Genomic DNA, 135,554 nt, shown 5'->3' on the forward strand with positions numbered 1-135,554 from the left:
CTCAATAAGTAGTTGTCGATTGAAAGAGTGAAGAGATTGCTCTTGCAGAGGCTTACTGTTCCCTGAAACCAGAGTGAACCTGCACATATCTCCATTTTGGTTTTGATATATCTGACTTTTTTTTTTTTTTTTGGTTTGGCTTTCAAGTCCTCTGAAGTTTTGCTCTTACCCTTCACCACATATTCAACCCTGTGTCATAGTCCTCTCCCTTTGCTGGTATCAGGTTACTCTCGCTAGCTTCCACATTCAGCACACTTATTTTTACCTTTGCTGTCTTACTCCTACCTCCCACTGTACCAACCATACACAGTTATTACCCCAGTTTCACAGATAGGAATACTGAGGCTTCCTATAAAGAGGAGTTTTAGACTGGATTTTCCAGGGTAATAGGAGATATCATCTCCATTTTATAGATTAGAAAAGAGGGTTACAGGGGTTAAGTGGTTTTCCAATGTGGAGTCAGAATTTTTTTTTTTTTTTGCTTTTTTAGGGCCACACCTGGGCCATGTGGAGGTTTCCAGGATAGGGGTCAAATCATAGTTGCAGCTGCCAGCATACACCACAGCCACAGCAATGCCTGATCCTTAATCCACTGAGTGAGGCCAGGGATCAAACCCAAATCCTCACAGATACTAGCTGGGTTCATTACCAATGAACCACAATAGGAACTCCCTGGTGTCAGAATTTAAATCTTGAGTTTTCTACCTCTAAATCTGGTTCTCTCATGGTGTTGATATGAGAATTAAATGAGACAAAGTATGTATAAACCCACCCTCCCAAACACAGTGACCGGAATGCAAAGGCACTGAAAACAGTTTCATGATAAAGAAGTCAAATTCATTCCCCATTCACAAAGCAAACAAATAAAAAGCAGACATGAATTGTTCTCCTTTAAAATTCAATGCAGTCCATTGAGAAATAAAGGAATTTATATGGGGGCCTTAACTCCAAACACCTGCCTGTCTCATGTTCTGAACCATGAAATGGAGCTTTCCAAATGCCTTCATGTCCGCAGGTTGCTGTCCGTGGTGCTGAACCGTCACTGTCTGCTCTCAGAATAATGTTCTAAATATCAGAATAGGAAATGGTAACAAAGAAGAGAAGGAGCAGGAATGCAGAACCAAAGCAAAGAGAGGTTATTGGAGAGGCTTATTTGCTTCCAGAGGTTTCTAGGGAGGAAAAAAGTGAGGTCTTTGCCCTTCTTTTCAAATATAGACATTATTCTTCATTCAAACTCAGGAGTAAAATAGCTTCAAATATGTTTGCAGATAAACCATCTGCTCTCCAGTCTCTTGCTACTGGTGCTATCACAAATCAGGAAGCAAACAGATTTGTATAACACAGTACCTCTCACTGTTCAAACTTGTTCTTTGTTCTCAGAAATTTAAATAGTTTATCTAATGCAGGACAGTTGTAACTGCAATTCAATTACTCTAGTAATGTTTATGGAGGCTTTTGTATTCCAGGGACTGTTCTTGGCAACCAGACAAGTAGTGAAAAAGAGGGATGAGGTCCCTGTTGTCATGGAGATAATATTTTTGTGCAAGAAGACTGAAGATAAACAAATAAATTAAATAATATGAGATTCTAATAAGTACTGTGAAGAAAATAATCAGCAGTTATAAGGAAAGAAAATTATCTTTTTTCATGGCAGTTGTATGTGTTGAGGGTAGTGTATATAACTGATAATGTTAATACATACTGGCATTTATTTATTGTTAGGTGATAGGTACTAGTCTGAATATCTTACCTGCACTAACTCATTTAATAATTACAACAACTCTATGATGTGGCTACTATTATTTCATTCTCATTTTATAGGTGAGATGGCTGAGGCACAGGAAGTTTAAGTACTTGCCCAAAGTCATGTAGTAAGTCAGGAGTAGAGCTGAGATTTGAGTCCAGATAGTCTGCTGTCAGAGTCTACCCTAGAATCTGAGATGCCTAGAAACCAGTGATGAGAATGAAAGGAAGATGACATGAGAAAAAATGGTAAGAGAAGCAACCTCCTTGAGCAGGTGCACACGCACACATGCACACACACACACAGACAGACAGACAGACTGAAACACACACAGAGACATGGAGTTTAGAGACTCAGGAGAGGGAGCTCTGTCTGAGAAGCTCATACAGAACATTGCATCTTGTTTTCGGAGAGCTCAACTTTCTGATATTCATGAATCAATCTTCATTTTCCCCTCTTGTTACACCAGCGATTCTATTGCTCAGATCTGATTCCTAATGAGATTCTGCTCTGCTCGATTTTGGATGGAGCTCCACTCCATCACTCATGAGAAGTCAGTTTTAATTGGGGATTTTTATATCCCTAACTCAGTCTCTGAGAGGAGCTTCAGAGACAGGGCAAAATGACTGAGTGTCAGTTTGGTTTATGAAAAGCTTTTGCATTGAAAGCTTTGAACACTTCTTTAGATCATCCATTCCTCCTTTGTGTGAAGGAAGCTTGGTGATATCTGAATCTAATTCTCCATAATCTGTCCTTAGGCACACTAGCTTTTTAGTAGTCCTTTTTAGTTTTTCAAGTTGACCATGTAAGCTTATTTCACTGGGTGTTTTTGTCATGGAATTTTAGTATTTCATTCATAATATCACATCAAAAAATGACATCTAATAGGAATATTGGTATATCCCACTTTAAATATTTTTTTTCTGTTGAGTCAAGCACACATTTACTAAATATTTGGAATGTACAATGCACTATGCCCCATGTGAAGGGAAGCCTTCTACAAAGGGAAGGCTGAAGCTCTGTATTTGTTGAGTACTTTGCTCAGTCACATGGGTTGTTAAGAGCAGAGCTGGAAATGGTACCATGTCCTGGCCACCTAATTCAAAACTCCTTTTTTAAAATCTATTTTGTTAATTTGAAAATTTAATGGTTAATTGTTTTTTTTTTTTTATTTTCCCACTGTACAGCAAGGGGATCAAGTTATCCTTACATGTATACATTACAATTACATTTTTCCCCCACCCTTTCTTCTGTGGCAACATGAGTATCTAGACAAAGTTCTCAATGCTACTCAGCAGGATCTCCTTGTAAATCTATGCTAAGTTGTGTCTGATAAGCCCAAGCTCCAGATCCCTCCCACTCCCTCCCTTTCCCATCAGGCAGCCACAAGTCTTTTCTCCAAGTCTATGATTTTCTTTTCTGAGGAGATATTCAATTGTGCTGGATATTAGATTCCAGTTATGAGTGATATCATATGGTATTTGTCTTTGTCTTTCTGGCTCACTTCACTCAGGATGAGATTCTCTAGTTCCATCCATGTTTCTGCCAATGGCATTATGTCATCCTTTTTTTATGGCTGAGTAGTATTCCATTGTGTATATATACCACTCTTCTGAATCCAATCCTCTGTTGATGGACATTTGGGTTGTTTCCATGTCCTGGCTATTGTGAAGAGTGCTGCAATGAACACGTGGGTGCATGTGTCTCTTTTAAGGAGAGTTTTCTCTGGATATATGCCCAAGGGTGGGATTGTGGGGTCATATGGAAGTTCTATGTATATATTTCCAAGGTATGTCCAAACTGTTCTCCATAGTGGCTGTACCAGTTTACATTCCCACCAACAGTGCAGGAGGGTTCCCTTTTCTCCACAGCCCCTCCAGCACTTATTCTTTGTGGATTTATTAATGATGGCCATTCTGACTGGTGTTAGTTTTGATTTGCATTTCTCTTATAATCAACGAAGTTGAGCATGTTTTCATGTGTTTGCTGGCCATCTATATATCTTCTTTGGAGAAATGTCTATTCAGGTCTTTTGCCCATTTTTCCATTGGGTGATTGGCTTTTTTGCTGTTGGGTTGTATAAGTTGCTTATATTTTCTAGAGATTAAGCCCTTGTTGGTTGCATCATTTGAAACTATTTTCTCCCATTCTGCAAGTTGTCTTTTTGTTTTCTTTTGGGTTTCCTTTGCTGTGCAAAAGCTTTTCAGTTTGATTAGTTCCCATGGGTTTATTTTTACTCTTATTTCTATTGCTTTGGGAGACTGACTTGATGTTGATGTCAGAGAGTGTTTTGCCTATGTTTTCTTCTAGGAGTTTGATGGTGTCCTGTCATATATTTAAGTCTTTCAGCCGTTTGGAGTTTATTTTTGTGCATGGTGTGAGGGTGTGTTCTAATCTCATTGCTTTGCATGCAGCTGTCCAGGTTTCCCAGCAATGCTTGCTGAATAGACTTTCTTCTTCCCATGTTATGTTCTTGCCTCCCTTGTCAAAGATTAATTGACCACAGGTGTCAGGGTTTATTTCCGGGTTCTCTATTGTGTTCCATTGGTCTGTCTGTATGTTTTGATACCAGTACCACACTGTTTTGATGACTGTGGCTTTGTAGTATTTCTTGAAGTCTGGGAGGGTTATGCCTCCTGCTTGGATTTTGTTTCTCAGGATTGCTTTGGCGATTCTGGGTCTTTTGTGGTTCCATATAAAATTTTGGATTGTTTGTTCTAGTTCTCTGAAAAATGTCATGGGTAATTTGATCGGGATTGCAATGAATCTGTAGATTGCTATGGGTAGTATGGCCATTTTTACAATATTGATTTTTCCAATCCAGGAAATTGGAACATCTTTCCATTTCTTTATATCTTCTTTGATTTCTTTGATGAAAGTTTTATAGTTCTTGGCATATAGGTCCTTTACCTCCTTGGTCAGGTGTATTCCGAGGTATTTGATTTTGTTTGGTGCAATTTTAAAAGGTATCGTACTTTTGTATTCCTTTTCTAATATTTCATTGCTGGTATACCGAAATGCAACTGACTTCTGAATGTTAATATTATATCCTGCCACTTTGCTGAATTTATTAATCAGTTCAAGGAGTTTTGGGGTTGAGTCCTTAGGGTTTTCTAGGTATAGAATCATGTCATCTGCATACAGTGACAGTTTTATCTCTTCTCCTCCTATATGGATGACTTTTATTTCTTTTGTTTGTCTCATTGCTGTGGCTAAGACTTCCAAAACGATGTTGAAGAGCAGTGGTGAGAGTGGGCATCCCTGTCTTGTTCCAGATTTGAGGGAGAAGGCTTTCAGTTTTTCCCCCTTGAGTATTATATTTGCTGTGGGTTTATCATAAATGGCTTTGATTATATTCAGGAATGTTCCCTCTATACAGATACTTCTTAATGATATTCATCCAGCCCCCAAAGTTCTTTAATTAACTGTACTAACAGATGTCTCTGCCTTTACTGAACTAAAAGACTTTTCAATTAAATGCAAAGATTTTAAAATTGTCATTTAGCATAAGTGAATAATGGAAAGCATACAATTTAATTTGAATGAGTAGCTTTCCTTTTCCAGATTCATCCAAAGTATATAAGGAAGTATCTCATTATGATTTGATTCATATTAGGCAAAAATCTAAAAATATGTCACAGCCATAAGATGTATGTAAGCAGTATGACTCAGCTCCTTTGTGGGAGCCCTTTTTCTGTCTAACTGGGTTTGTGATCCTCACAGGTATATGAGTCTTATTGGAGCTTGGCAGCAAAGCATACTCTAATTGTATTAAGGAGGTATGGGCTTAATGAGCACCTGCTCTTTATCAGGCACTAGAAGGGACACCAAGATAAATTAGCTGTCCTTGGCCTTAAGAAGCCTCTCTTGTGTTGTTGTATGATAGTCATGGGCCATGAGATGAAACCTTATAAAGCAAGTAACAAAGCTTCCTTGGAAAAGACTACAACAGGAGATTCAAAAATTACATCTAAATAGATTTGAGTGCTCTTAAATGTATCAACAGCTCTTTGGATAATTGGATGAATTGTTTTATTATCCCCATGTCCCTTTTTGCCTTGGCTGACAGGAAGCCCAGAGCCAAACTTGTTGTGTAGATTTAGTAAAACTCTAGGCTATCTATCATGCATAGACAACTGCATGCTAACCATCCCCTGTGTTTGTCTTTGATATATGGTCCCAGCACCTGGTTTTGTAATTTATAGCTTTTGATTTTATTGTATTAAATATAATTTGTGGGGCACCTTGGATATTGTGTATAATAAGATCATGTAAACATTTAATTTGTCTAGAGAGTCATTGAAAAAGTGACTTGTTTTTTACTTGTATAGCATTGATATTAGGGGCTAGGTTAGATCGACTTAATTAGGACTTTTTGATTGTAAGTGATTGAATCCAAGCTCACAAGGCTTATGCAAAAAGAGGAAGTGATTGGATCATGTAACTGAGAGGTTTATGGCTTATTTACTTCAGAAACAGTTGGATCCAGGTGCTTACATGATTTCTTTCTTTTTTTTTTGGTCTTTTACTTTAGGGCTGCACCTGCAGCATATGAAGGTTCCCATGCTAGGGATTGAATCAGAGCTGTGGCTGCCTGGCCTACATCACAGCCATAGCAACACCAGGTCTGAGCTGAACCTGTGACCCACACCACAGCTCGTGGCAACATTAGATCCTTAACCCACTGAGCGAGGCCAGGGATCGAACCTGTGTCCCCATGGATGCTAATCAGATTTGTTTCCACTGAGCCACAATGGGAACACCCTTGATTTCTTGATGATGTTCTCTCTTCATCTCTTAGCTTTCCTTGCTCTGTGCTGGCATCATCCTCAGGCCTCTGGCACATCCAGGTTTACCTCATTCCTATCACACACAGTCTTATGGAACCAGAGTGGCCTTTTGGGTGTCATTCCAGTCAATGTCCTGGGATTCATTTTCATCGAACCCTCTTGGATCTTTTTTTATTTTTTTATTTTTTTTGTCTTTTTGTCTTTTGTCTTTTGCTGTTGTTGTTGTTGTTGTTGCTATATCTTGGGCCGCTCCCACGGCACATGGAGGTTCCCAGGCCAGGGGTTGAAGCGGAGCTGTAGACACCGGCCTACGCCAGAGCCACAGCAACTCAGGATCCGAGCCGTGTCTGCAACCTACACCACAGCTCACGGCAACGCCGCCCTCTTGGATCTTATACCTATTTCTGGACCAGAAACTGTGGTAAGGATATGACATGTCCCTGTCAATGAAGTCTGGCTCAGATGCCCACTTCTGGAACCTGGATGGAGCAACCCCACCAAAGCTCATGAACTTGTAGGAGGGAAGAGGTGTTTTCCCTCTTATCAGGAAAATTGTGAGGCTGACATAGAAGAAGGGAGAACAGATACTAGGAATGAAAACAACAGCTTTACATTCCATCAGCATTATGGTTCCACTTAGCTAAATGAATCAGTAAGAGATGAGGTCAGAACCCACAGTAGTCTAAGAGTAAATGGGATAATGGGACAGTGTCCCCTGCAGGGGCTGCTTCTACCAGGGGACAGGGCATGACTTTCAGGGAGCAGTGACATGATCTTGGTTTCAGGCCTGTGAACTTTTCTTTTTTACACAGTTATTGTTAAGCAACCCTCAAGAATGGTCACATTTTTCTTAGATACAAAAAACACAAATAAATGGAAAGACATTCCGTGCTCATGAATTAAAAGATTTATTATTATTGTGATGCCAGTACTACCAAGAATGATCCACAGATTCATTGCAATCTCATGATTCCTGGTCAGATTCTTTTCTGCTGTGCCATTATGGGAACTCTAAGATTCAATGCAATCTTTATCAAAACTGCAGTGACTTTATTTTTTGCAGAAACAGAAGAATCCACCTTAAAATTCACATGAAATCTCACAGAACCCCAAATAGCCAAAACAATTTTGTATGAGGAGAATAAAGTCACACTATCTGATTTCAAACTTAGTACAAAGCTATAGTAATCAAAACTATGTGGTAGTAGCATGAAGACAGACATATAGACTGATGGAAAGAATAGAGAGCTTAGAAATAAATCCTTATGTTTATGGTCAAATTACTTTAGATGAAATCATTTAGTAGGGGGAGGGACAGTCTTTTCAACCAATGGTATGAGGAAATGGATATCAACAGGCAAAATAACACCATATGCAAAAACTAACTCAAAATGGATCAAAGACCTAAACGTAGGAGCTAAAATTATAGAATGCTTAGGAGAAAACAGAGGAGAAAAGCTTCATGATACTGGATTCAGCCATGATTTGTTGGATATGATACCAAAAGTATAAGCAACAAAAAAAAAATATATAAGTTGGACTTCATCAAAATTGAAAACTTTTGTGAATCAATGGACATAATCAAAAGGCAACCCACAGATTGGGAGGAAATATTTGCAAGTCATGTATCTCTAAGGGTTAATATTTAGAATACATAAAGAACTCCTACAACTCAGCAACAAAAAACCCCCAAACAACTCAATTAAGAAATGGGCAAAGGACTTGAATAGACATTTCTTCTTTATGTAACCAATAAGCACATAAATGTTGCTCAGCAGGACTAATCACTACAAATAGAAACCATGAAATACCACATCACACCTATTAGGATGGCTATTTTTTTTTTAATATAGATAATAACAAGTGTTGGTAAGAGGAAATTGGAACTCTTGTGCATTGCTGGTGGGCATGTCAAATGGTGCAGCTACCATGGAAAATAGTATGGCAGTCCCTCAAAAACTGTAGAATTACCATATGATCCAGCAATTCTGTTTTTGGGTATATACCTAATAGAATTAAAAGCAAGGACTTGAACATATATTTGAACACTAATGGTCACAGCAGCATTGTTCACAGCAGCCAAAAGTGGAAGCAACTCAGGTGTCCATCCATGGATGAATGGATAAATCAATGTGGAATACACATATGATAGAATATTATTCATCCTTAAAAAGGAGGGAGAGTGTTCTCTTCATGGCTCCATGGTAACAAACCCCATGAGTACCCATGAAGACTCAGGTTGAATCCCTGGCCTCCCTCAGTGGATTAAGGTTCCAGCGTTGCTGTGAGCTGTGGTGTAGGCTGGAAGCTGCAGCTCTGATTTGACCCCTAGCCTGGGAATGTTCATATGCCACAGGTGCGGCCCTTAAAAAAATGGAGGGAGGGAGGAGTTCCCTTTGTGGCTCAGTGGTAACAAAACCAGTTAGTATCCATGAGGACTCTGATTTGATCCCTGGCTTTGCTCAGAGGGTCAGGGATCCAGCATTGCCCTGAGCCAAAGTGTAGGCTTGGATCCTGTGTTGCTGTGGCTGTGGCATAGGACAGCAGCTGTAGCTCCAATTAGACCTCTAGCCTGGGGACCTCAATATGCCATGGGTGCAGCCCTAAAAATCAACAAACAAATAAACAAACAGCTAGAAACTGTCTAACTTATAACTTAGCTGGTCAAGTGTAGCATGAGCAGAGGTACCATACTACAAAGCTCTTTGGGATCCAGTGAGATTCAGTTTTGTTGAAAAGCAAAAAATAGAATGTTCACAATAGAAATAAAGGTTGCAAAGTTATTTTAGTTAATCTTTTTGGGGTAACAGTATGGTGATATCTTTTGAATTATTCAGCATGAAGTGCCCTTCTTTTTGGTAGCTTGGGGAAAGAGGCATGAATACCTGTGGCTAAACCACATTCCGAAAATATTTCCAGAGAGGAAGTAGAGGATCCGAAATTTTGACTCTGTATATTGTCAATCATGGAACTCTGGGCTCTGCATTAGGGAGTTTATTTTTTTATTTTATTTTTTTACAAAATATTTTATATTTAATGAGAAAAAAGAAGCTTGTAGGCAGCACAGGAAGCATCCACAGCAGGTATATGATTGAAAACTAATAAAATAAGAGTAAGTTGTTGACTGATGTAGGTATTAATAGCATTTGACTTTTAGCCCTGGCCTTGATTACACAGGAGTTGGATCAGTCGTTACAATTGAGAAAACATATTTAACAAATCACTGTCAATTTTTATAATGTTTCAAGCCCATTCTTTGTTGATAGCCTCCACATTTATATAGTTAAGTCATTGTTGCTGTTTCTTATCTATGACCACATTATTTTTATATCCCTTCATTTGTGGACTCTTAAGATGTTGTGGAAGGTTCATTCCTGGACCCCAATACAGATTCCCTCCCTCTAGCTGCCTTTTCTAGCACCAATATGCTTTAGAAAAATAAAATGCACAAATAGCAAGCAATGACTGTGGCCAATTCCTCAAATATCCAGATTAATAACTGTATCATGCTAAAGAAAGGTGTGTGTAAATAGCTGGAGATGGTATATGGTCCAGAGTCCAGCATAAAGCATATTCCTTTCTGAGCATTCCTTCCATTCCCCTAACCCGAATACATGCATTAGACTGTAGCAAAACCCTTTAGAAACTCCTCTTAGCCAACTGCAAACTTATCTGTTGCCACAAGAGCAAAGGGGTAGGATGTCAACCCGTATTTCATGAGCTCTTTAGCCCCTTCAGTTGGTGACAGGACACAAAATGAAATATTCCTACGTATACACAGCAGTCTGACTCCACTTTTTATAAAACTGGAATAAAATGGGAAAAGTGCCATCTTTATTTATCCTAAATTAATTTTAAATGTCGGTTTGACACAAAAAGGTATATACATGACACAGCTACACAACCTTTTTTCAACAGGACAACAAGTGTCAAAACTCTGTGGATGTATAGGGTGAAACAAGATTGGTCAGGAAAAGAGAATTGTTCCTACAACTGGTAATCTGACACAATGTCCTACTGCCATTAAAAAAAAAAACATCCATTTTCAGATTATTCAAGTTTGTTTTTTATGGTGTTTTATCCCTCTTGATTAAAAAAATCAGACTTTTGTAATTTGTGTGTGCTGAACTTCATCAAAAGGTTCATTCTCTGGATCAGAGTCAGTGGTGTCAGAATATCTATAATGATCAGGTTCATTGTCATAACATCCGGTGTTACAGAAGTTGAACTGCTAGCCTCTGGACTTTATGACTCCTTTACTGCTTTTGTGAAGTACAGCTTCACCTTAAAATTTGGAGAAAAGTGTCAGTTGGCCTTGTCTTTATTTGCTTTGTCAAGATCATTTTTTGTTAAAATGAGCACTAGATATTCCTTGTCATTATCTGTACGTTCTATACTGCAAATACTATCAATTTCTTGATCACATGGGCTTCCATTTTCTACTTTTTCTGAGGTTTCCTCTGGTCCTGGTATTAAGAATGTATTTACCCAAAAGTGAAAGATTTTTTCTTTTTTTAGCATCTTGTTCTGTTTGTGGAAGAACTCCACTTTGATGTCACCACACACAGGCAATGGCTGAGGGAACTCAAAGGACATGAACTTGTCTTCCCATCATGTGGGTCCTGAATTGGAGGTTGGCAGGCCACAAACTGAGGATTGCATGTTCCACCACTGAACACTGGAATAACTTCAAACAACATCTTGCGAAACAACAGTGCACTGGTCTATAATCCAGATGATTCTTTAACAGGTAGCTGTAATAATACACATAGTGACTCTGACTGGGAATAGTTACTCCCTTTTTGTCTCTGGTCCTTACTTCCCCATAGAAATCTTGTGCCTTTAAAAATTTGCCCGGATGAAACAAATATGCACAAATCATTACACCAGTTCATCCTTTTCCAGGTTTACAGTGAATTGCTGCAACATGATTGTCATCTTCACTTAGCCATTGGTCAAGATCTTCACAAAAAGGTTTGATAAATTCTAGCAGTGGTGGATTATGATCTTCAAAAGGATACTGTGCAACTCTGCAGTTAAATGTGGCGGTATCATAATGTCTTTCAGCACATACATTGTATATCTTGTAATGGTTTTTATGCTTTGACTCCAAAATCCTTACTACATCATCAATATTGTTCCTGTATATGCCTTAAAGTCTTTCTGCAGGAAACCCCAGAGCAATAATATTTGGATAAATATAGGTCAAGTCTAAGTCAAATCCATTCTCTTGATATCTCCTTTTGTTTCTGCTAACGATCTCTTGGATGATGGCTATCATGTCTGGGAGTCTGTGGCTGAAGAAAAAGGTGGAGAGAGATGGCAGAAGCTGCTGGTGGTGGGCCTTCTTCTGCAGGATGGAAATGGCTCTGGACTTGGTGGTAGCTGATGCCCCTCGCTCTGCTGCTGCTTGGCTCTGGACTGCAGCTGGGCAATGGCTGCTGCAGCGGCTGCTGGATGGTTGCAGCGACTGGGCCTGCTTCTCCTCAGCAGCCAGAGGTCTGGCAGTGGTGGCAGCAGAATAGGGAGAAGACAAATAATCCTCAGAAAGGCTGCCTCCTCCTTGGGTCTCTGGAGCCTGGGCCAGGGCTGGTGCGGTGGCAGCTGCGGAACGGAGGCTTTAAACCGGCCGGGATCCCTGGATGTGCAGCCGCCACCGCCATGTTGGAGGCAGGAAGAGGAGAGAGACCAACTCTCCAGTGTTCCCAGCCCTGGAAATAAGGACGGCGACTCCGACCCCCTCCCCGGAGCAGCTGCCGCCGCCGCCGCCGCTTCTCCCACACTCCACTCCAGGAGCGGGGAGGTGCCACCGCAGCTCCTCAGCCGGCTCCCACCGGAGCCCATGGCTTCCACCTTCCCTTTCAGGAGAAGCCGAGGAAGAGGCTGCACGGTTAGAAAAGACGAAGAGGAGGCGAGAAACACCTCCACTGCCGCTGCCGCTGCCGCCGCCAATGGCCATCCGGCTCCCCAAGGGTGCTGCCCCCGCAGCTGCTCACAGGCCTTGAGAGGAGCTCTGGGCCACAGCCGCCACTGTCTCTCATCTCCTTCGCCTGAGCTTGGTCGCGCCTCACAAACTTCCATCATGGCTGCAGCTTCCTAGAGGAGAGAACTCTGCATTAGGGAGTTTAAAAGGAACTTCCAGTCATGGGAAAAAGTCAGAAATAATGTCAAGAAGCTACTCTTGACAGTCTTCTTCACAGTTAGTTTTAAAAGGAGAGTTGCAGTGAGGATCCCCATTGTGGCTCAGCAGGTTAAGAACCCAACTAGTGTCCATGAGAATGTGGGTTCAATCCCTGGCCTTGATCAATAGGTGAAGGATACAGCATTGCCACAAGCTGCATTGCTGTGGCTGTGCCATAGGCCTGCAGCTGCAGCTCTGCTTCAACCCCTAGCCCAGAAACTTTCATTTGCTGCACCTGTAGCCCTGGAAAAAAAAAAGGAAAAGAAAATGAAAAGAAAGTTGCAACGATATTTATGTCTGAATACACAAAGCTTTGGGACACACTGGTATCAGTCAGCTCCTGGCAAGAAGAGAGGACACATTCAAATTAAGGTAATTTGAGGCAAGTCCAGTGAAAGGGACTTTGCAAAGTACAGGTGGGCTCTAGGGAAACCACAGGGACAGTGCAGCTTCCAAGGCAGTGACGATTGGGGTTGATGGGGGGGGGGGGAGAGCAGCCATGGGAAGCAGGAGGCCAGAGCTGTGCAGAAAGATCTGTGACCCCACCAGAGGGAGTCCCTGACACCAGCTCTCAGACCTCACTCCCTTCTTTCCCATGTCCCCCTGAGCTCCCTGAGCCTGAAGCAAGGGGCCCAAGGAGCCTTTGAGGTGGTCCACAAGGGTCTGTCTCTGGGGGCACTGAGTAGGATGAGCATGGGCTGGCAAGTGGATCTGGAGAGAGAAGGGGCAGGCACCCAGCCCAGAAGCTGACAAAGCTTCTGAGTGCCTGCTTACCCTGAATGTTTTTCAAATCTCATCTGTGGGATATTTTTGTGTATACATTGACCCATAAAATCTCATTTTCTCCCAACTGAAAAACTGACTTAGACAAAATTCAAGAAGAAAACCACCCATCTCATAGTAATATTAACATATCCTACATGGAATTAATAGACCACAAGGAAATGTAATCGCCCTCTCAAGAAGCTGTTTTCTATTTCTGAATTCCCTGTGTCATCAGGTTCAGTCACCTTGTCTGTTACTAGGCTGGTGATTGACTGTGTGCATCCCTCATCCTTTCACCTTTAAAATTCCCCAAAATTTGCTTTCTTTGTCTGAGTAGTTGAGCCTTCCTTAAATTTACCTTCCTATGTCCTGTTGTGTATTGTTAGAACCATAAATGTAGCCTGAGGCTGTTTAGCTCTGGAAAAGATACACACAACTAGTGGTTAAAACCTGAAGCCAGGGGGAGTTCCCATCATGGCACAGCAGAAATGAACCTGACTGGGAATCATGAGTTTGAGTGTTCAATCCCTGTCCTTGCTCAATGGGTTAAGGATCCAGCATTGCTGTGGCTGTGGTGTAGGCTGGTGGCTTCAGCTTCGATTACACCTCTAGACTGGGAACCTGCACATGCCTCACATGTGGCCCTAGAAAGACAGAAAGACAAAAAACAAAAAACAAAAAAAACAAAACAAAACAAAAAAAACAAAAAACCTGGGAGTTCCCATCATGGCACAGTGGTTAATGAATCCAACTAGGAACTATGAGGTTGCTGGTTCGATCCCTGGCCTTGCTCAGTGGGTTATGGATCTGGCATTGCTGTGAGCTGTGGTGTAGGTTGCAGATGTGGCTCAGATCTGGCATTGCTGTGGCTCTGGCATAGGCTGGTGGCTACAGCTCTGATTAGACGCCTACCCTGGGAACCTCCATATGCCATGGGAGCAGCCCCAGAAAAGGCAAAAAGACCAAAAGACCAAAAAAAAAAAAAAACCCTCAAAACCCTGAAGCCAGGTTACCTGGATTTGAATCGTGGCCCTGTCACTTCTTAGCTGTGTGACCTTGGGGAAAGTCCCTTGATCATGTTGGGCTTCACATTCCTCCTCTGTAAAAGGGAATCATAACAGGCTGTGCCTCCTGGGGTTGTGGTGAGGATTAAATGAGATGACATGCCCTTAGCACAATGCCTGGCACATCTGTTAAGTGACAACTGTTATTATTCTTGTCTCCTCCTTGCTCTTTTCCCACCTCCCTTTCATTCCTGCCCTCAACTTCTGCTTAAACTTCCTCCTCACGGTCTTCATGAAACAGATCCTCATCTTACTTGGGATGTCTCCCTCCCCTTTCCTCCTGTGTCTATTCAGATGGTGAGCATGTCCAATGCCTCCCAGACCGTCACCTTGGTGTACATGGTGGGCAATCATACTCCTTCCTCAATGGCACAGTGGCTAGCAGCCTCCTCCACCAGCTCTCAGCTGAGCTGGTGGGGTTCTACCTCACCTACCCACTGCTCACCATCGCTGAACGTGAGTATGTACCCATCCTGCAGGGACTCTGCCATCTTCTCCAGGGCCTTGTCTGTTTAGCAAAACTTAGTGCCAGGCCACATGCTAACTCTTTGGTCATAAAGAGTTTATTGTGACTGAAATATGTGATAAAAGGTGATTTAATTGATGAAAAGTTTATTGCACATTGAAAAAAGTACTATTGAGGTGCTTCTAACCTTCACTTATCTCGTACCTCATTTAATCGTCACAACCATCTTGTAAGGTAAGTGTGAAATTAGCACCATTTTTCAGAAGAGAAAATTGAAGCTCCAAGAGGTTTAACAACATGCCCGCTCTGACGCAGCTAGTAAGACATGGAACCTGGGGTTTGAATCCAAGCCATCTGCCTCTGAGCTTGTAATACTGCCTGATGAGCATCAGTCTTCATGGCAATCTGGGTTGCTATGGTTTCCCCCACTTCTGCCATCAGCAGATTTTCCCAAGCCTTCAGCCCTTGCCCTGCAATAGATGTCATAATGCCACTCATGTGCAGTCAGCATCATTCACTTGATAAAGTCCCTGTAGGCTTGTGGTCTCATCTTCCTATAAGGCTCCTGCAACATAGTCCTCATTGCTATGCAGCAGGCATAAACTTTGAAGATGATGCAGCCTACATTTTTGTACCCAAACACTTCTTTGGTAGCCAAAGGAAGTGAAAATCTGTGCACTTCAATTTAATCATTGGTACATTTCTCAAGGTCACTGGGCAAAGTTTTTTTAAACATATGTTAGCAAATGTTTTTCAATTTCCTTCTATGGTTGCTTTTTGTATTGTAAATAAGTCAGATGATGTACGTGAATGTACTTACTAGCACATGTAGCCACTTGGAATTTTTTTAAATGTTTGTATAATGGCATGCTTTTGTGAATTTCCATGTTTTAATGAAAGATGACTCTACTTTATGGAAAAGATGATATAAAAAAAGGCATTATGTTGCCTGGCAACATGTGAAGAATTTGTTTTCTTTCATCATCTTGGTATTCTGAGAATAGTAATAATAACATGACTATGACTTATGAAATACTTATTATGTGCCAGGTACTGTACTAAGGCCCTTACATGTATTAACTCTGATTGTCACCATACTGGTAAAAAAGAAAAAAAAATGGAACTGTTGGCTACTAAACTTAGTCTTTGACATTAGAAAAATTCATTCAAGATATAATCATTCCTAAAAAATGGTAGTGATGGTTGGGTAACTTTTCAAGTGAAGAAATCTTTAGTTAAGACATGTTCTAGCTGTAGGTATTGACAGTTAACGTGTTTCATTTAAGAAGGTTTTGATGGAGGAACTGAAAGCAGAAACCCAAAAGCCTTAGAAAACTCTTCTTTTGAACGTTAGCCCTTTACTGAGTATTATTGTTTTCTGAGCAGCCAGAGAGTTTCAACCTGTATGTCCTAGAGCTCCCAAGAATGACAAAGCAAGATTTAGCTGTTTGGTCTTTTGTCAGCTGTGTCCATTTACTGAACAATATTTACATACAGAACCTGTGAAAGTATGTTGATGTGTTTCTTGTTTGTTTCAGCGCTGGAATATCCCAACCTTGATATATCAGAAACAATCACAGACTATTGGGTAATTACAGGTAATCTCTTCTTTTGCTTCATATTTCACACTATCAGGTTGGTTTATTTATTTTATTTTTCATTTTATATATATTTTTTGTCTTTTTTCCTTTTCTAGGGCCGCTCCCATGGCATATGGAGGTTTCTAGGCTAGGGGTCCAATTGGAGCTGTAGCAGCCAGCCTACACCATAGCCACAGAAATGCGGGATCCAAGCCATGTCTGCAACCTACACCACAGCTCACAGCACCGCCGGATCCTTAACCACTGAGCCATGATGGGGGAAGTCCCCAGGTTAGTTTATTTTTAAAACTCATTCAATGATAGGATTGTGTCTTTTCTTGGATCCTGTCTTATAAGCCAAGGAGTTACTTCCCTAGGACCAGAAGTAGGGGGAGTAAGCTGAGATGTGAAAAGACTTCACACTGAAGATGAGGGTTAAATAACCAACTCAAAACAGCTACCTTGACAGTCCCACCCAGATGCCTCCTCTTTGAAGAACTGGGTACCCAGCAAAAGGTACAGCCTTAAGCTGTGGATGTCAGGGCTTGTCCATATGCCTGGTTGTCTATCTGTTTAAAGATCACAGGCCTTTCTGTACTGCCCTACAAAACGCAAAGGAAAAATCAGAGGAATGCCAGGCACGCACTTTTCTCCCTCCCTGGGCATGCCCACACTAATCCTGGTGGCACCTGGGCATGTCCTGACACTGAGGGCAGATAGAAGTAGAAGAGTGTTTGGGTGACATTTTCCTTTTTTTTTTTTTTCTTCCCTTGACATTTCCCAGCTGAGATTTATGAAACAGCAAAAAAAGTTCTTGTTTGTGCTTTTCAAAAGCCAGACAGTAGCTCTGAAAATTGGAGAAGCAAAGAGCAGAAAGAGAGGACAGCTGCTTGTAGGGGGCAAAGTGACCCACTGAGCTGGAAATGGGAGGGACAGGAGGGTGCTAGAGCTGCTGGTACAAAGTACCCCAGACTGGGGGGCTTCAACAACAGAAATTTATTTTCTCACGCCTCTCCAGGCTGCAAGTTAAATGTCAATATGTCAGCAGGGTTGTTTGTTTCTAAGGTCTCTCTACTTGGCTTGTCGATGGCCATCTCCCCCCTGTGCCTTAATTTCCCCATCTTGTGGGACACTGTCTGTAGGATTAGGCCTCATCCTAATGACCTCACTTTATCTTTTTTTTTGGTCTTTTGTCTTTGTTTAGGGCTGAACCTGGGGCATATGGAGGTTCCTAGGCTAGGGGTCTAATCAGAGCTGTTGCTGCTGGCCTATGCCAGAGCCACAGCAATGCCAGATCTGAGCCATGTCTTCGACCTACACCACAGCTCACAGCAATGCAGGATCCTCAACCAACTGAGTGAGGCCAGGGATTGAACCAGCAACCCCATGGTTCCTAGTTGGATTTGTTTCCGCTGTGCCACAGTGGGAACTCCATCTTAATTAACTCTTTAAAGGCCTATGTCCAAATACAGTCACATTCCGAGGTCTGGAGTTGGGGGGTGGGGTTAAGGCTTCAACATATGAGTGGTGGGAGGACACCTTTTCAGACCCTAACAAGAAGGGAGGGAGATTTTGCAAGTCCTGCAAGGTGTGTCTGGACATGCAGGCCCTCTCAAGCCTCCTTCTTCCCTTCCCTGTGTCCTCCCTCACTTGCTGCCCCAAACAAGCAGTGGACAGGCTGCTGCCTGGAATGCTAACCAAGGCACTTGATGAAGCTTGCTACCAACCTCTCCTGAACAGCAGAAAATTGCCTGTCTTTCTCCTCTGCAAGGCCATGGATTTTGGGAGATTATTTTACCTGCTAAGCAAGCCAACTAAAGAAATGTGTTTTAAAAGGAAAACAAACAAACAAACAAACAAACAAACAAACAAAGACAATCCACCAGAGTTTAGGCCCATGAGAGACAGGGCTAACCCAGTGATACATTTTAGAAGCCAGCAGGTAATGTAACATTTACAATATCACATTTCCTGCCCAGGGAATGCTGCTTTTCAACCTGCAGATGTTTCCCCCTTCTCTTAACTTTAAGATTTACATTTAAAATAGTAAGACATCCTGTCCTTGACAGCCTCCTGTTCCAGCCTTTCTCAAGTACCTGGGTCTTGCTCTGCCTCTGTTTTAGTTACATTAAAAAAAAAGTATGGTGTAAAAAACTCCATACCTGGTCTTGTTTTCAGGATTCTCCTGGGACTTGACCCCCTCCTACCCACTCCCCCATGCACCCCTCACTTGTTTTCACTGTTGCTGCTGTTGGTAATCAGAATACCCATTGGTCCCCATCACTGTGTTTGGACCAGATAGGATGCATTGATTCACACTGGTGATGGGGAGAGGGGGCAGATCCAGGGCTCAGGATAAACCTCCTTCCTTCTCTTTGGCTCATGACCACCTCCTAGACCCTTGGGGGGTCACCACCAATTTTTATCATCATCTCCAGAGGGGTAGGAAGGAGATGGGGAATTGAGAGATGAAGATGGCTTTGTTCAACCTGTTCAAACCCTCAGTCCCTCAAGTAACCACTCTGCCCAGACATGCATCCTGGGCATGCTTTCTTCTGCAGGTTGCTAACAGCCAAGAGGATTAGAAGCAACTTTTCTTCCTGTAATTTGTATTATAAAAGCTTGACGTGTTTCCATCTGTTTTCCAACTCAACTTATATTCCATATGTTTTTGCACACTATCCACTCTTCTCTCTGAGTGTGGGGCCCTCTTTGGTGGAGAATCACTGGCTTGGGATGATTCCTGCAGCCCCTCTTTACAGAGAACAGCCCAGGACCCACCCTGATGTCATGGATTCTATGGTAAAAGTGTATAAGTGAGGTGGAGTAGAGACATATAGATTTAAGATTACTGCCTGACAGAGGCGAGAACCCCTCAGATTTATGCCTCTGTCTTAATTTCACTCACCAAAGTCAAATATCCCAGACCCAGCAATCAGAGGTTTTCTTCCAGTCTCACCTTTGCTACTTATCAACCTAGTGTGTACTTTAGCAGGTCAGCTCAGGCCCTCTGGGTGTCACACCTCACCTTTAAGACCAGGAGAAGATGTGAGCTATGCATTGAGGTTGCTTTGACTCCAAGTGTGTGGGATTCAATCCAAATAACATACCTTAGCTTGGGTCCAGGGGACTGAACCCGACCTGATCTTTGGACTCATAGAGCCCAGTAACCAAGAAGGAATAAGATACCAGTGGTGTGAAAGCTATTGAATCTTATGAAGAAAGCTCCCTTGAACCCAGCTGGGACTTTCATACCTCCACTGAGCTGAGTCAGTGGTGGTTAAGGGTGGGTGGCCATCCTAGCTGATGTGCTGAGGGGCTGCAGTCCTCCAGAGCCCTCATACCAGGATCCAAGCCCCCTCCTGCCGCTTTTGTGTCATTGTGGGCACCCATCTTTTTCCACTGCCTGCCAGGTGGGCAGAGGGGGCCAGGAGCCTGAGGCCTGCCATGCTTCTCAGTGGAAAGGCGAGGCACTCCAGTCCCGGAATACAGCTCTATGTTTTCCATGTGATCCCATCCTCTGCTGAAGGTGTGTCCAGCAAAGCAGGAGGCACCTTTGAGAAACAACAGCTACTGTTTATGGGCCTCCTCTCAAGTGCTTCATAGCATGAGGCTGGAAGCATTTTTATGTAGACATAAAGTATTCTGTGCTTCCCAACATACAATCAGGAGTAGCTGATGATAACTGTGTTTTCAGATGAGGAAGTGGGGCCCAGAGCAACTAAGCAACTTGTCAGAGAACACACAATAAGGGGGTGTCAGGATTCAAACCTAGCCAGCTGCCTCTGGAGAAGGACACAATCTCTTTGCAAATAGAAGCACATGGGAGTGGTCCAGTTGTGGGTTCCATATGACTCTGTGGGAGGTTCTTATGGCCTCCTGCACTTCCCTGGAGGGATTTATTTTTTTCTCTTAATTTTTAAAATTTTGGTAAAGAACACATAACATGGGATTTACAATTTTAGGCATTTTTTATTCTTTTTTTTTTGTGTCTCTTTAAGGCCACACCCACAACATGTAGAGGTTCCCAAGCTAGAGGTCAAATTGGAGCTGTAGCTGCTGACCTACACCACAGCCACAGCAATGTGCATCTGAGCTGCATCTGTGACCTACACCACAGCTCACAGCAATGCTGGATCCTTAACCTACTGAGTGAGGACAAAGATAGAACCCACATCCTCATGGATACTAGCCAGGTTCATTAACCACTGATCCATGATGGGAACTCCCATTTTAAGCATTTTTAGGGGTACAGTTCAGTGGCCTGATGTACATTCACAATGTGTGAATCCATAACAACTGTCTATTTCCAGGATGTTTTCATCCCCTGGAGACTTGGACCCTTCTCTTCCATGTCTGCCCTTGAATCGCCACTGGGATTCTTAGAAAGTGACCCATGATGACACTGTATCTTGGACTGTGCTATGTCTCCCCACCTCTCTCCATGGGTCAGGAGAGGCTAGCATAGAAGTAATCCTTTAGCAGCTGGCAATGTCATTTTTATGGGCTCTCTTTCTGGGGTGAGGAGGTCTGTGGGCCCTTCCTCAGCTGACACAATGTCAGGTCAGAGGAGTCACAGGGAGGCTTCTCTGGAACCAGCCACAGTGGGAAGTTCAGGGAAGTTTCATCTTTGGTTGGTTGGTTTTTTGTTTTTGTTTTTGCTTTTGCTTTTTAGGACCACACTAATGATACATGGAAGTCCCTGGGCTAGGATGAATTGGTGCTGCAGCTGCCAGTCTACACCACAGCCACAGCAATGCCAGATCCAAGCTGTGTCTGTGATCTATACCATAGCTCATGGCCAGATCCTTAACCCACTGAGTGGGGCAGAGATTGAACTCACATGCTCATGGATACTAGTTATATTCATTTCTACTGAGCCATAATGGGAACTCCCTTTGTTTATAGTCCTGCTGACAGGTGAGCTGGGAGTCCCTAATGAGGGCACTGGAAAGAAAGCTGCTTTCTACCCTCCACGGGGATTATTTAGCATGTGTGGCTTCAAAGGAGTAATTTCCGAGACTCCATTCCAAACCTTTGTAAGTTTTGATCTAGGAAAATGTGAATTGTTTTTAACATTTTTTCCCCATTTTTGGCCATCCTGCAGTATATTGCACTCCCAGGCCAAGGGTCAGATCTGAGCTGATCCAAGCTGCAGTCCTGACTTGATCCGCAGCTGCAGCAGCACCAGATCCTTAACCCACTGTGCTGGGCCAGGGATTGAACCTGTAACCCAGAGTAAGGTCAAGATGACCAAACCTGGGTGGTTGTGGTAGTTTCTGAGTCAGCAGGGTGTCTCCCCTCTGACCACCCCTCTGCCTTCTGTATCCACAGTGCTGCAGGTTGTGGACAATTCCCTGATGGGCCTGCACAATCAGAGCTTTGCCCGCATCATGGAGTGGTGCCTGGACCAGCTGTTCATGATATCCCAGCATCTGTCTTCAGATCATGTCCCCAGGACATCTTGGAAGTACAAACAACTCATCTTCTGGAATGGACTTCCCTGTGGGCATCAATGTCACACCCATGAAGGAGACTCCAGGTCCCCCATTCACAGTGTCCAAGTTTGGCCTCTTGTCCTATTGGATGCATCTGTAATTTCCTATAAAACTTTGTCTTAGACAGTGTGATGCCATGCCTGTGTGTTTGGGTTAAGTTACACCCTAGAGGTGGTCAATTAGCAATCAGGAGTTCATACCCCAGGGGCAGTCGGCTGGAGTTCATTGAGGATGCCCGCTTTCTAGAGGCAATTTCCAGAAGCATGTCTGTAATTTCACCCTTTCTCCGGAGGGCTTTGTTAGTTAGCCCAACAAATGCCAGAATTGGGTTCTCATTTGGTGAAATTAGGGGTGGTCCAGATACACAGATGGGCTAGAACATGGTAAAGAAGCTCCTGCTCTTACTTGAACTTGATAAGGAATCTAGAGAGGGAGTACCCATTGTGGCACAATGGTTAACAAACCCAACTAGGAACCATGAGGTTGAAGGTTTGATCCCTGGTCTTGATCAGTGGGTTAAGGATCCAGTGTTACCATAAGCTGTGGTGTAGGTCACATACACAGCTTGGCTCAGATCCTGAGTTGCTGTGGCTCTGGTGTAGGCAGGTGGCTACAGATCCGACTGGACCCCTAGCATTGTCATGAGGCAAAGCCATAGTTAATTGCAGTGCCAGGTTTGTGATTTCCCCTCTGTGGGCTCTCTACCAGCCCTGTAATTCACACATCTACAAAGTGCAGAACGGAAGTTGCTGGGATTCAGTCGAATGGGATTTGTCTCCGCTGAAGGGCAGAATCACCCTGCAATCCTGGTGTTATTTGGAAACCTAAGAAACCTAACACATTCTAAGTGTCTACAAGAGCCCTGTGAGATGTTCTTTCCTCACTTTTTTTCTGAGTACTCTGTGTGTTTGGCCCCTTGCATTGCCTGGAAAGCCTGAGTGAAGTAAGTAGGGGTTGATTTCTGCAAATCCTTAATTGACTGAGGCTGTAGATCACCTTCTAACATCATCCTTGGAGAAATCTTGGGGAGAAGAAGTTGCTATTAAATTGCAATTGAGTGACATTATCAGATACTTGACTGTTCATTCACTTTGTACCTGGTTATATGAAGGCTCTCCTACCCCTTACCTCTTCTCCCAGTGGGGACAGAAGTCACATGCCCAAGGTCTGCCCATGTTTCCCAGGAAAAATTCAGTCTACGTAGCTTACATTATCCTTCACCAGTAGAAGCCTTTCATCTGGGCTCAGATAATTCTAAGAGATTAGCCACCTTCATGAATATGGAGATTTAGATGTTGAGACTCTAAAGATACTTCTCTAGTGGATGTATTTAAAAATTGAGGCCAAGGAAGATATGCATATGGCCAGGAAGCAATTTTAAACATTTAACTCTCTTTGTCATCATAGTAATGCAAGTTTTGTTTTGTTGTGTTTTTTGTCTTTTTTTTCTTTTTGCCTTTTCTAGGGCTGCTCCTGTGTCACCTGGAGGTTCCCAGGCTAGGGGTCTAATCAGAGCCATAGCTACCAGCCTACACCAGAGCCACAGCAGCATGGGATATGAGCTGCATCTGCAACTTACACCATAGCTCACGACAACACCTGATCCTCGACCCACTGAGCAAGGCCAGGGATTGAACCTGCAACCTCATGGTTCCTAGTCGGATTTGTTAACCACTGTGCCATGACAGGAACTCCCAAGTAATGCAAGTTTTAACTATACTGTTTTCACCTACAGAAGATCAGTAAAAATGGTACTGTCCAGTGCCGATGAGGATAAAGTGAAGAGGACGCTCCCAAACACAGGAGGTGGTCATGACCTTTCTGGAGGGCATGTGGGCAATTTAGACTAGAACCTTTTAGATGGTCCCAACCTTACTGCCAGAAGTTCATTCTGAGGAGACACAAGTGAATGTAAAGATGAAAAGGCAAAAGCGGTGTTTCTCAGAGAGTGACCAGGAAATGGTCGTAAAGGTTCCCAGAGGCAAAGAGCTCTCTGGCCAGGTCAGTTTGGTCAAGGATGCATCCTGTAGAACCTCCTTGAAGATTCCCAAGGCATGTTGGCATACCAGAGACTCTCAAAAGACCTGCAAGTAAAAATAATCATCATCATCATCATCTCCTTAACTTTCTTCAATATACTGGCTTCTACATTTAAATGCAAACAAGGTCCTTGTTTATAGTAATATCTGAATTTCTCCAAGATTTTATTATGAGCATTTTCAGACTCACAAAAAAGTAGACAAAATTATGATGTAAACACCCATACACTTACCACCTCAGTTCTATAATTAACAGTGTATTATGTTACTGTTTTATATTTGATACCCCATATCATTTTCATACCATAGATCAGTTCAGAGTGTTATAGAACCTCATATAAGTGGAATCCTACAGCATATTCCCTTTTGTATACAGCATTTTTGAGTCAGTGTTGTGTTTTTGAGATTATTCTGTACTGTCGTGTCATTCAGTAGATTATTCTATTTTATTGCTGAATAATATTCCCATAGATGAATATACTACAATTTGTTTATCCATGCTTCTGTTGGTGGATACCTGGGTTTTCCCCAATTTTTAGTTATTATAAACAAAGTTTCTGTGAAGAGTCTTCTATGGCCATGCTTTCATTTCTCCTGGGTATGTGGGAGTGGAATTCTTGGTTCATAGGGTTGGTGTATGCTAATTCTCTGAGAAACTGCCAGATCTTTTCTCAAAGTTTATAGTTGACAATCCCTCCAACCAGATGTGGAGCCCGTTATTCCACTGCCTCATATGCTTATTGGCTATTCAAATATCTTCTGTTGTGAGAGTCTGGTCTTTTTTTGATTTGTTTTGTTTGGCCACAACATGAAGCATCTTGATATGGGATATCAGTTTCCACACCAGGGACTGAACCCAGGCCACAGTGGCAATAGCACTGAATTCCAGCCACTAGACCGCCAGAGAAGTCCCTGGTCATATTTTTTAACTGTTTCTTTTTTTTAATTGGGTTGTAGTAAGTTGTAATCATTATATTCAAAATATATACACAGTATAAAAATGTGTAGATTTTAAAGAACGCTAATAAAAAGGAATCCACAAACTCAACGGGTAAGAACATTATTGTTTCCTTACCCCAGAGGCCCTTTTTTATGTCTCCTCTTAAGATACCTACTCCCTTCCTTTCCATCAGAGCTTAATGTGCTTCTGAATTTTGTATGAAATAATGTCTGTATTTTCTATATAGATTTTTACCATCTTCATGTGTACCCTTAAGCAGTATATCATTTGGTTTTACCTGTTTTTTCTTTTCTTTCATTTTTTTAGGGCCACGTATATGGCATATGTAAGTTCTCAGGCTAGGTGTCAAATCAGAGCTGCAGCTGCTGGCCTACACCACAGCCACAGCCACAGCAACACCAGATCTGAGCTGCATCTGTGACACCACAGCTCACAGCAACACTGGATCCTTAACCCACTGAGTGAGGCCAGGGGTCAAATCCGCATCCTCATGGATACCAGTTCGGATTGTTTCTGCTGAACCACAACAGGAACTCCTGATTTTGGCTGTTTTTGAATTCTGTATTCTGTGATTTGTTTCTTTTGCTCCATATTGGGTTTTTGATTTCACTCATATTGATAGAAAGAGCCACAGTTCATTTTCACTCCTCTGCAATATTTCATTGTGTGAGTGTACCATAACTCACTTATCCATCCTGCTGTTGGCAACTTTTGAATGTACAGAGTTTTCTCTATTATGGACAATATTGCTACACACATTTTTGTAGCATTTTCCCCTTTTTTACTTCTGTTTATTTTATTGAAGTATAGTTGATTTACAATATTGTAAATTTCTGTTGTACAGCAAAGTGAGTCAGTTACACATATATATTCTTTTTTATATTCTTTGCCATAATGGTTTATCAGGATATCAAATAGAATTCCCTGTACTATACAGTAGGACTTTGTTTGTTTAACCATTCTATATATAGTAGTTTGAATATGCTAAACCCAAACCTTCATTCCACCCTTTCCCCGCCCCCTCCCACTTGGCAACCACAGGTCTCCTCTGTGTCTGTGAGTCTGTTTCTGTTTCATAGATAGCTTCATTTGTGTCATATTTTAGATTCCATATATCATTTATTAATATTAAACATTAATAATTAAACATCTTTTAATATCCTGTGAAACTCAATCTGTAATATATACTTAGGAAAATACCATAGTGTACTATCATGTTTATCAGTGGTTCATTATACTGGTGAGAAGTTGATAACAACCTAAATGTCAAAAATGAAGGGTTGGCTAAGTTTATGAGGCGTGCATAGAGTAGAACGTTACGTAGGTATTAAAATTTATGTTTTATGCACTTATAATGATTATCAATTGTTGGTTAAAAGCTAAAAAATGAGTAACAATTTAAGTGTTTAACCATTAAGGATTGGTTAAGTAAGTTTATGAGGCATGCCTTGGAATGTCATGTAGAAATTAGCATTTATGGAGTTCCCCTCCTGGCTCAGTGGTTGATGAACCTGACTAGTATCCATGAGGACGTGGGTTTGATCCTTGGCCTCACTCTGAGGGTTATGGATCCTGTGTTTCCATGAGCTGTGGTGCAGGTCACAGATGTGGCACAGATCTGGCATTCCTGTGGCTGTGGCATAGGCTGGCAGCTGCAGCTCTGACTCAACCCCTAGCCTGGGAACCTCTATATGTCACGTTTGTGGTCCAAAAAAGAAAGAAGGAAAGAAATGAATATTTATGCTTTTGTTATTTTTAAGTCCATTATGGATGCAAGTAAAAATGACAATAGATAATAGTATAACATATGATAAATAATTTTGTAAAATAACACCTAAAAAGGATTGCGTAGAAAAAAAGAATAGAAGCAAATACTCCAAAAGGGTAATAGTAATTAGCTTGTGGTAGAGGGGTTACAGAATCCTTTTTATTGAATTTCTCCCTGCTTTTCTGTATTTTCACATTTTCTGTAGTTATTATGTATGACTTGCACACTGAGAAAAAGCAAAAAACGTTATTTTAGAAAAAGAGCTTTGAGTTTCCAAGTATAGCCTTTTTCAGTTATCTTTTGAATTACAGACATATATGTTCATTTTTTTCCCTCTCTGGCAATTGCAGGAACTTGAAATTAGAATTCTTGTTTGAGAATAACCTAACATGCCCTGAATTAATGTGGAGGCCTGTTTTCAATTGGGGCCAGAGTTTTCTGGCTGGAAGACATCACATCACCATTTCAGCGTTTCCTTCTCCAGGCTCAAACGTTCTTCTTTCCCGATGTTTATATTTTCAAAACCTTTTTCTCCTTCCTCCCTCCCCCTCTGGTGATAGCAGGGCCTCTTGAGATGTTGGTGATAGGGAGGTATGTGAAGGTTGGTGTCTAAAATACATGCTGTGGGTCCACTTAGCCACAGAAGGCTTCAAAGTCAGGAGAGAGCTGGCCAATTGCCAGGCTAATTGTATGATTGATGAAAGATGCCCTGTAAACATGGCCAGTCTTTTTCTGAAAGATGGTAAAGATGCAGCGGGTGCCAGGACCCAAGGACCCTGTGGAGCTGACATACGACATCCTCTACAATGGGAAGCCTTTGCTTGGGACTGCAGTGGCCAAGATCCTGAGTGCCATTGACTCCCAAAGGGTGGCCTTGACCCTGCATCATGTTGTCCTTCTGATGGTCATTCAGTTCATTATTTTTAATGCCATTAAGTGTTCCTTGTACATCCGAGTGATTCCCCCAAACTCATGTTAGTGGACCCAGAGCTAAACGTTTCTCTGTTCTAAAGGGTTCTTAAATCAACCAGTTGTTTCCTGCATTGTTTGAAGTGATAGGTAAACCAACCAGCTGTTTCCTGCATTGTTTGAAGTGATAAGTTTGGGGTAAGGCATATGTTTTGGATATTAGGATGATGATAATGTTGCTTTTCCCCAGGTGCTACCCACTTTCCCTCCCAGTATAAACTTTGGAACAGGTTGAAAAATCATCACAGCTGACATTGTATTTGTCTGCCAGGGAATAAAGCACCACTTGATTCAGCGAGCTTTGTAGAGTCCTACAGGAGCTGTGTTCAGTGCTGGAGGACACACAGACGTGGGCAAGCACTGGTGCCTGCCTTTAAGGAGCAGAGAAGGTTGGAATTCCCATTGTGGGGCAGTGGTTAATGGATCTGACTAGGAACCATGAGGATGTGGGTTCGATGCCTGGCCTCACCCAGTGGGTCAAGGATCTGGCTTTGCCATGAGCTGTGGTGTAGGTCAAAGACGTGGCTCAGATCCCACCTGAGTTGCTGTGGCTCTGCTGCAGGCTGGTGGCTACAGCTCCAATTAGACTCCTAGCCTGGGAATCTCCATATGCTGCAGGAGTGGTCCTAGAAAAGGCAAAAAGACAAAAATAAATAAAAGAAGCAAGGAGCAGAAAAGGTATAATGCAGATATAAAGGAGTAGAATGCAGGATTGCATCAAGGAGGCCTTGTGATGCAGGGCTCAACAGAGGGACTGATCTCTCTGAAGGGATGTCCACCTGAGAAGGATGGACAGAGAAGTGATATGAAATGTAGCAGCTGCATTTTTGAAGACCCTCCCCTATGGCAGCTACTACGCTTATTGTTTTGCCTAGATTTTCTCAATTTCTTCTCTCACTGAGGCAATTTTATTGGGCTCCAAATTACAAGTGAGGAAACCTAAGCTCAGAAGAGTTAACCATCTTGTGAAACATTGCAGAATTAGTACTTAGGTCACCAAGATATGAACCTAGATCTAGCTGACATCAGAAGTGTGTTTAACTGTCTTGCATGCTCCAGTTTCAGCAGGGAGAGAGGGCTAGTGTATAGTTTAGGAAAAGGAAGCTTCAGGAGCAAATGGAGGGAGCAAAAAGTACCAGGGCGGCTGGAAAAACAAGGAGTTCAAGTGGCTTGGAGTACAGAAACCTGAAGATGAGTTGATGGGATTAGAAATCAGTATTGCTGAAGTTCCTGTCATGGCTCAGTGGAAACAAATCCAGCTAGTATCCATGAGGATATATGTTTGATCCCTGGCTTCACTCAGTGGGTTAAGGATCCAGCATTGCCATGAGCTGTGGTGTAGTTTGCACACATATCTCGGATCCCATGTTGCTGTGGCTGTGGTGTAGGCTGGCAGCTTTTGTTCCAGTTCAACCCCTAGCCTGGGAATCTCTATATGCTTTAGGCCCAGTGCATCCATAAAAAGCAAAAAAAAAGAAAAAAAAAAAGAAAATAAAGAAATGATTATTGCCTGGGAGATTCGGCCCTTGGCTGGCGGAGGAAGGGGATTGCCCATAATGTGATTGGCTGTGGGAACTACTGGAGATGTCTATGCCAGGGAGTGGTGGTGTTGAAAGTACCCATTACCTAAAAGGTTAATCTGTCATTGTCAGTGTCCAGGATGAGAGGAGGCTTAACTAAAGAGTAGGCTTTTCTGGTGGCCCAGGCATGGGGACCCAGATAAGGGCACAAAGAAAGGGAGGGGAGAGGGGGTGATGGAGGTGAGAGCCTATGTGGTAGAAATGTTAGATTTGGCAGCACACTGAGAGTACTGGGACTGGAAGGTCATCTCCCATCAGTCTCATTGGTGTCCACACTCCTCAGGAGCCTAACACCTGACTCATAGCTTTCCTCTCTTCCTCTTGTCCTGCCCTCATCCAGGGTAAGTGTGACTTCCCTGGTGATGGTCTAGCCCATGTGTTGTTGGTACAGCTCACTTCTGCTCAACCAGCACATCCTCACAGACACAGCTTTGCCATCTTGGGAGTTGTAGGTTCCATCCCTGGCCCAGCACAGTGGGTTAAGGATCCAGCATTGCTGCAGCTGTGGTTTGTTTGCAGCTATGGGCCAGATCTTATCGCTGGCCTGGGAGCTCCATATGCCACAGGGCAGCCAAAAATGAGAAACAAAATCAGCAGCCACAGGCTTCTTCTTCTTCTTCTTCTTCTTCTTCTTCTTCTTCTTCTTCTTCTTCTTCTTCAGCCACAGGCTTCTTCTTCTTCTTCTTCTTCTTCTTCTTCTTCTTCTTCTTCTTCTTCTTCTTCTTCTTCTTCTTCTTCTTCTTCTTCTTCTTCTTCTTCTTCTTCTCCTTCTCCTCCTCCTCCTCCTTCTCCTTCTCCTCCTCCTCCTCCTCCTCCTCCTCCTCCTCCTCCTCCTCCTCCTCCTCCTCCTCCTCCTCCTCCTCCTCCTCCTCCTCCTCCTCCTCCTCCTCCTCCTCCTCCTCCTTCTTCTTCTTCTTCTTCTTCTCCTCCTTCTTCTCCTTCTTCTCCTTCTCCTTCTCCTCCTTCTCCTTCTCCTTCTCCTTCTCCTTCTCCTTCTCCTTCTCCTTCTCCTTCTCCTTCTTCTTCTTCTTCTTCTTCTTCTTCTTCTTCTTCTTCTTCTTCTTCTTCTTTTTTGTTGTTGGCTATAGCCATAGCATGTGAAAGTTCCAGGGTTGGGGATTGAATCCAAGCCACAGCAGTGACCACACCAAATCCTTAACCATTAAGCCACCAGGGAACTCCCAGTCTTCTTAAAGTGGGTATTTCAAGACTTTCCCATCAGCTGCTCAGCAAACATTCAGGTCCCTTCACAGCCTGGTCTCCAGGCTTCTTCCTCAGTGTATATGGCCTTCTCTTCTCTCCTTCAGACCTGCTGTTTCAGGAGGATTCATTCTTCACATTCCCTATTCCTCTTAAGCCTTTCCTGACCACTGAAGCATGACCCCTCCCCTATGTTCCCCGAGTTCCAGGGGCTTCCATTGCCCTTATTTGCACATTGGGCAAATGAATTATTTTCTCTCTCTCTCCCCCCCCCCTCATGAGCACTTTAAAAGCAGGTACACATCTCATTCCTCTTTGAATATCCAGCTCCAGCTACTGCCTGGCTCTGTCCTTCTGAAGGCAAAGTACACACCTTCACTAGATGCCTCTGCAAGGCCCTGACTGAGGCATGGGTTTGGAACGTGCCACCACAGAGCAGTTGAGAGCAGAGCCTTTGCCATAAGACAGGAGACAATTGCATGACCCTCTCTGACCTTCATTTTCCTCATCTGTAAAATGGTGATATAAAAAATGATGACCTAGAAGAGCTACTGGGAGGATCAAATGAGGTGGTTATTGCATGTGAAGTGTTTACTATACTCCTGGGGCACCTATGAAGCACATAGTAAATGGTAACTAAATGCCTCTTTTATCCACAAGGTAGAGGGACTCAAGGAGAGAGAGAATGAAGATGGAAAGGTGACTTGAAGGTTAAGAGCCCATTTTATTCAGAGACTAGGGTGTTGCTAATGAAATGAGAGACAGGTTTGGAGAGGGTAGAAGGTAATTTGTTCAGATTTGGCCATGTTGAGTTCAGGTGACAAGCTATTAAGGGGTGTTGTTGGGACTCCAAGCCTGGATCCCAGGAGAGAGGTTAAAGTTAACACTTCATATTTTGAGAATGTTGTAGATACAGGTTAGAATTAAAACCCTGGAGAAAACTCGAGTGCCTGAGGGAGGAAGTAGAGCTGTAGGGCAGCCCCTGGAAATGCCTCAATCCTGGGATCAGGTGAAGCTATTGTCAAGGCCAGTGAAGAAGGGGAGGCCCAGAGGTGTTTTAAATTTCTTTTTCTCCTACTAGGTTTGAAATCAGCCTGTGATGTGAATCCGAGCTCAGCAGTTTGAATAGAGAGTCACAGTGTTGAACAGACAACTTGTTGCTCTGAATAGAGTGTCATGTGCTGTGTGTTGCAATGCCTTCTCAGTGGCTGGGTCAGGGAACATGCAATGCCCACTTGACCCACACCCTCTCTGGGTAATGGGCCTGAAATGACTTCTAAAGAAGTGGCTGCATTCCTGATGGAGGTTTCACCTGTTCCATTTGCTGGATCTGGCGTGAGAGGCCCCTCAGAGAGGTTATCCAGCTGATGGCAGAGGAGAAATTCTCCCTGGGCAGAAGAAGACCAGGGAAGGAAGTGGTTTACCTTAAATGGTCATCAGACATTTCTCTAAAAATATCACTTACAGAAAGCCATAGGGGAGTTCCCATTGTGGTGCAGCAGAAAGGAATCTGACTAGTATCCATTAGGATGAGGGTTTGATCCCTGGTCTCACTCAGTGGGTTAAGGATCTGGCATCGCCATGAACTGGGGTATAGGTCACAGATGTGACTTGGATCCTGAGTTGCTGTGGCTGTAGTGTAGACCCACAGCTGTAGCTCCAACTAAACCCCTAGCCTGGGAACCTCCACATGCTGTGAGTGCAGCTCTAAAAAGACAAAAACAAAAAGTCCTAGGCTGACCCTTTGGTGAAGGGAACTCATTCATTCCATCAACTAATATTTGTGGTTCACCTGTTATGTGCCTGGCGCTGTTCTAGGCACTGGAGAGGCAGCAGTGAATGAAGCTTATATTCATTCTTACAAAACCTCTGCTCTCATGGAGCTTACATTTCTGGGGGGCAGATTAAATAGACAAAATAACTAAGTAATACATTAGATGCTAATGATAATAAGTGCCATGGAGAAAAATTAAGCAGGGAAAGGGCTAGGGGACGCCAAGGAGGTAATGACTGTGACTGTAAGTCGTTGGGATGTGAAGAGGAGGATATTGAGAGAGTAGGGTTTGGGTGCCCACCTGAGGATGCCTTGAGACAACGTTCCAGGTAGAAGGGGCGGGTTTGAGAGCCAGTGAGGAGGTCCCAAAGGAGGAGAGCAGCAGCGATGAGGACAGAGGTGCAGAAAAGGGGCCACTACCACTGGAGCCCCATGGGCTGCACCCAAGTGGGATGTGGGGGTGGTGGTGTGATGGGTGTGAGCTCTCAGCAGCTGCTGGCTTCTCCCCTGCATCCACTCACAGCAATTATGAATGCTGATGTTGACATCCACAAAAACAAGCTGAGAACTTTTTTAGTGGATTCCTTCTCCTTTCAACATTTGCTCCACAGGAAAATAATTCCTTCTGTGTTTAGGTTATGTGGGCCCTTTGACTTCTTCTTTCCCTCTGACAAATACTTCGTGTGTGTTTGTGTGTGTGTGTGTGTGTGTACATGCACACTCACACACTTCCATTCAGGTGCATCAAGTCAGAACTGACTTAAATTGTAGATTTCAGAGAAATGAACTTTTTTTTTGCTAAAAAATTCTAACCTCCCTGGGGCTCAGTTTCTTCATCTGCAAAATGGTTATAAGACTAGCGCCATGACAAAGAGCATATCCCCATGCCTATTGCACAGTAGAAGCTCATCATGTGTTGTGTCATTTTCCTATCCTTCTGACATTCTCAGAAAGTAAAGAACCATTTGTTCCTTTTCACTTCTATGCATGACTTTGTAGTTTTAGGTCATCGTGCTCATGAATATTTTGGGTCTGGATGACTTCAGTTGACTTTACTATCACTTTGACTGTTAAATGAATTCATTAATGTACATAACATAGATTTATTCTCTCCCCATTTAAAGAGAGATGAAAAGGTTTTCCATACTGCACCAAAAAGGCACACATCCATCAAAATAATAAAGCTGAGTAGAATTAGAACATGCATAAATATTTCATTCTTGTTAATGAAAAAAAATATATATATATATATTTAGGGTATCAGGTTCTGATACACTGTACATCATTCTCCTTCATGATAGGATAGCAGAGCCATAAAGAGGCATACTGATGTTTTTCACAGAAGCACTAAGCTTTAAAAAATGTTAATGGCCTAAAACTCACATATAAATACTGAATTACTAAAAGTAGTAGCAATTACATGTTTAATATCAACAGAAGCACATTATCTAATGTGCTGTTTTCAGACGTTAATAATGTGATTAATCACCGATTGACAAAAAACGTGGAATACAATTTTTTTTTGTATTAATAGCACTCCAGAGACAAGTGGTGCCTGAGGAGAGGCAGATCATGGCTAATGAGGTGCTGATTGAAGTCAGGGGGTGGTTGAAGTCAGAGAAAGGCCAGCTGGCTCCTCAGGCTGGTCGTCACTATGTGGCACTTACTGGTGGGGTCTTTATATTCCAGAGTTCAACCCTCAGCTTTGTGGGTCTAGCAGCCCCCAGAATTCAGCAGGATCGGGAGGACCAACTTATGCTGACCGGACATACAAGAGATTGATGTATAAACCAGATTGGAAGTCTCTAATTTAAAACACAGGCTGGGGGAGTTCTCTGATGGCCTAGTGGGTTAAGGCTCCTGTGTTGTCACTACTGTGGTTCCTGTCACTGATGTAGCACAGATTCAATCCCTGGCCAGGAATTTCCACAGGCTGTGGGTATGGCAAAAGAGAAAAAGAGAGAGAGAGAGAGAGAGAGAGAGAGAGAGAGAGAGAGAGAGAGAGAGAGAGAGAGAGAGAGAGAGAGAGAGGAGAAACCTGAAATAAACATTGCAACTCTCACTTAAAAAAAAATAAAATATAGACGGGAACTACTGAGGAGAGGGAATTTTTCCTTAGACTGGCTATTATTCTATCCTTCGTGGAAATCTGTATGGGAACCCAAATTGCTGCAGGAATACTGGTAGTTCAGCTATACATTCATTCAATTTTTAACTGAGCTCCTACTCTGTGCAAGGCCCTGTTATATGTCCTAGGGATGCTGCAGGAAACAAGAGACAAAAAGCCTGCTTGCTCTCTTCAAGTGTACATTCTAATGGAGGAGTGGGGGGTGGCAGATAGTGACCAAATCCATACATATCATGGCAGAGAGTGATTCATACATAAAAGCCTCATCACTCTGTGTATGGCCTGGGGCCTGCCTTGTGGTACCACCTGGGAGCTTCTTAGGCAAGTTACTGAGTCCAAGCTCGTACTGTTGGCTGCAGGACAGGACAACAAACAGATGAGTTATTGGGACAAGAAATAGTGACTTTATTTTTATGTGGAAAACTAGCAGACTGAGAAGATGGTGGACTAGTGTCCCAAAGAACCACCTTGACTGAGTTAGAATTCAGGCTCCTTTTATACAAAAAGGGGAGGGAGTAAAGTCACATTTTTCCCAGTTCCAGTCAGCCTCTGGAGGGGGATGTTCATTCACAGGTGGGCCTGGTTGGATGTTTCCTGGGAGCTAAACAAGTGTATTTTAGCTTAATACTCATTACCTGGAACACAAGAGTCCCAGAGAAGGACCATTATGTATAATGTAAGCTTATAGGCAACATCCCTTTAGTGATAAGCTTGAAATAGAATACAAAGTTTCAGAGTTCCCATCAGGGTGCATTGGTAACAAATATGACTAGGAACCAGGTTGTTGTGGGTTTGATCCCTGGCCTCACTCAGTGGGTTAAGGATCCAGCATTGCCATGAGTTGTGGTGTAGGTTGCAGACATGGCTTGGGTCTGGCGTGGCTGTGGCTGTGGTGTAGGCCAGCAGCTGTAGCTGTGATTCAGTCCCTAGCCTTGGAACCTCCATATGTCACAGGTGTGGCCCTAAAAAGCAAAAAGAATATGAAGTTCCTTCCCTAATGCTGGCAGACCCATCCCAACCCAAAGAATCAGAATCCACATTTAAACAAGATTCCCAGGTATTGGCCTGCACATTAAAGTTTGAGAAGTACTGATTTCAAGAAAAACTAAGTAGCAAGAGGAGCATGGGGAGTGTTAGGGACAGGGAATTTATTTTTTTGCCTTACCTGCAGGATGTAGAATTTCCCAGGCCAGAGTTCAAATCTTAGCCACATCTGTGACATTGCTGACTCCTTAAACACTAGGCCACTAGGGACCTCTTTGTTATTTTTATAGAATACAGGGGAAGCTTCATAGATGTGGGGACACTTGATCAGAGCCCTGAAGGAGCAAGGGAGGGAGCCATGTGGATATCTAAGTGCAGAGTGTTCTAGGTGGAGGATTCAACTTGTGCAAAGGCCCTGAGGCAGGAATACGTCCAGCCTATTTGAGGAACAGTAGGAGGGAGGTGGACTGGAGCAGAGTTAAGAGAAGAGGTGTAAGGGCTGTACAGGGAGGTTGGAGGGGCAGATCACTTAAGGTCTTAGAGAAATTATAAGGACCCTGGCTTTTACTCTGAATGGGATGTGAGCCTGTGGAGGGTTTGAGCAGAGGAATGCTGGGATCTAAATTTTTAAAGAATCACTCCAGCTGCTGTGTTGCAAATAGACTATATGAGATAAGGGAGGAGACTGGCAGTAATTCAGGTGAGAGATGTTGGCAGCTTGGACCACAGTGATAGAGAGATGTGATATAATTTGAAGATGGAGGTGACAGGGTTTGTGGATAAATAGGATGTTGGCTGAGAGTAAACAAGAAGGGTCGACATTGATGGCCGTGTTTCTGACCTAAGCAACTGGAAAGAAGGAGTTGTCATTTATTGGCATGGAGAATATCACTAGAACAGGTTTTGTGAGGGAGATTGATAGTTGGGTTCTAGGTATATTAAGTTTCAGATATCTCAAGTATCCAACTGGAGTTTTGAGTGGGCAGTTGGATGTAGGAATCTGAAGTTCAGGGTAGTGATCCTGGTTGGAGATACATAAAGGAACATCAGCAGCACAGATGGTATTTAAAAAACCATGAGGCTATGAGATCATCTGGGAGTGGGAGAAAAGAGATCTTGCATGGTACTGACAGACAGTATCACTAAGCTCAAACAGCCAGTCACAGCCACCTGGCCTAGCAGACAGACCCTCTCTCTGGCCAGATGTCTGCCATACACAGCACCTCCTCTGGCGTGGATAAGTCCTTGGTTTTCTTTTATCTGGATATTCTACAGACTCCAGTTGTTTTAGTTACTGTTTTCTTTACTCCAGTTCTTTTGATTGGATTGAAGTATTTTCAAGGCTTCCCCACCAAGGATCATGGGAGGGGGGAACTCCTTCATCTCATATTGAAGGCTTTCTCTTTTTCTACCCTTTTCCTAGCTAGCTTACCAAAAAGTTGAAAGAACTGTTCAATAACCACTATGCTCCTGCTACCTCAATTCTACAACACGCATTTTATTCTTTTTATTTTCACATACCTGCTCCTCTATCCAATCATCCATTAATCCATTAATATTTTTTGATGTATTTCAAAGTAAGTTGCTAACATCTGTAGAATTCAACCCAAAACACTTTAGCATGCATATCATGGCCTAGAGGGCAATATTCATGATGTTTTAGATAAAATTAACATGCCATGAAATGCACACTTCTTAACTCTACCATGTGATGAGTTTTGACAAATTCTTATACCCATGTAACCCCAACCCCCATCACAATATAGAACATGACCATCATCCTGCTGCCCTTTGCAAGTAAATTAATTACAGCCCCACCCCAACTGGAGGCACCTACTGTTCTAATAACACATTCTTCCTACTGATAGTCTCTTTGGTTACTTTGCTCTCCTCTGGCCCTGAGAACAGCCTGATCATTTTGATTAGAACCAGCCATTTCCAAGCCTCCCCAGCCAGCCCCTAGGGAGCAGGGCAGATCCCTCCACTCAGGTATGCTTCATTCATTGCCCACTCAGAGGGTGACTCCACTACAATATTTAGAGTCATCTCAGTGGCCTTTGCCTCCTGACTGCAGTACCACGCTAATCCTCAAATTTCTTCTCTTTTGACTCATGGACATCGCCAGTGGGGAACATGGACGCCAATCCATCTTCCTCATCCTCCTCTTAATCATAGGGAAGTCCATAGGGGACAGGTGGCTTTTGCCTTCCCCATGCTCCTCATCACATGCTTCCCCCTGGTTCTTCCCCACAGCCCTGTTTAAGAACCCACCTGACAACCTGTGGATCAATGCCGAGGTGCTGGTGCCCATCACTGTGGTCAGGATCATCATCATTATCATCACTGCCATGCTCTGCTAGAAGAACAAGAACGACCTGAAGCCAGACACCATGATGAACCTGCCTCAGAGAGCAAAGATACATGGTGGAAGCTGTGAGGAGGGGAAAGGAGGCCTGGCCCGCAGGGGCTCTGCCTGCCTCTCCTCTCTTGACTTTTTTTTTTTAGTCTTTTTGGAGCTGCACCTGAGACATCTGGAGGTTTCCAGACTAGGGGTTGAATCAGAGCTGGAGCCACTGGCCTATGCCACAGCCACAGCAATGCCAGATCCAAGCCATGTCTTCAACCTACACCACCTTGCACAGCACTGACCTGGCATAGGTCTGTTTGAATGAGGGATGGATGAAGCACAGGCTCACACTCAGGGAAGAAAAAGTTAGATAACCAGTGGCAGTTATCAGGGCAAGGAGAGGGTCCCAGCATGGGGCCTCCCTCATCCCCCTTCACCAGGGCATGGAGGAGGATGAGGAAGAGGAGGCAGAGAGAGCACTAAGACTGAAGGAGCTGTTAGTGAGAATTCTGCAAGCTGCTGAGTATCAGCAGTGTTCTTTTGGCATCCACAGCCAACTGATGGAAAATGGAGAGGCATTCCTCCTCTCTGCTTCCCAGAAGCACTTGGCCTTGTGTCTGGCTACTGGATACTGGATAAGTACATGAATAGAGTCACCCTCCATCTCCACCCCTAGTGTTTTAGGGTCCTTAAGTTTTTTTTTTTGCAAGTCATCTTAAATTTCATCCACCACACTTTCCTATCATGTTTCTTGCAAGCCTATGCCTTTCTGTGCATCCATGGTGCTCTTCCTTCCAGGATTTGTACACGGGCCTTAACCACTGAAGCCAATTTCCTTGAGGCCAAGAACAGAAGAAAAGCATCTCAACCTTTTTTCTTTCTTTTTAGGGCCACACTTATGGCATATGGATGTTCCCAGGCTAGGAAGTGAATTGAAGTCGATGTTGCCAGCCTACACTACAGCCACAGCAATGCCAGTTGCAAGTTGTGTCTGCGACCTCTACCACCTCTCATGGCAATGATGGATCCTTAACCCACTGATCAAGGCCAGAGATTAAACCTTCATGGTTGCTAGTCAGGTTTGTTAACTGCTGAGCCACTATGGGAACCCCATATCTCAATACTTTTGAGGCACCTTTTCATCTAGAGTCTAACTATGCCATCAGCCCTATTTTTATTTTGACTTTTTTTAAAACCTACCATGGTAAATGCAAGATTTTAAGAAAGACTGTGTGAATCTAACATCTCCTTCTGTGCAATCAGAACTTCTGATCAGCACTCTCTCCCCGCTCAGGCTTGGTCCTATTAATTTTGTTCTCTGATTCTCGAAACTCAGGGTAAGGTCCTGGGGAAAGCAGCCACCCTATTCATCATATCTATTCTCTAAAACAATTTTTTTAAATGGCAGCAGAGGGAGTTCCTGTTGTGGCACAGGACAAATGAATCTGACTAGGAACCACAAGGCTGCGGGTTCAATCCCTGGCCTCACTCAGTGGGTTAAGGATACAGCATTGCTGTGAGCTGTGGTGTAGGTTGCAGATGTGGCTTGGATCTGACATTTCTGAGACTGTGATATAGGCCAGCAGCTACAGCTCTAATTAAACCCCTAACCTGGGAACCTCCATATGCTGCAGGGGTGACCCTAAAAAAAAAAAAAAAAAAAAAAAGCAGCAGAAACTTTTTTTTTTCAAATGATTGTTTATCTTTAGCCCCTGTATAGGAAACAGAAAGTAAGTGGTGGCCCAATAGTCCCACTCCCCCAGCCTCTCCTTTTGCTTCCAGGCTGAACCTGGAACCACCTGTGTTCTTGGAGAGATTGTTCTTGGGGGAATCACTTGTCAGATACTCTGCTCAGAGAAGGGGGTTTTTCTGAAAACCCCCTTCTCTGAGCACATCTGGACATCTTCCTCCTCTCAGAATCTATCTGCCCCACTCATTCCCCCCCAGGCCTGCAGGTCAAGGCAACATCATGCCCCACCCCCCACCCTGAGACTCAGGACTTGAACTAAGTTGTTGCTATTTGCAGTTCCTGGCTCTTCCCCACTGCTCTGTTGAGATCAGACCTCCACTCCCTGGGTGTTCAGGGCTTGGTGTGAATTTCTTTCAGTCCTTAGAACCCCACGTGGCAGGTGTGATTTTTCCCCATCTTACCAGTCCAGAGACTACATTTGGGGGAGATTAACAGGTTTAGAAACCTGCATAAAATCACAGAGTGATGATAAAGTAAGAAATTCAGCCCCAGGTTTTCTTATTGAAATCCAGATCAAGATCATTTGTCAGGTCTCTCACTATCTTCCTGGCACCTTGGGCCAACAAGGCCTGAAGTACAATCCTGATACCAGTTACCAGACTCAGCACAGTCTCTGGAAGTGAAGGGCATGGTCCCAAACAAGCCTGCCCCCACTTCAGATACCAGCCACTGTTGCTGAAATCTTGGCTGCCTTTGTACACCAATGCTAAGTAGAAACTCAGAGACACAGTTGGAAGAAACAGAAAAAAATAGCCTTAATTACCAGGCAGAGAGGGACCACAGCAGACTAGTACCTGAAGGACTGTGCACCCCTCCCCCTTGGATGGGGTAGGGAGGAGTCCTAGTGTCAAGGAGCAGGCACAGTCACCTCATGGACATTTCCTTGATTGGCGGGTGGTGAGGTCATTGGGAGTCAGCATCATCAACCTCCTGGTTCCAACTGGTCTGGGGTCTGCGTGCTTGTGGGCAGCATCCAGTTGACTTCCTCCACCTGGTGGGGGCTTCAGTACTTGCAAAATAGCCCCAAGGACATGGCTTAGAATATTATCTATAGTCCTGGAGGAAGAACTAAATGTCCCTGACTTTGTTGAATGGCTAAACTATCATTATTCTATCTTGCTTGACAGCTTTCCTTTCTGTATTTTCTCACTTCTCTGATTAATTTATTCTTTGACTGAAGTTTTTCTCTAGATAAAAAAGGTGGAGTGAAGGACATGAGTGGGGTCTACTCTGGAAAGGCCTCCCAGGGTCCTGCGTGGTTACACCATCCAGGCCACCCACATTTCTTACCCACTGGCTGCAAACTAGAGGATTTCACTATCTGCTCAGGTCTGATAATTCACTAGAATGACTCACAGAACTCAGGAAAGTGCTATGCTCATGGTTATGGTTGTGTTCTAAAGAAATCAAGTGAGGACCAGTTGGAAAATAGACGAAGAGGTATTCCCATCTTGGCTCAGCAGGAATGACTCTGACTAGCATCCATGAGGAGTCAGGTTCAATCCCTGGCCTCTCTTTGTGGGTTAAGGGTCTAGTGTTGCCATGAACTCTGGTGTAGGTCTCAAACTTGTCTTGGATCCTGCATTGCTGTGGCTATGGTGTAGGCCAGCAGCTGCAGCTCCAATTCAACCCCTAGCCTGGGAACCTCCATGTGCCATGGCTCTGACCCTCAAAGGCAAAAAACAAAAACAGGAAAATAGACACAAACAGATGAAGAGGGTAAGGCATGAGAGGGTCCCCATGACCAAGTGCCCTTGTCATCAGGAAAAGTCACACTGCTGCTGTATCAGAGTATTTCATCAGCCAGGGACACTCACCTGAGATCCACGGGCCAGTGTCTTACTGGTGTTTCATCACCATAGGTATGGCTGATGGAACTGCTGGCCATGTGGCTGAACTCCACCTCCAATGCTCAACCCATCCACAGAGGTCAGAGGTTGAGCTGACATCACCCCATCCCACGTCCCAAACCTCTAATCACATGGTTGGTCTTCCTGATGTGGCCTGTCCATATTCCAAGTCATCTCATTAGCATGGAGTATCTGGGGCCCACTTATCACCAAGGACATTCTCAGAGTTTAGAGGGTTCCTGCTAGGAACTGGGGACAAAGGCCGGCTGGAGTCTTTATTATCCAGCAGGGCTCTGTTCCCTCTTTGCTTCCTGCCCGCCTGCCCCATTCCACTTAAGCTGCTTGGTCTTTAGACTCTTAGCAACAAGCTACCACAACTTGTCACCAGGTAACATGACCTGTTCCTGAGTTGGAAGTGACTTATATACCTATTGGCTTCCATCCTCTCTTTCTCCCACTGCCCCCCTGACCAAGGGGTAGCACTGTGAGTAGAGACAGGGGAAATATAGGGGTGTTCCTTGAGTCTCTGGAAAGGGAGCCCAGCCTCTCACTCAACAAACCCTGTGAGTTCCATCAAATCTGCTGCTCTTGGTTCTCAGCTTACCAATCGGGTCATTTACAAACTGCATTCAAATAGCCTTCTGGACTCTTCAAAGCACTTAGGAATCCTTTTGCCTCCCTGGGTGCCCCCCAGCTCTGAGAGATGGACAGGATTATTTCAAAACCCTCTTCTTTGGGATAAAATGGGAGTTTGGGATTGACATACACACACTGCTATATATGGAAGGATGAGTACCAAGGACCTGCTGCAAAGCACAGGGAAATCCACTCAATACCCTGTAGTGACCTATATGGGAAAAGAATATGACAAGGGATACATATATGTGTATGTATAACTGATGGATATTGCTGGACACCTGAAACCAACACAATATTTTAAATCAACTAGGAGTTCCCTTCAAGGCTCAGCACTTTAGAAACCTGACTAGTATCCATCATGATGTGGGTTGATCCCTGGCCTTGTTCAGTGGGTTAGGGATCTGGCATTGCCATGAGTTGTGGTGTAGGTCACAGGCATGGCTCAGATCCCATGTTTCTGTGGCTGTGGTATAGGCTGGTGGCTGCAGCTCTGATTCAACCCCTAGCCTGTGAACCTCCACATGCCACAGGTGTGGCCCTAAAAAAAAAAGTGAAAAAATGCAAATCAACTATACATTAATAAAATTTAATTAATAACCCCCCTCTGTTTATAGATAAGGGATCAAAGCTCTGGAATCTCTTGTAATTTCCTGAAGGTCCTGGGTCACTGCCGTGATGGACCCAGCTGTGATTGAGACCTAGACGCACCTGAGGAGCAATTGGCTAATGGGCCACTTTTTTTCTCTCACGCAGAGTTGAGGCCAGAGCTGGTGTTGTTCCTAGCCTATCCTGTCTGCCTGCTAATGGATCAGATTTTAGTCTCCATGAAAGGAATTAAATGGCACCTGGTTCATTTTCTTCCTATCCAACTTTGAAGTTATCCAACAGTCTCATCTGCATGGCCACTCAAGTTATGACTGTCTGGGCCAGCAGGATCCAAGAATCCTTACATGCAACCAGAATCATGTTTTTTGCAGATTGGTTGGTATCAAAGATTTTGAGTATCAAAATGAACCAAACATTTAGCCAGGCAAATGAGGCATAGGATTCTGGCTCACCTTTGTTAGCTGTTAACTAATAACACCTGAAGGTAGGAGCCCTCCCTGCAGCTTCCTGCTGAAATCATAGCAAAAGATGAAATTAGAAAATTAATTGGCACCTGGAGAAAATTAGCAAACTTCTGGATCCTGGAGCACAGAGTTCTAGGTTGATCTTCCAGTTGTAAGAAGCAGCAGACATGTGATAGCATGTAAGCCTCAGTTTTATCTGAGTCCCAAGTGCATATTTTCCTATTTTGTTTTGTTTTCTGGCCAATAATGATAATACAGACTGCATTTTTACATTTGAGAAAGGAAGACTTACTGGCTTCTATGTTAGAGAAGGCTGGGATTTTATAAATTTTGCAAGAAAAATAACTAATATCCAAAACCTGAGCCAACTTCTAAATAAACAGGTATCTGTTGATAGTTTTTTCTTTGCATTCATGTTAAATTAACTTAGTCCTCTATTCAGTAAACACCCTCTTCCATCGCAACTGTAAGACTGTAACATTTTATTTTATTTTATACCATATTATTTCTTTTTTGGCCACATCAAGGCCTATGGAAATTCTTGGGCCAGGAATCAGATCCGAGCCATAGCTGGTGACCTACATTGCAGCTGCAGAACCACCAGAACTTTAACCCATTGTTCTGGACCCCATGATTGAACCTGTGTCCCAGTGCTCCAGAGACATCACTGAACCCATTGTGCCACTTCTGTAACATGGAGCTCCTATAACATGACATTTTAAACCATAAATTAGGGTAGAAATCTGAAGCTAAAAAAGGGCCATCTTTTCAATGCCTTTTAGTAACTTTTTGGTGGTTTTTTTTTTTTTTTTTGGAAGCAGAGCTGCTCATAAGCAGCCCAAGGCTAGCTGGGAATATCTTACATCATTGGTAGGTTTCCCTTTATCCTCCAGGTAGTGTGAAGGCCAAGATCAGAGAGGGGAAGAGTATTCATTTGGGTAACCAGGGGAATTTCATCAAACCACTTCTGATTCACCTCCTTTCCTCACTCACCCACTAACTCCTTTGACAGCATCTATATATATAAATCAGCATTTCAGAAATTAAGCAGTTTCAGATAGGATGTGACGGTTCATTATCAATGCTGACCGGATAGCCACTTTATCCTCGGCATCCATCTGTGGTGCTTCTCTCCTGGTGTTCTGGTGCCTGCCCAGAGTGAGCACCATTTATTTTCAGGATGCAGTCACCCCTCTTGAGGAGCAGAGCTATAAACCACACCAGCAGCATAGATGTCAACAGCCCTTAGTCGTTCACCACAGACTTTCACAGTCTTGGGCGCTCAGAGTTAATGCCATTCCTCGGGCAGGGAGATGACTTAGAGGAACCACTAAAGGAACGTTATGTTATTTGCAGGCACCTCTGTGGAATTTAATACCCATCAAAGCAGCACTCATCCTCAGTACATGGTCCTCTAGAAGAACCTCACTCTTTTGTTCTGCTTTGCATCTTTGAGACCAGGCGTGTCTGTAGAAAGATTGACACCCACCTTGAATGGCTGTGTGAGTGTTCATTAAAAAAAATAATACTTGTTCTAGATTATAATTGTTCATTGCATAGAAGCTGGAAAGTACAGAAATGTGTAAAGAAGAAGGGAAAAATCATACATCAGCTTTCAGTGCCTAAATAATGCAGTTAATAAATTGGAATATTTCTTTTTTTTTCCATGCACTTACATCCTTTTTGTATATTCAAAAAATTCTTCATGCAGTATACACTTTTTTGTGTGTGTTTTTTTAGTTAACTATTTATGTGGGGAATTGTCCCATAGTCATGAACATTTAATGACCAGGAAGTCTTCAAAGTCATTTTAATGGGTTCATTGTGTTTGATCCTACGACTAGATACTAGCAGTTATTTTGGTCCAGGCACCTAATCTACAGGTGCTCCTGAGAAAGTGCTGTGTGACCCACAGGTTTGCAGATCAGTGCGCTATGAAATTTTATACCTGGGTTCCCAATAGAATGCAAAGAGTGTGGATCCTTGCAGCAGCCTGAGGCCACAGCATCGCTATTGTGCTCATATAAACATCTACAAACATCGTGGGTTAGACACCAAGGCAGAGGTGGCTCTGATTCCAGAGTCCCAGCTGTAGTCACTGCCCTCTCTGCTAGGCTAAGGGCATTATCCACCCTAAAGACAGCGCTGCCCTTGCAGGACCACAGGATGCAGTAAAAGATAAGAAGTGCAGCCTTTTCAAGCTGCAGGTCCACCTCTAACTAGTTACCAATGAGCCACAAGCGGGGCCAACTCATCATCCCAGGTATCCCAGACATGCCTTGATGTGAGAGTTAACGTGTACACCAGATGTTACCACTCAGACACAGGATGCTGGTGACCTTGGTGGGACACTTTATCAGCCACAGAGGTCACATGGGGAAACCTGTGCTTTGTGAATGGGGCAAAAAGATCTCAAAACTGTCAATCAAAGACATGGCACAGGATTATCCCCAAAGACCAGTCCTTTGGCAAAATATATCTTATTTTCAGGGGTGACTTTACCCAGGCCTCATGCATTTTAGAATAGCTGCCCCTGGGGTGGACCCTCCCTGTTGGCACCAAACTTAATGGACCAGAAGCAAGGTTTCCTGTGGAGACTGAGAAGACATTCCTGTGTCCTCCAAATGTAATTTGCTTTGACTCCCTAACTGCCTGCCTGGCTGATGAGAAGTTCAGATGTGTGTGTGTGTGTGTGTGTGTGTGTGTGTATGTGTGTGCATGTGATGGGGGAAGTGGGAGGCTCCTCCATGTCCATGTTCATTAGATCCCACGAGAATCCTGAGCTGCTGTGGTGTCAGGCAGGGAAAGCATGTGGCCACTGCTATGTGGCTGTTTTGGGCAGCTCTGGCTAGGGTCTCAGGTCCTTCACTTCCAGGAGGGCTCAGACTGTACCCCTCAATGCTGAGCAGGACTCCAGGTCTTTGAGTAGCACCTGTGGAGCTCCTGATCTCCTCCAGAGCCTATGTCTCCCAAACCCTAGCCCTTTCCTTACTGAGCTGCCTTCTGTAACAAAAATAACTGATAATGAGTAGGTAGACAGACAATAACTGATAATACAGGGAGTGGGCTTCAGCCATGCAGGAGGCCAATCCACATGTTGTGGTTGTGGCCATCTGTGAGATGGATGTGAATACGCACATATGAGGCTGCCTTTTGCAGTTTCACTCTGAAGCCCTTTTGGCCAGTGTGGGAGGTTTTCATAAGGTCTTAGCCTGCTGTGCTCTGAGATTCTGAGATGGTTGTTAGAAGACAAAACAAATCAGCTCTATGCATCAGGAGAGCAATGGACCCACAATTTTTACAGTCAGAGAAGCACAAACTCTATACAGTCCTGTTGAATGAATTCCTATCATCCTCCTAATTTAGAGGAAGTCCTTTTTGCTTTCCTAGTGGGAAATTTTGGTACGGGTCTGAGATATAGGTTTCCATCACATCAGGATGCAATTCAAGCAGAGGGCAAATAAGGGAAGCCCCTTTTGAAGTTTGCTTTTCTGACCTCCAAGTCAGAAGGAGCCTGGATCAGGAATCTGGACCAGGTGTTCTTATCTCTCATGTAGAGTTGCGGGAGCCTGCATGGTCATTTAAATGTTTTGATCTCAAATTTCTCAGCTATAAAATGAGGGGGAAATTATTTAGGTAACTTCAAAGAGTCCCTCCAGCAATAGCCATTCTGAAATTTCTGTTTCACTGAAAAGTTCCAGCTTCTACATCTTTGCATATTGTTTGGTAGTTTTCAACATAATTTTATAAAGATCCCATTTGATTTAAATTTTTTTTTGTAAGGGAGATAGGTGATTAAACTTTGTATTGAAAATACATTGCTGGGAGTGCCCATTGTGGCTCAGTGAGTTATAAACTGGACTAGTATCTATGAGGATGCAGGTTTGATCCCTGGCCTTCCTCTGTGAGCTAAGAATCCAGCTTTTCCATGAGCTATGGTGTAGCTCACATATGTGGGTCTGATCCAGTGTTGCTGCGGCTGTGACACAGGCCTCAGCTGCAACTCTGATTTGAGCCCTGGCCTGGGAACTTACATATGCCATGGGCATGGCCATAAAAAAATAAAAAATAAAAGTAATAAAGTAAAATAAAATATGTTGCTATTCAAATACGTGCTCCTGACACAGTCAGACCTAGAACCTGCTGGCACAAATTCCCTAAGATGAGAAGTAATGTGGCTTTGACCAAAGATAGCTGAATACAAGGGGGATCAAAATGAAATAGTGGTTATCCAGACACATTTTTTATGGTGACTTTATAAAGTTGATGAAAGCAAGATTTTCCTTTAGCTAATCATCTTCAAAACAGAGAAACAAGCAGAACCCCCAAAACAGAGCCCTCCTCTCTTTATTCCTTGTTCCTTGCCTGGACTGAGGTTCACTTCTTCATAGGACTAAAGATCATATTGCTGGTAAAAGAAGATAGTCCTCTTGCACTGTCCTGACCTCACTCAGCCAGCAGCCTCTTCTCCATCTTCTGCTTCACTTAGTACCTGGCTCTTCCTCTCTGTCCCCAAATGCTGAAAAAGTCCCAAGGGCCTTTGAGAATGTAAGTGAAGATTAGTCCACACAGATGATCTGGACTCCAGATTGTGATTGAGCCACAGCAGGGGGGTGGAGGTGAATGGACTATGCAGTGTTTCTGAAAAGATTGTTTTCAAGTTACTTCTGCTAACATTGGATGTTCATAAAGTGACCGTGAAAATGAATTCCACCGAACTGCTATCCTGATCTCACGGTGTGGGTGCAAAGCGACCTCGAATGTTAAACACTCTGTAAATGGTGCAGTTCTCTATATGGGGAAACAGTTTTGATGTTGCTCTAAAGCTGTTGATGATAGAAAGGCAAGGGAAGTTGATTTTTGATTAACTCTTTAAATTTTTTTTTAAAATTGAAGGATAGCTGATTTATAATGTGTGAGTTTCTGGTGACAGTAAAGTGATTCAGATATATATATATATATAACATTATATATATAGATATCAAACATATTAATATATGTATATTATACCTACATGATAAATATTGCTATATATGTGTTAGTTTCTGGTGACAGTAAAGTGATTCATATATATATGAATCACACACATACTGTTTCAGATTCTTTTATGTTGTAGGTTATTACAAGATATTGAATCTGGTTCCCTGTGCTATACTCTAGGTCCTTATTTTTTATCTATTTATTTATAATAGTATGTTTCTGTTAATCCCAAACTCCTATTTATTCTTGCCCCTACCTTTCCCTTTTGATAACTGTAAGTTGGTTTTCTATGTCTGTAAGTCTAATTCTGTTTTGTCAATACGTTCATTTGTATCATTGTAAAATTTTATGTGTTTTTTGTCTTTTTTGGGGCCCCACCTGTGGCATATGGAAGTTCCAAGGCTAGGGGTTGGGAACCTATACCACAGCCACAGCCATGCCAGATTTGAGCTGCATCTGTGACGTACACCATAGCTCATGGCAGTGCCAGAACCTTAACCCACTGAGCAAGGCCAGGGATCAAACCCAGGTCCTCATGGATACTAGTTGGGTTCGTTACTCTTAGCCATGACCAGAACTCTGTTCATATCAGTTTTTTAGATCCCACACATATGTTATCATATGGTATTTGTCTTTCTCTTTCTGACTTATTGTGTGATATCTCTAGTTGCATACATTTTGCTGAGAATGACATTTTCTCATTCTTTTTTATGGCAGTGACATAGTATTCCAGTGTGTGTGTGTGTGTGTGTGTGTGTGTGTGTGTGTGTTTATGTACCACATCTTTATCTCTTCATCTGTCGATGGACATTTAGGTTGCTTCCATGTCTTGGCTATTATAAATAGTTCTGCTGTGAGCATAGGGGTGCATGTATCTTTTCAAATTACAGTTTTCTCCAGATATTTGCCCAGGAGTGGGATTGCTAGATCATATGTAATCATATTTTGAGTTTGGTAAGGACTCTCCCTACTGTTTTGCATAGTGGCTGCACCATTTTACATTTCCACCAACAGTATAGGAGGGTCCCATTTTTTCCACACCGTCGCCGTCATTTATTTTGTGTGGAATTGTTAATAATGGCTATTCTTACTGGAATGAGGTAATACTGCGCTGCAGTTTTGATTGCATTTTTCTAATAATTGGTGATGTGAAAGACATTTGATTTTTTTAAAACAACAACAACAACAAATAATCACAAATATTTTGAAAATATGTTCTTGGAATTTTTAAAATTTAATCATGAGTTGTCTTCTGGGCCACTTCAGTCTGAGTGCTTGTGCTTTGAGTGGTTGCTACTGATTTTTACCAAAAAGAGAGTAGAAATTATGGGATTTGGAAGAGATCTGATAAATCATCTAGCTGTCTCATTCAGTGATAAGATGTTAAAATCTGGAAAGATGGAGTTACCCATCTAGGGTCACAGAACTAGCTTGACAGGGAATGTCGTTATACTCGATAAGACTTTGCGCTTGAAAAGAGCCACATTTTCAATGTATCAATGAGTTTTTACACTTATCCACAGCTTCTTCAAATCTTTCTCAACTGATAATCCTAAAGTTTATATCAACTGTGAAATTTCCATGCCACCATCTTCCCTTCTCCTTCCCCATTGATGGAAGAAATCCTCAATTTTTTCTGATGGTTTTCTGGGCTTACTTTATTTTCAATAGATAAAGGTTTATTCTGTTTCCCCCTGTTATAATATCACAATCTGGAATAGTTTTATTATGTGGCTGGGCATGCTTTTATAGAGCAGTAGCATGAGACTGGAGTGAAATCGCATTATGAGTTCACATTGTTATCAGTTTTATTGGAGCTGAAACTGAGTGAAAGGATTTAGGAATAATTGGGTAATCAAAGTGAATTAAATAAAGAGGGGAAAAATATCAGTTCTGGCATCAAATGGGGAGTGCTATGACTGCCACATCTGTGGTCTTTATCCATTTTAATCAAGTCAAAATTATGCTATTAAGACTTATTCTTGCTGTGTTTACTTGCTCAGACATAGCAGACTTTATATTCATCTCTGGTTATTTCTTGAAACATTAAAACATTCTCCCTGTTTCTAGGGAAATGTTTCCTAGCCTGATTACTATCCAAATATGCCAAGTTGCTGTTGTATTTATAAGTGTGTATGCAATGTTCTCCTGTAGATTCTGGATAATGGAATCCAGAATGCTGAGTTTTCAAGCCAGCTAGATAAATCCTGTGTTGCCCCAACTTGTTGTGTCTTCAGAAAACTAGGTTTAAGGGGTATCTTGTTAGTATAAATTTGCTGTGACAAATAGTATGGCATACTATTGGTATAGCAGGAATATCACTATAGTAACATAGTAACATAAATATTCCTCTAGTAATATAGTAAATATTACTATAGTAACTAGCCTAGTCTTACTGTAAAGAAAGTACAGTTTCTTTACTGTATTTCCCAGGAGATACCGTGCTTTCATTGAAAAATCTGTTTAGCCTAATAAATGGTAACAGTAGTCAGCTTCCCTTCCCCCCCCCAATACCTCTTAAATATGTCAAGTGATAATGCACTGAATTATGGAATGACATAGCACTAAATTCACAGACAAAATTAATTGAGAAACCTTTGATTTCCTTTGTTGGATTTTTTTGGTGGGTTGTCTCTTACTGGAAAATCCATCTGAAACCTGTTATTTGGCTCTGCATCCTGACTCCATAAATCTTAGAATCCTCAGTATTTTCTGCTTGGCTCTGGTTTGATGCATTGGTGCCCAGGAATGTTCACATCCTTGTGCCCGGATCAGGGGGTGCCTGATTGCTCACTCAGAGTGTGCCCTGGAGAGGTTTCCTCCAGGAACAGGCTGGGCTCCTGGCCTTAAAACAAAGGCCAGAGCTGTCAGGGTACTGAAAGCAGACAGCCCTCCCATTTCTCCTCCAAGCTTGGGTCTTTGTTTGTTTTAATGATTTTAATTTTTTCCATTATAGCTGGTATACAGTGTCCTGTCAATTTTCTACTCTACAGCCAAGTGACCCAGTCACACATACATACATACATTCTCATTCTCACATTATCATGCTCCATCACAAGTGACTAGATAGAGTTCCCAGTGCCATATGCAGGATCTCCTTGCTTATCCATTCCAAAGGCAATAGTTGGCATCTATTCAACCCAGATTCCCAGTCAAGCTTGGCTCTTACTTTAAAGAAATCAGAGTTCGGTTCTCTGGGTGTTTGTGTGCTACTATTGACTGTTTTACGTCTTAACTGTTTGGCCAAGAGAAGGACTCTAGACAGATTTGATGTTGCTTCCTTGTTTAGCAGTCATTTTCAAAGATACTTAATTCTAGGGAAAGTTAGGATAAAAAATGAGCTGGAATGTTTGGGAATATTAAGGTGGCTCTAAGAAATTAGGAGATTGCCTCTTTATGAAGTTGTATGTATTCATTCTTTAAGGAGCTGTTTGAATATAATAACATAACAGCTTACATATATTTATGATGCACTTACCATGAGCTAACCATTTGTTTACTTTTATTTACATCTCACTTGACTTTCATAATAGCCCTAGATGTAGGCAGTATCTTTAGAAGACCCATTTTAGATCTAACACAACACAGAGAGGTTGAGAAACTTACCCAAGTTTACACAGCTAGGCAGTGGGAAAGTCAGGACTCAAAGCACACAGTCTCAGCCCTTAAGCACCCACTGGGTTATTTGCAGTAAATGTATATTTTCACACAGACCAACAGGGAAGTATATTTAAAGCAGTGGTTTTCAAATCTTTTTGATGGACCATGGAAAGAAGTACATTGCTGACTAGCATGTGTGCACAAATAAAACTCATAAAACCACACAAAAGAGCACTCACTCTTGCCACAGAGGATGCCCTCTGACTTTTCCTTTCTATTTCATTTCTAAAAAGTGCTGCTGGGGACCCTGAAAATTGATTTTCTGACCTAATATAAGGCCACAGCTTGCAGATCAAACTTTCCAGGACCTGGATGTAGGCAGCTCAGCAGGAAGCCTGAGGTCATAGCATCCTCTGAGTCAGTGCCCCTTAGCTCCTCCCCGAAGTGATAGCACTGTTTGTGGATGGACTGAATATAGACACAGATTGTAATTTTCCTTTCCCCAACTCTACTATTTTCAGATATCCTCTCCCTTTATTCCTTTTCCTTTTTTGAAAACAAAAAGCTGTAATTTTACCAAAGCTGGTGATGATTTAGCGTGGAACAGAGACGGCCAAGAAACGCTGACTAATGATCTTGATGTGGAGACCCAGGTTACAAATGAATCTTTGTAAAGCACATCACTTTTTCCCATTTTATTTGTTTATTTATTTATTTTTTGGGGTGCACCTGCAGCATATGGAAGTTCCCAGGCTAGGGGTTGAATCAGAGCTACAGCTGCCGGCCTACAGCACAGCCACAGTGATACCAGAACCAAACTGTCTCTACAACCCCTGTGTCTATGACCCAAGCCGTGTCTATGACCCACACCAGAGCTCATGGCAACACCGGATCCCTAACCCACTGAGCAAGGCCAGGGATGGAACCTGTGTCCTCATGGATACTAGTCAGGTTCTGAACCTGATGGGCCACAATTGGAACTCCTCCCATTGATTCTGATGTTCATTTTCATAGTGTGCAATTGTTAAATTGATGTCTCCACTGCATTCTGACTCTGGGACCACCTCTTCTTCCAGTGAGGGCCTTCTTTGGCCCACTTTGGGTTTTCTTCTCCAGGTGGGTTCATTTGGAATGAGCTTCCCTACTCTTCCATCTCCATGAGAGTTGAGGCATTCCAGGCAGTCTAGGGGCCCAGTTCACTCAGTCTTTCTGGAATTTCTTGGAAATTTTTTGGCAGCCCTTAAACTGTCTATCATGGAGTAGGGGATCCTCTGAATGTTTGAGCCTGATGTTACCTTAGGACAGACCTGCAGAATAGAACTTCTCAACAGTCTCAGGCTCAGAAACAACACTACAGTATGACATCATCCTGAAGTCATGTCAGGAGCCTCCGGTGGGCTGACAAGTTACTGTGGACCAGCCCCAAAGTGTGGTTGGCTGCAAGGCAGCCAGAAACTTCTGGCATGTCAAGTAGTTCTATGTTATCAAGTCACCCACAGCCAGAACCATTGTGTTTTAAATACCAATATTAGAGAATTGACTCTTTGCCAAATAGGTTTTGCCTAATGTAATTTCTTTAATATTACCTCTTTCTGTCTCTTCTTCTTGTTGCTGATACCTTGTGACAGATACAATACCAGCTCACACCATTTCTGGAATGATAATATTAATGTGTGCACTCATTAAAGGAATAAATTGGGGTTCCCGATGTGGCTCAGTAGAAATTGAATCTGACTAGTATCCATGAGGACACGGGTTCTACCCCTGGCCTTGCTCAGTGAGTTAAGGATCTGGCATTGCCATAAGCTGTGGTGTCGGTGGCACTTGTAGCTCAGATCCAGTGTTGCTGTGGCTGTGGTGTAGGTTGGCAGCTGCAGCTCTGATTCTACCCCTAGCCTGGGAACGTCTATGTGCTGCAGGTGTGGCCCTAAAAAGAAAAAAAAAGTAGAAATAATAAAGAATAAGTTAAGATAGTAGTAAGAGCAAGGGGTTTTTGAGATGGTGGGGGAGGTTGAGGTGTGGTGTGTGTTGGCAGAAAGGAGATGGTCAAGGGGCCCCGAGTCATCAGCCTCTCAGGACCTTCCCAATGCTTTTTAGTTGGTGCTAATTTAACAAGCCCAGAGGATGAAACTTTTAGAATCTTTACAAATAGGAAATATTTTTTGGAAGATTATTCTCTCATCCAAGAGAATAGTTCCCTTTCTGGTATGAAGGCTTGTTGAGGAATAGAGATATTTTAGTGGTTAGGTGGTTGGAAAGAAACTTGGTCTGTATTGCTGGTGATGAGAAAAAGATAGATTTCAGCCTAAGGCAGCTGGAATTGGATGTTCACTTTTAGTGGGGTCAAGAGGGACTTACTCAAGTTTTCTGCCTGCTTCTCTCTCTGTTCTTTTACCCTTGAGGGCAATACACACTCTGCTCTCCAGGACTAATTCCATTTCATGGCACTGATACCTGGGGTTAGGTTGTGACCTCCTCAAGAGCATATTTTTAAATTTTTTATCTTTAGGGCCACACCTGTGGCACATGGAAGGTCCAAGGCTAGGGACTGAATCAGAACTGTAGCCACTGGGCTACAACACAGCCATAGCAACACAGGATCCAAACCACATCTGTGACCTACACCCCAGCTCATGGCAACGCTGGATCTGTAACCCACTGAGTGAGGCCAGGGATTGAACTCACATCCTCATGGATACTAGTTGGGTTCTTAACCCACTGGGCCACACCAGAACTCCTCAAAGTGTCTTCCATCACCAGAAATGCTCTGCAGATCCCCACTATGGTCAGTGGATGTCTCGTGTCTGACTGCCTGGATTCTTGAACATTCTGTGGACAAGAAAGTTTCCCCAGCCCCTTGATGCTGAGAAAGAGCATTGGGGGAACCATGAGGATCATTAACTATTTCGTCATTGCTATTGGCTCAGTCCTGTTTTAATGGATATGGGGTCTCAAGCGTATTTGCAGATCTTCTTTCCCTCAAAGAGACTGTGATGTCATGATGATTTGAGTCACAGACATGAACTAGGACAGAAAAAAGGAAAGTGGGACAATGTGGTCAGGGGTAGGAGCACCAGATTGTGAGTGGGAGTCCCAGGCTTTGGTTCCAGCTCTGTGATTAGCCATAGGACTGGCCGGACTCACATTTGACCTCTACAGGCCTCCACTTCCTCCACTGGGAGACAAAGAGGTCAGACCAGGGACCTCGAAGCTGGACTCCAATGGTGTGAGACAGGGGTGCTGTGGGAGGAACTGACAGGGGTTCTCTCAGGAGAGGTGGGGGGAGGCTTAGGGCTTGCTCTAAATTCCAGTTAAAATCAGCCAGTGTGGCTGTTTCAACTTCAGCAGGGGCTCCCTTTCCTCACTAGCCCCGGGACCCTCTCACTAAGTTAATGCATAAAAAATCAATTATGTGTATCTATATTCTGTTTCTTCCCCAAAAATATTCATATAGCAGTTTACAGAGAGACGGAAAGCCAGCTCTAGTTCTAAATTGATTTGGCTACATTTGATACACTCTTCCTTTCGAGGATATTACTTTTCAGTTATAATAAGCCAAAAGATCGCTTTTCACACCTCTTTCATTTTTATGATTCTTTGAAAAGACTTCTTATGTTGCTCACAGTAAAACTGGCTGGTGTGTTTCAGCAACCTCAGAAGTCATCAAAGCAGAAGTGTCAGGACCTCATAAGGAGACTGAGGCGTGTGCATTTCTCTGTGTGTGAAGACAGGGATTCTCAGCCCCACTGAGGACTAGTGCATATTCCAAGCCTACCTTTGACTCATTCCTGGGCTCATAAACACTGGGCAGGAAAATCAATGCCAGTGACGGGGAGGCCAGCACGTAGGAGGGTGACACATGCTGAGAATGCACCAGAGGGGACTTTAGCTGGGACTCCACACCAGGCTGCTCAGAACACAGGGCCCAGTCACTGCCCCACCCACCCACCCCACAACCCCCTCTGCCTCAGCCTGCTGCCTCAGTGCGCTTCTTACCTGAACTCAAGGGTCCAGAGAGAAATAGCATCCTCTTGAGTATGGGGACAGTCACTGTTTACATCACATTTTTTTTCTTTTTATGGCCACACCTGCAGCATAGGGAGGTTCCCAGGCTAGGGGTCAAATCAGAGCTACAGCTACCAGCCTACACCACAGCCACAGCAACACCAGATCTAAGCTGCATCTGTGAGCTACACCACACCTACACTGGCCAAGGATCAAACCCGCATCCTCATGTATCCTAGTTGGGTTTGTTAACCACTGAGCCACAAAGGGAACTCCCTCACATCATATTTATAAAGTGTTTGGATAAGCAATGAGGTCCTAATGTACAGCACAGGTAGCTATGTCCAATCTCTTCAGATAGAACATGATGGAAGATAGCATGAAAAAGAAAAGAATTTACATATAGGTATGACTGGATCACTTTGCTGTGCAACAGAAGTTGAACATTATCAATCAACTAAACTTTAATAAAAAATTAAAAAATATGGAGTGCCAACGTGGCTCAGTGGAAACGAATCTAACTAGCATCCATGAGGTTGTAGGTTTGATCCCTGGCCTCACTCAGAGGGTTAAGGATCCAGCATGGCCATGAGCTGTGGTGTAGGTTGAAGATGCGGCTTGGATCTGGCATTGGCGTGGCTGTGTCATAGGCCAGAGGCTACTGCTTAGATTTGACTCCTAGCCTGGGACCCTAGCAGGTGTGGCCCTGAAAAAAAGTTTTAAATATTTAATAGGTAAAAACAAGAAAAAAAAACCCTTTGCAATAATTGCTCAAGTACATATACCTAAAATATAAAGTGATTGGAAAGAGATTCAGGAATGAACAATATAAACATGTTAAAAAATGCATGAATTAGGAAGACTGTATTAGTCTGGGTTCCCCAGAGAAAACAAAACCAACAGGACATAGGCCACTTGCATGTGCTATAGGGAATGGGCCAACACAATTACAGAGGCCAGGCAGTCCGAGATCTCCAGCCTGGAGACCCAAGAGAGCCAAGGATGTCAGTCCGGTCAAAGTCCAAAGGCCTGAGGACCAGGAAAGCCGATGGTGTAAGTCCCTCCTGAGTCTGAAGGCAGGAGAAGATCAAAGTGCCCTCTCAAAGACAGGAGAGAGCAAGAATTCTTTCTACTTCCCTTTTAGAGTCAGGCAGTCCATCGACTGATTGGGTGAGGCTCACCACATTAGGGAGGGCAATCCACTTTACTCCATCTGCCCACTCCCAAGTACATCTCATCCAGGAACACCCCCACCAACACAGCCAGACTAAAGCTTTGACCAAATATCTTCCCATGTCCTAGTCCATGGGACACATAAAATGAACCATCATGTATACAGATGTTGCACTCTGCAGTGAACTTTGTGGGAACTGTTAGGGGATCCTGCTTGCAAGGGCTTATTAAAATGGAATGTTCCCTTTTCATTTTTTTAAATGATTTTTATTTTTTCCATTATAGTTCATTTGCAATGTTCTGTCAATTTTCTACTATACAGCCAAGTGACCCAGTCACACATACATATATACATTCTTTTTCTCACATTATCATGCTCCATCATAAGTGACTAGATATACTTCCCAGTGCTGTACAGCAGGACCTCATTGCTTATCCATTCCAAGGGCAATAGTTTGCATCTATGAACCCCAGATTCCCAGTCCACCACCCTCCCTTCCCCTCCCCCTTTGAGAACTAGAAGTCTATTCTCCAAGTCCATGGTTTTCTTTTCTGTGGAAACCTTTATTTGTGCTGTATGTTAGATTCCAGATATAAGTGATATCATATGGTATTTGTCTTTCTCTGTCTGACTTACTTCACTTAGTATGAGAGTCTCTAGTTCCAACCATGTTGCTGCGAATGACATTATTTTGTTCTTTTTTTATGACTGAGTAGTATTCCATTGGTATATATACCACTTCTTCATTTATTCATCTCTTGATGGTTGTTTCCATGTCTTGGCGATTGCGAATGGTGCTGCAGTGAACATACAGTTGCATGTGTGTTTTTCAAGGAACGTTTTTTCTGGATATGTGCTGAAGAGTGGGATTGCTGGGTCCTATGGTAGTTCTATATTTAGTTTTCTGAGGTACTGCCATACTGTTTTCCATAGAGGTTGTATCAATTTATATTCCCACAGCAGTGTAAGAGGGTTCCCTTTTCTCCACACCATCTCTAGCATTTGTTACTTGTGAACTTATTAATGATGGCCATTCTGACTGGTGTGAGGTGGAATGTTCCCTTTCCCAGAAACATATTGGAAATAATTCTGGATAAATACATTTAGAATGGATAAGCAATGAGAGCAATGAGGTCCTGGTGTACAGCACAGGGATCTATATCCAGTCTCTTGAGATAGAACATGATAGAAGGTAATATGAGAATAAGAATGTGTGTGTATATATATATATGGCTGGGTCACTGTGCTGTACAGCAGAAATTGGCAGAAATAAGAAAAGAATTCTCTTTTCTCCAAGCCATGGCTACTAAGCTCTAAAGCATATGTAGAATTTGAAGAATTGGAGTGAAAGCAATTGAGAGGAGTTCCTGCTGTGGCTTAGAGAGTTAAGAACCTGACATAGTGTCTGTGAGGATGCGGGTTCAATCCCTGGACTCGCTCACTGCATTAACAATCTAGCGTTGCCACAAGCTATAGGGTCGGTGGCTCAGAACCATGGCCATGCCCTGGCCGTGGTGTGGGCTGGCAGCTGCAGCTGTGATTCAGCCCTTGGCCTGGGAACTTCCATATGCTCCAGGTATGGCCTAAAAAGCAAAAAGAAAGACAGCAATCAGCACCTCAGGACTCTGGTTCCTAGGATAAGAGTATTTGAGCAGGACTCCAAGCTGGAAGAGGATGGCGGCAGCTGCACTGAAGAGGTTTTTGTCCCAAAGCCCTGGGGAGGCGGGTGACGCTGAGGCCAGAAAGCCTGGCGTGTGGGCACTGTTGGGAGCCAGGACCTGTGTGCTGCTCCAAGACTATGCAGAGGCCTGAAGGGACGAGGCAGCGGCAGCGCAGGAGCATGGCCCAGGCAGGAAGCCCTGTACGTGGGGCTGCTGGGCGGTGCGGCAGCCTGCGGCGACCTAGCGCCAAGCGGGGCAACTTTTGAGGAGGCACTGCGGCTGCGCCAGGGCCTCTCCTGCTGCTGGCGCTTGCCACACGCAGCTGGGACTCCAAAGCATTTGTGCGGCGGCTGCTCTGGCTGCGGGGTCGCGGCTGCCTGTGCCACGTGAACATGGGCCTCTGCTCACTGGTGTACGAGGCACCCTTTGACGCCCAGTTCAGCCCTACCAGACCCGCTGCTGCTACCTGCATCCCCACTGGGCGGACTTCCCTGACCTGATCTTGGATGTGGGCTTCCTGGGCCACTGGTGGGTGCTGGGGATCCGGATGCACGACTGTGACATCAAGGATGACGAGTTCCTGCACCTGCCAGCACATCTGCGTGTTGTCGGGCCCCACCAGCTGCACTCAGAGGCCAAGGAGCGGCTCTTCCATGAGAAGTACAGGCCTGTAGTACTCACCGTGGATCAGGTGGAGCAGGCACTGTGGGAGGAGCAGGTCCTGCAGAAGCAGAAGAAGGACCAGCTCGCCCTGAGCCAAGCCAACCCACTGGCGCCCCTGGAAGTCGCTAGATGAAACCCTGCCAACCCAGGATTGTGTGGTTGGTGAGAATCAGCCTCAAATGTAGAGCGATGGAAATAAATTGTGTACGGTGATCTCTCCGTGGGTTTTCAAAAATTGAGGGCCTCTCTCTCGCCTGCTCCTTTTGAGTTGATGCTAATTCAGAGCCTCCTTGGTCTCAGAGTTGGGAAGAGCAGAGCAACATGCCTTGTAACACTTATCACTGCCGGAAGTAGGGAGGAGCCTTAGATGGAAATAAGCCTTTGCACTGGGCTTATTTCCCCCTCCCCCCCCTACTAAAGTATCACAATTGTTAGGTGACTCCCAAGCTCTCCTAAGAACTTTTAGATTTTCATTTTAAAATTTGAACTGAAATGTTTATCCCCTGTTTCCATGACTAGCATGTTTTTTAAAAAGTAATTTTAAAATAATTATGGTTTCAGAGGAGACTGGAAAAATAGGCATCCTGTGTATCTTCACCCAGCCTCCCCCAAATCATAACTTATGTAATCATTCCCAACCCAGGAAGTTAATATTGGTATGATTATTTGGATTTTATGACAAAACATTTTGCAAAAACAACCTCCCCCACCCCTATTTTTTAGGGCTACACCCATGACAGATGGAAGTCTCACAGTCTAGGGATTGCTGCAGCCACAGCAATGCAGGATCCAAGCAGCATCTTGTGATCTCTACTGCAGCTTGCTGCAATGCCAGATCCTTTAACCCACTGAGTGAAGCCAGGGATTGAACTCTCATCATCATGGATACCAGTTAGATTCTTAACCCATTGAGCCACAACAGGAACCCTCAAAACAACCTGCTTTGGAAGTTCCCATGTGGCACAGTGGGTTAATGATCTGGCATTGCCATAGCTGTGACACATAACATTGGTGTGGATTTGATCCTTGGCCAGGGACCTTCCAGATTCCACAGGTGTGGCCAGAAAAACCACTCAAAACCAAGCTGCTTTTACCATGCATGTACGGATACTGATGTTAAATGACTTGGAGGGACAAAGCATTTTCTGATCTGGAAATCAATACGGAATCATAGCTTCTGGTTATGTTTTACTTCAATAACCCTGAAAACACAGAATTCTATGGAAAGGATATGTTGGTATTCAGAGCTGGGTTATGGTAATCATACTTTTAAAACTAAAATACTAAAAGGAATGTCACTACCTCTGTCACCTATGTGACCTATAGCTAGTTAATAAACCAAGACATGAAATAACCAAAAAGAAAAAAGGAAAATAAAGTTTATTTGGGCAGTGCGCATTATTTTCCATCCTCTTCCCTAACACCTAAAGCAGCCCACCTCCTTAATGGATGTGTTATCTGATGGGGCTGATCATCCACATTACAGAAAGACATTAAGAGAACAGACCTACAGAAAAAGGACCTGTGCTGGGAGCTGATCCACCAGGGGGTGATTTGAAAAGTGGAGTCTGAGACCGTGGCAGGCCCTAGAAAATTACTACCTTGCTCAATGGGATTAGTTGTCCAAAAGGAAGAATATTTTCTTCTTGTACCATCCCATTTTCTGATTGCTCTCTTTTTACTGCTTGTTATTATTTCTCTCTTCTGAGCCAGGGGCTGGCCTCCATGGCTGGCAGCATCCTGATCATCAGTACTGTCCTGGGCACAGGAAGAGATCCAACGGCCAGCTATGGTGTTGTGAAAGCAGAGAAAGGGTTGGTTGCTCTTTTGAAAAGGAAGGGAGAGAGTAGGATGGACAGGAGTTGGGGGTTGATAGATGCAAACTATTACATTTACAATGGATAAGCAATGAGGTCCTACTGTACAGCACAGAGATCTTTATCCAGTTTCTTGAGATGAACATGATAGAAGATATTATGAGAATAAGAACATCTATCTATCTATCTATCTATGTATCTATGTATCTATGTATCTATCTATCTATCTATCTATCTATCTATCTATCTATCTATCTATCTATATGACTGGGTCACTGTGCTGTACAGCAGAAATTGGCAGAACTGAAAATCAGTTATACTTTAAAAAAATAAAAATTACAAAAAGAAAAGAAAAGAATAAGCAAAGAAGGAGTACAGATTTGGGCTTGTCAGGAAATTCTGCTGCTCTCCCATAGTCATTTCGATGACACTGTCATCATTTATTTATGAGAGCTGGAGGCAATTTTCTGATGGATTCAGGGCTGCATCTTCAGCACTTTCTTGAATGTCTGTCCTCCTCTGACAGAGAACATCTCTGGCTGGGGACAGAGAGATGTAACAAGAAGAGGGGTGGAGCCTGGGCCCCTGCAGTCAGCATGGCTCCTCTGTGAGCAGAGTGCAGCTGTCCAAGAGGTGCCTGTGTGCTGGTTGGAAAGGAACAGATGTCCTGGCCAAATCCTTAGCATCAACCTGCCTTGGGTGCTTCCCTGAGTGGAGAGGGAGGAGGAGGACTGGGTGTTTGAGGATATGGATTGGAAGGTTATAAAAATCTAAGAAACACAGTCTACTGAGGCTGAGAGAAGAGAGGAAGGTGAGAGGTCATTAGGAGAGAGTGTGTTTGTGATGGGGGAGAGTGTTCACACCCTCTTTGTCTGTGGCGCACATCAGCTTCTGGGAATATCAGAGCCATAGTTGTGAATCTTTGTTGGGATGAGGTAGGAATGGTAGCCTGATGAGCCCAGCAGAGCATGTGGCGCCATCTACTCATCCACCCACCCACCCTTCAGCCATTCATCTTCTGTCCATCTGTTCATCCATCCACCCTCTTATCCTCTGTCCATCCATCTATTCTCCATCCATCCATCTATCCATCTATCATTTTTCCATCCATCTATCCATCCATCCATCCATCCACCCTCTTATCCTCTATCCATCCATCTATCCTCTATCCATCCACCCTCCTATCCTCCATCTATCCAGCCACTCACACACTTATCCTCTTATCCACCTATCTACTGATCCTCTGTCCATCCATCCACCCTCCTATCCTCTCTGCATCCATCCATATTTATTCATCCATCCATCCATCCATCTACATCCATCCATCCATCCTCTATCCATCCATCCACTCACCCACCCACTTATCTTCTATCCACCTACCCTTCCACCCACCTATCCTCTATCCATCCACCCAGCTGTCTCTCTATCCATCCATCCTTGAGATCCCACATTCTCAGATACTTGTCCTTGGGCAGGTGTGGGACCAGCTGCCTCAGAGTCAATGGGAGAGCTTTCTAAAATGTGGGGCTTCTGGGCCCCACCTCAGCTAGAGAGCCTGGACCAGTGGTTGTCCATGTACAAAGGTGTCCCTGTGCTCCTGAGGTGCAGCTGGAGGCCTGAGAAGCACTTATGATGAGCTTCCTGCCTCCTGCTTAGTCTATATCTGTCAGTTGTCTGTGTGGGTTCAAGAAAGATCATTCAAAAATACACATCTGACCCTGGTCATGTCTTTGTTCAAAGCTCTCAGTATTTGGCACAACCCCCACCCCGCCTCCTCATTGACTCCAAACCCTTAGCTCACACCTGCCCCCAGCCTGGCAGAGCTACCTCTTTCCTGAAAGGTGCTCAGCCCACTCCCATGCCCCCAACCTCTCCCCACAGTGCCTTCCGTCCCCCTGCCTGGCTGGTGTCTGCCCAGCTGTGAGGATTCACCTTCCAGAACCCTGTCCCCTCCTCTTACCCTTGGTTACCCTTCTGTGGCCACCCACTGCCTGATCAGTGTCCCCTGCCCAGTGCTGTTGGAACAGAGAGGCTCTGTTGGACATAGGGTGTATGTGTGACAGCTTTCTCCCACAGACTGCCTGAAGAGATCTGTGTGTTTCTGCTCATGCCCTGTCTAGGCTGGGGTGGATCAGAATGCATTTTCTGCTCATTCCACCTCAATACCATAATGCAAATACATTTGTAGGGGTCGCCCTGAGATGACCTGATTTGGAAAGAAATCCTTGACCTTCATAACTTGAAAGCAGCTGACACTCTCCAGTACCTTCCCTTGGAATACAAACATGAAGCCATCACTTAACAGATTGCCAGTGCTTTATTGCCCTCCCCCAGATGGGCATCCTTCACCCTCCATGGGGCTTGAATGCATTCTGTGCTGTTGGGCTGCTCATGGTGTGGCAGGCAGGTGACTGCAGGTAAGGGGGGGCCTGGGCAGTGTCTCCTTTGTCAAAGCATATTCTGTTTGATAAAACAGCAGACCCGCTCCCATTTAAAGGTGTAGGAGAGTCAGAGGTGTTCACTGTCTACTTCCCTGCTTCCCACCTTTGCTTTCCACCCAGTCTGTAGCCTGGTGTCCTCAGTGGACAGAGCACATTACAACTGCTGGACCTCCTGCCACCATGGTGTCACGTGCAGTGTGTGACTTGCAGTGCAGCAGTGCTGGCAGAATGTGGGGTCATGAGGTCAGCCGGGGAGAGTGGTGACTGAGCCCATGAACATTGGGGTGGGAAATCAACTGCCTTGCAAGCCCAGTGTGGTACAGGGGATCAGGTGTCTCATGAGCCCGGAATCTTGGCATCACCTGGAAACCAAGTAAATCTGCCATGAGCCCCAGGAATGCTGCCTCTGGGTCTGGACTGAGATTTTCTAAGGCAGCCATGTCCTGACCTGCTACCAGCAGCTGCACTGGGGGTGGGGTGGGTGGGCTCACCAACCATGTCCAGTTGGAGTCACGCATGTTTGTTCTTGGCATTTATTCAGTAAGGACTTGGTTGATTATATATTTTTTTGGCATTGGTCTTTTTAGAGCTGCACCCACAGCATATGGAGGTTCCCAGGCTAAGGGTCCAATCCAAGCTGTAGCCGCCAGCCTACACCACAGTCATAGCAATGTGGGATCCTTAACCCACTGAGTGAGGCAAGGGATCGAACCCATGTCCTCATGGATATTAGTCAGGCTAGTTAACCCCTGAGGCATGATGGGAACTCCTTGTTGGTTGATTTGTAAGAAAGTGGAGTAGAGGACTTCATGGTGTGCAGGGGCTTAAGGTTCTCTGGAATGCCTCCATCCTTTGCCTCGCATGGTACATTGGAGCCTTGTGCCCACAGTGGACCCCCTCCTTATCCTTGGCCTCCCCTGTCAGCTCTCGACATCCTCTTTGCTTCAAGATCACCTTAGAGTTCCCTAGTGGCACAGCAGGTTAGGGATCTGGCATTGTCACTGCTGTGGCTCAGGCTGCACCTGTGGCATGGTTTCAATCCTGGCCCAGGAACTTCCTTATGCTGCAGATGTGGTAAAAAAAAAAAAAAAAATTGGACCAGGATGTCTCATACTCTAGTGCCCTCTTTACTGTCTCTGGCAGCCCTGTGCTCTCAAGTCCACCACATCTCAGCCAGACATGGATCTCCAAGCCAAGCTCAGGGCCCACCTCCACTGAATCCCACAAGCTGCATTCCATTGACCTCGTGGTCCCTACCATCCTGCTCCATGGCTCCACGCTGGGCTCCACACTTAGCTGGCCCTTGAGGGTCACCCCAGTAGGTCTCCCACTCCCTTTGCCAACTCTCTTTGTTCACTCATCAGACACCGAGGGAGCACATTCTGTGCAGGATTGTGATAGATTCTGTGGGTACAAAAGTAAAAAAGTCTGAGCACCAGTCCTGAGGGGCTCATAACCCAGAATGAGAGGTGGCCATTCTCCAAATGATTTTTTTTAAGTATAGTTGGTTTACAATGTTGTGCCAGTTTCTGCTGTACAGTAAAGTGACCCAGTCATTCTTTGACCCATACATTCTTTGTCTCATATTATCACCCATCATGTTCTATCCCAAGACACTGGATAAGTTCCCTGTTCTGTACAGCAGGACCTCATTGATTGTCCATCCTAAATTTAATAGTTTGCCTCTACTAACCCCAAACTCCCAGTCCCTCACACTCCCTCCTCCTCCCCCTTGGCAACCACAAGTCTGTTCTCTGTGCCTGTGAGTCTGTTTCTGTTTTGTAGATAGGTCCATTTGTGTTATATTTTATTTTATATCTGTGTGTGTGTATGCGTGTGTCTGTGTACACTATATTTTAGATTCTGCATGTAAGTGATAACATATGGTGTTTGTCTTTCTCTTTCTATCTTACTTCACTGAATATGAGAATCTCTAGTTGCATCCATGTTGTGCAAATGGCAATATTCTGTTCTTTTTTATGGCTGAGTAGTATTCCATTGTGTATATGTACCATATCATTATCCACTCACCTGTCAATGGACATTTAGGTTGTTTCCACGTCTTGGCTATTGTGAATAGTGCCACAATGAACATAGGGGTGCATGTGTCTTTTTGAATGAAAGTTTTATCTGGAAATGTGCTGAGGAGTAGGATTGCTGGGTCATATGGTAGTTCTATATTTAATTTTCTGAGGTACCTCCATACTGTTTTCCATAGTGGTTGTACCAATTTACACTCCCACCAACAATGCAAGAGGGTTCCCATCTTTCCACACCCTCTCCAGCATTTGTTATTTCTTAACTTATTAATGATGGCCATTCTGATTGGTGTGATGTGGTACCTCATTGTAGTTTTGATTGGCAATTCTCTAATAATTAGTGATGTTGAGCATTTTTTCATGTGCCTACTGGTCATCCATATAGGGCTGCGTTTGTGTTTCAGTGGTGGAGAAAGGAGTTGGGTGGGGGAGGGCAGGCTCAAGGAAGGCCCCTCAGAGGAGGAGGAACATGGACCAGGCCTGGCAGCTGGGGGTGAGGGCAGTGGGCAGCATACCTCCTCCCTCGCATGCCTTAGAGTGCTCTCAGCCACCTGTTGCTCCCAAGACACTCCTGCTGTCTCCCAGCCCAGCCATCACTCATGCCATCCCCCAGTACCTTCTTCTGCAAAGTTGGTTCTATCCTTGGCATCTTACCCATCTCCCCCTTTCCTAGTATTTCACCTTCCTTGGATCCCTTCTGCACTTTCTATTTTGGCCATGACGTTTCCTGTTTTGTACCTTTTGTCATTTACTTTCCCCATCTCCCTACTCCTAGGATTTCCTTGAAGGACTGATGGGGCCATGGAACTTCAATCACTTATGGGCCCTTGACTAAGCAAAGGGCAAAAAAAGCAGAGCAACTGAGTGCACTGGGATGTTTATGACCTTGGCTCTTTTGTTGGTGTAGTTGAGTGGCCCACAGAGTTAGAAAGTGGACAATGTCTGCCGTGGATACTGGAAGACCCTTGGCATCTGAGGAGAACACTCAGAGGCACTTTTTCTTCTCTCTGTCCATGTAGGGTTCGATGACCTTCAGGTGTGCACTGACCCAGGCATTCCCAAGAATGGCTTCAGGATGCCCAGCGGAGGGGTTTTCTTTGAAAGCTCTGTCACTCAGTTGCACTGCCAAGACAGATTCATGCTGAAGGGTTCTACAATGAGATTGTGTATGAAACACCTGAAATGAACCCTCGGCTGAGTCCCAAGTGATAAGCCCATGTGTGTGCAGGAAGGTAAAGTGCTCCCCCACCCCCACTCTACCACATGGAAGCCACTCACATGATGGGCATGTGGCCACTGGGGTACAGGGCTGGGTGCCAGACTGGCTGGTACCTTGGGATGCACTCTGCTTCAAAGCTGATCCTGCAGCCTGATGGAGGAGCCTGTGTGTGAGGTCAGGGCTGGGGCAGGGGAGAAATGCATCTGGACATTACAAATAATCATCCTCCTTCTCTGTCTCAATTATCATCTGATTTATCACCATTTTTGTCAATGCAAGAGAGCAACTCAGATAACATTGGGGCTATTTATTAGTGCACTGCCAACTCAGCACTTATGTTCCTCAATAAAATGTGCAGGAAATATATTGGCCCCAAACTGTGTCTAATGATATGGAAGATGCATGTGTTAGAGGAATAAATCAATTACACCTTATCAAGTTCTGTGTTAGACATGATTCATTTAAGGAAAGAAAGAACTGTGGCAAGTAATGATTGATTGATAAGGTATATGTTTATTTCTAGCAATTATTCCTAAATTTATTGGTCATGACAAAATATTCATTTACTTCTACTAATTATCTCTAAGTCTGTTGGTTGAAACAACTTTATATGTAGGTGTGTGTATCTATATGTGTGTGTATATATTTTGCTTGTTTGTGTTTACTCTTTGGATATACTTTTAGAGTTTAAAAGAAGTCACTGAGTTTAATTGCAATGCCAAATTGTTCATGACATATCTCTCATGATTGACAAGGCTGAAATAGGAAAAACTGTGAATCAGGAAATAATTCTAGCCCTGAACTGCCAATAGGCATAGAATTTATATTTCATCAATATCATTAGAAGGGGTTTCACTTTCTCTTAACACCATTATTGATTTGGAGGATGGAGCTTTTATAATAATGCTATGTGAACTCTTGTTCTGATTTAGTGTCTGTCTTCTTTATGACACTTTTAAGATAATTTGATTTGACATACATTTATCAAACATCAAATTTGCTCCTCCTTATGGAAATTATGAAGGATGGGTAATTTATGTGTTAACCCTTAAAGGACTTGATATCTTTGCTTTTATTTCCAAGGTATTTTTTACAGTCAAAATTTATACAAAGAATTTAGGTTTTTAAAAATAAATTTACTTTTTCCTCTTACATGCAGTCCAAGCAAGCTATTATTTCCTTAAGTTATAGAAACTAAAATTTTATTTCATTTGCATCTTAAAACTTACTTGCTGAAACCTATGAACCAAGGTACCCACCCAGTGCCTAAAAGACAGATAAGCTCAAAAACATCAGAGAACAAAGGAAACCAATGAGCTTCCTCACTATTGCCCAAGATGAGGGTCTTCTGTTTCTTTGTCATCCTAGGGGGGAAAAAAAGGCTTAGGCCTATTTAGGTAAGCATATTTCCACCTTTGTAGGTAACTATGTATTGCATAGCAATTCCAAAAAGGGGAGTGCAAAACCACCTGGGAGTAGAGGCTTCTCTTGTACTGGTCTGTCAGCACAATTCTTAACACTTGGCTCCAGATGTGTGGGGAAGGCAGTAGAGAGTCAGCTTTTTGGATTAAGCAAGGTGCTTCTGATCGATGGCACAGGCCTCCTCATTTCCAGTCACAATGTTGTGCTGGAAGCATCATTTTAGGAAGTTTGGAATAACAGGTATTGCCTTTCTCAGCATGATGGTATAATTATTTTGAATCAAAATGGTGATTTTGGAGTTCCTGCTGTGACTCAGCAGGTTAAGAACCTGACTACTCACATCCATGAGGATGCAGATTTGATCCCTGGCCTTGATCAATGAGTTAAGGATCCAGCATTGCTGTGAACTACAGTGTAGGTCGCAGATGCAGCTCAGATCTGGCATTGCTGTGGCTGTGGCTTAGATGGCAGCTCAGATTCAACCCCTTGGTGGGGACCTTCCATATGCTGCAAGTGCAGCCATAAAAAAGAAATAAAATGGTGACTTTGTTGGTCTTTGAAAAGTTTGTATAAAGACATTAATCTGTTACCCTTGCAGTGGAGAAAACCATCACAGTCTGAGCCTCTGGACGTGGCTCACAGGGGTGAGGGGAGGGTACTTGTCTACTCCACACGTGTTGTATAGTAGGGACAAAGCTAAATTCTTTTGTCCCCTGATTTATAAATTGTCTTTATTCCTTGATTAAGATTTATACTGGCCAAATGGTAAGGGCTGCTGAATTCATTTATTTCCCTTGTCAGGTAATTCTTGGAAGGCTAATGGATTTTTTTGGCATGGTGATAAGCCTGATAACAATAATAAATACTCACATCTTTATAGGTCACTAGAGTTTAAAAGTACAGTCAGATTCACTATCTCATTGAACCCTACAAGGCAAGTCCTATTGTCCTCATTTCCTGATTAGGAAACTGAGGCTCAGCGACATTCATCTTCTTTGTCCAAGTCACACAGCTGAGGAGTAAGCAGTGGATCTGTGACTAGTTCTCAGCCAGCACTTTTTCCTCTCCAGCATTAGGTCTGATTTTCTTCTTGGTGTCACAAAATCCCAATTGTCATCAGTTACACAACCCAGTGTTATGCCAAAAAGGATCATCAACATTCAGAGTTGAAGGGACTCCGTAATCAGATAATTCAGGCCCTTGTTTGCATTTAGTTTTTGTTTGATCAGTAGGGAAACTGAGTCTCAGAGAAGGTAAGAGCCTTCTCAGACTTAACTGGTGATTTAGGGACAAATCTGTTCTAGCTCAGGTCCTGTCAGTGTGACCTGGACTCCTTCCAGATTTCCCTGCTGTCAGGCAGTTCTGCCCGACACACGGATTTTATTATATTTTTACTTATTTATTTGTTTTTGTTTATGCCTGCAGCATACAGAAGGTTTCAGGCTAGGGATTGAACCCATGCCACAGCAGAGACAATGCTGGATCCTTACCCTACTGAGACTTCAGGGAACTTTGAGAGGTACAAATGTAAAAAAGAAAAAAGTTCATTTGCAATAAATGCTTTGACATTTTTCTTTTTATCACTGCAGCATATGGAATTTCCCAGGCTGGGGGACAAACCAGAGCTGTGGCTGCTGGCTACACCACAGCCACAGCCAAACTGGATCTGAGCCACATCTCGACCTATGTGCAGCTTGCAGTAATACCAGATCCTTAACCCACTGAGCCAGGCCTTGGATTGAACCCACATCCTCACAGAGACAACCTCAGATGCTTAACTCACTGAGCCACAGTGGGAACTCCCTTCAAATGCTTTGATAGCAGGAATGTGCTCTCCAGAAGCAAGGTGGTATTAAGGCAGATGATTTTTTGTGCATTCACACAGATTCCCTTTCTTCTCCTCCTCACTTTGCACTGCTACATGAACCAGCCCTCTCTCCCTTCACTCCATTCCAAATAGTTTATTCCAAGTAATCTCACTTATAAGAGTTTGGACTTACAAATATTAATTTCCTGGTACCCAAAGCCTGCAGCTTAAGAGGTGCCACTATTATTCCAAGCAACTTCTGTTAAGACTAGAATCTACATATCCCTAAGCAGGGGTGAGGATGCTTATGGTCCAGGGAGCAGGGACATGACCAGTATGATGGAGAGGGGACCATGTAGTTGGAAAAGGATTGAAATATTCCCTGTGTGCACAGGGCTGCTGACATAGTAAGTACAGTGAACAAAGCCACCATCTTGGGCTCTTCCTTTCCAAGATCACTCAACTAGTGTCCTGGGGGCCACTTTCTCTGGGAAAATACAACCCCTTCCCCGCATTTTGGAAGAAAAGGTATACGTAAAATTAGATTAACTCTGTGTAAATTCACTTGACAACAAAACCAGGATTAGGACCTGCATCCTGGAGTTTCCATTGTGGTGCAGCAGAAACAAATCCAACTAGGAACCATGAGGTTGTGGGTTTGATCTCTGGCCTTACTTAGTGGGTTAAGGATCCAGCATTCTCATGAGCTGTGGTGTAGGTTGCAGAGTTGGCTTGGATCTGGCATTGCTGTGGCTCTGGAGTAGGTTGGAAGAAATGGCTCTGATTCAACCCCTAGCCTGGGAACCTCCATATGCCTTGGGTGTGGCCCTAAAAAGACAAAAAAGACAAGAAAAAAAAAAAAGACCTGCATCCTGACTCCTAGTTCAGTGCTCTTTCCATCATACTGATGTTGTGCAAAACAAGCTGCGGTCAGATTCACCTGGGGGACTTTTATTTATTTTTTTCAATTTTTTTTCACATTTTAACAACATGAAGATTTTGTTATTATAAATTTCAAAACAAAATTGAGGAATTTCCACATAATATTTATAACCTTCAAAGTACAATATTAATGCGTGTCCATTAGTTAGAAATAACAGCAGTATGTTAGGCTACAGAGTTTAGCATAAAACCAGTTTACAAATATGAAAAACAGTAATGGTTCAATATTCACCATTACACATGAATCCATTTCTTCCAGAAAAAAAATTTTAAAAAAATTAAAATTTCACTATGACGAAATATTAAAATAACACCCCAAACATGCCACAATCACTATTCACAAATAAAGTTAAAATGAAATATACAAAATTTCACTTAATACTGTCAAATAACAATAAACTACAAGATTTCCAGAACAGAAACGGTAGGGCCCCTGAATGTTTTACAGTGAATGTCAGGAAAAGGATTAAGTTATGACTTATTTTCATGATATATAAGCCAAAAATTTACATGACCATTTCAAAATATACCAATTAAGATTTATCATTTGTAAGATGCACTAAACAAACAGTCCTTAAAGGTGAACACAAATGCTTCATTAAAACACTGTAACAACACCAAGGTGTGTTTATGATGTTCAAAGATTCATAATTAAAACTGTAATATTTACTCTCTCTGGTAAACAGATAATACCCATAATGCTTTTCAAAAAATCCTCTAAGTCCTCATTGCTCTCTTTTGTATTTATCATGGCTCATTTCAAAGGCATATTACAGCTTTCAGCTGATTCCAAGTGAATATTATTAAAACACACACATACACACAGCTCCCAAATGAAATAACTTGTTCCCCAATGAAGTATCATCCTTTTGAATAAAAGAACTGTATTTAAAACAGTCAAAAACAAGACTTCTCATGTTCAACTAGAAGAGTTTAGTTTTAATTAAATTAAAGCACAATGTATCACCAAGTGTATTAGTATACAAATATCCAATAATAGGCAGTAAATATTTCTAAAATGAGGAAAGTTAAAAATAAATACTTTTGGTGACTTAATTTACTGGTGTCTAATGCGAGATTCCCAAAATATCAGGTATTCACTTGCTTGAGTCAACTTCTGAATCACATGGTTTCCTAAACATAAGGGTGCTTATCAATTTTTTAGCTACTCTATTTGCCAATGTTCAGAAAAAAACACATAGCATGATCTTAAGAGTGTTCAAGATGGCTCACTTATTTTACTGTTAAGCAAAGCTAAATTTACATTCCAGGAAACACTGCAGTTTAATTTTAAAAACAAACAAACAAAAAATGCAGCAGTAAAACACTTTGTGAGGAGAAACAGATGCATTCACATATAATAAAGCCACTGCAACTTCTTCAGGCATTCAACTGTTGTGTTAAATAAACAGACAGGAGTTATTTAGCAGCAATGATTCTGCAATACATAATGCACTGTGTTTCTCAGTCCTGCACAAAAATTGCAGCTACAGTTACATCAATAGCTGTAACCTATTGGCTCTAATGGCAGAGAAGACCTTAAAACCAAATGTACCAAAAAATTGTCACACTGTGACAACAAATACAAAAACAATTTGTAGGTATGAAATAAAATGACTCCACTGTGAAGAGGACAGTGTAGACAAATGAACATTCCACGTCCACCAAAATAAATAACTGCCTTCAGATCTGAGTCCTTGATTGATAAGAAAGGCTGGGGGCTGGGCTTGAAACCATTTCATCAGACTTAAAAAGCATGCTCTGTCTTCTGTTATTCCCATGTCTTAAATAGAAAGTCATTTTATGAGGCAGTTCAAGGTTCAGGTTTATCCCACATACAGTATTTGGTGACTCTATGAAGCTAATGTTCCCACCAGCAAAAGCTAATACACCATGGCAAGAGTGATCAGCATTGTCTTAAATGACCCTCTTGTTGATGGGGTCAGTCTATAGCATCTGTGCTTCGAAGTGATGAACCTGATGACTAGGGAAGCACAAGATGCATCTTCTGCCTCAGGTGCCAGGGATAGCATGTACACTGATCAAGTCAGGTCACTTGTAAAAGGTCTTTGTGCCATTTGCAGCTTTCAGGATCCCTCCTTTGACTGAGTCAGATTTCTTTCTTAAGGATTACTGAGCTGCCCACATCAACAGAAAAGTGAGTGCATGCAATGCTAAATGTACACAGTTTTGGAATGCACTGTACATTGGCTTTTACATTGACAATTTTATTCATCAATTTATAAACCAAACACTTGATTCCACACAAAATTTTATGATTGACACATGAAATGGTTTATGACAAACACACCTTTCTCTGGATAGGAAGAATTTCAAAAACCCAGGTCCTTTTGCAACTGAATCTCTTTCAAACTGAATATTGACACACTTTCAGGTAAAGCATGTATTCTTCAAAAGTACACATGTTTCATGTCCTCTTCTGCTGAAACCCTTTTCTTAGATTCATACTGAAGAAATTTTGTTATCAATTCAATTCCTTCAGAGTCTAATCTGGGTGGATGGTTAATTAGAGGCTGTGGTTTATATTTTGGAAAGTTGTAGTTCTTGAACTCATCATTTGAAGAAACACCTGGCCAAGTTTCCTGAGATGGAGTTCCCAGCAGTCAGAAGATTAAGTGTAGTTCATCTTCCACAGTTGATCCTGGAAACAGAGGTCTTCCAGAAACCATTTCAAAGAAAATGCAACCAACACCCCACATGTCAATCTGTGTTGAGTACTCTGAGGAACCGAGAAGCACATCAGGTGGCTGGCACCACAGCATGACAACTTCATTTGAGTAGGTCTTTGTGGGAACTGACTTGGCTCTGGCTTGTCCAAAATCTGCTAGCTTTAATTCTCTTTCATTAATGAGGAGGTTCTGTGGTTTTAAGTCTTGGTACAAGAACTTTCTTCTGTGGCAATATGCCAAATCACATAGAATCTGGTATAGGAACAGCTTTACATTGGGCATACCCATGATGTTGCCACAGTCATCCATGTACTGTTTAGATCTTTATCCAGATACTCAAAGACGAGGGTCAAAGACTTATCTGTGTGAACAATGTCATGTAAGGTTACAATATTTGCATGTTTTAGATCCTTTAATAGTGAAACTTCTCTTATTGCTGTGTAGGGCGCACCTTCTTCATGTTCCAATTGGATCTCTTTCAATGCCACAAAATTCTCTGTCAGTTTACTTCTTCCTTTATATACTGTTGCATATGTACCCTCTCCAAGCTTTTCTAACTTGATGTAGGTTTCCATTTTTCCAAACCCATTTTCTGATAAGGAAACTCTCCAAGACCTTTGGCTCATTGGTTGAGCAAATGGTGGACGGTTCATCTGCAACTTTTCAAGATGCCCATCAGGTATTCTGATATCTGCAGACAGTGATAACTGCTTATTTAAATCCTCCATGGAGATGCGTCTATGTATATGATTTCTAAGACAAACACCCATAGGTGACTGGACTTCATCAGATGATGTCCCTGAAGCTTGGTCACTCTCAACATCTGATCCCATTTTTAGATTTTCATGAACCATATCTAATCTGCTTCCATTTCTGGTCATTGCCATGAAGGAACCAACGCCTCCTCCAATAACGCTATGTGGTCTCTGAAGAGGGGCTTCCTGAAGGACCGCGTGTACTGGTGGAGGAAGGAATGCATACTGTGAGAGGTTGGAGGCCTGCCATTCTTCACAATAGGCTCATTATCCTTGCTGCTGTTTTCTTCAATAGTCATTTGTTCAGCCAATTCAGACAATGATTCATCAATAGTCTGGCTTCTTCGAAGGCTGAGGGATAGCCTTCTCTTAAATTTGTTCATCCTATCAAATTGAATGTGATTTAAAAAATTCTTAAGAAACTGCCAGAGCTAGCACCATTCTGATCAGTCAGCAGCAATCCTCCAGGAAAAGATTACAATTCACGGAAGGCAGCAAGTGTGGGGGCCACGTCCTGAGCCCAGGCAAAGCGAGGCAGTGTGCAGACTGAAAGAAGCTCTGCTGACACCCACAGAGACTGGATGCAGGTCTGGGTCCCAGTGGCCAGCAGACCTGAGGGGCCTCTGAGGCACAGGCCCCCACCACAGCCACCACCTTCCAGTTCAAGCTGAGGGTCTGAGCCTCCAAGAGGGGCCACATGTTCCTCATATGTTGCCAAGCCCCCCAGATAACATGGCTTTCAAGCTGCGGGGCCACGCAGGCCATGCACTTATCCCCTTTGAGGAGCAGAGCAGGAGCCAGGCAGCCTGGGAAGTGCTGAAACCCAGCTGAGGCTGCCTGGCTAGACGTGGGCTCCTTCTTTTCTGGTGCCAGATCATGAGGAGCTGAGGACACTGAGGGCAGCCACTCTTGCTCACTGCATGTGCCTCACTTTCTCACTCTGAGGCTGCAGATTGATGCCACCACCTGTCCCCCCTGGGGTGGCAGGGCTGGGGTACTTTTAGAAATAACGGTGCCAGGAGCTTTCTCCAAGACCTCCTATTTTAGTTGTTCTGGGCAGTGGGAATTCAACCATGGTATTTCTGAAAGCTTCCAGTGTCCTTGCAGTTACTGCTGCCAGCTGCACTTTGTCTCCACCTCATCATCTGCCTGTGGCCAAAGGTCACATAGAGCACAGGAGAGCAGTCCCTGTCTTTGCCCAAACCTGCCATGTCTCCATGGTGAACCCCTCTCTGCTCTAGTTCCTTGCAGAATGCACCAGGGGAGGAAATGAAATCATTCAGCAAGCATTATTTTTAAGTACTTCCTAAAATATTTTGATTCTCATAGACCTGACCAGGATGGCTATAAAATATGAGTAATTTGATGGGAAGAAGATTCTTTAAGTTTCCTGGAGAGAAGGTGCAATGTGAGTTTCAGTGTGATTATTACATTATAAATTTTTAATTGAAAAATTCAACTTGACTCAGGAGCAAAAAAAGATGGCAGATAACTCTTTTATTCAGTGAAACTGGGGGTGGGGGCAGATATTTGTCAAAAGCAAGGCAGCCGTACTTCTTTTTTACAGTTCCTCCTATATTAAGGTGAGTTGTCTTCCAGCTCCAGAAACTGCACCAATACAGATGGATGCTTTAAAAATGTTTTATTCAGGATCGTTTTCTTCTCATATGCATTTTCTATCCTTTAAAATTTCTTTCTTCTTACCTTAGATGTGGGTTATCAGAAAGAGCAGCCTGTGCCCACAGGGGCAAATATTTACATGTTTTTGCCTAACATACTCTTCTCATTTTCCATCCTCTAAGATGGGAAGGGGAAGGGAGTGCCTCTCCCTGTCTTCAGGAGCACTGCCATTTATTTGTGCTTCTGGTAACAGAAGTCACTGCTTTCCTCCTCTCCTTCCCTTGTGGCTTCTGTGTGAGTTTGGGTTTTTGTTCTTAAAATGATGTCTTTCACTTAACTCTGGTAAGACTTGAAAGGAAAAAAAAAAAAAAACGGAGGAAATAAGATCAGGTCAGATGGGGGCAGATGCAGTAAAGATAAATGACAGAAATGATCAGTTATCATTGTTGCAAGATGACAGCTGGACCACCTCAGACAAGGGTTCACAAGCCTGCACAACTGAGCCCCCTGTAGTGCAGAGGAAAATCCCAATCCTAGCAGCCTTTACCAGCTGCCTCCTGTCATCTCCCATGGTCTGTGAGTGCTGAGACTTGCCCTTTCTCTACAGGGACCATGGAGGTAGGGAGTTGAGTTGCTTTAAGTCACAGAATTATTAGGCAATGGCGGAACATCCCCACATTCCATATCCTTGTCGGATTATGTACAAAGGTCACAAAATGAGTGTTAGAAAGGTGTTGCACCAAGCTGATCATGGAGATTCCCCCAGAAAGCAGTTTTTCACAAGCTCAGAACTAAAATGACCCAGAATTAGGTTGGCCACTTATGGAAAATGCAGGGTATCCTTCCAAACCTATCACAGATGAAGTTCTTTTTCCCTTAAGCCAGTCTTGAGCAGTTTAGGGCCGACTGTGGCTCCCCAGTCTGCATCTTGAGAGTCCTGTTAGAGTGAAGATCTTGGCATTCCTCTTGTGGCCCAGAGGGTTAAGAACCCAACTAGTATCCATGAAAACTCAGGCTTGATCCCTGGCCTCACTCAGTGTGTTAAGGGTCTATCATTTCTGTGAGCTGTGGCATAGTTTGCAGATGTGGCTTTGATCTGGCATTGCTGTGGTTGTGGTGAAGGCAAGCAGCTACAGCTCCAATCTGACCCCTAGCCTGGGAACTTCCATATGCCACAGGTGTGGCAGTAGAAATAATAAATAAATAAAATAATGCAGATCTTAGAAGACCACCCTGGAGGCAGAATGAGAGGCTCAGCTACAGTGCTGACTCCCAGCTGCTCAGATAAGAACTTGTTCTTTACTCCAGGTCATAGTCCTCAGGGCTGGGCCAGGGGGCTTGTTAACCCTGAGCCAACCTTTGTGTTTGAACGGCTGTCTTTCACCTAGTTGGTCACCTTGCATATCCATCCAGCAGTGGTTCTCCATGTTTTACTTCATGGGAATTGCCCTAGGAGCGTGTTAAAAATGCACATTTCCAGGCCTACTCTGAGAGGTTTTTCTGCACTAGGAATCTGAATTTGGCAGGCACCTCCAGGAGATTCTCGTGCTGGCAGGCCTCAGAGCATGGCTTGTGATACTTGCCATAGGTGCGCCAAAGTGGAACATGAAGACAGAGGATAGAACCTTGGAAATGGCCTTCTCTGATTTTTCTTGTGGGCTCAATTCTGGCAACCAAATGCTTCTATCACCTCCTTGTTGAAAATGAAAGTTACTTTCCACAAGGTGGAAAGAGACCTCCATGTTTTCTTTTTTTAATAAAGTATTTAAAATTCTGTTTATTAAGAGAAAAGCAAGAAATTAGGTCATTTTGTCTCCTAGGGTGAAACCTTCTAAACCAAACCCAGTTTCTCCAACAACCTCTAAATTTACATATGAGGTCAAATAGCCATCTGGAAAATAATTTGGCATCTATGTTGATAAGATGGATTGGCCTGCCTCAGTCTTTATTTCTTTGTAGTGTTCTTGTCAGTTTTTACCATCAAGGTCATGCTACACTCATAAAATGAGGGATTGTTGTCTTTCTGAATAGAAGTCTTAAAAGAGTTTGAATAAGACAGGTGCTATTTCTTCCTTAAATATTTAGTGTAATTCATGGGAAGCCACCTAGAGTTTCCTTTGTGGGAAGGTTTTTTAGTTTTGAATTCAGTTTGTTCTACATTTTTTAGGATTATAACCACTTTCAGTTTTTTCTTGTGTCAGTTTTGGTAAATTATACAGTTATTGTTCAATTGTTTTAGGAATTCAGTTGAATCTAACATTTCTAATTTCTTGGTGTAAAGTTTTCCATAACTTTTTTTTAAATTTTTCAAATCAGGATTTGTAATGGTGTCCCTGCTTTATTCTTTTATGGTTGTGTGTGACCTCTCTTTTTTTATTTTTTTGATTTCAAAGAACCAGCTTTTGCATTTGTGGATTTTCTCTTATGTATGTTTCTTTTCCCATTTCATTAATGCTTTTGCTCTTTTCATTATTATTTACTTCCTTGTACTTTCTTTAGGTTCAGCTGCCATTTTTCTAACTTTTCTAGAGGAATTCTTAATTTGGGTACTTAATAATGGATTCTAAATTTTTGTGTTCCTAGTACTATACCTCAAAATACATAAAGCAAAAGTTCATGGAACTTTAAGGACAAGTCCACAATCACAATGAAAGTTTTTAATGTTTCTCTCTTAGAAATTTATAGAACAATCTACTATGTATAGAAAACAATGTTACTAGCAAACTCTAACCAACTGTGAGATATATACTCCTGATTTTCAGATATTTCTCTTTTTCTAATATGTGCATTTATGATTAGAGGGAAATTTAGAGCCATAGTTTTATCTGTGGGCATACATTTTAATATGTAGCATTTTCATTGTTATTTGATTCAAAGCATTTTTCTTTTTAACCATGATTTCTTTTGGGGCCCATGGATTATCTAGAAAGGTATTACTTAATTTCCAAACATTTGGGGATTTTACTAAATTTTCAAAGTCTCCCTTCTGTATCCACATGTTCTGCTAGGATTCCACTGAAGATTCAACCAACCTCAGATTGAAAATATTCACCCACACACAGAGAAAAATTCTAGAAAGTTCCAAAAAGCAAAATTGAATTTGCTGCACACTGGCAATGATTTACCTAGCATTTATATTATTATTTGCAACTATTTACATAGCACCTACATTGTATTAGGTACTACAAGTAATTGAGAGATGATTTAAAGTACAGGAGGATATGAATATGGCATGTGCAAATACTTTGCCATTTTATGTAAGGGACTTCAGCATCCATAGATTTTGGCATCCATGGGGTGGGAGGAGTTCCTAATTGGAACGAGTACCCCGTGGATACTTAGGGATGACTGTATGTATTTCTATTTTCATTTCACCATGGCCAGGAAACATGCAGTATAATTTCAGTCTTTTGAAATGTATGGAGACTTTCTTTATGCCCCAGTATGGCCAATTTTTATAAATGTTCTATGTATGCTTAAAAGAAATGTATGAGAGTAGACAGCCAAGAATGCATGAAGAATTACTCTTCAAGTGTTAACTATAAGGAAATACTTTAGCAAAACACAGATGCTAGATGCCTTTGTCAACCACAAATAAATAAAATACAGCAATCTATAAGTCAAAGAAAAATGCTAAGTATAAGAAACATGCTTGCTTATAGTAACTTTACTGTGTCCCCCTCTCTGCCACATGGCTACTTCTCAGTGGTTTAAGCATGACCTGGAGATAGTTTCTTGTAAACATTGAGCTAAGAGCCATGACGTCTTGAACATCCTGTTCTTCAGGTTCCATGAGAGTCAATATCCTATAAAAAAGAAAGAAACAGCCTGAACTAGTCCTGTTCCCAAAGCAAAACTACCCATGTGTTGGTGGCTCTTTTGCTATAAAGCACCCACTCTGTCCAGTTGTATCCTTTCTGAAGAGCATCACCTTGCCTCTGCTTTTCTCTGCCTTATGTTGCTTGTTTATTTTGACATCATTGGCCACTGTTGATTCCATTCAGCATCTTCACCCTGATCCTGAGTAGACAGTGGTGATCAGGACCATGTTCTCTGGGAACTACTTCAGGGAACAGTAGTGTGTGGAACAGCACCAACACAGAACAGTGATTCTGAGGGATGGTAGTAGATAATAAGTGAAAAAAAAAACATTCTGTGGTGCAAAGTTTGAGGATCCTCAAAACCCACCATCACCTCTGAAACCAACTGCAAGTATGGGAGCCCCCAGACTGTCACTTCTGATTCCAGCTACAAGTTTGGAAGTCTCCAAGCCCATCCTCAGGTTCAGCAGTTCCCTAGAAGCACTGATGAGACTCATGATTATGGTTTATTACAGTGAAAGGACACAGATTGAAATCAGCAAAAGAGAGAGACTGACATGGGTCCAAGAGTCACCAGTCATGAGCTTCCAGTTGTCCTCTGAATGGATTCATACACACAGTGACTTTTCTCCCAGCCACTATGTGTGTCAACACACATAGAGTACTGACATGCAGTGAGGCTTACCTGAGACTTGGTGTCCAATGTTTTATTTGGGGCATCGGCACATAGGCATTGTTGTGGCCACTTTTGTGTCTCCTATTCTTCCAAGAGTGGAGCCAATACTTCCTGAAGTCAGTGTTCCCTGGCCCAAATCCCATTGTTAGCATACACATCTGGCATGGCCTGGAAGCCCCAGATAAACAAAAATACTCATCTCAGGACATACCAAGGGCTTTGAGGGAACTTCCCAGGAGCTGAGGGCAAAGACAAAAACTCCCTCTGTGTAAGGCTAGCCCTTTGCTGCACATACTCACGCGACACCGAGCATGTCATGGCCCATACTTTAGAATCTCCAGGAGCTCCCGTCACTCTAAAATGAAAGAGGATCCATTGCCCTCCTCTTGAAGGCCCTGGATGATCTGGCTTTTCCATCTCCTCCTTTCTTACTCTCCTCCAGACACACTGATCTTCTTTTGTGATTTTAAAGACCCCAGGCTCTTTCCTGGTCTTCGTAGTTTCTGTTCCTTCCACCTGAAATACTCTTTTCCCTGATCCACACATGATTGGATTCTTCTTGTCATTAGGTCTCAGATTAATAAATGTCATTTCCTGAGAGGCTCCTTTCCTGTCCCTGGGTCAGTCCCTATCATATTACCTTGTTGTGTGTTCATCATCAAAGAGATCAATGCCTGTTATTTGTGAACTCACTCACCTGATAATCTGACTGTTAGCAGTCTCCCTCTATGCAAAAGCTATAAGCATGGGATTCTTGACTTTTTCTCCATCCCCAGCCCCTGCAATGCCCTGGACCTAGAAGAGGTGCTCAGTAACTCAGTGAATGAATGAACCAGTGGGCAGATGCATAATGCTCTTCACAAATGCTGGCTTGAACAAGATCAGTAGAATTCTTTTTTTTTTTTTTTTTTTTTTTTTGGATTTTTTAGGCCGCACCACTTGTGGCATATGGAAGTTCCCAAGCTAAGTTTTGACTTGGAGCTACAGCTGCCTGCCTTCACCACAGCCACAGCACTGCCAGATCTGAGCCACATCTGTGACCTATACCACAGTTCACAGCAACACTGGATCCTTAACCCACTGAGCAAGGCCAGGGTTTGAACCTGCATCCTCATGGATACTAGTTAGATTCATTTCCACTGAGCCACAGTGAGAACTCTGGTCAGTAGAATTCTTGACAGCAAGACTTTCAGAGCCTTTAGCATACCAATATGAATTGTGAATTTTAGTATCATGTATTCACATTCCTAGGAACAATTGGAGGGGAGTGTATTGATTTTGAAATTTGGCATTTTTGAGGAATCAGATTTCTTTTCATGCATAGCTAATATTTTAAAGAGTAGGATATCTAACAGATGGCACATATTCTTTAAAAAGTATTTAAGATTTCCTGTGGCTCAGCAGGATGAGAACTTTACATGACATCCCTGAGGATGTCATTTCAATCCCTGGTCTCATTCAGTGGGTTAAGAATCTAGCAATGCCGTAAGTTGCAGCATAGGTCACAGATGTGGCTCAGATCCCATGTTGCCCTGCCTGTGGTGTAGGCTGGCAGCTGTGGCTCTGATTTGATCCCCAGTCTCGGAACTTCCATTTACCACAGGTGTGGCCCTAAGAATAAAATAAATAAATAAACAAACAAATAAATGAGACCAAATAAAATGTCCTTTGCTCTTTCCTGCTCCATCCTTTAGGACTCTGTTCTCTGCAGCTAATCTGAGCAGTTGATTTGTATGTAGGTACAGATGCGTAGTACTGCCTTAGGGCCTCTGTTCCACTCATTTATTTTTTTTATTTTTTTTTATTTTTCAATTTTTGGCTTTTGTCTCTCTAGGGCTGCACTCATGGCACATGGAGGTTCCCAGGCAAAGGGGCCAATCCAAGCTGTAGCTGCCAGCCTACACCACAGCCACAGCAACATTAGATCCAAGCTGCATCCTCAACCCACAACACAACCCATGGCAATGCCAGATCCCTGACTCACTGAGCGAGGCTGGGGATCAAAGCCACAGCCTCATGGTCCCCAGTTGGACTCACCTCTGCTGTGCTCTGTCAGGAACTCCTCACTTGTTTATTTATTATATTAAATCCTCATTGTTACTAGAGACAGGATACAGAAACAACCCTAGTGGTAGGCTAGTGAAAGGGAATTTCTGGAATGGAGGCTTTTGATATGCCTCTAGTTAGAGCTCCAAACTGCACATTTATGCCCTGCAAACAAGAGCTGTTTTGACTGTTGACCTGAGTCTACCTGACAAAATCAATTATGGTAAACTGTTTCTCATAGTCCTTGGTAACACTATTTCTGAAATTCCTTTTACAAATTATTTCTGGTGGCTGGATGCATTTGTGCTATAGAAAAATCATGTTATTTCTGTTTGAAACTTTAGAAGCAATGAATATTATAGGTGTATTTTCAGATACTAAGGATCCTGGTTTATTTATTTTCATGGATATAAGATTCAGAGTTGTTTACTGCTACTGATAACCTGGTTGAGACGTCTGCCTGTTTCGGCTGCTTTCTTCTTTCTTCATGACCCTCCTTACTGGGGGGATTTGGTTCCAGACATGGTGGGTTTAAAAATATATATCTAAAGTCTCTGGGTGGTATATTCTGCTGTCATGGTTTAGTTTAGGCTTTGTTAGAGCTGGTCTGTCTGAGTTTTGTTCTTAAATTCAAGGGCACAGGCCTTCCTGGCAGCTCTGCCTTGGTAGAGTGTGAACTCCAGCTTCTGACTCCTCAGGTGACATAGGGATCCTCTCACACAGAACACAGTAAATTGGTTCTTTTTTTTTTTTTTTTTGCATTTTAGGGCCATGGCCACATATTGAGGTTCCTAGGCTAGGGGTCCAATTGGAGCTACAACTCCCATCTTACACCACAGCTACATCAACATCAGATCTGAGCCACATCTGAGATCTACACCACAGCTAATGGCAATGCAAGATCTTTAACCTGATGAGCAAGGCTAGGTATCAAACCTGCAACCTCATGGATACTAGTCAGATTCATTTCTGCTTCACCATGATGGGAACTCTGCTACGCTAAGTCTTCCTTGAGTAGAGTACATAATTACTGGGATTGGGGGGGGGCTGTGGATTCCCTTTGAACACATAGCCCCCAACTTCTACTTATGGTCACATGAAGTATTTTGGATTTTTGTTCTTTTTAGGGCTCCACCTGTGACATATGGAAGTTCCCAGGCTAGGGGCCTACACCACAGTCACAGCAACACCAGATCTGAACCACATCTACAACCTACACTGCAACTCATGGCAATGCTGGATCCCTAATCCACTGAGTGAGGCCAGGGATCAAACCCACATCCTCATGGATACTAGTTGGGTTCATAACCCATTGAGCTGAAGCAGGAACTCTATGAAGTTCTAATGAGAAGTTTGACATGTTCTTCCTACAGAGCCCTATGCAGAGAAACCACCCTTGGAAACAAAGCTTGGATGCTTCTGCTCCTGGTCAGCCACAACCCATATGTCACAATCTAAATGGACATTTCTGTCCATTGAATTCACTGCCTCTTGCTGGCCACCCTCTGAGTATGTTAGTTAATTCATGAACAAGTTTTGAATCAGTCATGAAAATAGTTGTTTAGTCATATAAATGACTGCCACAGGCTCTATTTACAGCCCAGATTTTACAGATAGGTGACTTGATAAATGCATTTTTATTTGCTGTGAGTAATTTCTGCGTAGTGATATTGAAAAAAATGTCATTCCCATTTTCCCCTAAGAAGAAAGCAGCAGTGGTATGCCAAGAGCTCTCAGTTTTCTGTGACTCCAGTCAGGATTATTCTGGCATTGTTTTGGGAGGGATTCAGCTATTCTGGTAGAGAAACTGTTGGTTAAAGAGGAACAGCTAGAAGACCTCTTTCCATAGCCTGAAATGCAAAAATGAGAGGTAAAATTGAAACCAGAACCCAGTTCACCATCCAAGACTCTGTTGACATCCATAGGCACATGGAAGGGCTGGTGATGGGTTTCCTCTGGGGACGGCTTAGCTGCCGGAGCCACCCTGAAAGCCTGTCAATCAGTCTCATGTGGGGGCTATGGGCTCACAGGTTTCCTGGGCAAAGGTCCACATGGATTTATTCTCTGCCAGGTATATACAAAGGTCTGGTGACACAGGCAGAGTGTCAGAGGCAGTGGCAACACAGTCCCTGCTCTCAAGCTAAGGGTGCTAATGAGGGCTGAGGTAAAGGCAGAGCTGGGCTTGCAGGGGCTTGGACCTGGAGGACCCATAGGAGATGGTGAATGGCCACCACCAATTCACTCCAGCTGTCAGGGCTCTCCTCTGCCTTGGGGGCCCTTTTCTGCCCCAGGCTTTCCTGTCACTGATGGCCTAGTTTCCAGAGGCCATTGTCAGAGTGCTCCCAGTAAACCCAGCCCCAGCCCCACATCAAAGCTCCTGGGACAGAGCTCCCACTGTGGCATGACAGGATTGGCAGCATCTTGGGACCACTGGGATTCAGGTTTGATCCCTGGCCTGGTGCAGTGGGTTAAGGATCTGGTGATGCTGCACCTGTGGCTCAGGTCATGACTGTGTCTCAGATCTGATCCCTGGCCTGGGAATTCCATATGCTGTGGGGCAGCCAAAAAAAAAAAATTCCTTGGACATGCTCTTTGTAAAGCCACCCAGATTCGACCCCCCACCCTGAATCATCCACCAGTCAGCCCCCTGAATCTAAGGGCTTAGTACCTTACAGCTGACTCTTCAAAGCTTAGAGGAACTTGAGAACCAGGCTTCCTATTAAGATGGTACCAGCCTCTTCTGGATTCCATAGCCTTTAGGGAATGGCTGAGAAACCCACTGAGAAATTTCTGTAGGTTTGTCTGATCCTCAAAGTGCTATTTTAAAATGTTTCCTTGCTTCAAAAAAAAAGTAAGAAGCAACAAACTGGGAACACATCTCATCTACCCGACTCTACAGGTAAGAATAGACAGTTCCTGTCATGGCTTAGTGGAAACAAATCAGACTAGGAACCATGAGGTTGTGGGTTTGGTCCCAAGCATCACTCAGTAGGTTAAGGAGCTGGTGTTGCCTTGAGCTGTGGTGGAGGTTGCAGACGTGGCTTGGATCCCTTGTTGCTGTGGCTGTGGTGTAGGCTGACAGCTGTAGCTCAGATTAGACTCCTAGCCTGGGAACCTCCATTTGCCATGGTGTGGCCCTAAAAAGAGAAAAAAAAAAATAAAGGTAGAAATAAATGGCTCAGGCTTATAGCATATATGCACGTAAAATCAGAGACCTTCAACAGAATGTGCCCATAGGAGTTGGTGACACCAAGGCCGCTTGCACCACATGGGATTTTAAAGGTGGGTGTTTTGGGCAGGGATGGGGGCAGGGTGAACTGGATCCAACTTGGCAGAAGAGTGACTTGGCCTGTAGGGTAAACTGGAAGTAGAATTAGAATGAATCAATTGTAGAGTTACTTTTATCTTTTAACCATTTTGTTGTGTGGGCTCATCCTTCCCCCACCACCCTTTTCCTGACTCCTGCATTGCCTCTTGCCTCCCAGGCCCTGCGTTCTGTTCTGACCCCATCTTTGCTTCCTCTGAGCCTTTGAAATACTGGCATATTGGCAGTAGGATGTGCCACTCCATTTATTAACTTTTTAGACACGTATAAGGAGGATGGGAAAGGCCAACAGCAGATACACTGATGGCTCAGCCCCCTGTGGTTCTACAAAGCACATTTTCTTATCATGCCCAGCCCTTTACCCCACAGGCAGAGGCATAGGAGACCAGCCAGGCAGGCTGCATCACACCATGCTTGCCCACTCTCATGGCCAAGCGTACAGACAGATAGAGATTTCAGGTGAAGCCCCATCCTCTATCTTTGTTCACTCATTTCTAAAATTATAAGCTCATCTGTAGGGTGTGACCTATCCCAGGCAGGAAAGAGAGCTCCTTTTGGGTCTGGACCACCCCCCCATTGGTCCCTCTCTCTGTTTTCCCATGAAACCAGTTCTTTTACTCAGCACTGTGACCCAAGCCTTGTGATACATAAGCAATCACTTCTCAGATTGCCATGTAGGTAGAGACCAGGTCTGAAAATAAGAGCTTTCTTGTGAAGCCATGAAGCACAAAATGGTTTAAACTCCAAAAATAATGTATCCCTTTACCCAAATGTAGATTGTCATATCCCACAAATTGAAGATGCTGAGATTCATAACAAGACATACAGACATGGAGACAAGTTAATAATCACTTGTCACAAAGGATTCAAGATCCGTTACCCTGACATGTACAATGTGGTTTTACTGTGTCATGATGATGGAACGTGGGACAATCTGCCCATTTGCCAAGGTACTGGGCGGAGGCTGTGCTTTTCTGCTCTTCTTTTGGCAGACGTGATTGTAGAGTGTGGACTCGCTTCTCCAGTAAGATGCCAGAGAGAAATGCAAAGCCACACACAACCCATGGTTCAGCCCTACTGCACTCTGATCGCCAAAGCTCTGTTCTCAGCATCTCCACATTGTCCCTTGGGTTCTTTGCAGCTCTGAAGATCCAGCTTTAAAGTTTAAATGGGAAATGTCTTATTCTCCAGCATGTCAGATGTCTCCATTCACTATGAAACCAAATGTAGTTGCTGAATTAGGAGCCTTGTAACTGGGCTGGGAAGGGTATGATGAACAATTATATATTTAATTGGAATAACAGAGCCTTTATACCAATTTCCATAGTGGTGCAAATATATGTAAAGTCAATCTTACAGAGACTATTTTCTCTTACTAATGTTATCCTTTTTTATAATGCATGAGGAGCAGAAAAGTAATCAAATTCAAATTTCATCCAGACCATAAAGTGAATATTTATCCTCTTGCATTTTTTAAATTTGCCTGGTGGAACCAGAGGACCCTGTTTGTGAAAATAAGCCCTCGAGATTGCACTAATTCCAATTTTATTTTATTTTATTTTTTTTGATGTGGGACATGGACCAAAGGACCAAAAAGTCCATGCATAATTCATAATGCAAGGGAGAGGGCGAGCAATCTTCTTTGCACCAAAAGCACTGGCATGTTAAAATCGGGATGTTGAGGCTGGGAAACAACTGGCAGACTCTGTTATTACTTTTCATGCCCCAGAGTTGGAAATAAATCATTTCCTTATGCGAGAGCTGAGGCATCATGGCCCCTTGAAGAAACAAAAGCTTCAGGATTAGGGGGCAGCGGCAGCCCAGGGTCTCATCTGCCTGCTTTCTCCCACCGCCCCCCATAAACCTCCTGTGTTGTTTAGCACATTGTGTGTTATATTTTTAAAGGAGATGCATGTTGTATTTACATTCTGGGAGACTGTTCACAGAATCAGCAGCCAGCTTTTAGGTGGGGTGCTTTATTCAAATGAACTTGCTGAACCACTGATTCCTTCCGGTCCTGCCCCACTATCTGAGTATCAGCCAGGAAAATTATTTTGGACTCCAGCCACTTCTTGCATTAATATTTTCCATTTATCTTTTGGTTCTCCCACTCTTTTGGTTTCCCTTTATGTCCTTAAACACAACATGCTTCTTTAGGAGTTATTTTTGCCCCCAATGATGTTTTTGAAATGCCTTGTGGCAATAGATGTCTTGGGGTGTCATTGTCCAGAGTTCGGAATTGGGCTTCTGCTGGATCTTTCTGGCCCCTCCTGACTCTCCCCCCTTACTAAATCCTGGTCAAAACACAGCTTGGATGTTTTCTGCAACAAGAGAAGAGCTGGCCAGCTGCTCTTGAGAGGTATGCTTCTCCAAACAGCCATACACCCCAAAGCCCACCTTCATCCCTCCCCAGACCCCTCAAGCTCCACCAAGGAGGTGCCCCTGGTCTGGGCCCTAATCCTCTCCAACCCTAGCACCTTGCCATCTGCCTGCTCAGGCATCAAACACATGCAGGGGTTGCTTTAGACAGCCTGACACAGCTCTTGAGTCCCCAGGGGGGAATATAATTGGCCCTTGGAGTGACAGTTCATCCTGTAACTATTATTTGCACCTATAGATCCAGGGGCTAAATTCTGAGGAGCCTTCTCTCTATTATCTAGAAGTGCAAATAGAAATCACATTGAACTATTGAGTGGAAGCCAGTTTTCCCCTGTATTTTAGGACAGGCTGTCTCCAACCAAGGGTGAGCCTAGCTTTTCCTCTTGATTAGCTGCACATGTTACAGCCCCTTTCTGTCTCCTTTTGAGGGTGGGGGGCACTGTTCCAAGGCCATTTTCCCCCAGGGAACTTTGTGTTGTGGAGAGCCATGTTCCAATACCTCCTTCTCCCTGTGGGTCAGAATTAGTGTTTCTCTAGAGGATGCAGTTTATCTTTGTGGGTAGCTTAGGACTACCTTCCTTCCAAGGAGGTCCACTCATTGGAGCCCTGCCTAGGCTTCTAGCACATTTCCTTCTTCCTGTTAATTTGGTTACCATTTCTTCTCCATTATTGATCTAGTTTATTCCTGATGGCCAACCTCCCCCCACCCACACACACTTCACTTTTACCATGAACATTGTCAGTTTTCAGCTCTGGGGGAAAAGAAAAAGGCATTGTAGGACATTGGAACTGCTCAGAAAGATGGCTGGGCACCATGCCTTTCTTATCTGGCCCATCCTGAGGGATCTTCAGGGTCTGTGGGATCTGCAGGGCTCCAGGACACCAGTTTGGCACTTACACAGCCCCATGTATATACCCCTTGTGTTCTGCACAACTTACTGCCCTGGGCTTGCCCCAATACGGACACCATCTAACTCGGCACTGACCCAAATGATGTGCTAAACCCAGAGCTCTCCCAGGCTCATGATCTGTAACAGAGTCAGCTTAGAAGAAGAGCTGATTCTGCTGCAGCTTCTCCCATATACTTTGTACTTGGTGATTAGAAGGGAAAGTGGGTATTTCCATTATACATTATTTCCTTCACACACAATTTATTCTCCCCAGGAAGAGCAACAGCTCTGCTGGGTCATTATTCCCTCCAGTAAGACTGCCAAAGCCAGTATGCCATGCCATGATCACAGTGGATACTGCACAGAGGGGGATGCCAAACAACTGGGAATGTTCCACTGGACTGCACAGGGAACAGGACAAAAAGGTGGTTGCTGTTTTGCAGAAGCTGGGGTCCAGGTCTCAGGCTCACTCAGAATGGTGTGCCTGGTGCAGACTCACAACAGCAGGGCTGCTCAAACACTGGGACCCAGGCCTGCAGTGAGAGCAGCAGCACCTGGAAGCCTTTGATGGTGCACATGCTTGGATCTCACCCAGACCTACTGAATCAGAAGCTCAGGGGGCTGCTTGGGGGGCAGTGGTGAGTTCTATAAGCCCTCTCTCTGGGTGACTCTCAGTGTGAGAACCACTTTGCTGCATGTTACTTGCCTCTTGCACCTAAAGCCCAACTAGATTTTCAAACCTTTAATCACATCATGTCAGGCAGGTGTTTGTTCTGTTATCTGCTGCCATGGAAGCCAGTTTGTATCCAGCCTGCTCATCTGCCCCACCACCACCGCCCCCACTGAAACAGCTGGAGTGTCTCTTTCCTCTCTGGCACCTCAGTGGTTCTCAGACCTGGTGGCACTGTAAGGTTACTTGGGGAGCTTAAGAATATGATAGGGGTGGGAGTTCCTTTTGTGGCTCAGAGGAAATAAAATGTGACTAACTTTCATAAGGATGCAGACTTGATCCCTGGCCTCATTCAGGGGGTTAAGGATCTGGCATTGCCATGAGCTGTGGTTTAGGTCACAGATGCAGCTCAGATCTGGTGTTGCTGTGGCTGCAGCTCTGATTCAAACCCTAGCCTGGGAACCTCCTTATGCCATGGGTGTGGTCCTAAAAAGACAAGATAATCATAATAATATTAATAATATTAATCATAATAAAAGATAGGGGTTGGGAGTTCCCTTTGCAGCTTAGCAGGTTACACACCCAAGTAATATCCAGGAGGATTGGGGGTTGATCCCTCACCTCTATCAATGGGTTAAGGATCTGGCATTGCTGTGAGCCACGGTGTAGTTCACAGGTGTGGCTCAGATCCCATGTGTCTGTAGCTATGGCTGTGGCTGTGGCTGTGATAGGCAGCTACAGCTCCAGTTCCCAACACCTAGCCTGGGAATGTACCTATGCTGCAGGTGCTGCCCTAAAAAGCAAAACAGAAAGAAAGAAAGAGAAATATAGGGGTTCCAGGAGATACACTGACCCAGGGAACAGGGCTGGGCATTGGTGTTTTTAAGAATTTCCAGGAGTTCCCATTGTGGCTCAGTGGGTTAGGAATGTGATAGTACCCTGAGGATGCAGGTTTCATCCCTGGCTTAATGGGTTGAGGAGCTCCATTGCCATGAGCTGTGGTCTAGGTCACAGATGCAGCTTGGATCCTGCATTGCTGTGGCTGTGGCATAGGCTGGAAGCTGTAGCTCTGATTCAACCCCTAGACTGGGAACTTTCATATGCCACAGGTGCAGCCCTAAAAAGAATAAAGAAGTTGCTAAGGTGATTCTGATATGTAGTCAGGCCTGGGCCCCCCTGGTAGTGGTGTCCTGATCTGCAACCCTCCATCACTACCTCCCTACTTGTCTGACCCTCTTGATGTCACTTGCAAATATAAAAGCAAATTGTTGCTTTATGAATAAAATAGGTTTGGACATTAGGAAGTCTGAGCATTTAAGAACAAGCTGGGCAGTCCTCAGAAGCCATACCCCATTTACAGTGGGGGACTCTGAAAGAAGTATAGTGCTTTGTCTTTCTGGTGTGCCAAGATACCCTCATGAGACTCTTCCCTTTTTTTCTCCTGCATCACAGGCTGACTGAGACCACTCACCTCTTCTAATGGCTATGTGAACATCTCTGAGTTCCAGACCTCCTTCCCAGTGGGCACTGTGACCTCCCATCAAGGCTTCCCTGGATTCAAACTTGAAGGGTCTGAGGATCTCAAGTGCTTATACAGCCTTATCTGGTCATCCAGCCTACCCTGGTGCCTTGCTCTGGAAGCTAACACATCTCATTCTTTTGGAAACTGAATTGTGGCTTATTAAATTGGATGTGTTGCTAGGAGATAAAGAGCTGAGAATTATGGTCAGCAATGACTTTCATTCCCTGAGTACACATTGCTTGCCTCTGTCTTGAGCAGAGGCAGCAAGCCTGGCCATCTGCTGTGAAGCAGTACTTACAACCAGACATAAAACTGTCCTTCCTTGGTTCTTAGGCTTACAGTGAATGAAAGAGAAGTGTTTCAAGCATCAAAGGTTGAACTGAAAAATCTTGCCAAGTTAAATGAAATGTCTTCAAAAATTAATTGTCTCTGCACCAAATGAAAACAGATTGTATCATGGCATCATTAATCTCACCCCTTGTTTTATTGTTGTGTCAATGCTTCTTCCTATTTCCATGCATTTTATGGCTTAGCTGTAAAAGTTTGCTATAAGCACACACTTGGAAGCCTGAAACAACTAGATCATTCTTTCCTGTTTTTGTTAAATGTATGTGATTCTTTTTGAGTATGGTACCCTGAGGAGCACTAATCAACAGTTTAAAGTCTCGTGGGGGTCAGAGTGTCCACTGCAGAATCAGGCCAGTGTCTGTGTGTAGAGTCTATAGAAAGTTCTCCTAGGCAAGTTGGGTATGCTGGAGTGGCCCTCGCTTCAGTTCAGGTCTTGAAGTTATGATCAAATGAAACAAACCCTGATTTTCTTCTTGGCATCTGAATACAGCAGACAGGAGGAACTGTATATGAGAGAAACAATGAAAGGAACCTTCAACCATAGCCCATTTGCAGATTTTCTTGGGAAACAGAACAAGACCCACTAGAATGTAGAAACCACCAAATTCCTACAAGCCCTGTCTGCATGCATGCATCTCAGTGAGGGGTGGGGTCAGAGTAGCAGGTGTGTTGTCAGGGGTGACAGCGAGAGGATCATGGAAGGGGTCTCCTAAGGGAGACCATGGATTGGAGTGGGTTGGCTGGAGCCATGGAGCCCCCTTTGAGAGAAGGAGGGGAAGGAGGGGAAGAGAACGGAGCTTGGTGCCCGAAGAAGTGAGAATGGCAGCAGGGGCATGAGTGGCACTTGCTCTTCACCTGGGCTGGAGGGTGGAGCCCACCCATCCAGAAACCCCTAGAGAACCAGAGCCTACAGTCGAGATGTCACATAAAATACAGATCACCCAGTTAAATCTGAATTTCAGAAAAACCAACAAATATTTTTTTTCTTCTTTTTAGGGCTGCACCCAGAGCATATGGAAGTTCCCAGGCTTGGGGTTGAATCAGAGTTGCAGCCATCAGCCTATGCCACAGCTGGCATAGTGCCAGCTCCAAGCCATATCTGCAACCTAGACCACAGCTCACAGCAGCACCAGATCCTTAACCCACTGAGGGAGGTCAAGGATTGAACCTTCATCCTCATGGATACTAGTCAGATTCATAACACACTGAACCATAATGGGAACTCTATAAACAAGTAACTTTTTATTATGAACATGTCTTAACTATTGGATGGGACTTAATGGTCAAAAATTATTCTTTGTTTCTCTGAACTTTGGCCATATGTGAGTGTCCTGTGTTTTCTTTTCTTTTTGTTGGTCTTTTTTTGTCTTTTGGGGGCCACACTTGTGGCATATGGAGGTTCCCAGGTGAGGGGTCTAATCGGAGCTACAGCTGCTGGCCTATGCCAGAGTGAGAGCAATGCCAGATCCTAGCCATGTCTGAAACCTACACTACAGCTCACCACAATGCTGGATTGTTAATCTACTGAGCGAGGCCAGGGATCAAACCCACAACCTCATGGTTCCTAGTCGGATTCATTTCCACTGCACCATGATGGGAACTTCCATGGCCTGTATTTTCATTTACCAAATCTAGCAACCCTTGTCTGGAGGGCCCAGGGCACCCCACACCCTGCCCCATCTCCCCTAGGAACAGCTTTTCTGCTGTCCCGATGCCACTGGCAGGTGAGATGAGTGTAGCTGCTGATGAATGGGGGCTTTTCTGGTTCCTTGAGGTTTCTCCCTACTTAGACAACCAGAAATAGAGGATCAGTTAAAGGTCCTATCAATTTGAAAGGCCTACTTTAAAATCTTTTGGAATTGGTTTAAATGCCTTTTGTGGACTTATATTCTGATGAGCTTCATTTTGGGACTTCATAAGTTGTTTTCTTGGAGCTAAGGGGATATGATGGGAAGAGGGGTAAAACAAAACCTCACTTCAAGGAGAAACAAGCTAAGATTCTGGACAAGAGGCTGCAGCTGCTTCTAATTGGAAATGGGTCTCAAGCTTTGACATGAGTCCCTTTTGCTCTGCCAGCCTGGGCTGGGCCCCAGAGAGATGGTGAAACTCAGGCGATGGCTGCCTGTACTTAGACGGCCACCTGATACCTTCTTTCTTCGGTTTTTAAAAAATAATTTTTATGTCTTTACCTTCAAAATACATGTTCCTTGCAATTATCTGTTGCAATTAGTTTGTGAGAGCTTTAAATGCTACCAAAGGCATGATTCCAAACTGAGAGGCACAGAGAAGTCTGAAGGGGATTTTGTCTCAAAACTTGAGAGAAACTGGGGGTTCCCATTATGGCACAGCGGAAACCAATGGGACTTGTATCCATGAGGATGCAGGTTCGCTCCCTGGCCTCACTCAGTGGGTCAGGGATCAATCTGGCATTGCTATGTGCTATGGTGTGGGTCACAGATGCCACTTGGATCCCACATTGCTGTGGCTGCAGTGTAGGCTGGCAGCAGGAGCTCAGATTTGACCCCTAGCCTGGGAATCTCCATATGGCATGAGTATGGCCCTAAAAAGAAAAAAAAATCTTGATAGAAACTGGGTTCAACTAAGCAGTGAGTTAAAAGAAGACATAAGGATTCTCAACAATGTATCCAGATGTGCTTGGGTGTTTGTATTTCTTTAACTCTTGAATTGTGTCTTTTTCAAAGGTGGTGCCTTACTTATGCAAGTAGACCATGAGTAGACCACACAGATACGCTGTCCACAAGGAAAGTACCTGCCCCTTTCCTGTGTCACCCACACTTCCCCTCCCCTCAATTTCCTGTCTTCCTGAGCATACAGTTTGACTTTTCTTGTTGGCAGGGTGACAGTTAGTGTGCTGTAATTTGGATCATGCTGCTATTCAGGGCTTTGAAATATATGAGGGTGTTCTGACCCCAGCAGTCAGATGGCTGGTGAATGGCCAGATGGTTGAGCTGTGGGAACCTTTCTCTCTCTCTCATGGCTACACCTGCTGCATTTGGAAGTTCCAGGGCTAGAGGTCCAATTGGAGCTTCAGCTGCTGGCCTATGCCACAAGCCACAGCAGCATGGGATCCTTAACCCACTGGGCAAGGCCAGGGATCAAATTCACATCCTCATGGATACACGTTGTGTTCTTAACCTGCTGAGCCACAGCAGGAAAGCTCTGGAAGCCTGTCTCTGTGAGCTTCCTATCCATCAGTCCATCAGCTGTCAGTATACCTGTCACTGCAGATTGTACCATGCCCCAATGCTTTTTCTCACCTGCTATGAGCCCCAGGTGATGGTTGGGGTGCTGCAGTGTACTGATTCAAGTGTGGGTTTACATCCGCACTTTCCTAATGTATCCTTTCAACCTGGGGCAAGTCACTTAACTTCTCTTGGCCTCCACATCCTCGTCTGTAAAATGGGAAGATGAGGATACTTACCTCATGGGGCTGTGAGTATCCAGTGTGGCAATGCATGTAATGCATTCAGTGATGTGCCCAGCACATAGTAGGTGGTCAATCAAGCATCTACCATTTTTACTGCTCTGAGAATTGTGAACAGAGGCATAATAAATGAGAATCTGGAGGTGACTGTATGAGTAAAGTGCTGGGCTTTTTGTTTTTTCGGTCTTTTTTTGTATTTGAGGGCTGCACCCATGGCAAATGGAGGTTCTCAGGCTAGGGGTCTAATCAGAGCTATAGCTGCCAGCCTACACCACAGCCACAGCAACACGGGATGTGAGCTGTGTCTGTGACCTATACCACAGTTCAGGGCAAGGCCAGATCCTCAACCCACTGAGAGGGGCCAGGGATCAAACCCGCATCCTCATGGATTCTAGTCAGGTTCAATAACCACTGAGCCACACTGGGAACTCGTGTCAGGCTTTTATGCATTACATCATGACATTATTTTGCCAGCTGCAGTTTTGGTTATTCACATACTTTTAAGTGTGTTTGTATAAGACAAATCCCCAAACATGGGAGGAAATACTGAACAATAGGAATAATTGCCATTAATCTTGAGAGCTTCCTGTGTGTCAGAATGTTTGACACAATATTTCATTTAGTCCCCTTGCTGCCTTTGTGAACTGGAGACTAATTTTAACTGCATGTTACTGATGAGCAAACCCAAGTTTCTAAAGGGTCAGTAACTCACCCAGAGTCACAAGATAGTACATGGGGGAGTGGGGACTCAAACAGGTCTTTGCCATTTCAAAGCCCATTCTCTTCATCACCCAGATGCATTAGCTAGGGATGGATTATCTAATTTGCTTGGCTTTCTTCACCATTTGATACCTTTATGGCCATTTTTCAAAAAATGTAAAAGAGTTATTTCATAGGAAAGGATGTGTTCTTTGGGTCCAGTTTTCCTCCCAGTGGAAATCCCAGCTTCAGGGGGCCAGAGTCCAGAGGAGGCCCTGCTGCCCACTGGGTGGCAGAGAGCCCTGACCACTGTCCCCAAGGGCTCATTACTGCCCCCATCACAGTGGAGCCTCACCTCAGCCAGCTGGGCTGCTTGGGTATTGCATCTCCTTTCACAAGCCTGGAGACTGACACTTCGCAGGGTGATTTGACTTGTCTACACCTCCAACTTTTGGCCATGGCTTTTCCCACCACATTGTGCTTCTTCTCCCTGATGTAACAGTGCCAGCCTCACTGGCTCCAGTGTCAAGAGACACCTGTCACACTCAATGTCAACAGTCCTGTGATTGGGGCCTGGCTTCACGAAGGAGATTATAATTTGGCAGGGAGAGCTCTGGCAGCTGCACCATAGGTGGCAGGATTTCCAAGGCACAGGAGTGTGGGTGATGGGTTCAGGGGCCCGTGTTATTGCACCCATCCAACCAAGTGGCAGGACACCTATCTTATGTCTGTTTTCCCAATGCTGATTTGTGGGGATAAAACACATCAAATCACAGAATCTTGAACCAGAATGTCAGCTCCATCATTTTAAAATCCATGAATGTATAAATTTGAGCCTGCAAAGGGCCCAGTAGGTTTCTGTTTGGTGGGTCTGTTCTCACAGTAGGCCTGAGTGCTTTTCCTTATTTCTCTGTATCTTTTTTTTATTACTTAATGCATTTTATTACATGCATAGTTGTAAAACAATCATCACAACCAAATTTTACAGCATTTCCACCCCAAACCCTCAGTGCCTTCCCCCCCCACCCCCAAACCCATCTCATTTGGAAAACATACGTTTTTCAAAATCTGTGAGTCAGGATCCATTCTGCAAAGTAGTTCATTGTGTCCTTTTTTTAGATTCCATATGTAAGTGATAGCATTTGATGTTGGTGTCTCATTGTCTGACTGACTTCACTTAGCATGATAATCTCTAGGTCCAACTGTGTGGCTATTAATGCCGTTATTACTCTCTTTTTAATTGCTGAGTAATATTCCATTCTGTATATGTACCATATCTTCTTGATCCACTCCTCTGTCAATGGACATTTAGGTTGTTTCCATGTCTTGGCTATTGCAAGTGCTGCTGCAATGAACGTTGGAGTATGTGTGTCTTTTTGAGTCATGGTTTTCTCTGGGTAGATGCCCAGGAGTGGGATATTTCTATGTATCTTAATGTTTTTGATTCTCAGGCCATCTTCATCTCTAAGGTTCTCAGCTCTCTCTCTTTCTCACACCAATCCCCACACAATTCAAGAATTTTTTTAAAGGGCTTTGATAGTGAATGTGGGCAGTTTCTAATTTGTAAGCACTAAGAACTTGGTCTAGGTTGTCAGCTGTGGTTACAGGACCCCTTCTAGGCACAGAGCAATACAAATGTTGGGCTCTGGGACAGAAAGGAAGAAATAGACATCCTTCCCTCCTTTGAAGAGCTTACACCCTTATGGGGAGAACAAGATGACAGATCCCAGAGATGAGCATCCTCCTGCATGGTGCCTGTGTCCACCCTTACCAAGGACCACGTGCCTGCTTCTGCATCTGGATGATGTAGAGCGAAGGTTCTGGTAAATGGTATCACAATCAGGAAATGAAAAATTCTATCTAGGAATTTATGAGTTGTTGGTTTCTTTTCCCTGGAAACCAAACAGAAGCATGCTTGAGGTTTTTTTGCTTGTTTTGTTTTTGTATTTGTTTGTTTAGTTTTTGTCTCTGCTTAGGAATTTGGGGAAAGAGAGTCTAACCGTCTCACTCATTCAGGAGGACAGTGCATTTTGAGGCTCTGAAGAGCTCATTGGCCAAAGCAACAAGCCTCAGTCTGTGTGAGGCATGCCAGCCCAGTGGTGTGAAGGTGGATTATAGGAGGTTATTGAGGGGCATAAAAATAAGCATGTGAGCCAAGCCTGCAACAAATGGTTATAGGTAGGGCTGCAAATACACACATTTCAGAAGCAGTACTAAATGCTCAGAGTCCCATTGATGCTATGATGTTGGGGCTGCAGAGGATGCTGGCTAGCCGTGGCTGCAGAAAAACATGGTCTGCACGGGGAAGGACCATCCAACAGCCTTAAGTATTCAGAACATACTGTTCACATTCAGGTTTTCGAATGCCCTGGAAGTAACACAGGTGCTGGGTGCCTATTGGCAGGAATTCCTGGGGGCAGGTTAACAATGGCTGAGATCACGCCACTGCATCATTCTGAGGGCTGGGAAGACAGCTGGTTGATGCCAGAGCTTGGAATTTTTTTTTTTTTTTTGCGTTTTAGGGCTGCACTTGTGGCATATGGAAGTCTAGGGGCTGAGGAATTGGCTAGTAGCTTCCACTCTACACCACATTCACACTGACGTGATATCTGAGCCACATCTGTGACCTGCACCACAGCTCATGGCAATGCCAGATCCTTAACCCACTGAGCAAGGCCAAGGATCAAACCCCAGTCCTCATGGATACCAGTTGAATTCATTTCTGCTGTGCCAAAGTGGGAACTCCTAGAGCTTGGACTTTTGAGTCCTTGCTTGGGAACTCCCCACATAAAGACCTATCTGTTTCCCAACCATTAAATTAGAGGGCTAGGTCCTTAAACCACACATCCTTCTTTCAGTATCCTCTAGGGGAAAATATGGGCTCAAATCTAGAAAAAAAGGACAAGTTAAACATTTAATGGGATCAGAGTTTGAATAGAAAGTTACCCAAATCAGTGGTATATGCTCTTTTAAATAAATGCCTCTTAGATTCACTTATGCATTCAGCAAACTCTTTTGTGTGCATGTGCTGAGCATTTTGCAAGGCATGGAGAACACAGAGGCAGATGTGACACAAGATCTCTGCCCCCAGGTTGGTTCATCCCGCCTGTGGTCAGTGGAATTTCACTCTCTGCACAGGTGGGGCTCCATTTGCAACATTCCCTTTGTAAGTTTCTCTGGGCCCCTAGTGGTAGAGAAGCTTGTCACCTACTCTGAGGCCCCATTGAAGGGGTTCTCAAAGGGTCTCTGGTTTTGAAGGAACTGGGGGCATGGGGGTGGGCATGGTGGGTCACCTTTTGCTCTGACTGGATTGGCTCTGCCACCTGATGCCTGGGCTCTGCCCCCAAGACAGCAGGGACTTGGACTTCCCAGGAAGACTGAGAGTGTGAACCCAGGGCCCCAGGAGGTTTTGCTGCACTTGTGTGTTTACTTTCCCCAATCAGAGGACTAAATCTTCCCAGGAACTGTCGGAGCCTTCAGTTTTTTTCCCCATGTTATGGGTGATGGTTCCTTCAGCACTCAGCTATCCATGGGCTTTTTAAGCCTTGTGGCAGGCATTGCTCCCAGGAACAAGCAAACCTGACCTCATTAGAAGCTGAACATCCAAAACTTTTTTTTTGTCTTTTGCTTTTTTAGGGCCGCACCTGAAGCACATGGAGGTTCCCAGGTTAGGAGGTCAAATGGGAAGCTATAGCTGCTGGCCTACACCAGAGCCACTGCAATGCCAGATCTGAGCCACATCTGTGACCTGCACCACAGCTCATGGCAACACCAGATCCTTAACCCACTGAGTGAGGCCAGGGATCAAACCAACAACCTCATGGTTCCTAGTTGGATTTGTTTCTGCTGTGCAATGATGGGAACACACAGAACTTTTTGTTTTTAAATCCAGCCAGTCCCCAAACTCAGAAAGCCCACTGTGTTCCCACCCCCTGGCCCTTCCCACTCATTCCCAGCCCACATGGACACAGATGCAAGTTGAATCAGTTTTGATTTGCTAATAGGCAATACAGCCATGTGATTGCCTAAGAACCCTCTAGCCCCCAGGGGTCCTCTTAAATCTGCATCCTTATATAAGAAAAGAAGCAAAAATAAGAAACTTTGGCCAAATGTAAAATCACTTGAAATTTTCCAATTTGGGATGAGAACTCAAAGCCAGTTTGGACAGGGAGGGATCCCAGCCACCGAGCTGCCTTTGCAGTGTGACTTATTCCCATGACAAAACTCATTCTGTTACAAGAGGAGCCCGTATCATCTCTCCATCCAGGAAGCCTGCCTTGTGCAGAAGTGACTTGTGACCTCAAAGTGAATCCTGTGTAGGAACAGAAAAGACAGTGGAGAAATCCAGGCTTCCTCTGCTAAGAGCTGCCCTGCATTTTACCCTTGGTGAATAACAACCTGCAGTATCATCAAAGTCCACCCTGTGGCAAGGAGGTTCCCATTTTACAAAAGGAAAGTTCAAAGCACAGAAAGGAGGCCAGGCCTTGTCTGAAAAAGACTGCTGTAAATTATCGTTCATGGTGAGGACACGTGTCACTGTGCCATCCCTAAACTAGAGTCCGACACCTTCCCATGGAGCTGTGTGCCTCCTGCTGCCTTGCCAGCCTGACAAACAAGGGAGAGTTGGGTCTCTTGCACCTTCCTGCCCACCCATCCTCAGTCAGAAAGTGGCAAGTGGGATCCCTTAACTAGCTGGAAACTTCTGTGTTGAATGTTAAGTCGATCAAGGGAAATGACAGAACTGAGTCACAGCAGGATTTGTTGGTGTTGGTTTGGGATCACTTATCATGGAATTCAGAGCTTGGAGAGCCTTAGAGGGATTTCCCACTGTGGCACAGCAGAAACAAACTCTAGTATCCATGAGGATGCAGGTTCCATCCCTGGCCTCGCTCAGCAGGTTAAGGATGTATTGTGGTGAGCTATGTTTTAGGTCGCAGACACGGCTCAGATCTGGTGTCACAGTGGCTGTGGTGTAGGAAGGCAGCTGCAGCTCTGATTTGACCCCTCGCCTGTGGGAACTTCCAAATGCCACAGGTGTTGCTCTAAGAAGCAAAACAAGACATAACAAAACAAAACAAAAAACAAAAAGAAAAAAGAACAAAAAAAAAGAAAGAAAGAAATCCTTAGGCATCACTGGTTTGCCTTTCCCCTGGAAAAGGCACCTTCTGCACCCTGGAACCCCCTTTTCAGAAATGAATTGGTAGCATGGTTATGCAAGGCCTCGGGGCTGGAAGTACCAGCAATCTTCCCACCCTGGTACCCCAGCTCTGGCACCACCTTGCTGCCTCTACATGGGGGACCCAGGCCACTCACCTCCTCCTCTTCCCTCTGCATCTACATTCTTGAATTGAGAGAAGAACAATCAGAAGTTCAAATTCCTAGGAGCAACTTCAAGCAGAGCCTTGTTCCTTCCTTCCCTGGCATGTGATATATGAGCTCATCAACCTGTAGCTATCATTGGAGTTCCTGCTGTGGTGCAACAGGATCATCAGCATTTTGGGAGACCTGGGAGGCAGGTTCAATCCCCAGCTTGGATCTGATCCCTGGCCCAGGAACTCCATATGCCTTGGGCCAGCCAAAAAAACAAAAAAACCTGTAGCCATCATAACTAAAATGTCCTCTGGTCCCTTCAAAAGTTTGAGATGCCCGCTTCATGCCAGACATTGCTCAGGAACATTTATTACATGACCTCTTGTCCTAACAAGCATCATGAGAAGTAAGTGTGGTGCTAACAGCAGAGGAAGAAGCTCAGAGAGCCTCCTGGCTCTTCCAAGGTCACCCTGCTCACCAGCAGCCTAGGCATGGGGCACTTGAGCCCACACCATCTACCTACACTGCTCATCTAGGTACTTCTAGGACAGAGACTACCTGTTGAAGATTAGGGCCTGGGCTCAAATCCTCACTGTGTTACTTGCTGGGTGGGCTGGGGGGTTCACTTCATCAGGATGGGAAGTGAGGGAACAGGAAGAGCTGCTTTCTGAGGGTCTTTCCTAGCTGACTCATTGCTTGACTTCTCTGAATCAGAACCCATGGTTCCAGAGAGGCCATCCCATCCTCCGATGGCTCTGGGAGCAAACAAAGGGCTGGGTGATAAAGAGTTCCTCCCCTGGATGACTGCTCACATTTTTCCTGAGACTCGTATTCACACCATCAACTCATCACCAATAGACTGGCCAGAGAGGAAATTGAGGCTGGCGGGTGGTCCTCTTGGCACTGAGTACTTCTCTTGTCTTTATGTAGCCTCAGAACAACTCTGGGTATTATTATGCCCTCTTCCCTGACAGACCTCAGCAGGTAAGTTGGGAATGTGGCCTCAGGGAGTAAGTTGCAGAGCCAGAAATCAAAAGGTTCTAGAGATCCAACCCTGACCTGACTCCTGGGCTATGCTCCTTCTCCTTCCCTACTGGATCCTGTGAGAGAGGCCAGATCCATGCATTCTGCCTCTACTCAGCTGCCCATGAGCCACTTCTTTCTCTGCTAATGTTCCTTGTAACCTGGACTTTTATCATGTGAGAAGTTTGGGAAGGAAGAAGAAGATATGCTATACAATTTGGCCCAAGCCATGCTGCCTATAATGATGGATAATGTGGGAATTTTGCTCCTCCCTCCTTCTGTCCCTCCCCTCCTTCCTCCCTGACTCTCTCTCTCTCTCTCTCTTCCTTCCTTCCTCCCTCCTTCCCTCTCTTCTTTCCTTCCTCCTTTCCTCCCTTCCCCTCCCTCTCATACCAAGTGTACTCTGTGTCATGGGGTCATTGCTATCAGGAATTCACATGCTGCTCACCCCAACTGGAATGATAATAGCACTGACCATCTGTTCACCCATGGCCACCCAGGCCTCACACGGTTCAGAGGAGACCAGCCAGCCAGGGCCAGGTCTCCACCCACCTCACCTGGGTTCTCATGCTCCCTGCACCCTTGCCCGTGATCCTTCCAGTGCTTAATCCATATGAGACAGAATCTGCAGAAAATGAAGAAAAGAGCAATGAAAGACCTTTATCTCTCTCTGTGCTTAGTGTAGCAACAGGGCCTCTATCCACAGGAAGGGAGAGAAAGGGGGTTTGCTTTATCTGCTTATCTGATCCTATACCCTCCCCTCTTCTTCCCCAATGTAAGAGGATTATACAAGGTGCAGAAACCATTGATCATGTGGTTTGGCCCTGTCCTCAAGGCCCTGAGGCCCAGGAGTTCCCTGAGAAGCCAGGGAGGGGTGGTCCAAGGTAGCTTGGTTCCAGCTACCCCTACCCCAGTGGCTCTGTTTTATGTATTCACATCTTGAATTCCCAAGATTGTGTTCCTAAGATTGATTTGGACAGTGAGCTTGCTGGTGTCAAGTACGAAACTTCTTTCTCTAGTTCTGCCTCTTTAGAAACTTGCAAAATGAAATGATTGGCCAGATCACATGGAAATTCTCCCATGTCCTCCAATGCCTGCCTTCAAGTGTGTGAGTGGATCGCCCATCAGGGACCCTGCTGCCATCTCTCAATGTCTCAGGGCATTTCCCATCTTATTCTCAAAAACAAAAGGCTCTCTGTTTCCCTGTGAAGACAGGTGTGTTCCCTGGGCCTGGGAAGGCAGAAGTCTCAGGCTCTTCCCTCTCACATCAGTGACACTAGCCAGGGAGAAGTCCTGCCTGCAACAATGCAGAGGGTGCTTTTCAAACTCAAAATGCGTGCTGCAACCTTGGCACCTCTATTACTGTATCACATCCTATAGGCAGTGATAATTCCTGTATCCGGTCCTGTTTGTCCAACAGCCACCTTGCCTGTGACACTAATGGGGCTTTTTATTATAGGGAAATGCAAGATAGCAAGCAACCTTGTTAATTTATTATTTTCAAGCAATAGTAAATTATTCTAATAGCACTTCCATGAACCGTGTGTACATTACAGCAGAGTGCTTACCAGAAAACAGCTGTTGCATGTCATGCCAGCATTTCTCGGGGATCCCCATGCTTAATTTCTCTTTTATATACAATAAATAATTGCCACTGTCTCATCTTCCTCTTCTCAGGCACATGACTCTCTTGTGTTCAAGAATGGATTGTGCATGGCATTAAGAAGCTTCATTATTCTTTTTTTTTCTCTTCTATATTGAATCCAGAGACACTGAACTTTCTGTCACAGGAAAACCAAGAGATTTTGTTCTTATTTTTCAAGTGGAACCAAGTTCCCGGGCTTCTGGACTATGACATCGTAGGCTATTTTTCTCTTGAACTCTATGACCCCTGACCTGATGGAAAGCCCTGAACTCTCCCTCCTCCTCTGTCCCCAGGCCCTCTGTTCACCTTCATCCTTTGACAGGTCCCTTGCCTTCCTTTTAGCCTTTGTGGAATCACCTGACCACCATCAACCCTCTAGCTTCTTTGGTCTCCTGTAATTCTTTTTTTTTTTTTTTTCACTTCAGTCAATTACAGATATTTTTGAATTGATGTCAAAGAAGGGAAGTGATTCCTCTTTCCCACCAAAGGGGAAAAGAGGTGGCAGAACTCTGGACCAAATCCCACCAAATCAAGGAAAGAAGAGTATTTCAAAGGGGGACTTGGCTAACCCCCTCTCCCACTGCATACTCACACTTAGGTCCCACCAGATTCGGACCCAGCCTCCCCCAAGCACCCCCACCCCCAACCCATCAGCTATCAGCTAGGGAAGGCAGCCTGTTGGGAACAGTGGATCTGGAGCCAGGCACCAACCCTCGTGTCTTTATGGAAAGACCTCAGGTGCAGGCATGCAGGGCTGGGTTGAATCATAGGTCACGGAGTAGGTTGGAAGCCCTGGTGCTGTGGCTTTGTCAAAGCCCCTTTCAGATTGTGTCACTGTGGATGCTGCATGTTTTCTGCCATCAAAGCCACTCATACAAAACAGGAATCCTACACACACGCTTCTCCTGGGGAAACTGTTCTGAATTCATTTGTATTCCACAACTTTCATGGCAGAGAGATCTTTTACCCCTTTTTTCACAGGCTGAGGCAGATTCATGGTTGGGGGGCAGGGGGTGGAGCAGTCCCTTTCTGCTGCTGCACTCATGGCTCTTACAAAAATGTATTTCTGCTTTGCCTTGTAGTGTCATGTTTTTGAAAATCTCACAGGAGTGCAAGCAGAAGTCTTTATTTTTTGATGTTGGATGTTTAAATGTCAGGTCAGGGAAAGGACTGCACAGCCAAGCCACCACAGAGCTGTGGCCAGTGGTTTGAGCAACTAGCTTGTGCCAAGAGGGGGACTTCATTACACTCAGAAAATAGATGGCCAGGGCAAATAGGAAAATGAGGGTGTTTGGCCTTCAACTGTATAATATCTTCTCCATTGCAGCTCCAGGCAGGATTTATTTCCTTCTTCCCTCTCTGGAAACTCATATGACTGGTATTTTGTGGTAATAAAACTGCTTGCAAACAGGTGCAACACAGAAGGTAATAAGTCGCTCCAGTCAGTCCTGGCATTTGCAGGCCAAGAGGCCCACAGAAGTATTTGGCAGGGGCATTTGGGGCTCATTCCTTCTCTTCACAAGCAGTGACGATTCCCCTTTTTCCTCAAAGTGAGTAGACATTGGGGATGATGGGCAGGTGAAATAGTCACACCTTTCCATGTCCAGCTGTGTGCCTTGTGCCGTTCATTCGTTTTGTTCATAGGACCTGTAACATAACACCCATATTCACTGTAATTTTCTTTTTTGTACAGGAGGGTTTTTTGTGGTTTGGGGTTTCATCATTGTAAAGAGCTGGTGCCTGACTCTAAATGTGCCCAGATGTCTTTAAATTTTATGCACTTGGTGGACATGGCCCTGCATCTGATTGTTCCACCTCCTCCTCCCAGCACCAGGGACTCCTGCAGAAAAGTCTGGGACTTTGCTCACATGCTGGCCTGTTTGTTCTTCGGTGGGTGAGAACCAAATTCATTTTATAACACCATCTCTCCCACTTCTGGGAAGGGAGGTAATTGGTCCAGGCTTTAAGGAGGTGGAAACAGCTGGAATTTTAAAAAGAAGCTGGGATATCCTACTGTGGTGCAGTGGGTTAAGAATCTGACTGCAGTGGCTTGGATGCTGCAGAGGTGTGGATTCTATCCCTGGCCTTGCACAGTGGTTTAAAAGATCCAGTGTTGCCACAACTATGGCTTGGATTTGATACCTGGCCGGGGAATTTCCCTATGCCACAGGTGCAGCCATTAAAAAAAAAAAAAGAAGGAGTTCCCATCATAGCTCAGTGGAAATGAATCCAACTAGTATCCATGAGGATGTGGGATCGATCCCTGGTCTCACTCAGTGGGTGAAGGATCTGGCATTTCTGTGAACTGTGGTGTAGGTTGCAGACAAAGCTTGGATCTGACACATTGCTGTGGCTGTGGTGTAGGCCAGTAGCTGTAGCTCCAATTCAGTCCCTGGCCTGGGAATTTACATACACCACAGGGGCAGGGGTGGCCCTAAAAAGCAAAAAAAAAAAAAAAAAAAAAAAAAACTACTACTACTACTAAGATGAAGCCAATTATATTGGAATTCAGATTTTAAAACTAGTCCCTACAATGGTGCAAACATTAATCTGTATTTTCACACCATAAAAATCTTAATCCCAAAATTTTTTTTTGAATTGGGAAGAAATGTAAATATATAGGAAGCTGAGAAGACAAGACTTCTATAGACAGCCATGACTAAAATAGCATGCAAGAGGAACATCCTGCTCATAGTAGTCAAACTTTAAATATCTGGTGGCCCGTTGAGTTAACTGTGAGTGACTCTCTCCTCAGCCTTGTTCCTTCTGCTGCTTCCCAATAGGAGAGCCTCCTACCTCCCCGAGGGGTCCTTAAGGTTGAAGGCATGGGCTGCAGTCATCTCACATCACCTTTACTCTGCTCTGTCCACTAAAGCGTATCTCAGGACATAACCACTCCCTTGTACAAATCTCTCTGTGTGTTTTACATCCCTTTGAGGAAATCTCTGTGTCTAGTTACTCCAGTGAGTCCTTCTGACATGAGCCAGGAGGCCTCCTGGTTCCTAGTTGTTTCCCTGTGCACCTGTCTTAAGGGCTTGGCCATTTTTTCCCCAGCCAGGGATAGACACAGGTGGTCCTCGATTCCCAGGGCTACCATCACCAAATACCACAAGTGGGTGACTTAAAACAAGAGAAATGTCCTCTCACAGTTCTGGAGGCTAGAAGTCCATGTGTCAACAGGATCATGTTCCTGAGACCCAGGGTAGAGCCCTTCCTTTTTTTTTTTTTTTTTTTTTTTTTGCTTTTTTTTTTTTTTTTGCTTTTTGCTTTTTATGGGTTTTTAGGAAGTTCCCAGACTAGGGGTAGAATCGGAGCTGAAGCTGCAAGTCTATACCACAGCTACAGCAATGCAGGTTCCAAGCTGAGTCTGTGACCTACACCACAGCTCACAGCAGCACTGGATCCTAAACCCACTGAGTGAGGCCAGGGATCGAACCCTCATCCTCATGGATGCTAGTTGGTCTCATTCCCCCTGAGCCACAATGTTCCTTTCTTTCTGAGTGGCCTTGGCCTTCCTTGGCTTATGGCTATACCCTCCCATTCTCTGTCTCTGTTGTCTTGTGTCATTGTCCCTATGAGACCTTATCTTCATGTGGCCATCTGCTTTCCATGTGGTTCTCCTCCTAGTAGAGGAACACCTGTCATGCTCTGTAATAACCTTATGGGAAGAGGCTCTGAAAAAGGATGGGTATATGTATGGGTATAACTGGTTCACTTTTCTGTACACCTGAGACTAACACAACATTGTAAGTCACCTATATGCCAATACAATTTTTTTTTATTAAATAGCAGAGTTCCCATCATGGCTTAGTGGTAACAAACCCGACTAGTATCCATGAGGATGCAGGTTCAATCTCTGGCCTCACTCAGTAGGTTAAGGATCCAGCATTGCTGGGAGCTGTGGTGTAGATCACTGATGTGGCTCAGAAGCAAGCTGCTGTGGCTGTGGTGTAGGCTGGCAGCTGCAGCTCTGATTTGGCCCCTAGCATGGGAACTTCCATATGGTGCAGGTGCAGGTCTAAAAAGACAAAAATAAATAAATAAATACTTATGTATTAATATTATTAATAAATACTAATAAACAAATAAGTAAATAAAAATGACTACCTATGATATTGGATGGAGGGCCTGCCCCACTGTGATATGATCTCGTCTCACCTTACTGACCTCTGCAGTTGCCAAAGGGAGCCATATGCATGGATACCTGGTGTTAGGGCTTCAACACAACTTTGGGGGGACACAACCCAATCGGCACCACATGCTCTCATTGGCTTGGCATGAGAAGCAGCAGCTGCCCCTCCTGTCTTCCTTCCACCTCTTGCATCTGGTGTAATGGTCTGTCTTCAAGGCTTCCCAAACCCCAGTAGGCCAGCCTCCTTGGACTTTGCCCACAGCCCTGTCCTGAGCTGGCCTCTCCTCTGGCTTCACCCACAGCATCCTGATAATGCCTGAGGATGAACAGGAGGGAAATCTCACCTTGTTTCCCTCTAGAGGCTCCAAGGCGTTTCCAAATGCTGACCTCACTCCACAGCCCACATCCAAGAAGATCATGAAATCATTGCTTTCACATCTGGTCTTTGTGTGGCCTACTCTCCCCTGCCCCTGTGCACACTTAAAATCCCATGGCAAGACTCCATGGGAGAGCACAACCTCTGAATAAGTCTCGCTCAAGGTCAAATCCCAGCTCTTCCCTTTATTTGAACTTGGACAAGTAACATCACTTTCTTGAGCCTCGATTCCCTTACAATGAGACAATAACAACATCTGTTGTGCAAAATTGTTAGGATCAAGGAGAATAGTGCCTGCCGCTCTCACCATAAGAGCTCATTAAAAGTTGTCATTTTCATTTCTGCTTACATGTTATTTCATTGGCTCGTAATATAGCGACTATGTTTATACATAATATAGTTACTGATAAGAGTAGCTATCTATTTATTGGGCATATATTTTTGTGTCAGGCACTGTGCTTGCTGACTTACAGCTATTATTTTTAACTGTTATAAAAAGCTCTGCAGTATAGGTATTATCATTCCCATTTTATAGAAGATGGAAACTAATATTATCTCAGAAAGAGGTTAAATAACATACCTAAGGTCACAGGGCTCCTAAGTGTGTGAGCCAAGATTTGAACCCAGGGAAGTGTAAGCTCTGTACTATACAAAGCTCCTTTAGTCCATGGATGAGTTATGTCTCCCCAGTCTTTTCTCACATTCTCACTCTCACACTCTCTCCTTTTCTCTTCTGGGGGCTGATTTTCCCCTCTTATCCTATTTTCACTGGAGACAGCAGTTTTCAAAAACATTCAGATGTCAGGAAAGCATTGTACTTTTCACAGACTAGCATTTTCTCTTTTAGCAGAACACTAAGAAATATGTATGTAAACCTTAGAAGCACTTTTGTGAGCAGGAAACCTGGCTGGTTATTTTCTATGTGCAATATAGGACCATAAACATACATGTAACTTATACAACACATGTGTGTGTAGTCACAGTTAGTTAGGAACAGAGCATAACCAATTGCTTCCCATTTTGATGAACTTGCTGCTCAATTATTTATCCCATCATCTGCTAGGATTTGCTGATAGGAAGGAGAAGGCATGAGAAATTTAAGAAAAAAAATTATAAGAGGGAAAATCAAAGTTTGGAAAATCAACACATTCATGCATCAGTATGGTGCCTTGGTCCAGTTTGTGGGGAAGGAACTTAAAAATTGCCAGGATACACTGGCCACATTTTATATTCAGCATGATCTCTAATGGTGAGAAGGTTCACTGGTTGCAGGAAGAGGCAGGAGAGACTCACCCTAAGTGCTCCTTTACTGTGAACTTTCTTTTTCTCTTTTCTTTTTCCTTTTTAGGGCCACACCCACAGCATATGGAAGTTCCCTGGTGAGGGGTCGAATCAGAACTGCACATACTAATCTATGCCACAGCCACAGCAACTTGGGATCTGGCCCACACCACAGCTCAAGGCAACACCGGATCCTTAACCCACTGAGCCAGGCCAGAGATCAAAACTGTGTCCTCATGGATACTAGTTGGGTTCATTACCACTGAGCCACAATGAGAATTCCCTACCTGTGTGCTTTCTGTGTTAATTTGTGTTAACTTTAATCTTGGGCCCCTGATTTCTCTCCCTTCCAAAAAATTAAGCTGCCCAATGACCGTCAGGTGTCACAACTGTAGGAATCCTGTTTGGGAAGATGGTCGCAGACTTCCAAACATGGTAATGCTGCAGATGTCACGTGATTTCTTTTCACCATGTGGTGAGTGAGGCAGGACTGGTCTGGTGCTCTGGTCCCTACAAAGGAGGAAGCACACCTCATCAGTGCCCAGAAATACAGGTCAGCTTTAGAGTCCAGCACCAGCCAGTCTTTGCTGCTAAAAGCTGTCAGAGAAAATCAGTTTTATACCTGCTCCCTCAACTGTGAGTTCCTCTGTGGCTTCACCATGTCACCAAACCAGACACACTTTGGATTTATTACGTGAAATCCATTTTTTTTTTTGGACTGAAATTTTACAGTCATTGGATGCCTCACCTATTTGGTCAGGGACACCCTAAGGTGGTGACTCTGAGCTAGAATCAGATCAGAACCCCTCCCCCAGGGCTGCTGCATGATATTGATCTTAAATTTCACCTGTCAGCACACTTCTAAGCAAGTAAACACCAGGCTCCATCCAGCCTGGAAATAAGCAAAGCCTCAGCCTTGTCATCATTTGCTTCCCTAAGTGGACACATACATTGGCCTTCCATGTTGTTAGAGGAGCCTAAAAGTGGAAAGTGTTATGTGCCATATATTCCCTGAGCCAAAAGCAAGCTTTGGACATAGCCTTGGAAATAGCTTGGGTTTCGGATTTGGAACATGCCATGCAGCTTCCTGGAACCATTAACCTAACTTAGATGACCCCAGGGCCATCTTCATGGTGCTGCGGCAGTTTTTTTTTTTTTTTTTTTTTTGTCATTTTGCCTTTTCTAGGGCTTCTCCCACAGCATATGGAAGTTCCCAAGCTTGGGGGTCCAATCAGAGCTGTAGCCGCCAGCCTATGCCAGAGCCATAGAAATGCATGATCTGAGCCTCATCTGCAACCTATACAACAGCTCACAGCAATGCCGGATCCTTAAATCACTGAGCAAGGCCAGGGATCAGACACACAACCTCATGGTTCCTAGTTGGATTCATTAACCACTGTGCCATGATGGGAACTCCCAGGTGCCGTGGCAGTTTTGATGAAAAGAAGCCAGCAGAACTCCTGCAGGCAGAGCCTTGGTGGTTCCCCATGTGTGCAGTGCAGTGCCTGTGCTCTTGGGAGGGGTGTGGGCCTCGTGCTGCTGGTCTGAAGGTGATGCCTTTGGATTCATTGCTGGATTTCCCACCACCTCCTTGTGTGCTGCCAGGCCAGCTGAGGGCCAGATTCAAGCCTTAAGAGAGTTTTTTCTCCTCCTCATCATTGTCCTCGTGGTCTGGGTCCATGCTTCTCAGACTGTACCTTGAAGCACCTGGGGATCTTGCTGAAATGAAGTTTCTGATTCAGTAGGACTGGGCTGTGGCTTGTGATTGTGAATTTCTAACAAGCCCCCAACTGATCCCAAAGCTGATGGTTCAGGGACTGCTGTGGAAGAGCAAGTGCTGAATGGAAGGTCAAAATTCCCACTGGAAACTCTGGCAACATAATTCTCACCCTGGCTCCCCTGGATGTTGACAGACCTGCATCCCAGCAGGGGGTGCACCAAGGGAGGCCAGTCTGTCTACTTATGTGCCTAGGATCACATCTTTCACCTTCATAATGACCTTGCATTCCTCCTCCCATTCCACATCACCTGCATTGTCGTCTGTGTTGGCTGCTCCCTAGAGGATGTGTAAATGAGGTCTAGGCTCCTGTAGGGGTGGGCAGGGTCTTCCTGGCCCTCCCACTGCCCTTGGGCTGCTTTCCTTCAGCAAAGCTTCTCTAATGAGTCATTTACTGCTCCTCCCTGTGCCCCACTCCTCAGAACATGCTACCCCTTCTCCACTGGCCACTTGGGGCTCTGCTCAGATTGTGTCCTCAAGGTCACCATAACTCCCACAGGGCCAAATCCAGGTGGAACTGACAGAACTAATGGCCTGAACCCAGCCAGAACACTGACTGGGACTTGAACCCATGTGCTTGGACAAGAACCCAACCCAAAGCCAGATTGGGCCTTGAATCCATGGTTTTAAAAATTATAATCACTCATCCTGCATCTGGACTCACTGACATTCAGGTTCTTCATGCCTCTATGTGGAAGGAATTCAGCCAGAGACAAAGTGATAGGCAAGAAACAGATTTATCGAGATAGGATGCTTGAGAGAGATGCAAGCTGGCAGGCAAGGAAGTTTCTGACAAAGGATCTCCAGTGGGCTACAGTTTTATCATCCAAGGGACATGGAGGTTTGGAAAAGACAGCCTCTTCCTTTCTTAGAGTAGCAGCTCCTCCTTAGTATCCCATTGGGTGTGTATTCAAATCAGCAGAAGGGTGGTCCTCAAACTCCTGCCCTGGGTCTGAATCTGAATGCAGACCTCCTCCCACCCCCAACCCAATGACCTGAGGCAGTTCTTACATCTCCACAAGTCAAGCAAGCCTGCCTTGTGCTGATGGCTTTCATGAACTTACAGTGGTCCCTCAACCTCTCCCAGGTTTCCTGCCTTATCTGTGATCCCCCACTGGGGCTTCTACAACCACCTCTGCTACTCTATCCCTATCACAGGCTCCCTCTCCTGTCCCCATCTTTCTCAGCTTGTTGGGAACCACTGCCTCCTCCTCCAAACAGCTCATCTATTGGCTTCTGTGACACATCCCCTTCAGCTTGGCCACTGCCTCTTTCAATCCATCCAATTTCTCAGCCTTTGGGTGGGGACCACTCCTCTTTTCTCTCTACCCTCTCCCCTTCTGTGAGTTTGCCCAGTGGTCCTAAGTCTTATCTTGAGGCTCATGACTCCTGAGTTCTTTATGGCACTTTCTGCAGGTGGTTGACACTTGGATGATGGTCTCACTGGAAGCTTGGACATGAGCAATGTAAAGCCAGATGCTCGGCACCCCTCTCTTCCCACAAAACAAACCAACAAAAACCTGATACGGTGAATGGCACCCCTATTTGCCCAGATACTAATGTCAGAAATCTTGGGGTCATCCTTGATTCTTTCCTTGTCCCCCTAATTCTGTCTCTTGGCAAGGCCTGTTGTAGAATCAGGGGGTTCTGAAAGAGGTCCCATCATGCTCCTCACTTGTCACTCACTGCCACTATCCTGCCAAGCCACCCCATGCCAACCTCATCACCTCTGCTCCCTGTTCTCGCAGCTGCTTATGAAAGTAGGTCTAGGCCACTATAAGTACTTGTCACTTAGGACAGAATCTCAGCTCCCTGCATGGGGCTCATGGAGCGGCATGTTCACCTCCCTGGCAGCCCCTCCTCCTCTGTGGGCAGCTGCTCCTCCCTCCTGACACAAGTCCCCTCCTGTCTTCATGCCCACAGCTTGCCCTCTTGTGTGTCATCCCCTCTGCCCAGGATGTACCCCCCAGCACACCCTGGCCTCCCTTTCTAGCCTGGGGCCCTTGCTCTGGTATCTGGGGCTCATCAGTGTCTCCCTCATGGGGTGGACACATCAGCTGTCCCCAGCCCATCTCCATTGCAGGGGAAGCCAGGTAGCCTTGCCTTTTAGAAGCTTTTGCAGCCCTGGTTCTCTTGTCCACTGCCAGTGCCAGCTTACATTTCAGACCTTCTTGGCCATGAAAGAGCATCTGGCTCCTTTGGGTCCCAGGAGCCAACCAGCCCCCAGGGCCAGGGGCAGGGGGTGGAAATGCAGGTCACCATGTCACCTCCACGTGTGTGTGTGTGTGTGTTGGTGTCAATGTTTTATTCAGCAGAGAGAGAAGGCATATCCAGCCATATCAGTATTCACTTGTTTACTTATCATCTGACTTTAGCAAGCCCCATGGGATGGGATCCATGTAATAACGAGTTTCAGTGGCCATCCAAAAAATGTGTGCTAAATAAATGCAGAAACAAGGGAAAGAATAGAATAAGGATACTGGGACAGGAATGTGAGGAGCCTTTTCCTTCAGAAGGTCTGGAATGCAGCCTGTCTCAGGAAAACCAGTTCCTGGATCTTTGGCCAGGTGGGCGACCGAGTGCTAATAATGCCAGGCAGACGGAGGTGGTTGAGGTGTCATTTTGTTTTTCCATGTAGAAATGCATCTGGGGGAGTTCCTGTTGTGACTCAGAAGGTTATGAAACCAACTAATATCCATGAAGACATGGGCTTTATACCTGGCCCTTCTCAGTGGTTTAAGGATCCAGTGTTGCCATGAGCTGTGGTGTAAGTCACAGACAAGGCTCCAATCAAACATGGCTGTGTCTCTGGTGTAGGCTGGCAGCTGAAGCTCCAACTTGACCCCTAGGCTGGGAACTTCCATATGCTGTGGTGTGGCCTTAAAAAGCAAAGCAAAAAAAAAGGGGGTGTAGGATAAGCTTCCACTTCACAGAGGAGAAAATTAAGGCTTAAAGTAGTGAAGGAACCTCTGCTAGGTCACAAAGTGTGTTGCTGACAGAACCTAGTCCAGGACCCAGGGCTCCTCCCTGCTGGTCAGGGCACCCAGGAGGCTGTGGCCTGGGCCTGCATGCAGAGCCACCAGAACAGCCTCATATGTGTCATTGGAGGGCATCTGAGAATCAGTCTAGTGACATTCAGAGCTCTGGACAGCCCCAAATGACTCCTGTAGCCACAGAGACATGCTCAGCATAGCTGTTGTTTTCAGTGAAGATTTGGTCCATAGACATCTTCATTTTATTTACTAGGTGGTCTGGCACATAATAGTGGGCATCCTTAATGGAGTAGCTTAACACTTTGTCTTAACTAGTCTTCCCCTTTGCATGTAAAATGAACCTTGCCTTTATGATGTGCTTCAGTCTGCTGTGTGATGACAGCACATGCTCAGAATCTCATCACAGGCTCTGTCTGACCTCCCCAGAAAGGACAGTGGGGGCTGATGTTCGCTGGCTGGTAAATAAGCCAATGATGAATAGGTCTGATGATGAACGTATAAGCCCATCTCTGAGAGACATGTAATCTGGGCTTGACCTCAGGTTTGAGGGCTTGGCAAGGATGAGCATGTGGTTCTGAAACTCTTATTTTTCCCCACATCCCAAGTCTGCCCCTTCCCTCCAATGGTGAACCGAGTGATTTCATCTGCCACCCACGGCCTTGTGTGAGCTACAACCATGGAACCGTGGTGGAGTTTTACTGCAACCCCGGCTACAGCCTCACCAGTGATTACATGTACATCTCCTGCCAGTATGGGGAGTGGTTTCCTTCCTACCAAGTCTACTGCATCAAGTCAGGTGAGCATGTCCAGGCCACCCCCGGACTGTCCAGATCCAGACCACACTGAGTGGCCGGTGGCTGTACCCTGAGCCCTGTCCCTCTTCCCCCACACGCAGTGTTAGGAACAAGACCTGGAAACTCATCTTTGAGGATGCATGCAGCTGGTGATTTCAAGCCCTGTTCAACCTGCCTGGGCCCAGGTTAAAATGCTGACCCTCTGAACAGGATCCCTAAACCCCTATCACCCGTGAAAGGACCTGGTCTCTGTGCACTCTGCCTTCACCCCAACTTGTCCCCTCCACTGACAGGGACATAGGCCCCAGATGTGACCCAGTGATGCATATCTCCACCTTTTTCTTCCACTCAGGGGTGTGTTATCAGAACACAAATGATATTATTGTGGATAAGACCAGATCTCTCTGCAAAAACATTAAGCTATTTGCAACCACCCATGCTTCATACTTAATAACTAATTCCTGGAGTTCGCACTGTGTTGCAATGAGACTTAAGGCATCTTAGAAGCACTGGGACACACGTTCAGTTCCTGGCCCCAGCACAGTGGGATAAGGATCTGGTGTTGCTTGTTGCCCCAGCTGTGGCTAAGGTAACAACTATGGCTTGGATCTGATTCCTGGCCCAGGAACTCCACATGCCTCTGGGTGGCCAAAAAAGAAAAACAAAAACAAATTACTAGCAAACCAACATTAGAACTGGTCTCCTCACACCAGGGGAGTGAGCACATGGAGACCAGGGAGCCAGAGCATGCCCCCTGCACCCCCCACCCCCAGCTCTGCCCACATTGGGCACATGCCTTTCCCCTGAAGGCAGCCTGCAGGAAGCACTTGTTAACAGGCATCTGGAGGCCTCCAAATGAGGACCAGCTCAGAGGAGCTGGGGAAGAGAAAGAAGTCAAGTCCAGCCAATGAGCACATGGGAAGCCATGCCAGTGGGGTCCAGGTGTCTCACATGCTGCTTTGTTTTCTCTCCTGGCAGAGCAAACATGGCCCAGCTCCCATGAGACGCTGCTGACCATGTGGAAGATCATGGCACTCACAGCCACCAGCATGCTGCTGGTGTTGCTGCTCGTCATCCTGTCCAGGAAGTTCCAGATGAAGTTCAAGGCCCACTTTCCCCCCAGGTCAGTGCCACAGCCCTGGGTGACCCTTGGCACCCTGAGCCACCCCAAGCCACAGAGAGTGGACATCCAGCCTTGAAGAGGGAAGAGCTAAGCTCCTAAGGGGAAAAAGGGGAGAAAGAAAAAACACATTCCTGGGGTTTTTGGGGTGTCCAAGTTCAGAACATCAAGCTGGAGACAGACTCATTTTCCTCTTTTCACCCCTGCCCCAGGAGCCCCTGTCTGCCTCTTGCCCCAGGTTTTTGGTCCTGAGCAGGTATCATTGGGGGGGAGCACAGTCAGGGCTGCACCCCCCCCACCCCCAGGGCACCCCCATTGTCCACGATGTGCAGGCCTGTTACCTACCTTGGAACTTCCAGGCCACAAGGAGGATAAGAAATACACAGAATGAATTAGGGACAAAATCCAAGGAGCGTGACTCAACAGGGGTTCCAAACCAGTGTGCATGGAGTTCCCGTTGTGGCTCAGCAGTTAACAAAACCAACTAGGTTCCATGGGGACATGGGTTCAATCCCTGACCTCACTCTGTGTGTCAAGGATCTGATGTTGCTGTGAGCTGTGGTGTAGGTCACAGACGCAGCTTGGATCTGGTGTTGCTGTGGCTGTGGTATAGGCTGTTGGCTACAGCTCCAATTTGACCCCTAGCCTGGGAACCTCCATATGCCACAGGTGTGGCTCTAAAGCAAAAAGAAAAAAAAAAAGAAGAAGAAGAAGAAACCCAGTGTGCAGAAATGTGGCAAGTCCCAGGCAGGGGGAGAGGCTCTGGATGGGGAGCTAGGGCAGGACTCAGGAGCTTCTACCTGCAAGTAGGACCTGAGCATGTGGGGGGGGACCCATGGGCAGAGGGTGGGGGGTCCCCATGCTCCTGTGCTGCACAGGTGAGATGCGGTCAGTGTCTTCATCCTTCCTGTCATCACCACTTGAGAGGAGTTTGTCAAGGTCCCTTGGATGTGGCCTGGCCCCCTCAGTGCCCCTTCCCCTCTGGTGGCTTGTCTGGAACAAACCACAGCAGCACCCTTCTAACCAAGAGCCACTCAGCACCACTGCTGGTGGATCACTGTTCCTGGAAGGAGAAGTCATTTAATAAGTACAGGGGAGGGAGTTCCTTTTGTGGTGCAGCAGAAATGAATCCGACTAGGAACCATGAGGTAGTGGGTTTGATTCCTGGCCTCACTCAGTGGGTGGTGCCGTGAGCTCTGTTGTAGGTCACAGATGTGGCTCAGATCTGGCATTGCTGTGGCTGTAACTCTGATTAAAACCCTAGGCTGGAAACTTCCATATGCCGTGGGTGTGGCCCTAAAAAGACAAAAAGACAAAAAAAGAAAGTACAGGGGTGGGAGTTTGAGTTTCTGTTGTGGCTCAGCATAACAAAGCAGACTAACCTGTATCCATGAGGTTACAGGTTCAATCCCTGGCCTCGCTCAGTGGGTTGAGGGTCTGGCATTGCTGTGAGCTGTGGTGGAGGTTGCAGATGCAGCTCAGATCCTGAGTTGATGTGGCTGTTGTATAGGTTGGCAGCTGCAGCTCTGATTTTACTCCTAGCCTGGAAACTTCCATAGGCTGCAGGTACAGCCCTAAAAGAAAAACTTCCCTAAAACTCTTTCACAAAATTTCATTTTTTTAAAACCCCTTGAGTCTTTCCATCTTGGGTTCCTCTCTGGTTGTAGGAAAGTTGGTCTCTGCAATGCAAATTGATAAGAAGATTCTCAGGGGCAGGTCCAGGAATGACTTTTTCCTCCAGGTCCCAGAGGGCTAGGTGCTGAAGAGATGCTGATGACAGACTGAGGAGTGGGGGGTGAGGAGGGGCTGCCACTTCAGAGGGTCTGGGTGCTGGACATTATTAAGGCAAAAGGGAGCACAGAGGCATTGGGGTGCTCACCCAGGGGGCCTGTAAGTGAAAGGGACGGTGAGGAGGGAGGGATGCCAGAGTGAGAAAGGAGGCCAGCATAAGGCCACGGAGGCAGGGAGGTGAGCAGCTTGGCTTGTCCAGGATCTACTAACAAGGACTGTGAAAGAGCAGAGAAGACAGAATTGGAGGAAACTCTGCATTTCCTCTGGGTTCCTGCCTTTGGGGGGGTGCATGGGCCCCACAAGCTCCCCCAGTCTCTGGGTGGCCTTAAGAAGGGTGGATCCAGCCCCCTCCACCAGAATCCCTAAACGAGATGCTCTAAAAGACCAGTGGGGTGGGGGAGGGAGTGGGATGGTCTGGGAGCTTGGGGTTAACAGATGCAGACTCTTGCCTTTGGAATGGATTAGCAATGAGATCCTGCTGAGTCCTGGGAGATTGAGAATGTGAGAAAAAAGAATGTATATATGTATGTGTGACTGGGTCACCATGCTGTACAGTAGAAAGAAAAAAAATAATGTATTGAGGGAAAAAAAGGGAAAAGCCAGTGGACTCAAACTCAAGCATCAGAGGGAGGTGGCCTGAGGCTTCCCTCCACCTCAGATGCCAGTGTCTGGAGTCTCGTTCCTCAGGTTTTGGAATCCCTGGTACTGGCACACTGGGTGTGGGGCTGCCCCCCGGCTGGGTTATCTTTTCTTTCTGCTCTTTTACCTCTGGTCACCTCACTCAGAACCAGTTCCAAACAGAGGACTAAGGATCTGAGTTCCACTGGCCACTTACTATCCCCCCTGGTGCTTCTGGGGCCAGGAGCAGAGTGGTCCTTGGAGCTATGGCTTTGGCAACAGACATGCCCACACTCAGCCACTCAGTGTTGCAGGTTCTGGGGACAGGAGGCCCAGGGCGAGGCTGGGAGCCATGAGTGTAACCCACACTCCTGGGCAGCATGGGTGAAGCTTAGGTGCCCTCAGGGTCAGGAGGCGACCGTGAGCCCAGAGACCTTGACCAGGTGCTCCGAGTTCCTTTTTGTTCCTGTTCTTGTTGTTTTTCTGTCTTGATGAAAAATGTGTGATTTTTATACTGTAGCAGAAAACAAACAAGAGGCAGAAGCAGCCCAGGGGTAACTGAAAAGGGACACTTGGGTTTCATAGTTTGCCAAGCTTTTCCATTTCCAGCAGCCCTCCAAGGGACACTACAGGGCCACTTTTGGATAATGTGTGGGAATGGGCCACATGGTCCCTTGCCCAGGACATTACATCCATGAGGCCAAATTGGGGAGAAGGAAGCATGAGGAGACTGTGGGGACCAGAGGAGGTGAGGAAGAGCAGAGGGAGGCCAGAGGGCAGGAGTGAGGAAAAGAAAACCCCTCCTGCCAGCAGCATGGGCCTGGGGGACCCCAGCTGCCATAGGGGACCTGCCAGGGAAGCTCAAGCTCCTGCACCACATCCCAGAAGGGCTCCTCTGGGGACCCAACTTGCAGTGGGGGATGATCCTGTGTCCCCTGACAGGTTGACACTGCTTTCCTCCCCACAGGGGGCCTCCCAGGAGTTCCAGCAGCAACCCTGACTTTGTGGTGGTGGATGGTGTGCCTGTCGTGTTCCCGTCCTATGATGAGGCTGTGAGTGGCAGCTTGAGTGCCTTAGGCCCTGGGTACCTGGCCTCCCTGGGCCAGGCTGCCCCTTACCCATGGACCACCAGAGCCCCCCAGTGTACCCCAGCTCAGGGGACACAGACACTGGCCCAGGGGAGTTGGAAACCTGTGACAGCATCTTAGGCTCTTTGGAGCTTCTCCAGAGTCTAGTCAAAGCCCACATGTCAAGGGGGCACCCGCCCCACTTCTGACAATCCTGACATGGTTCCCAGTATGGCAGGGGAGGTGGCATCCACCAGCCTGGGCATCACCATCACCGATGGTAAGCATCTGCCCAGGAGCCTGAGCTGCCCCTGAACAGCCCCCTCCCTGACCTGAGCTCAGAGCCAGATCAGTGCTTCCACCTTCGCATAAAGGCATCTTGCTCTCTCTGCTTGTGGAGGCCATGGGCAAGGCCACTTCAGGAAGGAATGAGCCTCCTCTTGCAAGCACTGAGCCCATTAACTGAAATTTCAGGAGGCACAAAAGAGCACCCAGCCACAGGCTGCAGTGGGAGACACTCGGCCCTCAGGTCATCCATGGGAGCCAGGAGGCTCTTCTCCTTTCTTACTTAATTAGGCAGGGCTTCTGAGAGGGGTGCTTAGGATCAGAAGACACACACCTGATAGAAGTGAAGCCCCAGATGCAGGCAGGAGGGCCCAGCCCTGGAGAGGTTCTGGATACAACAGGTGATGTGTACCAGGTATAAAATGAAAGATGTATATGTGCCTATCGCAAGGAAAGGCAGATGGCAGCTCATGGGAAAATAGTAAAAATGCATCAGGTGAATTAGGGCTCTGTTGCTGGGGGAGCAGGCACCGGCCCCACTTTGCCAAGCAAAGCACTGATTCCAGCTGATACTGACAGGAAGTAGCAACAATCATGAGTGGAAACAGGGTCTCTCCTGGTTACCCATAGCGTTCCTCTACTTCATACCATCCTTTTGGTTTGTATGACTGTTAGGGTGCATGGTTGAAGCCTTAGAATTTATTTTTGATGAGCTGGGTGTGAGATGTTCCAGTGGATAATGTTGTGCAGAGGGCTTGGTTTATGTGCTTAACTCTTTCTTCTTCTCGCTGATTTCAAGAATTTTTTTTTTCCTTTTTTGGCCATTGTGGGTCCAGGGATGAGATTGGAGCCACACTGTGACCTACATTGCAGCTGTGGCAATGCTTGATCCGCCTGTAACCCACTGTGCTCCACAGGGATCAAACCTGCAGTCCGGAGCTCCAGAGATACTGCCCATCTGGGTGTGACTTAAATTTTTTTTAAAAATTGATTGATTGATTGTAGATATGTTACTAAAACTCCCAATTCCAGAACTTGGCAGTGTTTTTTGGTGGATTAACATAATAACCACCTCTTCTTTTACAGAGATCCCCCTAATGGAAGATGATCCATAACTGGGCAAAGTCTGGGTGATTCTTCTGCCCCTTGGGGGATGTTAACATTGTACATGGACTGAGGCATTGGAAGGACAGAGCATGGGGGATGGGGGATGTTTTCTGATTTATCAACATGGGGACAGCTTTATCACATCATACATCCTCGGACTCAACAGTGAGGCTGGCAAACGGTGGGGGAAGGGCTTTTCCATGAAACTTGAGGATCTACAGGATGAGTGAGGAACAAAAGGATGAGGGGAAAGCCTGCATGGTCCTAGAGGAAGGTGTTCAGCCTGGCTCCCACATCCCCCATTGACTTATGTTATGAGTACTACCTGCGTCCTCTGAAAACATGTCACATTATGTAAATCACTTCTAAAATCTGCTTCAAGCTGTCTTCTGGACTCCAGATTATGGATCAGCCTCGGCAGGAGGAGCAACAGAGTGCCCCCTGTGGGCTCCCAGAGGGAAAGATTCTCACATGTCTCTTGGATGGTCTTCTTGCACTGGACAGTTCTGTGCAATGCAAGACTAAAGAGGGATTTGGCAGTTCCAGTGAAAAAAGAAAGACTCGGGCAGACTCTGCCTCTGTAAATTCCTTCAAAAAGAAGAGTTCTTGTCCTCTGGACTGTCCTTTGCTGAGATATCATATTTGTATTCATGGTCTACCACAGGGATCCATGGCATTGGGTAAATCTTGCGACCTTACACATGATCAGAATATGTCCAAATACATCTCGTGGTGGAGAAGTTATCACAGTAATGTTTGTCGGGGCATTCTTAAAAGATCCTACTCAAAAGTTTATCTCAATCGTTTAGTCCCTGTCTAGTTACCTCTTAGGGTTGTTGCCCTTGCTTCCAAATCAGCCATATTTAATTTTTCAAAACAGAAATTGTTTCTGAAAGCACTTTCCTCCTGCTCCAAATAAAATGTGAGGTGGGATTTTTTTTCCTTTAATTTTGTCCTGGCAGGTCCACAGGCTGGCCACCCAGCCTAAAGAAAGATGATTTCTGCTTGTGCTCCTGGTGCCTCTGGCTGCCTCACCTCCCTGTCAACCCAGCTTCCCCTCTGCATGCTCTCCCAGTGCCCACTGGGTGTTGTTCCTAAGAAGTTGATTGATAAAAAAGAATTCCCTGAGTCCTGAGGAGTCTCTTCAAATACATGCTGATCTGTGGAGCTGATTCCTTTTCTCCTCTGGGTTTTAGACAAATACAGACAAAACTCTGATTCATCAAATTGCTATGCTGATACAATCATGAGAGCTGGAAGCTTGACCAAATCCCCATTTTTTTTTCTCAACACAGACTTATTAAAAATTAAAAAGAAAATGACAGTTTGAAGCATGACTTTAATAGCAGAGTGGAGTTGGGCGGGCAGTGACAGTGATGTGGGGGGTGGAGACAGTGCAGGGCCAGAACCAGAGGCTGAAGGAGGGAGGGGACTAGACAGGCTGTGCCTCACCCAGTGCCATGGGTGGGGGTGCCACCATCAGCAGCAGCAGCAGCAGTGTGCTGAGCATGTGGGTAAAGGTGGTTGGTAATAATAATGGTGTTTCACCATGAAAGCTGGATTTCATACATGTCCATGCTTAAACCCCATCTGGCCAGCTCAAAGAGAGCGTGGGTGGCTGGGTGTGGGAGTGGGGGGAGCCAGAGTTCACTGTAGTAGCTACCCCCACCCCCACCCTGGCCACAGCAGCCTTCCAAGGATCCCTGTTGGGCGGGTCTCAGCTCTTCCCCATGCCACACCTGTCCTACCCTGATCCCACGTAAGTGGAGGGTGTGTCTCAGAGACCACCAGGTAAGTGCCTTGTTTCCCACCCAAGAGGCCTACAGGGCTGTCTCTGGGTCTTGTCCTCTCCTTCCTGAGAATGTTCTTTCTCCAAAAGTAGAGATCAGAAACGTCCAGCCTGCACACCTGCGAGACAGGTAACAACACAAGTGACACATACATCCCACGTCCATGTCAACATTGTTCTAAGCACAGATGCTGGTGGGAAGGAAGCACCTGCTCAGGGATGGCATCAGACGCTGTCCAACCAAATTACCTGGGTCATTCCCTTGGTCCTTTAGTGTGTGGCCACATCTGAGTCTCACTCGCAAATACTGTTTCCCATGATTTTTTGTCATTGTAGTGAGTTTATGTGGCAAGAAAATGTCCTCATGATACCCAAGCATGTGGTGAATCTGACTGTTCATGTAAAAGTCCCGGAGGCCCTCTGGCTATGGACAGCACCAACCCCTCTCAGCCAGCCTCAGGAATTAATAGGTAATAGAACAAACCTGGCTGGATTGTGAATTGGAATGCAGAAGGGTGCTGTGACAGAGCCACCTGCTCCCCCTAAAGCTCTTTCTGTTTGGGGAGAGGGTGGCACCCCCAGGACAGTGATCAGGAGCCAGTGCCAAGAACCCATGGTGTTGGCAGGTTTGCACAGGTGCGTGTATGAAGGAACTGCAGGGCAGTGGTTTTCCGGCTGACTGACTCCCCATTCTACACATGAGACGTATTCATACTTCACTTCCATGTAGCTTTTTTTCTTTACTATTCTTTCATTATTTATTTATTTATTTATTTTTGGCCACACCTTGGAACTGTGGAAATTCCCAGACTAGGGGTCGAACCCGCCCCACAGCAGCAAGCCAAGCCACTGCAGTGACAATACTGGGTCCTTAACCTGCTGTGCCACAGGGAAGCTCCCATGGAAGTTTTATTTCATTGCAAGGTTGCATCCCACTAATTACACCCATCTCAGCAGCTAGCTCATAGCCAGAGCTGCCTCCTATTCCAGCAGAAGGGTTTTGCCCCCAACCACACAGCAGCCCAGAACAGCTGGGAGTGACACACAAAGGCTCACAGGCCACAGCCTGCAGCCCAATCCCCCACACACAGCTGTGTGACACAGCCCTCCTACTAGACACCCAGGTCCCAAGCCATCCCCCAAGCCATCCCCTGCAGAGCCAGTGTGCCATCCTGGGAGAACACAGGCTTTGGAATGGGCCATCACCTGCTTCAAAACATGCTTCTGGGAGTTCCCGACATGGCTCAGCAGAAATGAATCTGACTAGTATCCATGAGGATTCAAGTTCGATCCCTGGCCTCACTCTGTGGGTTAAGGATCCAGCATTGCCATGAGCTGTGCTGTAAGTCACAGATGCAGCTCAGATCCTGAGTTGCTGTGGCTGTGGTATAGGCCAATTGCTACAGTTCAGATTTGACCCCAGGCCTGGCAACCTCCATATGTCATAGGTGTGGCCCTAAAACATACAAAAAAAAAAAAAAACCCTGCTTCTGCCACTAACTAGCTGTGGACTTGAGCTTCCCCCCCCCATGACCAACTTCAGTATGTCCATGAAGATTCTGGAGATGGTCTACCTCTACCTTCATGCTGAGCTGTGAGGATGACAGCTAAGGTGTGTCACAGCACACAAGAGGTGTTCAATAAATGTCCACTTCTCTCCCTTGTTGAGAGAGGGTATCATGTAGGTGATTAACTCAGGTGGGTGTCCATAGGTGTGTGCCTCTGCCTTGGTCCTTCAAATGTGCTTGCAGACAAAGATTGTCTGGGCTGCCCTAGAGTGATGGGATAAAATGTGCCCTTTCCTCTGGCCCCTCCTCCTAGGAGCACCTGCCTGGCTTCTCTTTGTGGAGGGAAGTTGTCATCCTTAGCCTTTGGGGCATTTGCTCTCCTTCCCAGCACAGCCCCTCTCTGAGTGCTACAGAAAGTTCTGCTGGGGTGGGGAGTGGAGGTGAGAAGACAGGACAACCTTAGAAATTCCCCCAAGGACTCTGAAGGACTCAGGTCACCTGCATGGGCAGTCCCAGAGATTAACACTAACCTGCTTCCCTAATTTTATTTTCTGTTTTCAAATTAGAGCATAAAAGTTAATGCCCATGCATTTCAAGGTGATAGAGAAGGAAGTGGGAGGCAAAGATGCTGCTCCAGCAGGCAGAACAGGCCCCCGGGTGCAGCAGTTGCTCAGCAGGATGGCTGATGCTGGGCACCATTGCACTGAAACCGTAAAAGGTGACACAGAGCATGTGGCATTGCCAGGCCATGTTCAGCTGCTGTGGCAGGTAGCATTCACCGGGCTGGAAACCTGTCCCTGGGCACCTGCAGTGTGCAGTGTTAAGTGGCCAGAGGCATGCCCAGTTTCTTGAGTACCAGCCGAACTGGCCCTGTTCAGGGCCTCATCTGTGTGTTCAGAGCATGCGGAACCCTGGTCCCAGGTCCTTCAAGACCCTGGGATAAAGAAACGTCAGCACCAGCAGATGCAAGAAGAGCTTGGGGTGGAGTTCCCACCATGGTGCCACAGGATCAGGATCTTGGGAGTGCTGGGATACAGGTTCAATCCCTGAGCCAGGCACAGTGGGTTAAGGATCCAGTGCTGCCTTAGCTTCAGCTTAGCTTGCAACTGTGGCTTGGTTCTGATCCGTGGCCTGGGAGCTCCCTATGCAACAGGGCAGCAAAAAAGGAGAAAAGATATAGTTTGGAGTGAGGGGGGATGGGGCTTGAAGGAAGGAAGCTGATAATGTCTGCTTAGAGCCCATAAGAAATATTTATAAACCCTGTTCAGTCAATAAATATTTATAAAGCACCTGCTATGGGCCAGGCTGAGTTTGCCATCTCTGATCCAGTGGAAATGAGGACTGGGGCAAACAGGCAGGACAAACCCAGAGCTCTGATGCTAAGGACAAGGTCTCCCAACCTGGGCTCTCAGAGGCTGCAGCAGACATAGCAGTGTGGTTGGAGCAATCTGAGTGGGGTGCATGGGCAGCTGAGGGCTGGGGATGGAGAGGTAACTCAGGGCTAGACCTGGAGGCTGGTGCCAGGTTGAGGATGGTGGTTCCCTGTGGGGAGTGGGAAGCAGAAAAGAGCTGGGCTGAGATGGGGGCACAGGAGAAGGTCTGCTCACCTGCAAAGCCTAGGAGTCAGGGACACCTTGATCCAGCTGAGGGCACCACTGTGTGTCTCAGAAACCTCTGAGCCCTGGTTGCTCAGTGGTCCTGTGAAGGGGGAACAGATGGCCTCAAAGAATTCCTCAGCTTTTACATGGTGAAATTCTCTTTCCTGGCTTTTTTATTTTTAGGGCTGCACCCATGGCATATGGAGATTCCCAGAAGAGGGGTCAAATCAGAGCTACAGCTGATAGCCTAGACCACAGCTCATGGCAATGCCGGATCCTTAACCCACTGAGTGAGGCCAGGATCGAACCCAAAACCTCATGTTTCCTAGTTGGATTTGTTTCCACTGTGCCATGAGGGGAACTCCTCTTTCCTGGCTTTTTTAAAAGATCCAGTCAAACATCACCCAGCCCCATGCCTGAGGTCTCTCTTAGCAGCCCACTCCTGCCCCTCCCCTCCATGTCCACACTCCTCCCAGCTCCTCCTCCCAATGAGCATCTGGGGCTTAGGAGCAGATCCTGCCCAACATCCCCTTAGGAGGGAGCTCCATGCTCTAAACACTCTGCCACCGCATCAGTTGCGATGGGGGTGAGGGACAAGAGACACCACCAGCCTCAGCACTTCTGCCCTCCTGGGGCAGTTACCTGGACTCCTCAGCCATAAACAGGTGTTAAAGGTGCCCATCACAGAGTCCATTTGGCTAGGATGACTTCAAGCAACTAAATGCCCAAACAAATCTATCAGATTGATTTTGCTCACACAGTATTACTGGAGTATTTCCAGGTCTATGAAGCCTGCTTGCCCATTGTGTCTTTGGGCCAGGAGACAGGAAGGAAGCTGACAAGTGTCATGATGACATTGGTGCTGCCTGTTTTTAAACCCACCATGGGCAGTGAGGATCTGCCCTTCCCCAGAGTTCTCACATTCCTATGACTTCACATCAGTGGGCTGGCCCTGTTTCCAGCTCATGCTCCAGGTCAGACACAGAGCTCTGTTTTTCAAAGAGGCTTTCTTTGTAGAGCTGTCATTGGTTTATAGAAAAGTTGTACAGAAAATACAGATTTCCCATATGACCCCCTCTCAGTGCAGTTTTGCCCATTAGTAACCTCTGCCTTAGTGAGGTACCCTGGCTACAACTGATGAGCCAGTACTTAGTGTTAACTAACCTCTACATCAAGGTTCACTGTTGGTGTCATCCATTCTCTGGGTTTAGACAACTGCACAATGACATGTGTCATAGAGTGCTGTGTCCCTGTCCTGAACATGCCCTGGGCTCCACCTGCTCACCCCTCTCTCCCCTTGAACACTTGGCAGCACCGATGTTTTTTTTGGTTTTTGCTGTTGTTGTTACTGTTGTTGTTGTTTTTAGGGCCACATTTGTGGTGTATGAAGTTCCAGGCTAGGGGTCAAATCAGAGCTGTAGCTACCAGCCTACACCACAGCCACAGCAATGCCAGATCCTTAACCCACTGAGTGAGGTCAGGGATCAAACCCACATCTTCAAGGACACTAGTTGGATTCATTGCCACTGAGCCACAATGGGAATGCGCAGCCACTGACCTTTTGATGGTCTCCATTATGTTGCCTTTTCCTGAATGTCACATAGCTGGAATCAGACAGTATGTGGCATTATCTGAATGGCTCCTTTCCCTTAGCAATAAGCACATAGGAATCCTCTGTGTCTTTCAGAGCTCTGAGCTGTGCAAAGGACAAGGAAAGCAGCCCGATTTTCACAAGTAGAAACTTCAAAGTCTTCGCAGGCTTCTTGGCTTGTGGGCTGGAGAATGGGAGAGGCCGGGGCATCTCTTATGGGGTCGTCTCCCCAGGCCATTCAAGGACTCAGGAAAGAACATTCCACAGCTGCCCTTGAGACAACACTGGGGATTTGACAAACTTCTTCATTTGTTGTCCCTTCAGCTGGCCTCTACCAGTGATTCTGTTGCACATGTGAACACTCAGGCTCCACAGCCCCAGGACTTCTCTCTGTCCTCCATGCTTTGCCACACCTTCCATCTTCAGTCCCCAACACCTGCCAACATTGATGAAAAACTCTGAAGCATCACTAAGGTACACACAGACGGTCCCCCCTAAATGGATGACGTGGCCTGTACACACAGGAAATGATAAACCAGGGCAGCTGTGGGGTGTGACAATGGCACCACATCCCTGGTACCATGCCAGCACATGGAGGGATCCCCAACTCTGCCTGGGGGGCAGGGAGGGTTTCCCAGAGCTGTGTATGGGGAGCCCCTTGCTGTAAAGGGCCATCTTTTTGTGCATAAAATAGGTACACTTTCCCCACCATAGAGGGCAATCTCAGTCTAAAGGGACTCAGTCCTGGAGTGCCTGCTGTGGTGCAATGGGATCAGCAGCATCTTAGGAGCACCAAGACACAGGTTCAATCCCTGGCCCAGATTGGTGGGTTGAGGTTCCAGAACTGCCAGAGCTGCAGCTTAGGTCACATCTGGGGCTTGGATTTTATCCCTGGCCTGGGAACTCCAGGTACCTCGGGGTGGCCAAAAAAATAAATGCATAGATAAATAAATAACGGAAGGGACTCAGTCTCAGGGGTCTGTTGGCCTTGACCCCTTTCACTGCTTCAGTTTCCCCAAGTGTAAAACATGGCAAATAACAGGACCTACTTCATAGGCTTGTCAGGAGCAACTGATGAATCTATGCACAGTGAGTAGGGGGGCCTAGAGCAGACTCCACAGTGTCAGCTGTTACTGCTATGGTTTCACCCACCCAATGCTATTGGTACCCCTCTGACACCCCAGATATAAAGGTAAATCTGCCTGCTCCAAGGTGCTTTGCTTTCTCTGCAAGCAGTTCACAGTGACATTTTCCTTATTGGTTATTGAACCATCTCCACTTTGCTCCTGAGACTCCCTCTGAGCTTGTGGTGGCTAAGTGGGCCCCCTGGGGCACAAGTACTCAACTCACCTGAAAGCAGCCTTCCTTGGTGGCATCAAGCTCACATTCCAAAGGTGTCCTTGCAAATGTCAGGAGGCATACCGCAGATATTTATAGTGTGGCCATCTATGAGTTCCCCTCTACCTCCCATAGATCATCAGAAGGGCAAAGCCATGGAGAGGAATGAGGTCAGTCTGGCATAACTCATTCTTTGTTAACTCAGGATCAGTGATTTTTATTCACCACCACTTCTGTGTCTAAGTGCTGACAAGCCATCCTTGTAGTCACTGAACCAGATGCTTGTCTAACATCAGCCCTTAATTCACAAGTCCCCTCATCCTAGCACCTGCTTCTCCATTTTGGCCAAACACTGTCTCCGATGAGCATCCCTGGCCTCTTGGGGGGCTCTGGCCTCCCCAGCCCCACATGGGCCCCTAACAATGGTTTCCAGATATCAGCTTCAGGTTTGCCCCATGCCTAGAGTGGGTGCCACATGCCTGGAGGGGACCCTGGCTTCTGCTTAAACTCCTGGGCATTGAAAGCCAACAGACCTGGGTTTACATGTCAGCTCAGTCACTTAAAGAAGTCAGGCAAGATCCTTGAGTCACTGCCTTCTTCCTGCCAGTTGGGGTACAGGTCAGACCCCACTGAGACTTGAAGCAAGTGTCCCTCACTGCCAAGTGAGGGCTGGAGTTGCAGACTTACATGTGATGTCTACTCATACCTCGGTCGGGGTCAGGGATTCCTTGTGACCAGCTATTTGAGATGATAACTCAGGCTCCCTATTTGACCTGTCCAGTCACCACTGTGGCATAGGTGTTGGGGTACCTCTTCCAAATCTCATGAGGTCAGAAGGCCATGCTCCTCCCTAGACCTTGGTTGACAGGTTGTCTCTCTGTAGCATTTGGAGTAGAATGGTTACTGTCTAAAAGATTTGTGTCTTTCTAGCCTGCCTCTCTCCCCAGCCTTTGGCTCGAGAGCAGGCTTTTCTTGTTTGTTTCTTTATTTTGTCTGCACCTGTTGGTCGCTTCTTCAGCTCCTTGTCTGGGATATGTGGAGCCTCCCCACCATATCATCCTCAGTTCTCACAGTTCCCAGCTCATCTACTTTCTTTCCTCCACATTTCACAGCCTTTTGTTTATATAAAAAAGTAGACTTTATATAAATGGTGTAAAGTTTCTAATCATCCTTAGTAAGGGGAAAAGAAAAAAAAATCTATTACATCTTCCCAGAAACAGAAGTAAACACAAACACATGAACTCCCATCGCTCCCAACTGAAATCTTTTTAATATTGGCTCTGAGACCATAACTTGCACTTATTAAACTGTTTTATCCTTCTTTGCATTCTTCTTACCTTGTCTTATTTTTCTGCTCCCCTACTCTTCTTTTTATTATGCTCTCTTTTCTACCCATCTCTTTTCTTTTTTTTTTTTAATTTTAAGACAGAGGAAGTATTGACTGAACTTGGCAGAACCACTAGGCAATGATTTAAAATCCATCAATCCTTCTATCCTGCCTCAATCCCCCACACCTCCCAGACACATGCCATGGAGCCAGGCTAGGCTTGCTGAGAGCTTCAGGAATCCACCTGTCCCTGAGGGCCCACTGACATCCCGTGGCTCCTCTAGACATCCTCAGCTCATATTGTCCTACAAGTGTATCTTCCAAGTGATCAAATTCTGTGACTAATTTCTTCTCTTGCCAGCTGGTGTGTGGTACTTTATGCCTTTCACATTTCATTCTTTGATGTTCTGATTTATTTCTTACACTTGCTCCTCATCCAAGCTGAGTCTGTGCTTGTGATAAGATCTTGATGGCACAATCTTGATGATAAAAGTCTCTGACACAAGCTTAGCACATTCCAGCCCACCTGAATGCCTGCCCCCTTTCTCTGGGCCTGCTTTAACCTCTTCAGTCCTGCTCAAACTATGCTCTAAGAGACAGTGCTTAAACACTCCACATCTAGCCCCATCATGCCTGCTGGATTTCTGAAGGGAAAACCAAATTCCTAATGGTCTTTATTTCTTGTAACAGTCTCAGGAAACAAATTCTTGCATCTGGGTAGCTCTGTGTCAAGGAATTAGTAGTTGCATTGCCCTAGCTAAAGAGCAAAACCACATTGGTATGCACTGTGCAAAAATAGATGTGGGCCCTAAGTCATAATTTGCACTTTCTCCTTGTTTATCTGGGGATGTTTAAGTTCTCTGTGTGGAGAACTCTCAGTTAGTGTTGTGTAAATGGACTCTGGCTGAATCTGAGTAGCCCAGGCAGATTTCTTGGTATGGGTAGCCTGTGCTCTGGAATAGCTTTCTGTGCATCTGTAACTACTGGCCCCTCCTATGAAGGAAAAACTGGATTTAACATCAAGTCTCTCTCTGTAAGAGAATCCCAGAAGAGCTGGTGAAAACATCAGTCCTATATCTAGAAGGGACTATAGTGGAAAATGTCACTCAAGGATTGCCCTTGGGAGTTCCTGTTGTGGCTCAGTGGTTAACAGGTTTGTGGTTCCAACTAGGAACCATGAGGTTGTGGGTTTGATCCCTGGCCTTGCTCAGTGGGTTAAGGATATGGCATTGCTGTGAGCTGTGCTGTAGGTTGCAGATGCAGCTTGGATCCCACATTGCTGTGTCTCTGGTGCAGGCCAGTGGCTACAGCTCTGATTAGACCCCTAGCCTGGGAACCTCCATATACCATGGGAGTGGCCCTAGAAAAGGCAAAACGACAAAAACATTAAAAGGATTGTCCTTAAGTGAGCAAGAGTCTGTCCCCAGTTAGACTAGGAGAAAAAATATAAGGCAATTATTTAAATAAGGGAAGGAAGGCCATGAGCAAGAAGACAAAATCTTCCTAAGAAAGAGGTTGGGCTCAATCTGAATCAAACTGATGGAAAGCTCCCAGGCCAAGAATGTTTTCCCCAGGTGGCTGTGTGGCCACTGGGGCAGGAGCCCCTGGTCTAGTTAGTCAGCTTAACCCACAGGATGCCACTTATCAGGGTCACATTGAGAGCTCCAGAGAAACCAACTCAGGCTGCACACTTCTCTTGACTTCATCTCATGTGGTTGTACAGCTTAGCTACCAAGATTTAAGGATGAAAATTGTGTTTGTGTGCATGAGAGTTTGTGTAGCTGGCTTGGAAGTGCTTGGGCCAAGTGTGTTCAGAATACTCTGATCAGGAGTTCCCATTGTGGCTCAGTGGGTAATGAATCTGACTACTATCCATGAGGAAGTGTGTTCAATCCCTGGCCTCGCTCAGCCAGTTAAGGATCCAGCATTGCCATGAACTGTGGTGTAGGTCATAGACGGAGCTTGGATCCCATGTTGCTGTGGCTGTGGTGTAGACTGGAAGGTACAGCTCCAATTCAACCCCTAACCTTGGAACCTCCATATGTTGCCAGTGTGGCCCTAAAAATCAAAAAAAAAAAAAGAGGGAGGGATGAAATACAAGTGGATTTCATGGCCTTCTCCCTCTCTCTCTTTCTGTGTGTATATCTTACACACACACACACACACACATACACACACACACACACACACACACAAATACACACACACACTCAGACAAGTGCACATCCCAGGGCTTCTTGACTCCTCTCAGGGGTCACCTGTTTACCTGAGTTATCATTAACCTGCCTCTCCAGCTTATCCCCAACCTGCACCCTCTCTCCCCACTGATGCCGTAGCCCTGGCTGCTCTTCATTTAATTTCATAGCCTGTCATAGTGCTGTGATTTCAAGGCAGAGGGAGGATGGAGTTATTTATAAAGACTTTCCCTTCTCTGAAGCTGCCCACCCTCCCCTCCAGTCTCCTCCTCTGGCTGGCAGGCCCCCAGTGACCCCACCATGCACATGGGACAGGAGCATGGAGAGTGTGTTCTGGGGCACCATGCTGTCAGAGCCCTGAGACTGTAATTCTCCTCTTCTTGAGATTGACAACAAAGTGTTTATGAAAAATCCACCTGCCTGGAGGAGAGTCCACAGCCAAGGCTGTTCTAGCAGGGATCCATCATTGCTGTGAGCTGTGGTGTAGGTTGCAGATGTGCTTTGGATCTGGTGATGCTATGGCTGTGGCTTAGGCTGGCAGCTTCAGCTCTGATTTGACCCCTAGCCTGGGAACTTGCATATGCCATGAGTGCAGCCCTAACAAGAAAAAAGAAAAAAGAAAAAAAGAGAATAATAGAATGCTTTGGGGGGCGGTTGCTGGAATCTGGGTTATGCTGTACACTCTGACCTGATTGGCCCTCAGCTCTCTCAGTCTATGTTTCTCTTCTTGCACTTTGGCTTTCCTTGAGAGCACTCATGATATCCTCAGAATTGAGCATCAGCCTTCTCTATTCCTTCCCATTTTCTTGTTCCTTAAATCTCCAAGACATAGTGGTTGAAATTGTCATAATTGGAGGTCTGGGGATCAAGTGGAGTTCAAGTTTCAGCTCAGCTCCTTATCGGCTGTGTGACTTTGGGAAAGCCATCTCAACCCTCCCAACTTTGTTAGAGCAGGTGTAACAACCATGTCTGCCATAAGGAGTCAAGGGTCTGAACAAAGCTGAGCTGGGTGCCCTGCGTGTTTGCAGTTGCAATGATCATAATTTGGGAAACCAGATTCAATGACAGAGACATATCTATATACATGAGAGCTCTCCAGAGCACTGGGGGGCACCTCGGGCTGCAGTGTTCATCCATGGCTGTCTGCAGCTAACTCACTTCCCTAAATGCCCTGGGCCTGGCTGTTGAAGGTCAAGGACTTCACAGTGGGGCAGAGTGGGCAGGGGGACAGGGGCTAATGAGTGCTCTGGGCTTTGAAATCTCTCACCCATGCAATCATTGCAACATTCTCCTCTCTCTGAGCCTCTGTTTCCTCACCCATATGATGAGCATAATAACTTCCTACAAAGAATACCTGAGTGATGTTTACAGACCATGTATCTAAAATATGTAGTCCTACCTGCCTTGGAGGGGATGCTCAGACTTTTAAAATCACCTATGCTGTGACACTCCCATGCTTGCTTTGTGATATGCATCCACTGCAGTGGTTACCAGGTGTCTGTGGGAAGGGTGTGGGGCGCATTACAAAAACAGGGACATAATTCCTTTCCCTCAAATAGCTCATAGCAGCTCCAAGAAGCTTTCAAGTACCTGGTCTCAACTCTGAGGGCCACTCAGAGGCAGGGCAGGTGTGGCCAGTCCCTCTGAAGAGTTGGCAAGTCAGGGTCAGAGGTGACAAGATGTGCCTATGGCCACATGACCTGAGAGGCAGAGCCAGTCCCCATAACTTCTCTCCCCCCATCCCAGGCTCACTGTCAGAGCCACACCACAGCCCATCCCTGCAGCTCTGCAGAAACACCAATGCCCCCCGCCCCCATCCACCCAGAAAAGCAGTTTCACTATAGGATGTGGAAGGGGTCAAATGTATTTAGCCAGGAAAAAAATTAGTGCTTAATCACCAGTATGTTTTTTAAAAAGAAATCCTAGGAGTTCCCATTGTGGCTCATTGGTAACAACTCCAACTATTTTCCATGAGGATGCAGTTTGATCCCTGGCCTCCCTCAGTGGATTAAGGATCTGGCATTGTGGTGAGCTGTGTTATAGGTCACAGACCTGGATTGGATCCTGCATTGCTGTGGCTGTGGTGTAGGCCAGCAGCTACAGCTCTGATTTGACCCCTAGGCTGGAAAACTCCATACGCCTTGGCTGTGGCCCTGAAAAGCAAAAGGAAGGAAGGAAAGAAAGAAAGAGGGCAAGATCAAGAGAAAAAGAAAGAAAGAAAGAATGGCAAGGAAAAGAAACCATAGACCAGGATAGAATAGGAAATTTTAGAATGCACTGCATGCTGTAAGAGCACATATTGTTTGGTGAAATTTTGTTTCATTTGTATGCATACTGAGTATTGATGCAAAATTTATTTTTCAGTTGCTGTTGAGAAAAGTCTGAAAAGCACTTCACTGGGTATTGAAATGTGCATGGGTTGCTGACAGCTATATTCAGAGCAAATATCCTTTGCCCAACCATTCCAATTATTCTCCAGTGGGTACAACAATATTAGTCTTCAACCTGGTACAACAGTAGGGAGCAAATTTTTCTTTCCACCTTACTTTTTTTTTATCTTTTTTTGGGGGGCATCCCTGTGGCATATGGAGGTTCCCAGGCTAGGGGTTGAATCAAAGCTCTAGCCACCTGCCTACACTGCAGCCACAACAATTCAGGATCCAAGATTATTCTGCAACCTACACCACAGTTTGAGGCAATGCTGTATCCTTAGCCCACTGAACAAGGCCAGGGATTGAACCTGAGTCTTCATGGATGCTAGTCAGATTCATTTCTACTGAGCCACAGTGGAGACTCCACCACCTTACTTTCATCACATGGCAACCCACATCCAGCTCTGAAAATGCTAGGGTCACCTCACACCTTACAGGTGAGTCCAAATTCTCACTGACCCCTAGCCTTGCTTTATTTTCCCTGAGCCCTAGTGTCCATTTTCCTGCCAGGCTTGTCCATCTGTGTTAGAAGGAAGTGCCCTCATGGCTTCCATATCACTCTATCCTCTGGGCCCCACCAATGTTTCACTTCCCAATGAAGCTCTCACCCTCCTCACCCACAAACCATGGCAATTTGCCTTCCTGGCATGGCAT

At 45.0% G+C, this 135,554-nt stretch overlaps 4 pseudogenes; 2 read left to right on the plus strand and 2 right to left on the minus strand.

Annotated features, from left to right (window-relative positions):
* Positions 1–10,633: 10,633 nt before the first annotated feature.
* On the minus strand, positions 10,634–11,816 carry LOC146398884 (phosphatidylinositol 3,4,5-trisphosphate 3-phosphatase and dual-specificity protein phosphatase PTEN pseudogene; annotated as a pseudogene).
* A 46,764-nt stretch (positions 11,817–58,580) lies between these two features.
* LOC146398885 (mitochondrial import inner membrane translocase subunit Tim29 pseudogene) lies at positions 58,581–59,441 on the plus strand (annotated as a pseudogene).
* Positions 59,442–60,955: 1,514 nt separating this feature from the next.
* Positions 60,956–121,130, plus strand: LOC146398886 (sushi domain-containing protein 4-like; annotated as a pseudogene).
* On the minus strand, positions 73,191–74,767 carry LOC146398887 (cyclin-dependent kinase 17 pseudogene; annotated as a pseudogene).
* Positions 121,131–135,554: the final 14,424 nt, after the last annotated feature.

Source organism: Sus scrofa, chromosome 10, assembly GCF_054392235.1.
Source record: "Sus scrofa isolate SSC_HxYL_T2T_F1_AM1 chromosome 10, Sscrofa_HxYL_maternal_Yorkshire_Landrace_v2.0, whole genome shotgun sequence".
NCBI lineage: Eukaryota > Metazoa > Chordata > Mammalia > Artiodactyla > Suidae > Sus > Sus scrofa.